At 40.1% G+C, this 126,340-nt stretch overlaps 1 protein-coding gene across 2 annotated transcripts; it reads right to left on the bottom strand.

Moving 5' to 3' along the window:
- Window positions 1-8,614: 8,614 nt before the first annotated feature.
- gpr158a (G protein-coupled receptor 158a) lies at window positions 8,615-117,686 on the bottom strand. Of its 2 annotated transcripts, XM_035415433.1 has the most exons (12): window positions 116,190-117,076; window positions 101,240-101,345; window positions 78,565-78,667; window positions 71,135-71,367; window positions 63,395-63,463; window positions 33,300-33,409; window positions 29,683-29,921; window positions 22,152-22,290; window positions 15,561-15,666; window positions 15,170-15,316; window positions 14,960-15,043; window positions 8,615-14,407 (listed from the first exon to the last, which is right to left on the bottom strand). In XM_035415433.1, exons 1-12 carry the CDS (start codon window positions 117,074-117,076, stop codon window positions 12,533-12,535), a joined length of 4,098 nt encoding a protein of 1,365 aa, XP_035271324.1. In that variant the 3' UTR covers window positions 8,615-12,532. The 2 variants fall into 2 exon arrangements, with proteins under 2 accessions (XP_035271324.1, XP_035271325.1); XM_035415434.1 differs by lacking the exon at window positions 14,960-15,043 and having other exon boundaries at window positions 116,190-117,686.
- Window positions 117,687-126,340: the final 8,654 nt, after the last annotated feature.

Below are 126,340 nucleotides of genomic sequence, written 5' to 3'. Positions count from 1 at the left end.
GTGTGTCTGTCTGTCAGGGTGTCCAGTTGTAACACATTTGCTAGGAGTCATGTGATGACCTCATTGATCGCCTACACAGTAATGAGTCAGTCTCAGGACCAGTGCTCACTACCCGCCTCCCAACCAGACCCCCATCCTACTTTCACCTTCTACAAAGGGCATGATTCACACAGGAATACTGCCGGATGAAGTCTGAAAAACAGAGAATGTGAAAGCCATGCTTTGTATTGTAGAGGCATTTGAAAGTGAAGGGATTACTTCTAGTGTGGCTATATTAGTGAACATACTGAATCTATGTCTGCAGATTTAACATCTGCAGATGGTGCATTCCTCTGAGTTAAAGATTGTGTTGCCGTGTTAAAGATTGTGTTAAAGATTGAGCTTCCTGGTGTGTCCTACACCACTGATAGAAATGTATATGTATTACCTCATAGACTGGTGTATAAAAATGTATAATCCAGAATGATATTAAACTGTTGACATTTTACAGTAGCTGATTTTAATGGTTTGAAAAGATTTCGATCAATTCCTATATCATTGATTCCAAGCTATACATTGTTTAGTATTGTTTAGTTTTTAAACCTAAGAGAGACTGAATAGAGTACAGTTATTGTGCTTCCCCTGTATGTAAAAAATAGCCCCATAACATTTAACATACATTTTCTCTGACAAGTCATTATTTTGTTATCCTTATCCTTGAAAAAGTGGTTTTGAATCCATATGATAAAGAATGGATGTTTGAATTACCCGTTATAAAAGTTTATAAGATATATAATTACGTCATCTTTTACATAGTGTTTCTCTTTCCCTAGACATCAACACCGATTAGTCATGCAATCTATCACTGAAAGGTTATGATTACAGTGCAGCGAATGTTCCTAGGAATTGTTCTCATAAAAAAGAATAAAGCTTTTTTGTTTGCTATTTTTTTAGTCTTGTAGCTCTCATAAATTCATGTGGTATGAATCCAAGATCCCTGTTTTAAGTCAGCAATATATACCTGTCATGAGCTGTTAGTAATAAAGTACTGGGTGTTTTTTTTTTTTTCAGAAGCTGGCTAGGCATGCTGGGATGTAGTGCTGAACAAGTATGTTTTCCAATAAATACAGGTAAAAATCCTAGCAGAACCAGATGTACAGTACTACTCATGTTAACCTAGAGAAAAACTAACTGGGACATGGGGCTACATTCAAGAGGTGCTCAGAATACGCTGGGTCTGGACTCAATGAACGAACATTCATCCTAAAAGGAATACTCCAACATTTGGGAAATTCATTTTTTGGCTATCTTTGCCGTAGTTAGACGGTAAGATTGATAACAGTTTTATCCCTGTGCATCCCTTACAAAAATATCTGACAATATCTACGGGCTACATGTTAACTGTGCTACCTCTATGAGTGACAGAAATATGCCTTTCAGCATTTCCAAAAGCTGAGTTGTTTACACTTACATCTTTGCATCAAGTATGCGGTCAGTGACACAATACCTGCAACCCCCCAACTCATATTTGTATTTCTGTCACTTCACTTAGCAGAGCTAATGTTGCTTCTGTCAGTAGCCCTTCATAGAGGTAGTACATTTTGCATGCAGCCCATAGATAGATTGTCAAATTATTTTGTACTGGACGCACAGGGATGAAATAGGTATCAGTCTTATCGTCTATGGGTAAGATAGCCAAAAAGAGAGTTTCCCTAAAAGCTGGACCATTCTTTTAACTTTGTCTCCCCATTAAGCACACACAGTTTGCTGATTTCAGTAATCAATAGCATTAACTTGTGTGTGTTTGTGATGCAAACATGAGCCTCGACTCTTGCATTTTACTATAAGTCAAAATGATAGTCTTCTTCCTGAAAGTCAGTTGATTTGTGAAGCCAAAACCTTATTGGATCCAGGTCATTCTGTGTTTAAATCTGGAAAAACTCAATATCTTGGGACCACAGAGCGGGCCGTAGGGGTCACCTGAAGCATGGATGCAGGATGGCATGCCTGAGAAGTCACACCACTGAAACAGCGGGGTGGGAGAGGGGGGAGGGGGCTCAGTTTGACAAAGAAAAACACCCCACAGTAACAAATCATTAAATCTGGCCTTGTGGCCTGAATCAATTCAGCAATTCTGTTTCAGTAACCTGGTTGCACAAGGCCAATGATTGCACAGATAAACCATACATGGGCTCCAACAAGCACTCAGTAAATGTGCATTAATACTAGTGATAAATAATTATATTTTTAATTGTGTATACATGCAAGAAATGGGGACAATATATATTAAGCTGTTGAAGAATAATCATGACAAATTCACATAATTTGCTAGTTCATGTAGGACATATAGGTCATGATATAGTTAGAACCCATCTTATTATGTACACTGGAGGCCTTTAGGTCTGTGGAATGGTTGTATTCTATTGGTTCTCAGTGTGTGCTCATTGAAAAATAAGAACCGAATGGATCTGGAGTCAATTTCCTATGTTTTCAGTTCTTTTCCATGGGCTCAAATATACACTATCTACACATTTATAAGATAAACAAGGGTAAAAAGGCTGTTATAAAATAGCCTGTTCAGTTATGTCAATGTTCTATACCCATAATATCATAATCTTGATTTTAGTCTTACAAACCAGGTGATACTAGCATATGGTAGTCATTTATCCACTTTCCATTGAACATGAAAATGAGGATGCAAGTGTGGGAAAGAAAGTAAACAATTTTGTAATAAATATTAACCTTTTTATTTCAGAAAATCAACTTATTATTGGATATTTGAGCATTGTAGGCTTACAGTATTCAAGGTTTTAAAGAGTAATTTATAACAACTAGTATTTGTTGCCTCCAGAAAATGTTGCCTCATACAAAAAACTACAGAACGATGTAAAAATGTTGATATAAAAACATTGCCATTGGTTTATGCCTGTGATGCCATGTTAATACTATATGCAGCTGGAAATGACCACATTTCAGTTCAAGCAGTCCACAGTGATTATTAAGATTATTAAAACTGGCCTGGTGAATGCACATCTTGGTGACTTGGAGACAATGAATGACATTTTAATTATACATGCTCTTATTAAAACATAATGGAAACCTTAGTGAGAACGTGCGCCATTTGACTCCTCTGAGTAGCTATTATTACAGTTGCTTATCATTGCATCAACTTTGCATAGACATGAGGACATAAAGAAATACCCAATAGCCAAAGCTCCTGTCATTTGAAATGACAATGCCCAATCACATCACGCAGGCTAATTTATTCACTTATCCTGATCATGTTAAATGATTATAACAAATGCCTAATAATACATCACACATACAAGGTAAAATTGTTCACAAATCTGGTCAATGTCATTACAGTTGACATGGTTGACCGTCAGCATCACTAGTCTTAAGTAATTATCTTAAAATGAAATTGAAAGCAAAATGAATTATTTAAAGATTACCAATTAATTATCCAATTAATTCATAATTTTTAAATGTTTCATCATCATCCCCATCATCATTAAAAAATAGAAATTGGCAAAATCGAAGGTGGTGATTGCATCATTAATAGTAATAACAGTGATATCATAATAGTGTAATGGTAATAATTATGACACTGGTGGAGTAATGGTGTAACCTTACTCCACTAAATTGCTGCATCAGATCTGTTCACGTGGCTACAAGGCAATGCCTGCTTTGGCTCAGTCCATGACACCACCATATCCTCATTCCTAATGGGCGCATGCCACATACAAGTACATGTGCCAGTGTCTAAGCTTGTGCTTGCCCTCTGTACCTTAAAAAACACTGGTCTGTCACAATGAACTTGGCATAGTATAACAACATTTTCAGGATCTAAAATGATATTATCAGGCCAGTATGATGCCATATTTTTATTAGATTAACTGAGCATCCTTTTTTGTGAACAACTTTTATTGAGCTTTCAAAAACAGAAAACAAAACAGAGAAGAACTCGAAAGTAACATGTTGGAGTGACTGACCTTCCTTAACCACTGGGGCTAATGATTGCCAAACTGACTGTCAATCACCGTACCCTTGGTTGGCCAAGCCTGTAGTAAAATCTGTAATGTGCTATTGATCCTTGCTCATTAGATGTACTGGCAGAGTGCTTTTAGTACAGAAATCAATGTTAAAATGCTTTGTTTACCCTTTCAAAATGCTTTTATGTTGCATTCTCTCTGTCATAATTCCTGCACATCGCTCTAATTGATTTTAATTTCTCTTGTTGTTTCCAAGAGTGATATGTAAATACCAGCTGGCAGTTGGTAGAAAACCCTTCTAGAAAGATAACTACTAGTAGTAGTAGTAGTAGCAGTTGTAGTAGTAGCCATTAACTTGAATGTAATGTGAACCTTTCTTAACTATAACTTTAAAAACGATGTATTTTTCAGATGATGTTGACATTAGGCTCCATATTGCTGACATGTCATCATGAGTGAACTGAGCAGCCAGTTGTTTCTCGGAAGACATTGTAATTTTGCATTGCCTTTCTACAAACTGATTGAAAAGCCGGTGAACTATATAGCACTGTATAAATAAAATTGAATTGAATCAATTAATTAAATTCAATTTTATTTGTACAGTGCTCTCTGCAGAAAGGCTGATACAAAGGCACTGTTACAATGAAATAGGAAAACAGAAACACCAAGCTTGAACCCCCATAAAACCAGAAGGTGAAGTAAAACAAATTTCCCTGAAGGAAGAAAAAGCACTCCAACAATAGTGAGAAAAAAATAGTGAGAAGAAATCTTGGGAGGAACTCGGATATATATATCCTTCACTGGTTGGCCTGGTGTCAGTTGTTAAATTTTGAATAAATAATAAAAGGGAGGTAATGGGGAAAGTGTTGGAACAAATAATCATCGTGGACGGACATATTGGTGCCTGAGGTACTAAACTAATTGGTAAAAGAGACTTTATTTTTTATGGTCAACAACATTGTTATTCTATTGGATTGTTGTTCTACAGTCAAGATGTGCATATAGACACAGCTATCTTTCAAAGTCATTTATATTGCAGAATGATTTCAAGGGTACTCACTGTGTGACAAAACAACTCCATAAACTGGGCTACAGAAAGAAGCGCAGACACGAATAAGCACAATGAAATGGCACCACATTCTGTATTGTGTGGTCTGTGTGCTTTTTAACTCATGCTACATGGTAAAAAGTATGGGGATACCTAACATCCAAAATGACAGGCATTAATATGGAGTTTGGCCACCTTTTGCAGCTATAACAACCGCCACTCTTCTGGGATGGCTTTATACGAGATGTTGGAGCATTGCTGCAGGTATTTGCTTCCATTCAGTCGGAAGAGCATTAGTGAGGTTGGGCACTGATTGGAAATTAGCCCTGGCTCACAGTTGACTTTCCAATTGATCCCAAAGGTGTTGGATGGGGTTGAGGTCAGGGCTTTGTTCAGACCAGGCAAGTTCTTCCACACTGTCCTTGACAAAATCACTTCTATTGCATATGGACCTCGCTGTGTGCCTGGGGACATTGTCATGCTGAAACAGGAAAAAGCCTTACCCGTACTGTAGGGGAAGCACAGAATCATCTATAATTTGATTGTATGCTGTAGCATTAAGATTTTCTTTCACTGGAACTAAGGGGCCAAGCCTAAACCATGAAAAACAGCCCCAGACCAAGGGGTGTCCAGATACTTTTGGTTATATAGTGTATTTATTTACTGTTCTTTGTCATGACATTTCAGTTACTATGGGAACTATCTGAATGCTCTTTTAGAATGCCTCACCTTTCTGCCCTAGAGAACTGCCCTAGAAAGCCCCATTAATATTTTCACCGAGCTTTCTACCATTTATGAGTGGTCTGCTTCATTGAGACCCCTCTCAATTAGTTTACTGCATAGTTGAATACATAAGTGAAAGTATTCAATTACATACGTATATGTCATGGTTCTGTCTTTTTGTTTCTCTTTTTCCTTTTTTGGGCAGCCAGATGGCGGTAGTCTTGTTCCTTTTCCCTGCTTAATTGTTTTATTGGTTCCAATTATTCTATTATTGTTTTTCAGTTGTGTCTAGTTATCCCTTCCCTCTGTGGTCTGATTGTGCATTGTGCCCTCCTGTGTCTTGTTAGGGTCTAGTCTATTTAAGTCTTCTTCTTCCCTGACTCAGGTGCTGGTTCCTTGTGTTTTCACTTGTGTTTCAAGCATATTCAAACCCTACATGCCAGCCAGAGTGGAGGTCAGAACAGCTGAGACACTGACCCATTTCAAACGACGACTGAAGACTCACCTCTTCAGGCTGCACCTCTCCCCATCCCTCCCTACCCCCCTGTAAATGACTGTAAGCTTAGGGTTGTAACTAGGCAGCTGTTTCGTAGGTGACTTAGGTGCATTAACTGTCTTAACTACTGCTTGTATTTTTTCCATAGACTGCGTTGTTACCGTTCTCGTTGTGTTAGTGTTAATCAGTTTAACCTTCAGGGTCCAAGTTGAACTATGCGGTTGTTCCCTGCACTTGGACTGGTACTTCTCTCTAGGGGTTTCGTCATACTTGTTCCTGGTTATGGTTATACACTTTGTTGTACGTCGCTCTGGATAAGAGCGTCTGCCAAATGCCTGTAATGTAATGTAATGTTTCCATGTGTCTTGCCTGAGCGTTTGCCCGTGTTTCCCCGTGCCTGTTTTTGTCCACCTGTTTCTGCCCTGCCCGTTTAGCTTCTCTTTGGATTTTCTGTTTTCTGTTTTTGAGTTTTTGTAATTAAAGTCTGTATTCCCCTTTTGGAGTTCTTGGGGGTTTTTTTGAACTCTGCATTTGGGTCCATTCCCTCGCCAATCCGTGAAAGTATATGTGTTTGAAAAATAATGTCTCAAAATTGTGTCGAAAGTGTTTGATTATTTCTGTTATTTAATGAACGAAGTTATCAAGCACCCACATCACCCATGTGAAAAAGTAATTGCCCCTTTACTCAATCAACCAATTAACTAAATATAATTGTTAATTAGATTCAGCTGATAGAACACAGCCTGCCTTGATTGCAGCGAGCCCTTTTGAATCTAAACCTCACTCATATCATCAGAATGAAGTAGTCACCACAAAGTTTCTGCAAGCACACTATGCCACAATAAAAGGAAATTGCAGAAGAAATATGAAAAAAGTTGTTGAAATATATAAGCCTGGAAAAGGTTACAAAGCCATTTCTAAGGCTCTGGGACTCTACTGAACCACTGTTATCCCCAAATGGAGTACACTTGAAACAGTGGTGCATCTTCCCAGGAGTGACCAGCTTGCCAAAATTTCTGCAAGCGTGCAGTGACAACTCATCCAGAAAGTCACAAAAGATCCCAAAAGAACCTACCAAAGAGCTGTAGGCCTCTCTAGCCTTAGCTAAGGTCAGTGTTCCTGACTCCACAATAAGCAACAGACTGATCAAAAATGGGATTCATGGGAGAGTAGCAAGGCAGAAACCACTGCTAACCAAGAGAAACATTAATGCTCATCTCACATTTGCAAAAAAAGTACCTAGGTGATCCCCAAACCTTTTGGGATAATATTCTGTGGACAGATGAGCTAAAAGTGTAAATTTATAGATGACACCAGAAAATGTCTGTTCATCTGTCCTTGAGCTGAAGCTGAAAGGTTATACTGCAAAACAATGATCCAAAACAGAAGAGCACATCCACATCTGAATGGCTAAAAAGAAACAAAATTAAAGTTTTGGAGTAGCCTAGTCAAAGTCCAGACTTGAACCCAATAGCACCTGAAATGAAAAGTCCATGCTCAAAAACCTACCAATTTGTATGAATTAAAGCAGTTCTGCAAAGAGAAAAGAACTGGAATTCCTCCACAGCAATGTTAAAGACTTAAATCAAATTATAGGTAGCATTTGGTTGCATTTATTGCTGCTAAAGGTAATGTAACCAGTTCTCAAGCTTGAGTGGGCAATTACTATTTCACATGGGTGATATGGGTGTTTGATAATGTTTTTCATTAAATAGATGAAATAATAATTATTTAAATGCATTTTATCTTTACTTGGGTTCCCTTTCTCTAATATTACATTTTGTCTGAAGAAACCATTCAATGTAACAAATATGCAACAAAAAAGAGGAAATCAGGAAGGGGGTAAATACTTTTTTACGGGACAGTATTTTTAGGCATTATTTTTATGGTCTGTTTTTCATCCAGCTCCCAATTTTTGTTTGTTTTAGAGAGTCTCTCATTTCCCCTCCTAAGACTTTCAGATTGAATTTAGATTTGAATTTATATATCATCTACAGCTGAAAAAGTACCTATTGAACAGAGGGGTTTGGGCCTCCAGAACAATGAGGAATTCAAAGAAGACTCCTGCACTCAGAGCTACCCAAATTTACATTATATTCTCATGCAGTCTTGGCATTTTACAAATAACTTGCTGAGTTCCTTGCCCATGTGTATAGGCGCAGTACCCCAAATAGGCCAGGGCTTCCTAGAAGTGGGACTTACATGGATATATAAATATATAAATAATTGAACCAGCAACCAGTAGGGTCCAAGTCCATTTGCTTAACCTCTACACAACACTGTCACTCTTCACCAGATGCAATTGACAAAATGTGTGTATTGGTGCAGACTGAGGTGCAAAAAGATGTCCATCAATTAAACAGTCCAGCCACACAGTTTGAGTTTCATAGAAATTTTTATTGCAGAGGAGGTATTTTATTTACATGCTATCACAATATAACACAATATAAATCTAACAAATATTTCCATGTGGATGCTATAAGCTTGTCATAGAGCATTTATTATAACAAGCATGTAATACAGTAGGTAAGTTACAGTTTCACTCACTATACAATTCATAACAGTCCAAAAGATCAAAGTTTTTCAAGGGCAGTGAAACGTCAGTCCTACTAATTATTGTTTTCATGCAGAAGCCACTTGAGCAACAGTTACAGTTACAGCTACAGCATTGAGTAGTATTCCCCATTAGGTGACATCATTAAGTCACAAAAGAAGCCGGTATAACAAACAAACAAACAAGTCACCATATAAAAACCCAACAGGAATCTAATTAGCATTAGGACACGCAATTATTGTTATTGGAACGGTTACTGGTAAAGACAGGGTTTTTTTTAGTCTTATGCTGAAGTGCTGTATTAACAAGAAGCAATTTAAACAAAACAAAATAAAACAAACCAAAAACAAAATGATAAATGCAATACAGTTTTATTTTCCAGGACATGGTCTAAGGTTACACACAGAAACAGCAGATCATGTGAGAGAAGTATACGCGTGTTGAACTGGAAATGGAGAACTGTGAAAAGTTAACAGAAGAAGGAAACGGTAAACCAAGGTTTAATTTAAAACCTTCATCTGGGCCAACACCACCAAAATCTACACTGTTATTTTGACCAGGCTTTCATTGGAATTAGATACAATTTTAAGGATATTCAAGTCCTCTACATGTCTGACCCAACTGGTTCTATTTGCTAATTCATGTATTTATTTTGGCAGATGATAGTGGATGGGGGAGTGGTGTAAACAATGCTAGTTTTTTTTTCCCTGTTCAAAACTCAACATGATGCACAGGCCTGCCCACTCAGGGGTGCCTTTCAACAATGGACTCTCAAAGGCATCACTGACCTGCTGGGATAGGCTTTTAGTGGATGATTTCCCATTGGCTGAGACAGCTACACACATGCTCTTGCACGACATTCAGAATTTCAAGGTGCTTTTTGGGTATGAGTGGGGGGTTAGGACAGGGGGTCTCGTACATGGATGTTGTGCATGGATGTCGTACAATTAGCTATGTTTCACAAATTCTGCACTGAAACATCAATCCATAAGAATCAATAGGGAAGATGTAGTTCATTCTAATTCACACAACTTCCTATCAGGGATAAACTAATAAACTAACAGCATAGACTAGTAATATTTTTTTAAAGCTGACATTGCGTATTTGAAATATTTCCCACTGGGATAAGAGATCAAGAGAAGCATATTTCATCACAAAGACAAAAGTAAAACACTCAATGTTTACTACCAGGTGTATTGAGCTAAAGTAGTCTCTCATGACTGTATTTACCTCCATAAGTGTGGGTAAAATAATAGCATTATAAACATATAAAAACTTTGTGGTTTAAAATGTAATTCAGAATTTTGCCAGTCATCTACACTGTAGGGAACTCATTTTGTTTACTACTACATACACTATGAGAGATTTGCCCTACTTAAATGCCTTCTGGTCCAAAACAAGAAAAATAAATACTCAACAGAAATACACAGGAACAAAAGGAGTACTATGATGTACCATAAAGATACTTACCACAAGACACCCTTATTGCATCAATCCTATTTATTTCTCCTGTGTGTATTATTATTTTTTTATATTATTGTTATTGTTTTTCTTTACAATAGCTGTATTCACCTAGTTTGAAAACACCATGATCAATGTAAGGAGAATTGGGCCAGAGGCAGCATACTAGTGTATGAGATGTGAGCATTTCTTAAGGAGAACAAAAACTGATTTGTGTTTAATATTTCTTCTCTATAAAAATAAACTCAGGAGTGAAAATCTACAAAAAAAATTCTCTCTCTGACTCAAATGACACAAATTGCAATTGGTTTATTCTAAAACAGTGACAGTAATCTCAATACTTTCTGCTTCATTATATCTATATCCTTTGGAAGCCTTCAGAAGTATGTGTTGATGTCTTTCCTAAACTTACAAAAGAAACAACCTGCATCATTACATCTAGTTTAATAATTGAACAGTTGGAAATATCCGCCTTTTAAGAGTAAAAGATCACTCCATTTACAATCTTCAAGGTACTCCATAAGAAATCTGTATTTGATGATACATTTGGCAAAAAAATAAATAAAAAATCTCAAAACACAGAATGTTCCAAAATGAATAATAAAAGATTGTTCTGCAATTATGGTGAAAAAATATATATTCAAATGTATCTGCTATAGGTACAGGGAAAAGCACTTAAAAAAAGAAATTAATAATTTAAGAAACCACTGAACTGTAAAAGAATGTTTCATAGTCCAATGCATTGAGCTTTAACTCAGGACCAAGAAAAGCAGTTTGAATAAATTAGATCTGCACAGATATGTAGATAAATAAATAATGTAAAAATAATTATCCTTTAAAATATTCTATATGTATTCATATAAGAAATATGATGTCATTTATTTGTTTTGTCTAGGTAATGACTTGCACAAATACTAAATCTAACAGGAAACGGTTGAATCTATTTTTTTACTTTTCTGTTTTTATTTACTTTTTTGCGGTTTCAATCACTGAGCCTCACTCAGAGATCCTTGCTTGCACCTGCCAAGTTGTTAACTATCATTGCCCAAAAATACCACTGAAACCTCTAGAGCCCACAGACAACTGCTGTCAATCAAATCAAAACTCTTCTCCCTACTCACAAAAAGGGATGTCTTGAACTAACAATGGTTTGAACCAGCTTTAAATATTTGCTGAAACCTGTCTGACTATGGCTTCAGTTTGTCTCCACCATGGTTTATCATGTGTTAAATAGTTAAAGAGAAATGATCTATCTGCACTTGGAGAGGCTCTACTTTCAGCCAACACATATCTAAGGCTACAACAATTAGACAGATGAGGCACATGGTTTACTTCTGAAGGCCCGGTAGCATTGCTTACCTTAAGGGCTTCAGAATACTCTCACACCAAACAGAAGAAAGAGTTAGGAAACATTAATCAAAACCAAAGGAGCCTTGCTTTGCACATTGAACACTCAATGAGGTTCTCGCGTTATGAAGCTTTATACAGCGACCTGTCAGAAACCTTTTGATTAGCCCAGCTGAATATGTTGAAAAGGAATCTTTTCTGAAAAAAGATTTCTCCAGTAATCTTGGTGAGACCACAGAGACATGTAATAAAGTGCTATAATTGGCTCCATTGCCAGTTTTGCTTTAATTTTTCAGTTTTGTTCTTCTTTGAGTCTGTGTTTTTGAGGCGTGTAGTGAAGTTTGAGAGATGTTTTGCACTACATCTTATGTCTTTGGCATCCTTATGTTTTGTGTACTGAGCCCCTTGCTTGACTCATGCTTAACCTGTGTACACATTCATCCATTAAGCCAGCATTAAAGCACATATTTACATAATATCCTGTCCAGCAAGTTCCAGCAGGGGCATTATACTCTTGTATAATCTTGTCTTGTGAAATAAACTAAAATGCACTACAAGCAATGCATTTTGAATGGAAATGAAAGAACTGATTGAAAAAATGTCTGTGTACACATGCAATGTAACAAATTCATGAAAATATTCTACACTGCAGATAAAGTGACTTAGAGTTGCATAATTGTAAGACCAACTTTAATCTTATAAGAATTCAGCAAATACTCAGTAGGAATCTGGAATGCTTCATTTTAAGACAGTTTCTCATTTTGTTCTTTGCTTTTTTTTTCCAAAATAAAAAAACACAACACAGAACTAAAACATTGGAAAAAAGGCAACTTGTGCAAAAAAAACCTCTTCATGCCTCCTAATTGAAAGGCTTACAAAAAAAATGTACTGTATAATGAGAACTAAACATTCAACATATGTCCAATCTAGTGTCATGCCTTTTTTCCTGATGTCTGATCATCGAAGTCCCATGGGCAAACATCAGCCATTCTAGCATTGCTGGCAACCCCCCCTTTGGAACTTGTGGCATTTTGTTTCACTGTGGAAGCATTTCTGTCTAGTCCTTTGCTGTCTGGCACGGCCTCGTAATCCCACGGGCAAATGTCGGCTTGCTTGCTTTTGACTGGCCCCAGTTCATTTGTCGCGCTTTTCCGTTTGTCTGTCACTGGCATTTCCTGACCGCTCGCAACATCCCAGGGACAGACCTCTGCCATTTTAGATTTGGTCATATGCTTCTCTGCAGGTTTGCTGGATATACTTCTCTCCTTGCTCTTTGACTTTATTTTCTCCTCATCCTTGTCTTTTGCCTTTTCCTTCTCTGTTTCCCTCTCTGACGTTTTTGTGGCTATGGGCAGTGCCCCTTTCTTTTTTGGGGGAGATTCCTTTTTAGAAACCTGAGTGGGACTGGGAGTCTTTTCAGGACTGGGGGTTAGTGGAGTGTCATAATCCCAAGGGCAGACGTCCGCCTTGGTGGTGGAGGGCTGCAGGAGGCTGCCAGTGGATTTAGGCTGATCTGGCTTGGGTTCCTTTACTTTAGCGTCCACTGATGAGGCACACTTATTTGCCCTGACCTTGTCTGGCAGTTGGACTGCCTCGACCACCTTAGCCAGCGGTTCTTCCCATGGGCACACCTCGGCCAACTGTATTTTGGCCTTCTCCCCAGTAGAGTTGGCTGCCTGATGGGCCACCTGAGGATTGACAGTCTCCACCAGGCCCGGTCCATCATCTCCCTTGGCTTCCCAGGGGCATATGTCCGACCTGTCCACCGGCTTCTGGTTTGAGCGCTTGTCATTTGAAGCATTCTGATCTTCTGATCTGGTCTTCTGCTTTTGCTGCAGCTTCCCCTTGGTGCCATTCCCATGGAATGTTGTGGTCTCCCTCGGGGCAATGGACACGTGTTTCTGTACCCTGTTTTCAGAAGGCATGGGGACATCCTCCATTTCCCAGGGGCACACCTCGGAGAGGTCATAGAGCTCTTTGTTTTTTGCTGCCTCGGAGCAGATGGACGGCTGGCTCCCGCTCACCTGCTGCTTCATGATCCCAGCCTTGCCGGCTGTCTGTTTGTACTCCACTGACTGGCTGGCAGGTATCAACTTTGGGTAGCAGTCTTGGTTCTCTTCTGTTTCTGGGGCAACTTTGCCCTCCTTGCCTTTGTGGTGGCTCTTTTTGCCACTATCCTCCATGCTCTGGGTTTTGCCTGTGAGTCCCAGGGTTTTCTCCTTGGCGCTGGCAATGACACTCAAGGACTTCTGCAGCATGGAAGTCCTGGGGTGGATGGGCTTCTTGTCAGCAGTCAGGTTGTGCGCGCTGGCAGACTTGCACACAAGGGGAACGGACTCAGTGGATTCAACATCCACCTTGTCCACAGACTTCTTCTTTACCAGCTTTTTGCCTATCAGGGCATCCAGTAGCGAACTCTCAGTGGTTGAGACCTCCATCTTTTCTGTGGCTGAGCTGTTGGAGTCCTCGCTCTGATCCCGCACATGGTCGTAGCTGCTGTGGGACTTCTTGAGGGAGAAGACCTTGCTTTTGGAGGAGTCGTCCTTGGACTTGGAAGCATGGGAAGGGTCGAAGGGGTTCTTCCGCAGGGCACAGATGCTGTTTCGGTTGCTCCCATGATCCCCCTGGTCCTTGTCCTCCCGGCTGCACTGCCGGCTCACTGTCTCCGGGATCTCAGTAATTCGCCGCATGAGGGAGCGACCTAAGCCCTTCTTGGAGCTCCGCTTCTTCTGCAGGTGGGGGTTGTTAGCCAGCATCTTTTTGCGCTTGTAGATCTCCAGCTGGGCATACAGCTTCTTCAGCTCTTCCTGTTGTTTTTTTTAAAAAAAATTTTAAAGCAAACAGAAGGAAAAACAAAATTCACAAAAATCATTAATGGCTTGCCAGGAGATCATTTTAGGGTGAAAATACAAGTGTGTTAGTTGAAAAACATGTTAAAAAGAAAAATAAAACTGTTCATTTGCACATGGAACATGCAATACAGGTTTTAAATACAGATTTAAAACACATACTGTACAGTAACTACAGACAGTGCTTGAAACTCTACGGCATGCTCTTTGACATAAATGACAGGACATCTTTGAACAGATTAACTACGGACATGAATTGTGTTTAATTGTTAGGACTGAAACAGCCTCTGTATATCATTTTTAATTATATTTTTCCAAATGTAAGCATAATGTAATTGCACATACCAAAATATGCACTGTGTCTGCTCCTTGAAGCAAGATTTATCTTTAGGTGATTAATATGCTTCTTCAATAAACAGGCCTTCCCAAAAATATGTATAGACTGTTATGTTTTTTATCTTTGAATAGAGACTTCTTCAGCTCTAACAAACAACAATAACCTCTGCTCACATTGGTACGTTTTTCCCAAAGGCTGTCGCAAGACCTTACGCCACAGCCATTAATAGAACTGAGCGGGCCGATTTCATCTGGGGTCTGCAATAAAAAACTGCCGCTACTCAGTATTTGACAGGTTACATACAAGTTAAGCATTGGCAGGTAATTGAATATGGCAACATGCATTTTTGGGGGCAAGGGGGAATGGAAGCGGAGTCTACAAACCCGGATGTCCTCAGGGTCGAGGCTGTGTTCACTCCAAGCTGAAGTTATGCTACTGTTCAGGTAGGATCCAGACCGGCCCATGTCCAGCTCATCCTCATAGGCCTCTGTGGCGATGTCATCCCTAGTATGAGTCCCTGTGAATAAGAACTGTGGAGGGATAGTCCAGGGTAATGTCAGGCTGTCAGGCTCAAAATGACTACTGGCATTTATTCAATTAAAGAGTGGACTTACCAGCCACCAATAAGAGCAGTTTGTGGGTTTGGGAGGTGTCTACAGATCCTACACCTGTGAGTTGTTATGCAAAGGTCAGGGTTCTGTGTACATATACTTGGGCAGGTGCTTCCTGGTGTAGGAATCGGAAAACGGTCATGGGGGATGTCACATGACATACCTTTGGGACAAGCAGCAGCCCCAGAGTCACGGTCACCGTCAGGTGAGTGTGAGAGAAGAATAACATAAGCATCCAATCAGGGTGGAGTCCAGAGGCTAAAGTGAACCTGGAAACAGAGAGACAAAAAGATTCAGGCCTAGATTTGCGAGGAGATGCCTGAACCCCCAAGCACCATCAACTGAGTTTTATAGCATGATCTAACAGAGTCTAATGTCTTTTAACCGAGAGAGCTGTAATTTTACAAACAAACCACATTAGTTTATGACACTGATTGTGTGACACATTGTAGATTCATGTTAAATTGTGTAAACACAGAACTCTAAATTTATCCACCGCCTTGATAAAGAGATTATAAAATAACACAAGGGTGGAGACTATAAAATAACACAAGTGCTGAGCAATAAGTAATCAAGCAAATGGAAATTATTATACTTTAATAATTATTTAATAGAATCAATTCAAATGACACTTTTCTGTGTTTTCTTTACATATATCTATTATTTTTATTGTCCATACAGTTATCAGGTCAATAATTGCCTGTTGCACTTCTCCATTACACAACAGACCCGTGAAGGTAGGAGGAGTAATGGGAGGAGTAAAGCGGGGTAAGGCGTTTTAAACGTGTATTAATTAACTCTTGTACGTATTTCTATACTGTGTACTCTTGTATGTTTTCTTGTATGGGGATGGGACGATATGAAAACAATTTTCACCGTTCACCACATTTTGGCAATGTTCCAACACTCTCGTCATCACTGTTGTATGCATCACAAAAAACTATTACACTACTAACTAACGCTAACATTACAGTGTGAAATATCCACATTATATAATACCACTAACCTATTTAAAGACACTCAATTTTAAAAATAACGTATATAACCTAAATAGTTGAGCAGTAATACTTACATTACGTCTTAAGTCTTTTACTGCGATCACAGAGAGAATGCGTAAGTGAATGCGATGATAAGAAAGATTTTGGTTGCGCTGACCTATAAAACACTATTCCAAAAGCAAAATTAGATATGTTATACATCGTTAGAAAGCTTATACTCTCACCTACTGAATAAATGAATTGTCAATCAAGCCAGACTGTACGAGAAAGGGTGACAACGCCGTAAACAACACGTGTGGTATTACGCACAGATATTTTGGAAGGTACCCAGGCATCATAAATGAAGCATATATTTTGCAGATTGTCCAAGACAATATATGATCACTCAGTCTCAAAAGGGACATCTCTACGCATAAAACCAATGGTAAGGTTGTATATTTATTTAGTCCCAGATATTGACTGTAGAATTCGCTAGTTAACATTACTCTCTCTTGCTGTTGTGGTATTTTAAAATGGCAGTTGCTGCCGGTGAACAAACTGAACATGGAATGATGTATTTGTGACGATTTCCATTGACCAATCAACGATCTACAGTATCAAATTGCAGCACGGATAGTACCTTTGGTACCTACCCCAGAGCAGTAGCTAAAATTGGCACGGGTACTTGCGGCCCGGCACGAGTCAGGTGGCAGTGGAGAAGGCAAAACAAAGCGGGAGCACGGATTCCGGCACAGCACGGTGGTGGAGAAGCGCCATAACTTGCTGTGCTACTTTTTATGCTACTAATGTGGTTCAACCTCCAACTAGGGTGAAAAGCCGACCCCAGGGTTGCTTTAAACAAACTGCAGCAATAGTATAAATTATTATAGCTTTGATTGATAGGCTAGGATCACTAACCTAGTAATAAAAATCAGAATAAGTGCTGTATGGTCATGCTGACATCGTAATCATCACCAGATATGTTTACAAGTGAATGCCAATGTAATTCCCTAGCCCTTCCTGACATTTATACCGATGTTAGCAAACAAACTGAGTGTGACAAACAGGCAAAGCAAAGGACCAAGAAGCCAAACAAATGCATCCCTGTATTTAAATAGGACAGCTTAATTTCACAATGTCTCTGGTTACAGTCAGGTCAAAGTTATTATTAAAATGTGATACAAAAAAGTTAGATGAAATTCAACTTCAATATAACTTGAATTGCATTGCGAACAGTACAGGCCAAAATTATTAGGCCACCTGCGGTTTTTAAAAAACATTTTAGGTAGAGAAGAATTCAGTTAATATATGCACATTTATTGAATAACAAACCAAGGAACAAACCTTTTTTTCTATTTCTACCGACAATAACACAAAAAATAAAATAAAAATGTGTCCTCAAAATAGCCCCTGTTGGCTTTAATTACAATTAAACAAATTATTGGAAGTCTATCCAATCATTTTGCAAAGTGGGAGGTTGAGGGGTAGGCAGGAGGTAGATGGGTTATTAAATTGAGCAAACTTAACTAAATTTAATCTTATGTAGTTCATTTTTTTAAACGTCAGGTAAACTACTGCCTTTAGCCTGTAGGGCAAGTGAAATAGGCACTAAAATAGCAATAAATATGGAAAGGAAGAAAGAGTTAGGCTTAGATGTGTGGGGGCAAGTAAACATATTGTGTCAAGATGGTTATTCCAAGTGAGAAATTGCAAAGAAGCATAAGATTTCCGAGTGCAGTGTCCAGTACACAATCAGAAGGGTCCACAATTATTCAGCCCCATCCTAAAGGCTTTATCAATAACATCAGACCATTGCAGTGAATGAATTTTGCTTGATTATAAGTACGAAGTTAGTTTCGATAGCGTTTGATTGGGAAACTCGTATCAAAGCACTGGTCATTCAGTTGCTGAACAGCATGCTGGAGTAGACAGCGACATGTTTGCACCTGGGAAAAAAACACCAGTTGTCTATTGTTGGGGGTTGTGAAGAAAATGGCACGAACTACCTGTATTTCTTTACTAAGTAGATTTTTTCAAATTTAAAAAACAGTTCGTTGAAGCCTAAATATTTAGGAAAGTCATTTATAATTTAAATTGGATAAATTTAAATTATAAAGTTCCCAAAGCACATTGGTGTTGCTCTAGCCTATCTAGCGTTAAAAGAAACTCACTGTCTCTCTGCAGCTGTGTGTGTGTGTGTGTGTGTCTAATCGAGAAACTTGGTGCTGACTTCTGAGCAAATCGCATCAGAGAGATAGGAAAAAAGATCCTAATCTGAATAATATTGGCCTAAATTTGGGTAGAGGAAACATTCAGGGATAATGCATTATTCGAGCGTTGTCGAATATGATATTTGTAGTCAGCACCATCCCTACTAATTACATAGAGGAGACCTACGGAATTAGGCATGCTAATAGAGAGGAACTGATTGGCCACTTGTTAAGTGGTGCAATATTGGCTGTTTGCGCTTATTATTATTATTATTATTATTATTATTATTATTATATTCAATAATGACATATAATCAAAATTTCAATCAACTGACATATACATATCAATGATGAATAGGGATGTTTGATGAAAAATCCCAGATTTGCTCTTACATTGACTTTTGACAGATTTAATTTGATAAAAATTCTTTATCTGGCTTTGTAGCCTCAAAGTGAATATATGTATCTGAATTATCTGAATGAAAATGACACAATAAAACCAGCAGAGCTCGCAAAGGCTGCAGACGGCAAGAAGAACAGTAACAGGATATATACTGTAACAGAACAAAGTTATTTTAAGCCCAAGTATAAGTCTTCTCTGGCTTGCCTGCGTAAGCATAAATCTCTCAACCTTCCCGTTTGGATTTTCAATGCTGTTGCTGGAAACATGCATCTGTTTGCTTTAAAATCCATTTACATACATATATAAATGCTCCCCTGAACCATATCTTTGATTAAATATATGTAGTCTCCTCCTGATGATAATGAAAACATCCCCATCTTCTCTAGAAACCACAAATATAAGGTTTTCTCATGGAAGTGGGGCAGGGCTCCCTAAAAAAAGAAATTTCTATCCCATTGAACACACCTGGATGAATAATAAATAAATAAATAAATATTCCAGTTTATTTCATCCCCATGTACCAAAATTTACTAATGGAGCCATGTACTGCTTTGTTGTAGGGCAGAAAACATGGATGTATGCCACTAGGCGATTCATGAAAATTAGGGATAATAAAAGTATATTATGAAAATAAAATGTATTGAGCGGGTAATTATGTGCATAAACTTATATCCACACATCCATTTTTAATCCCTATGTGTAATTACAAGTTAATAACTTTTAATGGGCTGATGTTGAACTATGCTTCATGAACATACAGAAAATAATTCCCAAAGTAAAAATGAACATGTTTACTTTCTCTCTTGAGCCCGGAGGCAAAACAAACCAGCTATAACCGGGTCACAAGTTCAACAAAATTGACCAAGTCCAGCAGAAAAACACAGTAAATAAGTGCATGAAGATACATTTGGGCCTCAGGTTAAGTATTAATGTTCATAAGTGGGAGTGTGAAATTCTGTTAAGCCTCAGCCATCATCTGTCACGAAGGCATACTTGGAAGTTTACTGAATTCAAAACTCCAGCGCTCCAGAGGCAAAGCCCAAACTAGTGGCAAGCCTTCAACTGTATAGGGGAGAGTGGGGGAAATAACGGTTTTTGTATTTGGCTCAGTTCTGAAAATATTACTAGAGATAGATTAGTCTTTTTTAATACAAACAACCTACACCCATTGGCTATGATTACACACCACAGTTAAATTTTTGGGACATACCATTCACTAGCAATCTGACCGAAAGTACAGAGAATGAAAATGATACATTTAACACCAAGGTTGGGGTAAAAACTAACGTGGCGGGGGGTACACCAGGACTGTACATTATTCTCCGGTTGCATTTCACTTTTTTGTATCATTACTGAATCTTTTTGCTGCTGATATTACAGCACTACTTTCAAGTCATTTTATAGTATATTACAAGAAAATTAAATACCATAGAATCATCTACCTAACACACATTACTGTTCTGACAATATTTTTATTATTGGTTATGGAGAGCTACCTTCTGATTGGCTCACAGAATCAGCAATTGACAGGAGATGGCAAATATACTCATCCTGGGGTTTCTGAAGCGTGTTTCCAACATTAATACGCAATTGAGCAGACAACATTCTTGCTGCTCCACAACATTGTGTGACCCTTGTCATCGGGAACTTGAGGGATTTGAATGCTGAATCAACAAGCTATTTTTGCTGTGACATGGCGGTGTAGTCCTTGAAAAAAAATCTCCCAGCTTCTCAAATATTGGACAGGACAAGAAGACATTCTGCGAGGTGTATATCCCTCTTTTAAGTTGCAGGATCAAAGCAAAAATAAAATAAAAAAATAGTCCAAATGAAAGCTCAGATAAAGGCTAGAAGACTATAGCATCTACAAAGCACTCCATTGTTTAACTTGCTGCCAAATTACTCATATTTTTTAAGTTTCAAAATCTGAACAGATCAATTCAACCTACACTCTGGATACTTTATGAACCTAGAAAAATTCACCATGAAGTAATATGCCATCCCGGTTAAGGTTTAATTAAAATGTAACCCTTCTGGCACAAGCAAATGCCCCATATTATGAAGTGACTGGACAAGCCTAATTGCCAAATAATCTGATGTTATTATGTTGTTTCCATCTGGGAATGTGGTTCTAAATGTCAGCTGAATAACACAATGTTGTCATTCATGAAAGCATGTCAATGTTCATTACAGGCAGCCACAAACTGGTATTCAGAGCACCATAAAAAAAAATTACTACTGCAAAAACATATCTGTAGAGACTCTGAGCAAGCGGGAGTTCAGGCACACTGTGCTTAAGAAGCTCGAACATATTGATAAATTTCCTGGAAAAGTAGACTAGGATTTTCACATTTTGCGATATAACTTTATTGTAACCCCTTGTTCAGGTGTTTGTCCAAAGACCAAAACATTCATAAATTGCACGATAATTGTCTTCCTTAATAATTACAAGTAAGGTTTGATATCCCTTTGAGTGTCGTTTGATTCCAAAAAGCATTTGGTTACAGTGTGATCCTGCTTTGCAGCACAAATCCAAGTTTGGTGGTAGAGTTGTGCTGCCTCAGTGGTGATGGCTTTGGAATGTGTTGAATTTTCAGCACTTTGATCCAGTTGACGCTGCATGTTTTTGTAGATGCAGTAACTTGAACTGATGGCATGGAAGGTGTTGTCCAGAAACTGGGAACTGTTAGCACTCTTAAATTACCAATAAGAGTAGCACATCTAAACTCTGAAAGCAAGTCTAAACTTACTCTGAAGTAAAGGCACAGTTTTGCGGTGCAGACTTTTATATTTGGTAAGCGGCGTCATAAGGCCCAGTTAGGGTGTAATTTGATTTTCTGTTATTATTTCAGTAAAAAATTTCAGCAATTATTAGGTTACTATGCTTTCTTACACAGGATTTTTATTTTTTTTAACATTTCAAACTAACGTTTATGAAATTAAAAAGATATTTTAAAAATATAAAACCATAAATTGGAGCAGCAGTAATTTGGATAACAGAAACAAAGAGAAAATGGTATTGCAAAGAAATTTAGCAGATGATATTAAAAAGAAGGTATGCAAAGTGATAAATCAAAATGTTATTAAAACACCTTTAAGCAATCTATTATCATGACAATATTTTCTCTCCACTCAGCTGATGAATATGTCTCCTGATTGCTTACCTTATGATATGGAATATTGCAGAGATGACAAGCTCATTGTGGATGGCAACAGCCATGTAGCGAGGCTCATGGAACGCTGAAGGCACCGTCCTCACAGCGTAGCAAAGGTACACTCCCCACAGTAGGAACAGAAACTCAGCTGAATGAAGGACACACAGAAACAGACAAGACCGTTAGCAGACAGCCAAAAACCTCTCTTTTTCTCCTAGCTATTACATTACATTACATTACATTCATTTGGCAGACGCTTTTATCCAAAGCGACGTACAAGAAGTGCATTTTCATGATCGTAGACAACTGCTGAACACGGGTTCAGTAAGGTACAATTACTTATTTTGTACAGCTATTTCTAGCTGAGAACAATGAACACTATCCTGGTCTAACATCTGCAAAGCCAAACTAGGCAGAAGATTAAGCTAGAGTATTAGGACAAATACAATTTACCAAGAAGTGCAGGGATGGGGCAACATGTAACAAGTGACAAGGAAAAAAGGGGTTTTTTTTTTTTTTTTTTTTTTTTTTTTTTTTTTTTTAATATGTATATATATACACACAGCATGGTGGTGGTTATTCTAGGTATAGTCTGAAGAGATGAGTCTTCAGGCCACGGCGGAAGATGGATAGTGAGGGGGAGGTTCGGAGAGGGACGGGGAGTTCGTTCCACCACTGGGGAGCTAGGGTGGAGAAGCTCTGTGATCCCTTTGGGCGGGTGGGAGGGGTTACAAGACGCCCTGCTGCTGCAGAGCGGAGTGGTCGAGCAGGCACATAGAATTGAGTCATGTCCTGCAAGTAGATGGGGGCTGTCCTGTTGGCGGCAGTGTAGGCAAGGGTCAGGGCTTTGAATCGGATCCTGGCAGCGACCGGTAGCCAGTGAAGTGATCGCAGCAGAGGAGTGACGTGGGAGAATTTGGGGAGGTTGTAGATGAGCCGGGCAGCGGCATTCTGAATCATCTGTAGTGGCTGTATGGCACAAGCTGGCAGGTTTGCAAGGAGAGAGTTGCAGTAATCAAGGCGAGAGGTCACCGTAGCCTGGACGAGCAGCTGGGTGGAGTGCGTCGTCAGGTATGGTCGAATCCTCCTGATGTTGTATAGGAGGAATCTGCAGGACCTTGATGTTGCCTTGATGTGCTCCTTGAAGTCCAGTTGGTCATCCAGGACCACCCCCAAGCTCTTGGCAGAGTGAGAGGCAGTCACTGTGGTGCCATCAACCGTGATTGAGAGTTCACGAAGCAAGGAGGTCTTGTGCGGGAAGAAGAGCAGCTCAGTTTTGTTGAGGTTGAGCTTCAGATGGTGGCTGGCCATCCAGGTGGAGATGTCAGCCAGGCAGGAAGAGATCTTATCATTGACCAGTGTGGCCGAGGGGGGGAAAGAAAAGAAGAGTTGTGTGTCATCTGCATAACAATGATAGGAAAAACCATGTGAATTAATGACTGAACCAAGAGATCTGGTGTATAAGGAGAACAGCAGAGGACCCAGTACAGATCCCTGCGGCACTCCCGTAACAAGTGGATGAGAAGCAGAGGCAGACCCCTTCCAGGTGACCTGGTAGGTCCTATCTGCAAGATAGGAAGCGAACCAAGACAGGGCAGTCCCGGCAATTCCCATCCCAGCCAAGGTGGAGAGGAGTATTTTATGGTTGACCGTGTCAAAAGCTGCAGACAGGTCAAGAAGGATCAGGACAGAGGAAAGGCGTGAGGCTCTTGCAGTGGCAAGTGCCTCCGTCACAGCTAGGAGTGCAGTCTCTGTTGAGTGCCCAGATCGGAAGCCAGACTGGTGAGGGTCTAGCAGGTTGTTCTGATGGAGAAAAGAGGTTAATTGTTTAAGAACTGCTCGTTCGAGGGTTTTGGACAGAAAGGGTAGAAGGGATACGGGTCGATAATTTGCTACATCGGAGGGGTCTAAGGTGGGTTTTTTGAGTAGTGGGGTAACACGAGCCGTCTTAAAAACAGAGGGAACATGACCAGAGGAGAGAGAGGAATTAATAATGGAAGACAGATAGGGAAGGAGCTCGCTGGAGATAGATTGGAGAACTTTAGATGGGATGGGGTCAAGTGGACAGGTGGTTGCGCGATGAGAGGTGATCAGTTGTAATACATCGGAGTCCTCCAGCATTTCAAAGGAGGTCAGTGTGGCTGTGGGGTTGTCCTGGGGGGTTGGGGGGCTCACTGGATGGGTGAAGGAGTTCCGGATTGTAGCCACCTTTCCTTCAAAGGCGGCCAGAAAGTCATCTGCGGAGAGGGAAGAGGGAGGTGGGGGTGGAGGAGGAATGAGGAGGGAAGAGAAGGTGGAGAATAGTTTACGTGGATTAGAGACACATGCGCTGATCTTGGATTGGAAAAAAGAGGCTTTTGCAGACGTGAGGGCAGATGTAAAAGTCGCCAGCAGGGTATGGTATGCAGTCAGGTCATCAGAGGATCGGGATTTTCTCCACTTTCTCTCTGCAGCCCGCAGTGATGTTCTGCTGGAGCGTAGTGACTCGGTCAGCCATGGGCAGGGGGGTGAGGAGCGTGCTGGTTTGGAGACAAGAGGACAAAGTGAGTCGAGGGACTGAGAGAGGCAGGAGTTGAGGGTGGAGGTGGCAAGGTCAACTGGCAGGTTAGAGAAAGACGCAGGAGGGGGAAGTGTAGACAGAGCAGTGGAGACGAGGGAGGATTGTGACAGAGTAGGGAGATTTCTCCTGAAAGTTACTGTGGGTGAGCTATTGGATGAATTGAGGGGGAGTAAATAGGAGAGGGAGAAAGAAAGAAAGAAGTGGTCTGAGACATGGAGGGGAGTCACTGCAAGTTGGGGAATGGAGCAGCCTCTGGTGAATACAAGGTCTAGTTGGTTACCAGCCTTGTGTGTGGGGGGGGAGGAGGACAGGGATAGGGCGAAAGACTGGAGGAGTGAGGCAACCCTGGACAGCTATGAAATGACTGCCTATTTGTAGGACGAACCAATCACTATATCATTCCTTGACAGTTCAGAGGAGTGCAGACATGTGCATGCCACTTCTTTTTGCTGCACTGAGTAGTGCAGTTACTGCATCGGAGGAACACCCATAACACACAACCGGGGGCAGGCAGGCTGCAGGTAACCAGGTGGCCAGAGGAGCTGGTATTCAATAAGAGAATGCCACCAACTGAAAAACTCCCACCCTGGGCAGATCTATGTCCAATTACGATGTATAGTTGCTAGGTAAGCGAAGCCACAGTCAGCAGCTATACCACCATTCTTGCCTTGGATACCAAGAAACTTCTTCAATCCTGCTGAAATATTGGGATATAAAATCAAACATGTCCTCTCTCTTCTAGACACTGAAAAATAATTCTTGTTTTGTGTTATCACTCTTGGACTATTGGAATGCTTTACTTGAGTCAAGGGGCTGTGGGTCATCTTCAACAAGTCCAAAATGCAGCAGCTCTTGTTTTTACTTGTTTTTGTTTTAAGTGTATATGCAGGGAGCACATCACTCCAGTTCTCGCCCCTCTTGACTTGCCAGTGACTTTTACAATCAATTTTTTAAATCCTCGTAATTACTCGCCAAGCATTACATGAAGCCCTTGAATAAATCTCTGAACTGCTGTCTCTCGATAACAGTGTGATGCCTTAGGTCCTCTAACCAAGGGCTGCTGTTTGTACCTAGGACAAGGTTAAAATTAAAGGGGACTGTGCATTTGTCTGTGCCCCTAACCTGACTCAATTATCATTTGAAAAAAATAAATAAACATCCCAGGAAACTGAAATCTGGTAATAATTTGCTGATGTGCTGTTTTAATACCTTTTTTTGCATTCGCAAACAGCCAAGAAATATATTTACATGATTCATGCAAAAAATAAAAAATGTATATAAGCCTGCGCCGAAACTAGGCTTAATTTCCCTTGTCTAAACACCAGATTTTCAGTGGGCGGTGTTAACTGCGTGTTACGTAACAAAAACTTACATCCAACGAAATCCTTTCAGTATGTAATATGTAAATGATGCTCTTGCCACTTCTGCGCGGGTATGGCAAGCTAAATTGAGAATGCCTAAGCCAGTGGTCTCCAACCCTGGTTCTGGAGAGCTACAGGTCTTCATCAACTTCAGTTGATTACACAGTTAACTCAACTCACCTGGTGTCTTGGGTCTCAATTGGGCGCTGATTTTAAGGTGAAAACAAAAACCAGCAGACCCTGTAGCTCTTCAGGACCAGGGTTGGAGACCACTGGCCTAAGCGTTACCTTTTCTGGATGCCGAGAAATAAATACGCATTTTTCTTTTGCCAAAATTGAAGAGACTTGCAAGATGGGGTTTTATCTCTGAAGCTCATGGGCACTGCAATATTACAATAGCCCATAACAAACTTTCGTAGTAGAACGAGGTGGATCGGTACATTACATAATATTACATTTATTTAGCAGACTCCAAAGCAACATACAAAAGTGCATAGTTGAGTAGTAAGTAATTCTTTATACAGTTTGCTATCAGTCTTTCACATCACGGTAAAATAATTTTAGCCCACTCTTCTTTGCAGAACTGCTTTAAGTCTGATAAACTGGTAGATTTTCAAGTATAAACTGCTCATTTCAGGTCCTGTCACAGCATCTCTATTGGGTTCAAGTGAGGCTTTGACTAGACCACTCCAAAACCTTAATTTAGTTTATATTCAGCCATTCAGATATGGACATGCTTTTGTGTTTAGGATCATTGGCTTGCTGCATAACCCAATTACACTTCAACTTCAGCTCACAGAACGATGACCAGACATTCTCCATTTATCTTGCTTGTATGCTTGATCATTTTGACTGCTGCGCGTAATGTTGTTGCAAACAGACTTCAATAGTACTCAGCTGCATCCCAGCAGAACAAGCCCCTGGCTGGGTGAAGCCTGCAATAGTAGTCCAATTTTTTAGGGCCTACCTTGTGGTCATGCAGCTGTCTGAGTCATGAATAGGGTTGGATACCAAAACCTGGTAGTACTATGGCATTTTATTTCTTCATTTCACTGTCATCTTCACTAACGTTACACTCGCTCTGTCGACTAAGTCAATGACAGCAGGTACTGTTAGCAAGCTAGCTAATGTTAAACTCGGTCAAAATGCCAAAAGCAAAACTGTCTGAAGTGCGGCTGTATTACATGTCCATTTTGCCTTGTTTCCGAGTATCCTGCAATTGGCTAATTTTATAAGACTACTTGGAGCAGATGTTGTGATCGGCAGAAGGTGTAGCTAAATGTCCAATGGGGAGAATTATTGATTGTGGAACTGGTGCATTTTCAATGACAAAATCAGCAGGAAAAAAAAGGATAAAAACACAAAATAAAGTTTGGGTCTTGATTATGTGGACGTGTGAAGTTGTATCTGAATTGTGTGTGTTTACATGAGGTCAGAAGGTACAAAAGTTAATATTCTTAAGGGCTGAGAGTCTGTGGTCATTGTGGTTATTTCTGTAGAAGTGCCAAACTCTTGGTGCTGTGTAGCCATAACATCGAGCCTGGCATACCTGCCATCCCAGTTTTGGTTGTCAATGTATGTAAGATGTACTATTTTGCTATCACCAACTAATCGGCATGGGCATGTTATCTAACACTTTTAAGCAAGTGTAAATTTAATTGAAGTTAACTAGGATATGGTTTCTTCCAGCAACTGGAGAGCATAACAAGGGGGCTCTGACTGGCATTGGGGGATGGTGGAGCAGGTGGCAAGACCAGCTTCTGTACTTTATAATTATACTGGCTATAATTGTAAAGCCAGACAACCAGCAATATTTGTGCTGTTATTTTTGTATGTTATTTTTGCTTGAGTATTTTTTATTTTATTTCTGGGTCTCCACTGTAAATGTCGTGCACCTTCTCTGGGAAAAAAACTGCACCCGGTAGCACCAGTCTGTGGTTGGTCACATCTTTGTCTTTTGGCCTTCTAACATCTGGCCAGTCCTGTCACAGTAGCCTAACATAGGTTCTGATTTGGGAAGAATGCGTTTTTAACATATGTCAACAGAATTCCATAAGTACTGCAATTAGTGCTGTGGAAGTGGCTGTAACAAGAAGTATTCACTTTGACTGTTGCGAATGTCCATGAAAAGCCTATTACGTAGTTATTTTAGTCATTATATCTCAAGACCCAACACAGCCCACCAGTGGGTCCTCAATAACAGTTTGTTGTCCAACCTAACCGTTTCCTACATAGTTTTAATATGTCATGCTTTAAATTATATTTCATCACCATGGCAATAGCAAATCCTGTCTTCTGTAGTGTATCTGGATGCTAAAAATGTAATAAATTATTTTTATTGACTGGGTTGGGGGTGATATGTAATAAGTGATGCATCAACTTTTCAGTTTTTTTTTCTGCTCAAAGAGTATATAAATAAGAAAAAAGTTGATGAGCTACACAACAACTTTGCAGCTCCACCACCCCCCCCCCCCCCCCCTTTTTTTTTTACATCAGACTGTGTATGTTCCATTAAATGGCCGTGTCTAGTCATACAGTAGCTAGATGAGCTGCACCATCAGTGTGAGGACAGGGATGGAAAACACAAACAACATTCTGCTTTCATCCCTTCCAGCTCCAAACCAACCCTGCAAGCTCGTTCTCAGTGCAGTTTAAGCACTATTTGTGGGGCCTACGGTTTTGCTGCTATTTTTATTTATTCACTTATTTTCCAGTAACCCAATTTCATTTTCAGAGAATGACTCATTGGTGTTGCCTGGAAGAACATGTGTTCCGCAATAATTCTAACAATTATACAAAAAATTTAAAACCCAAGAAACATGTTTGGCTCGACTTCGCTTTAAAACGGTGGTTGTTAAAAATGGTGTTAAAATTTCCGAACATTCAGCCAAGCAGAACATATCACTTTCTGGGGTTTTTTGGCATTATTTCAGTTTTAGTGAATGTTTTTTATTGGTCCAGTCAGTTTTTCTGTGTGATGCAGAATATTTTATATATTTACAGAAGTTTATGACAACCTGCGGGCTTTGGAATGACTGATATAGGAACATTCAAAGGTTTGTGGTATGAAGCAAGAAAATACACTTCAAGTAACTCCACATAACTCATACAATATTTGTAAATGACATACAGTCCCCAAAAATGTGTGAGACCATGTCATTCCTACACGGAACACAAAATTTGATGTAAATACCCTGAAATGAATGCTGACAGCCTGCACTGCAACTTCATATTCTGTGTTTCATTTCAAATCCAGTGTGCTGGAGTACAGAGCCAAAACAACACACTGTGATTTGCATCCTCTGCCCTCAAGCTGCAGAACACGGTGTGCGGAATACATGGTGTAAAATGACCAGAGAAGCAGATCGTTCAAATACTTGCATGGTGGACGCATACTGGATTACAACACAGGTTTGTACCACTCAAATATACTTTTAAATAGATCAAATACTTATAGATTTCTCAAAAATAAATCCTTGAAGGCACACAAAATGCCTGTAACTGTAAAACTTGCATCTACTGTATATTAAGGTCTTGCTGGGAGGAAAAAAAAGAAGTCTAGATTATTATTTATTTATTTATTTTTTTTAAGAAACAAATTAAGCAATGTGATACGCACCAACTGCCATCATGTAGTCCCAGCGGTCCAGCAGACACATGCTAAACTGCAGTCCATCGGGAGTGGAGCCCACATCTATGAGAGAAAGGTTTCGGTCCAGGTTCTGACAGACAGCCGATGTCCAGGCCACAAGAAACCAACAGACGATGAGGAGAATAATGCCCAACAGACGCATAACGCGCCAGCTGGTCATGTAGGGAATTCTCTGGGCTGTGCGAGACAGGAACACCTTCAGAACCCTGAAATAAAAGGAAAACATTGCCTTTAGATCTATGCAACATTTCATCAAAGAACACGGTTGTTAGAATTTCATCAAAGAACATTACTGCAAGAACTACAACATTTCAAAAGAAATCAGAGCTGTTTAGCCTTGGCAATATTTTAAAATAAAGTTAAAAAAAAAGTGATTCCAAAAGATAACCTAGCTGTCAGAACCTTGCAACATTCCAAAAATCAGATCTGTGGCTAAGAAAGCAGGTCCTATAACCTCCATTATTATAACTGCCATAATTCATAATTCATCACCCTAGGGGTCAACTATTTTCTAATTCACTTTTATTTAAACAATTTTCTTCATCATCATCATCATCATCATCATCATTATCATCATTTTCATCATCACCACATTGCACTTAGCAATGGTTTATGTGGACCTAAAAAAGGGAAAAACATGGCCAAGTGAAAACTGTTTCATGTCTAGGATAACTTCCATCAAAACAGTCACGCACTGGGACCATAGATTAATCACGTGAGGTCATTGCGTTTTTGTAATATGACCATGCAATGCGGAGTCAGTGAGCATGCGCAGCAGTGACAGCCGCGTCGTCAGGCACAGGGGAGGGGCACCTGCAGCGCTGGCTGCGGCTGGCTGTGCTCGCTCTGTTTATTTAATCGCTTCTAAATGGAGGAGCAGCTGGGCCTCCAGAGACATGAGGTCCTTTAAACAGCAATCCCACAACAGGATAATCCCCCAACCCCCCTCATTATAAAGTCACTCTGAATCTTCCTTTCATGTAAAATTACGGCTGCCACACGCAGGCGTTACGCTGATAAAGCGTCCCCTGGATTCCTTAATGAGAGCCTTATCAAAAATTGATCTTTTTTTTTTCTTTTTTTTTTTGCCAGTGTTAACTTTAACCTGGGCGGCCTCCGGCTTCAGTCCAGATTAGCCTTTTGTGAATTCATCTTCCCCTCCTTAATTAAGGATTTCATTAGCCCTCCTTGACATTTCTATGTGACATGAGCCCTCTGCTACATTTTTAGCCGGCCGTGTGCTTAAATTAAAGGGTTGCGGCCTCATTATCTCCTAGCTCATGTCTGTGCTGGTGCTGTGACCCATCTCCATCACTCTCTGACAGCCTCTCTGGACTGACGTTACTGTACCCGCCTCTTCTGTTTTCCGCCTTGGCTTGTCTTGGCCACTTCAATAAAAAGCAATTCATTATTCCTAGTTCTGCCTAAGTGACTCTAATTGTTTATTTTCCCTTTAACCGTAAGCCGCTTTGTCTGGCCTAACAAGGTTGTGAATCTTTTAAAGGATACTTTAGCATTGAGGAAAAAACAGCCACCGAACAATGTAGTTGCCACATTTATAAATGTCTTAAGTTCATGTCTTGGAGGCATAAAACTACATTTGCAATAGAGAACCAAACATGTTTCAGCAGCACAGTTAGAGGAGTCAAGAAAATCATGTTACATAACGATGTCGATATTCATATACTGTATGTACTGGCTGACTGAGAGAAATGAGTGCCACTGTTTGTAAATGGCATTGATCTTGATACTCAGTCAGGCACACTGGTTGCCCAGTTCTGTGGGTTTCATGGCAACCCTGGTTCCACTTAATATTTTACAGCCCTCCGCTTCCGGAATGCTAGCCCGTGGGAAGCCCAGGTGCCACAGGCTCATTGCTGTGTTTTCAGCTGCTGGGCACTGCTGACTCAGGCCTTCTGGCGCTGCCCACCCCATCCCGGGGCAGGCATCCCGGCGACCTGATAAAGCTGCCCATCCGGTACTGCAGCTCCTCGCTCAGCAAGGCAGACTGCCTGTCTGACCTGCATTATACATCCACCGAGAGCAATTTCGAGCTGCAAATCATTTGCATGACCCTCCCAGCACACACACACACATACACACACACTCCTCTCTTTCTCTCTTTTCTTGTTTTCAATCCCGCTGAAGCAAAGTTGATCTGTTATTACAACTTGTGCCCTGCCTCAGTTATGTACTCTGAAGTGCTTTGTAAGTCTTACTTAAGAATGCTATAGCAAGTCAAATTGGATTTATTTGAATTAATTGATTGGGTCCAATCTGTTATCAATCACTGGGCCCCCTCTTGCTTCAAATCATTTTGAAGACAAAAATGAATGCTTGGATTTCCTTTTCAAATTAAAAAATGAAAAAGTAGTGATCAATTCCAGGACAAAGTGTACAGGCAATGGAGGAAAAGGGAATAACCAATGGTTTGGACCCTGAGTACATAAACATCCATAACAAGAGAATAAAAAAAAAAAATTTCCACAGCACTTTAATTTATAGCACTTTGTAATTTCATGCTTGGAATCTTAGCTTTGAATCTTAAATCACCAAATTGTCCACAAACAAGAAAATAAATAGAAACTGGCTGATCAAAGTCATGAAACCAGGTTAAAAGATTTTTGCCCAAACAGCTAAAACCTTTTATAGCCACTGCAAACAATATTCTTTTTCATGCATTCATTATTTATGAAAAGAAATGTTAAGAGCTTTTGCCAGCCTCTATGTCCCAGGAAACGCACTCACAAATACTATTTGCATCTCTCTAGGTGAGCTTCCTTTTCCTTCAAAATACATGTTTATCTACAACTGAAAATAGGGCACATCACAAGGAGAACCTCAACCAATCGGAAGCAAGTACACATTCTCACTTCCTCATTTTCTGTCTCAATGATGGAAGGCCTGGTCATAATAAACTGGGAGTAGAGAACTAGTGGAAGCCACTTCAGCTGTAACAGAGCTTGTCCAGGGTTGCATATCAACCGGACACTCCATTGGCCCGTTACAATGATCTGAAAGCAGTGGTTATCCACATTGTCTGCTGTATTTTAAGGGATGCCGGGTTTTCCCATAAGGAGGGATTCACATCTGTGCAGTAGATTAACAGCTACAAACTCACATTCTCCACCACCCCAGGAGGATACTCAAATTCATAATCACTTTCTGTGGTCTAATGGAAGGGAGAGTGACTATGCATGAGAAATCATTACAACGCAGCTGCCGTACACAAGGTGACAGACCCATAACAATTTCCTATACCCAAAATTGCTGTCTCCAAAGTCCTATGCGTGGGTTGCGATCCATTAGCATATGATAGTATAGCAAAAACAAAACATAAAACAATATTCTTTCCGTGTTTCTCTTGTCTATTGCCTTTCAGTATGATTAAGGATGGATAGAGTGCCTGCGGTGTTGTTCACAATACAGAATTCCTTCAATAATTCAACAGGAGTAATGCTTTTGCATTGTTACCATTCCACCCTCTGTGACAACCCGATCCCCGATCTGGGACTGTGCTTTATTGACATATAGCCCATTAGCCTGCTCCCAGCAGACCTGGGAGAAGATTAAAGGAAATGTACCTGTACAGCTTGAGAGTCACGGTCCCGTAAACAGTGGCAAATCCCAGGAGTCGAACCCATCTCAGCAGGATGCAGCGGAACACACTGGGCTGAAAGTACAATATGACAACCTGAAAAAGGAAAAAAAAATATCAGAGTAAGTGAGGAACAAAGAGCCTGCTCCTCCTCCTCTTTGACAGCTGTCAGAGCCTCCTGCATTCTTCCAAAGCCAGGGAGACATTCGGGACCACGGACAGAGGCAGTCTCACCTAAAGTTATGGCACACACAGGTGAGGTTTATTTGTGTTAAAGCACAGCTCTTCCAATTTGTTTTCAGTGGGCTTTTTATTTATTTGGAAGAGACCCATTTTGACCCACCTGGATTGTGGAATCACAACCGTTGTGGTGTTTATTTGTTCAGTCTTTGTCTTTGAAATGATGGTACAAGATCAGCATATATTCTGATGTTTCTTCGTTTTTGCACCCCATAGTGATGACTACAAAGGCTATTAGACTTTTCTCCTTTGTCTTTCTTTTATCACAAGACTTTATGTCACACCTGAAACTATGACAAAACTGGCTCTCTGATTCTGTTCTTGTTACACACTGTATTACAGGAGATATTCATACTTGTGCATTCAATTCAGTTTAAAATGATTATTCTATCCTCCACCCATGACAGATGATATTTAAAAATGTAAGGCAATACCTGTGCCTTGTCTTTCAGCTTTGAAAAAAACAGAAAATGCAAATTACATTAAATTATTTGCAGAGTAGTTTTTTTTTTTTTTTTTTTCAAAAGTCATTTTCTTTTGTTTAGTTTTTTGAGGAATATTCATTTGGTTTCTTTACTGCCGTGCAAGTCATGCCCCACAGGTGAGGCTGTAAACATGACCAAATGCATTCATAGCCTACAAAAAGGTTGGCTGAAGGAAAGGTAAAAACAATAAAAATAAAAAGGCAACCGAGACAGGGACCCACTGCCGTCTCTGAAAGATTCATTAGCAGTCATTTCCAATTCACTTCAATTAACATCCATCTCCCTATCTGCATTCAGCCATTGCAGCTGCAAAATGAATCAACGCACAGAGATCACCTGCAACATCATCTCTCATACAATATGTCAGTGGCAATGGGAAGAGAGATTTGTTTGAATTGACATTGTGTGCTATCTGTTTGCACACATTACCATGCCTGCTCAAAACTCACCTGGTTTCTAATATTGTGCACGTTTTAAAAGTAAAGCCTACACTGTCTATGAAACAGCTTCCCTTTCAGTTGACCTCAAAACCACTGTGCGGTAAATTCATTTATATTGTCCTTGTCTTTCTGAATTCTGACATAGCGGTTGTAACAGCCTTCTTGTCGCAAAGCCACCTAAATAACAAGAGACTTGAGAGCCTGCTGGACATAAATTATACTACCATTTTGGTTTTGGCTATTAATACACCCTATTTGGACGGCAGGTATGCCATCCAAGTTATTCCCTGGCGAGACGACATGCCCCATACCTATACAGCACAGAGAGTTTGGATTTTTCAGGGTTGCCTACAGAAATAACCACAATGACCACAGACTCATTAATTTCTGTGCCTTCTGACCCCATTTCAACATACAGAATTCACAACAGACTTCTCTTCATGTGGATATCAGCAAATAATTAGCATAACACTCAATAAGCCCAACATACTATTTTAAATAGGAAGCACATGAATGTTTTTGCTTTATCAGCTCAAAAAACATAAAGATCCAAGAACCAACCCCTATAAAATGAACCACTCACATTTATATGCTTCCAAATTGCAACAATTACACAGAAGACAAGGTGATTCTAGTCCTGCTGGCATTTCAATAATGCTTTGATAGTGTTCCAGGACATAAAAACGTGTATAATGCAGTTGTATAATCATGTGCTTTTGATTTTGATTGTGTTACAGAAAGGGGAGTAGAGCATAGATACATATTCCAATGCCTAGTCTTGTTTCAACATCCACTCAGGGCTCTTTATGAAGGCAGCATTCATGTGGGTGGAGCCTACGTGGACCAGTGCCATGAGATCAACTGTCAAAATGCTGACACAGCAGCCCTCCTACGATGCTGGAGAGTGGTGGAAATAGACACAGCACAGCTCTCAGTCAAACCAGCCCCCTCAATCAAATAAGCCATTATGATATGTGAGCACACACACACATGCACACAAGGAAACACAAAACAGAAAACTGGCATATGTGATCACAAATTTTCTAAATAAGGTGGCCTAATTAGTCAACTTGTTAGCAGTGAAGAGACTCAAATTCCCATCAATTCGTTGGTCTAGTGAATTAATTGTGCACGAATGCACCTCTTACATTTAAAATTGGATGAGTTGAGGATCAAGAATGACAAATACAGTATAAAGAAAATCAAGTCTACACCAGAAACTTTGTTGTTTCTTACTCATATTCATTGAATAAAATAACTTGATATATTACCTTATACATTTTTAGCAAGAGGAGTGTATTCAGTAAGACAATGGGTGGGATCAAGCAGATTAATTAACAGGCCTGTTTAGGGAATCTGCAGCTCAGTCAAACCCTCCAGATTAATCTGGCATGTCATCTCAGTACAGACTACTTTACTCACACAGTATGGAAATGAGAGGTTTGTACCAATGCAAATTTGTTTTCTTGGAGCTATTGATTGATAAGCTAACTCCAAGTTTAAGCTTATAGATTTCATTTCTACAACTTGATCAGTTTTATAAACAGTATAATTTCATTACAGCAAGCTACGCTGTTGCTGACAGATTCTACATCAGCAAGCTTGTTGATTGGCATGCATGATATTATACAGGTATGAACAGACACCAAAAATGACATATATTTTTCCAGTTTCTGAGGTTTTTTTTTTTTTTTTTTTTTTTTTTTTTAATCTTTTAGTTAGATGAGTCAACAAAGTTGGATTTCTGTTTGGTTCCTAAAAGACTTGGCAGGAAAAACTGTGTCTTGGGGATGTCCTGTAATTGCCAGTCCAAGCTCACTGACTTATGGCTTTCCTTGATTTAATGCTACATAAAAATGAGGCAAGCAACTTGTATTTGGTGAAAGGTTTATTATGTGGTACCACAGGGCATAAAATAATGCTTGAGCCAGGACAAACACTTTAGCCAAAATGAAGCAACCTGCACTCCAATATAGTCAATTGTACCACCTGACTGGAGTGATCTTTAGGAAGGACAGATAATGTAATGGATAACCATTTTAACCAGAGACAGGCTACTGTACATGTACTGTACCATTTGTATGCTAAAATGTCTAATTGTTTAATAATCAGAATACTAACAAATACCTTATATTAATTAATTATATGAAATACTGTAGCCCAATAACATTTTAATGGTTAATTATGCTGTTAGCAGTTCCAAAGTTGCAAACTTTCCAGAATTTGTCTCCTTTTTCATTCATTATTACACAAAAACAATGTTATATATACCACGTGCCCAAATAATCTGAAAAAAAAACTGGGAAACGCCATTATTTAAAGGTTTCATTCATAAAATGGTGCACGGATTAAATGTGAGGATATTCCTCTATTTCCTAAATTATTTTTAAACTTCTTTTTGATCATATTTTATTGATATTAAAACAGTGAGGACTGAAGCTGGAAACAGGGAAATAGACTCTAAGGGCTCTATTTTCTGGCCGGCATGTGATGTGTTGCGAGTCATCGCACTAGCAAAGTGGTATTTACATGATGGATTTTGATGCATCTGAGCCGTTTGGTAAATCCCTGAGGCAACGTGCACTAAAATGGGAGCATTCAAGCAGTCATGCTAGGTCAGTCAAGATTGAGCAGCGTACTGAAATTCTGGTGCAGCTCATTGCAATTTTAGGGTCTGTCTGGTCTGCAAGGCTAACATGTTTTGTAGTTTTTTATTTACTAATATTTGTTCTCCCGTCTTTGTTGAAGTCCCACTTTACTTGCATGTTTGATTTGCATCGGATAAATCAAATTAAAAATCGAAAAGCTTCCCTGGGTGGAATACATCTTCAGCTATTATGCTCTTACTCAAACTTTCCCAAGCTGTATTTTGTGAAGACAAGCTCCTGCACATGATCTGGCAGTGGCGTTAGACATATCCAATATTACAGCATCAATTTCTGCACCAGTAATGACCTAATTTGATAAAGATTATGAAATCATATATTGCAAAACTATGAAATAAAGGACACAAGCCAATATTGTTTCATGTAACTTGGCGCAATTTTGATATCAATACTTTTAATGGCAGCCCTAGATATGAATTAATGACTTATAGACAGTGCTTTGTAGGCTTTGTGTGAGTAACTCTGCATTTTTGTATGTTGATAATGTGTTTTTCATCAGATTGAGCATAAATCGAAGGAAGTTATACTTATCTTATACAATACATTTCTTAGACCGCACTTGGAGTATTGTGTTCTGAGGACCATACGACAAGAAACATATAGAGCCTCTGGAAAAAGTTAAACAAAGAGCAACCAAATTGATTCCTTGTAGGAAAGATAAAAGCAATTAGGAAAGACTAAAGATGCTTAATCTGTTCAAGTTTAGTAAAAGGAGATTTAAGGGATATTTTATTGAGGCTTTTAAATTAATAACCTGATGTTTCAGAAAAGCTCCCACCTCCATTCCTGGCACCTCAAATCTAAGGTCAGACCTTTTCTTGTTTGTAGAATTTTTTTTGTTTTTTCAGTTTTAAAGAAGTTTAAGATTCATTTGATTGAATCTGAATTGGTTGGTTTGTTTAAACTGCATACACTCTTAAACAGATTATTCTAATGTGCACATGATTAAATCTAGGGGAATACCTGGGTATAATTCAGTTTAGGAACATGGGAAAATAATTTATTTATCCACCAACAATATCCCCTCCCTCACCCATTATCCGTATGATCACAAATACCTCAGTATCTCTTAAGCTGTAATGGCCAAACTAGCTTGAGTTTCAAGGTCAAAAAGATTCTCTCTTTTTGCAGTGCCCCAGAAATAACCTCTTAAAGGAAGACTTGTTTTGAATCAAACCATGCAGTCTCTACCCAAGAAAGCTGCAGCCGTTCATTCAATTCCATCATATTCCTCAATGATATAGTGTGAAAGGCTGTGAAAGGTGCCAGCAAAGCTCTATAATTGAAAAAGAGACAAGACAGCAGCCCAGCCTCCGGCAAGCTATCAAAACATCTGTCACACATTTGCCTCAAACTGGCTATGAGAAAACAGGGAAATTCTCATTTTCTTTGATCAAATAAAGCCATATGTACACTTCTTGGGATAGACAAATATTGGATTAATTATGAAACTCTGTGCAAATGAATCATTAAAATTATGAACTATAGATAGCTTCTCCGTAATTGAGTTCAAAGATACCAGTAATACCTACAGAATAAACAATTGCCCAAACCAACACTGTAATATCAGTAAAAGTAATTTGATGTCAGTGTTCCTCTGGGAAAGAAAAATACCAATAAACAAGACTTGTTTTTCAGTTTCTGAAAAGAAACGGTGAGCCTTTTCCTAGTTTAATGGTTTGCACAGTCTATTTCCTCAGCCTTTCTGAATTAATAAAGCAGCCATCGCACAGAATCAGGCACCCTGTTTGGCATTTGACAGTGGAATCATGGCCCAGGGCATGGATATATGAAGCCCTTAAGCTTATTGAGAAAAGAAGACTTGATTGGGATGAATTGACAATGAAACAAAGGTTGTGTAATGCAGACATAACTTTGGCTAGAGTTAGTGGCCCCACACTACCAGGCCTTCCACATATGTTCTATAAGGTTTAGTGCTGGACCCTCTCCTGTTCTCTCTCAGTACAAAATCACTCCAATTTCATTAGTGAAATTGGAGTGACTTTGTAGTGAGAGAGAAATGAAATAGACAGTATTTAAAAATATAAGCAACTAAATATGCCACAGCACAGACAGACCTATGGTTCCAGCATATGACGGAAGGTATCAGCCCAATTCACAGAGGGGGTTTTAAACAAAAGCAGACAATGCAAATGGTGACTAATCAAAATACAGGGATGCAAAATTCATCCAATCATAAAACAGCTGAGGCTATACAACTATCAGCATTCTGCAGATGTGCAGTTATTTCCCAAAAGGGTTTAACGTTAATCCGATTAACAACGGCGTTAATATTTCCCCACAGTAGTCTAAAAAAAAGCAAGCATCCAAATACTTCCACTCTGTGTCTCTAGTCAGAGACCACCGGGGGGGGGGGGGGCAGATTGTGTGCAAACACTGCCACAACAATGTGCCCCATGGAGTGCATGAAGGAGCAAGCATTCAATTTGCAGCAAACATTCGAGCACACTTCCCATTCCCGGGGGATCAGAAACTTGTTCGGTTTCCCAACTCTCTTTTTCAAAGAACTTAATGAGACGGCCATTCATTTGAATACGGTGATTGTGTGGCTAGCTGAGAAAGGAAAGAGGCTGCAAAAGCCTAGCCCTGCCAGAATATGAACAGCTAAGCCCTAAGTCATTTTGAGGAGCACAGATGAACTGAGCTGAAATAGAAAAAGCACAATGCCACATGCTCCAAACTCACCTTCAGGACTTATCTGGAACGTTCTGTTTGACAAGCAGTGTGTCAAAACTGCAGACAGCACACAGCAGCAGAAAAGGCAAAGATGGAATTAATATATTTCATTTTACTTCTATATGTATGCCTTTTTCCCAAATGTTATTGAAGAGCAGAAGCTCTTACTGATAAAACTTCATCCTGTAAGAAAGAGCTGCTCATGAATCTTTTACTAGTCAAAAGAAAGTGCTGTGAAGTGGCGCGTGTCCAGCTCTTGTGAGGGTCGACACTGCAAAGACACTCAGACCTCAGCTTTATATATACATTTGAACCCCTACTGAATGAAACCAAGGGGCCAGAGAGGTTGATGAACTCATCCGTGCCTTCTGAGGGATTATCTCTTTTTTGTCTCCCCTTTCTGCCTAGATCTGGAAGGTTAGGACAAGGAAGAAGAGGACGAGGCAGAGGATACAAGACAGACACTGGCTTCCATGCCATCCATGGCATCATGCTCTTCTTTTAAAAGTTACCTGGCCATGTTTGCTCACTTCAGTTCAATACAGGAATGGTGAGGTTTCTTATGCCAATTGCCAATGTGACCTGCTCTTCAAAATGACCCCACAACTTATTTTGAGCTTTATACCTGAGGAGAATGCAAATGTTCTAATGATACCAAAATGATTTAATAAAAATGATAGATGATCTAATCTAGATATTAAGCAAGTTATGTCCCATGACATTTTGAGTGCCACCAAACCACCAAAACAGCTTCAAAATTTAGTAGTGAGACTGAAATCGGTATGTGTGACTGGCGACATTGGGCTGGGTCTCGGTAACCTAATGAAACTCTGCTGCTACCATGTCCTCTAACTTAAAACTTTACTTTTAATCTGAATTTGATATTAAGACATACAGATAATGAAAGCAAAGACATGTTCTGAGTAAAATTAGATGAAACCCAATACATTAGCTTGTGGCTGCGAAAGCAGCTGATGTGGTGTGACTGGTGTCAGGTGGCGAGCTGGCTCGCCTCCAGATGATGAGAAACTCCAGGGCTACCTTGTGTTACATCCTCTGTCATAAGTTCTGTTTTTACATTTGTCACTACTGTGTGTCTGTCTCGTTTTTCTGGTATTCACCAAATTGGCCGTTTCCGTCTCTGTTATTCAGTTTGAAAACACTGCTGTTCGCCATTCACCAGTGGAGGCTAGATCTTCGAAATTCATGCTCCACACTTGTGGATTGTGATCATTCATTTGAATTTGTATGTTTGCATGTTTCTTTTGTTTAGCCCTTCTGGTTTGTTTGTTGATTACATTTAGTGTTTGTCCACTGATGTGTTCTATTTGATTCTGATTCTCATCTAGCCCTTATGGTTCATTTGTTGATTAGATTTTGTGTTTGACCACTGACACATTCTATTTGATTCCAGTTCTCATCTATCCCTTCTGGTTTGTTTGCTGACTGCTTTTTGAAGCCACCAACGGCTAAGTCAGGCAACATGGCTCAGTGGCTCACACGGAATTGGACAGACCTGCTACAACATGCCCTGGGTCTCTAGTGGCACTGAACAATACTGAACTACAAATGCAGACCTGTACAGGACATGGTGTTGACAGTGAGAGCGGTGCACAAAGTGTTAACCAGCTTAGGATTCATCACTGCATTCACCTCCCAGCTCCTTGTTCACCAGCTATGGGAAAAGAAAAGTAACTGGTATGACCCAGGCCTACCTGCAAAACTGTCTGATCGCAGGAGCACCAGGGAAAATGAGCTTCCAAACCTCAGCCATTAGCACAGCTGAAAGGAATCACCTTACGGGGGTCTCATTGCTGTGACTAAAGACCATGCGCTTCCTGATACTGCTCGATACACCTCATGGGAGGCACAGGTGGAAGCTACCCACAAGGCTGTTCCAGGACTCCAATACATACCTGTTTCATCCAGAACAAATGAGTATTTGCAGATATATGGAGGCATTATTGGATCCTGCATGGCAGGCAAGCTGTTAAACAATATTAGCACAATTGCTCCGGTTGTCAGGCAGAGGATAGCCCACAGCGCCCAATGTGGCAAACCTACAAAATGCTCAGCTATGACCATTAAGCCCTCCATTGCAGTCCATAGGTGTTGACTGCTTTAGGCATTTCACAGTTAAGATTTGACCCCATAAGAAGATTTGCTAGGGATCATCATGTGTCTCAACACTCTTGCTGTACAGCTAACGCTCCGAAATGCTATGTATTGCATCTTTGAACAATGTGGACCCTGACCCAGAAACGTTTTATGTGTCTCATGGGTTGCTTTCCAACCCAAAGCCGCCTATACGCTGAAAACATAGGCATTGCAGGCATATTCTAGCAGACCAGTTCAGGGCCCTTTTCACATTAATTCACCTTCCTGGACTGTAAGCCAGTTAAAGGTGCCAGAAATCATCAGATCACTCCACACTGTGGGGATGTTAATTGACCCTCAACTACATTGAGCTCAGTGGCTCCTTGGGAACATCAACAACTTGATCCCTCACCTGGACTGTGAAGGTGCAATTAATAGCAAAACCTACAGAGGGCTATCCCAGACAATACAGCAGAGTCAGATGACACTTGAACAACTGCGCACTAGTTAAAGTTTGCTAGTCAAATTTGAGGATGGCTGTTGTTTGAGGGTCAAACATCACAAGCAAGTCAGTTTAGAGATTACAAGAACTGTACTGTAAAAGTTGCAGCAACAACTGGGCACTGACCTGGCCACTGAAAGGCTTATGCATACTGATATTACTGCTGTTATACAACCTTTGTATACTGTTTACTGTTTTGTATTATGTAGTTATGTTATCTATCTGATACTAGTGTACTATACAATGCACTGTTACCATGTTTGGCATATTTAAATATTACCACCATTGCTTGGTGTTAATGAGGAAATCCATGTAATCCAAAACATTGTTCTGATTTAGTGCATATTAGTGTGCACACTGCATTTTAGTGTGCAGTGCCAAGATGGTGGTTACATTACATTACATTTATTTTATCCAAAGCAACATACAATAAGTGCATACCAAAGGTCTTTGGTACAACTACCCAACACAGGTCCAATAAGGTTCAATACTCATTATGTAGCAATTATTCATAGCCATGAACACAGTAACTACAGTTCACATTAAGCATAGACTAGGTCAGAAATTAATGTTAAGTCAAACTAGGAGACATGACAATGAGCTACAACATCACAATAATGATACAAGTGCAATATAAGTGCTGGATGGAGGTACATGTGTAACATTGGTCCTCCTGGAACTAATCACAGTTAACAGCTACAATAGTTTTAGTGTACGTTGCTTTCTGGTGGGCAAGTCATGACTGCTGTCCCAGTTAATTTGCTGTTTACATAGTAATACCAGATATCTGTATAATATATTGACTGATGTCAAACATTTTGTTTGTTTACATAAAACTCGAAAATTATTTTATGTAAATTTCAGAACCAGCCTTGTCCACATTCCACATTCTCTCCAATGTCATATACCCTCAATAAACAGGATGTATAATTTCAACATGGTGTTGTGCAGCTCTGTAACAAGAGCCTCATGGCAGTCAATAATAATCACGGGAGTTACAACCACACATACACTGGGAGCAGGTCAGGCCTTCCAGGGAGAACAAAGAGCAGGGTGGTACTGTTGATCTCATATGGTTTTGCCTCCTGCAACCAAGTAATCTCTACACAGTTCTGCAAGATAAATCAGAAGCTTTACTTGTAAACAAACTGCACCATTTATTCAAGTAGTGACCATGGTTATTGTGATGTTGTAGGTTGATTCAGTGGGCTTGTTTGTGGAGTATGCACCCTGACAAATAAAAGTTGAGGGTAGGGTCTCCATTCAAGTCACCTCTGACTAGTACTCACCATTAGAGATGGATAAATGAATGTACTTATATTCAGTATAATGTATTTTGGTTAATAATCTGTGGAATAGTACTGGAATTCTATCAAGGATCAGGACTTTTGAAATAACCAAATCAAGCCCTAGTATGTCCCTTAATTGGCCAAACAGTTATCACATCTTAGATCATCTTTAATTTTCATTCTTTATACTTGTCTGTACAAAATCCTAGTCCGCTATTACACTACAAACAGAGGGATGTAGTTTCTTTGCTACCTGAACCCATAGATTTTCCCTTTGGAATCTCAGATTCTCGTTCGGAAAGTAGACCTCCCTCATCTCGGGTTCCTCCAAACTCATTAGTCGGGCCCTGTTTTCTTAGACAGCACTTTGGAGCATCATTTGTGGGGGGATCAGAGCCCAGGCATGTCTAAGCATATGCCAGGTTGCATAAAACAGAAGTCCTATCTTGTCTGGGAAGCAGATTTCTACTCTTCATAAATAATCAATGCTAAGTGCTGGGAATTCAGCCTCCCTTCCCATGAGGTAGCTGGTGTTATCATATACCTCTGAGAAGACATCAATACCATCAGGGCTATTATCAACTCTCACACATCTCCCCAATGTCCACCTCAGGTTTGCGCCCGTTCCAACAGCTATAAGGGCCAGCAGAATGAGCACTTCCGGATGACACACCTCACAAGAAACTCCCTGAGGAATAAAGAAGCCGGGGGCATGAGCCAGAGGCAGGCCCATCCACTGCTCTATATTATTGCATTTCTGTGCTTATGTCTGGAAGGCTATTTCATTTATAGTAATGTCAGTCTTTGATCTTTAAGTCTTGACCTTTGACCTTTTTAAGCAGTAAGACAAAAGGCACTGAGAACAAAGGTTAATGGGTCACTTTCTTTACAAATGTTACAAATGTATGTACTGCCCATATGAAATTAAATTCACAGCAATTAAAATGAATGTATTTGTGATAAATGCACATTTTATTATAGGTACTGGTTAAGCATGCCATCCTCAATGTAAGAGAAGTAGCAGTAGAAGTTGCATGATACATCGGCCTGCTATTGAACTTTGCACCCAATCAGAAATTAGTAATCACCAGGCATGGATATAATTACCTCATTTTTTTGCAAAGCAGGCTCTCCAGTGTTGAAATATTTCTCCCTCGCACTGCCCATGACCTCTCAGACTACGTGACTGTGAACCATGCTCTCAGACACTGGAAAGCTGTGACGACAGATTGTATGCAACGCTGCCTTAACATCTAATGTATTTCATTTGCCATTTCATTGTAATAATACAGGAAATACTATACTTCTGAATCAATTAACTGTGACCCTGTAATAAATAAAACAAAAATATCAACAAAAATACTTTGTTGACATTCAAGCATTTGTAAATGACCAAACTGCTACAGTTAGTTGGTGAGCTATACTTGCCAAGACTGACTATGTTTTGACAAGCTCACTTATTAATGTTATAAGTTCTCAAATATTCAGGTTAAGGCTGTAGGCCTAATACCACCCTGTTTTAAGATATATCTGAAAACATATTTAACGCTTCATGATTTTGCATAGCTCAACTAATTGATAACTTTATAGCTTTAATTAGCTAGCTACACATTTGATTTTAGCTGGCCAGCTACTTTCCCAACATCACAACATCAGCCACCCAGGCTCCTTAATTAGATACGTTTTGTGACATTAGCTTATTTTGGTTTACTATTTGTGCAATGTTATCTGCAAAAATCATTGCTTAATTGTTTATCTTGGCTATTATTATTCTGCATCCATTGTTTAAGCATACAGCAACTAAAACAAAAATAATTGCAATTAATTAACCAGTTAGTTGATCAGGATTACATTTCATGATCTGATTAACAAGCATATTGCTACAAAATATGAAATTAAATATGGATCTGAAAAAGATGATGCTTCAAAAATGCCAGAAAAAGGACAAAGTTACAATTTTAGTGGCACTGGCTGACAGATTTATTGCATGATGAATGGGGACTAATGAAGACTATTGCTATAAAGTGTCAGACAAGCAGCACTGGGCTTACAGTCTAGTTTCCAGAGCCAATCATCATGTTTGAGTTAAGGAAAACTTTCCACTGTACCATGTTCCTTAAAAGCAATTTTGCGAATAGACTAAGCCAGTGCTTGTCATTATATGTCACAGCACTCTATTATATATGTGTCTGTGTCAAACCACTTTGTGTTCACCAAAACTTAAACACCAAAAATTAATTTCAGTGCAGCAGTTAGTTATTTGTGATGTGCTTGCATTCTGCATTGTTAGTTTGCATATAAACCTTTGTAAGCACTTTTTCATGGGCCATTAAAAATTATCTTGATATTAATTTATTTAACCTGTTCTTCACTGCCTCATTTTTCTACAATTAAGGTTCCCAAAGTAATAGACTGATTACACAAAATCTGTAATCATTATAGTCAATAGGGAAGGAAGTCATATACCATTTGTTCACGACCATTTTGTCTAATAAAAGATGTTATTTTTCAGAATTCAGAGCCTTTTAAGTGAAATGTGGTGGGAACGGTCATTTCTCACATGCATTTATGCCTGGTATTTTCAACCTTTTTCACAAGGAAAAAAAACAATTGGTATCAGTATCAGTTGTTTGACATTCCTGCTCAATAGAGCATTGACATTAGTGATCTTGGAAAATCCATAATGGCTCTAATTGGCAGTAAGATTAATTGTGTAATATTTGTTTATATCTTTATATGATGCATTACTTTCACTGTCTATTTTGGGTACAAAGCCAAAGAAAACATATTTGTACCTCTAAAAAAACCTTACAGGGTATCACCCCAGTAAAAGGCTTTATGCAATTCTGTTTCCTTTTTCAGAGTGGTCTATTTTCCGTGATGTGACGCTGCAGCACCAGCAACACTTTCTAAATTCTTCTCTTCAAACATGAGATAAATTGTGAGTATGTGGCTTTGACTTTGCAGCTGACTTTTTTCTCCTCTTCACTGTAGGTGCCTCTGACACAGTTTTGCCCCATGCTGCGATGGGGATGCAGTTCCTGTGGAGGAGAGCTGTCCTGCGGATGGTGTCATCTGCTGCCTTCCTCCTGCACTACCCCTACCCCCACCCCACCCCTTGATCTGCTAGGCTTGTCTACCCATGTGTGAATTTTACAGGAACAACACGTTCCTCTAGCACCAGTTTGGGGAGGTGGGAGGGGCTCCATCAAAGAGAAAAAGAGCTTCCACCAATGACACAAGGCAGATGTAAAAATAAGCAGAAAGAGGGAATGATTTTCATCTTGTGAGGAACTGATCTTTATTTTTTGGTCATGATTTTTTTCCATATTTGCGCTGTTTTTTTAACTGATGATGCTATTGATGTTTTTTCCATCTTCATCACAACCTAAGTAAAAGACAGCAAAGCTGACAGGAGCAAATGCATAACAAAAAGGAGCCTTTGAAGACTGCTCAAACGAGGTATAAAGCATGAACGGGGCCAGTGCACAATAACATAAGACTCGATCAATAAAACCTACTGCATTGGGAATTCGGCTCACGTGCAGGAATTTAGAGTCTTTACCATACACAATTAGCTCCACCATTTCTCTCCCAAACTGAATTAAAAGAAATTAAAACTACTGAGGGAGAAAACGAAGCAGGGGGGAGGGGAACAGGATAATACTGATAAACTGCTAGTAAATACAGACAAAAACAGGAAACAGAAATTATCAAGAGAGGTCGTAATGTCTCAGCCATACATGAATCATTCTTCCACAGCAGAACTGATACTTCATTGTACCTGAGGTTCACAAGTTGCTCATAGTCAGGAAAAAGAGAGAACAAGAAGTAAAGCAATAGAACTTCAGATGTCTGGAGAGAGACTTGTTAGATTCTCTGGTGAAAGTGCTTTCCTGCATTCTCTGCACACAAATGAATATTACCATTGACAAAGTATTACAGGAGGTTTAGCCAAACTGTAAGTGGTTCTGGAAGCACACATAACCTTCACTCCACCCCTACAAATGAAATCAATTATATGTACTTTCCACATGCTGCTGTAGCTTTGTGTAAAAAATCTAAATTCAGTCACTAAGTTTGTTTTTTGTGTTTTTTTTTTTCAAAAATAAAAATGGCAAAGTATAACTTAAGTACAATAATGGATACCAGCCATCAACGTCAAAAAAAATTGTCTGGGTTTATGAATAAAATAATTGTGTATTAGGCATTTCTGAATTACAGCTAAAAAAATAATAGCGATGTTGGCCAAGCAAAAGGACATAAGGCACTACAAGCAGACTGTACCAGTGAGGTCAATCATACTGTTTGAATCTGACAAAAATTCCTCCCACTATGTATACACAGGAAACCTCCTTTTGAAGCAAAAACAGAACAAACTTTTCTAATGAATCCAGAAGCATGGCTGCACACAATTAAGTCATTCTTGGAGGGGCTGAGAAAAAAAAACAAATTACTTGTAATGGTTCACAGAAAAAATGTTGCAATGTAAGTGCATTGTGGGAGAACACAAAATACACACAATTGAGAACAGTGGTGGGGTTCTTTGTGCACAGTGCACAGTCTGAAAGCACTTGAGATGTATGTGACATGAAAGAGGATAGACATCCTAAATTATAACCAGGGGTGCCAAAGTGTCACCATGACCTCACATTTTGTTATCCCTGTCAACCTTGCTGTTAAGGGAAGAAAAAAAAAAAACTTGAAGACACAGCATGAATCCCAATGTTGGTCCCCAGGATGTGTGTGTATCTCCCTCTAATAACAGCCTGGAGCTTCTTTTTTCTTCCTGCTTACATTAGCGAAGGCTCTTTGGTCGTTTGAGTCCGACTCGCGAGGCCATTAAGACTCTGAGAGGGTGAGCACTAAAGAGCACTTCTGACTGATTCACAACAATGCGCAGATGGTCTGAATGCAGTGTTCATGTCCACATCACATTGTACCACGGCCTACACTATACACACACACAAATAAAGCGAGGAAAGCACTGAATAGATGATGTAAAAATGTTTTTGATGAAAAACATGATGATAAAAAGGATGCAACATTGCCACTGTTGAAACTGCTAAAGCCTTTCCACTTTCTCCAAAAATGACTGAGCCTCATTGAACATTTGTGACCAAACACATACTTTGGATACAAGTTTCAAAATTTGACCTAAAAAATGTATTCACCTCATGTTAAAGGACAGAATGTGAGCTATAAAATGAGGCATCATTTGATGAGATTGAGCAAATATATTCCTGGAGATATGACTGTTTGAATATTGTAAATTTAGCAAAACACAAATTTGAGAAAACCGGCTTTAAGATTTTGTTGGGAATTTTGCCCTTTCTCATCATAAATTACCCCATCACACTAGGAACTATTGTAGGACATTGATATATTTGTGTAGTTCCTAACTCAGTGCTTGCAGTGATTTTGAATAGGATTGATTATGGTATTTTTAAAACCATAAAATCATGAAAATACAAAAAAGAACATATCTCAAGTTTAACCTCTGGTTTAGCTCAAAACCCTTATCCCTTTACATTCTTCCACGTCCTTTATTATTTTGGTATGACTCACCCAACATCACGTAACTTCAAAACTTTGACAGCAGTTGTCTCCCTATTGAAATAACAATAATACTACAAGGAGTGCCCCTAAAATTTTATAACACTCATCTACAGGGACTTACTTCACATAAATGAGTGAATGACATTAGTCAGGCACTCACTAGCATCAGCTAAGCCCCATCTCTTTTAACTATTTCAGAAAGCGGCACAAAACTGTAACAATACTGCATACCACACTGACCAAAGAATGTAGGCATCAACCTCAGAAGAAGACATCAGAAGAAAGAATAATTTCTGTTATTGAACAAGACTACTTTATAACACCATAGCACCAGTATTACTTTATACTGCAACACTGCATTACAAAGACTGATAAAGTATGATCTCCATCTGTAAGACCATGCCAATTACAAAGATGTTTGAATGTGCGAAAGTTTTGTTTGGGAATCCAATTTTACAGTAAGTCTAAGAAATGTTTTATACCTGTCAGATACTGGAGGACCAAATATTGCCAATATTCCACAAATTTACACAACAATTAGAATTTGAAATTTGGGTGAATAGTAGATTTGAAATTAAGGAATGTAATTCTGATGTTAACTCCATTTTGACTGAATAGTGATGTTGCAATGTTTCTAGCCTCTGTTGTGAAATGGTTGAGTGTGAGACATATCTCAATCATGCATTGGGTTACATTTGCATTGTAATTATAAGACCATAGCCAGCTAATCAAAGCACAAAATCCCAGTTGAAATTGGGCATGGCAGGTACACACAAGTCCTATGCAGCTCCTATGTCCAATAGAGGTACAGTGAGCTTTAAGAAAGGGTGGTAATCATAGAGGATGAGCATGAGACACCGCTCCAGATGAAGAGGCTTGTGTGTATGTTAATTTCGCACACCTTCAAAACAACCAGATCCATATGAAAATTTCGCAATTTAGCAGCATCGCTAGGAAAAAAAAAACCTTTTTCACTCAGTCACGTGCATTCTTACAAATCCTTGCCGGATTTCTCCCTCTTAACTAATGTACCATGTGACATCAGCAGTGCAGCTATGGTGTGAGATGTGGTCTTGGTGCTCATTAAGTGTGGAAATGCCGGTGGTTGCCATGACATTGACAAATCAGAATAAGGACAAATTCTCGTATTCCCTTTCAGTAAGACATGCTCATTAAATCTTAGCCCCCTCCCCCTGCAACCCTCCCCCTTTTCAAACAGTACCAAAGGTCATCACTTTTTCATATGGACCGACTTGGCGCAACCTAAACAGACCTTGCTATTCTGAACAGCGCTTCTTTTAAGACCTCAACACCACCACCCTGCCCTCCATTCCACCACACAGACACAAACACACATGGCACATATGCATACACACACACACACACACACATACACACATACAGCGCAGCATTTAGAGTTGTCAAGAGATAGGAGAGATCATGAATTGGTGATCTGGTGATTGCATCATAGAGCAGCCAGTGCTGGAGGTACCTTGACTGGTTCAATTAGAGTTTAATGATGGAAGACGTGATGTGACTGAGGAGGAAAAACGTGCACACACACACATACACAAACACACACACATATACACACAAACACACACACACACACACATACATAAACACACACACACATATACACACAAACACACACACGCAAACACACACACATACACATACAAACACACACACACACACACACATACACAAACACACACACATATACACACAAACACACACACATACACATGTGCAAACACACACACACATTTACACACAAACACACACACACACACACAGGCATACATGCAAACACACACACACACACAGATACACGCAAACACACACACACACACACACACATACGCACACAAACGCACACCGACACACACACACACACTTTCTGCGACTCATGGAGACCTAGCACAGACCCTTACTTCATTACAGCCCCTAACACACCCGGCAGCCATCCCTGACAAGCGTCCCAACTGCTCGTACTCTGCAGACAATAAACATGTAAATGAGAAGATAATAATCGATGCAATAAACAGTTACAGAGAAAACTGTGCAAACTGATTAAAGAGGTGCAGCATCCAGTCAAGGTCAGAACTCAAACCCCCCACTTCATTGATTGAGCATCAACCGCTTGATTTCATGCTACTCCTCGGACCCTGTATAATTCCACCAGATTGTTTTACCTTGCAGGCCATCAAATAATACAGAGTGAGTGGTTTCAGGTCAAATTAGGTTAAGGTGCCACTTGTGAGATTATATCAACTGGATATTTACAATGCCAAAGGACCACACATGCAACACTGTGAGCCAAAATGAATCATCTGAAGCTATGCTTGTTGACTTGAACTGCACAATATTGATTGGAAGCCCTCTTCTAGCATTACACAGGCAGAAAAAAGGCAAAGGCTTGTGTTAATGGTTTACGCAATGCTCGCTGCAGTGAAAGAGTCGTGGCTTGAGGAGGTGAGCATTGAGAATGTAGCCTGACAATTACAACCACATGAGCTAAAACCTAATAGCCCACTGGAACTCAAACTGGTCAGTTCAGGAAAATGACCACATACCTTTGTTCACAGGCTTTCAAAGTAAGAACTCTTGGCATTAAGCCTTGGGAGTGACTCCTATCCCAGAGCCAAAATGAGTCTGAGGGGCACTGCCATCATAGTTGCACCGACTGCTCTGTAATGAAATCGCCAGACCCCTGAAGTATAATATGATGGTAGAATAGCTATATAATATTTAAGGCACTGGGCTTGTAAAAAAAACAAATTAACAAAAAAAATGTTAGCATAATATTAAGGTCTTGGGAAGTTAACAGATAAATAAGATATAATAAAGCTGCTGTAACAAATATGCAGCTATAGGCTGATTCACTTCAAAAATACAATAGACTTATTTTCTGGCAAACTAGCTAGCTTCAAAAACTGCTGTTATGATGACACGTTTGCATAATATACACGTGGCTCTAGAGTATAAATAAAATTTTATAAATGTTTTCGAGAGAGTAACGTAACAGGAGATTGTGTGTTCACCTGCTTTCTTACTGTTTAGCACCCAGCTTTAAGGACAGCTGTTTGCTTGTCAATAATATCAATTGTTTGAACACATTTTGACTTTATGGTGAAATACTTCAGTCTCTGCTCTTCAGCTCTAGATTATGTATTCATATGTTTAATAGGAATCATTTCCAGCACGAACATATCATCTAATTTCAGCAACCTTGATTATTCTTGTGTGTGATTTTATCATCAGAGGCAAGACTTCTTGGAAAGCCAATGCAAAAAATTAAGCATTCAAATTCTTGGCTATAGTTCTTGAACTCTTAATTCCGTTTAGTTACTCGGCCTTTAACACCAAGTGAACTACTGAGACCATTTGTGGCCTAAACTGCGACCAACACAGCAGAATACTTGAGCCTTGCTGGTAGCTGCCGCTAACTGTTGCAAACCCCAAAAGCTATGACTGGAGTGACAAAGCTTTTACTCTAATGGGATTACGGCAAAGCCTTTACCTTCTGTCACTGGGGTGTGTTGTGCTAAGTGTGTTAGCAGCCATACCACCATGCACCTTGCTCCTGCCCAATGGCTGAAGCTAAGCAAGTGTGGGCTCGGCTAGTAGTTGGATGAGAGACCACCTGGGAAAAATAAGTTGCTACTGGAAGTGGTGTTGGTGGGCCAGCAGGGGGCAATCTTCCCTCTGCTCGAATAAACCCCAATGCAGTGATGGAGACACTGTGCTGTTGGAGATCCTGCCTTTTGAATGTGACATTAAACCAAGGTCCTGATTCAATGTGGTCATTAAACAACCTGTGATACTTGCTGTAAAAGAGTAGGAGGTTCCCCAGTGTTCTGGCTGAATTCCCAATCTGGCACTCAAACTTGCCACCCAATCATCCCCTGATTTAAGTGGCTAAAAATGTTCTCCCCCTCTCCACCTTAGCTAATGGTTGCAGTGCATCACCCAGGTGGGTGCTACACATTGGTGGTGAGTGAGGTAAGTTCCCACTCATCACTGTAAAGCACTTTGAGTGTTTGGAAAAGTGCTATATAAATGCAATGATTCATTCATTCATAAAGTACTTGGGTGCCTGTTCTGAAAGACTGCAGTGTAACAGAGTCCTTCTAGTCAAGAGAACTAGGTATACAGGTTTTGTAGCAAACAGGTCTACAAAAGTTAATAGGGAAATCTATTCCACCTTACAAACACAGTTGTATTCAAGCCACCCCACTGTGGAACCTCTCTTCCCAAAGGTAAAACTGATAATGACTTAAGCCTGTAGCCTGTAAGCTATAAAACTAGCCCCTTTCATGGGTCTCTAAGTAAGCAGCAGCTTGAGCTGCTGGGGGGGGGGGGGGGTTCTGTGATGCTGGCCCCTCCAGCAGTGAGCCTTTATAATTATGAATGAGGTCCCCTCAGCCTGTGCCAGCTGGATTTGCGCAATGGCACATTGCCAGACTGTCACCGGAGCCTCCTGGAGTTAAGGCTCTCATTTACTGGTGTTACTTCCGCCGTCATAGTCCCTGGATCAAGATGACTCCATGAAGGTCATCTGGTTGGCTGCTCCATGCACACCGCCTTAGCCTGTGGAGGTATGGCGCATCTGCTCTTTTGTGTCATCCCATCACACAAAACCCCTCAGCAGTTCAGGTTGGAAATATGCATACAGCCATCTGCATGTCTGGATTGCACAAATTCGCTCTCTATGAGGCATTGCTATCGATAGTGATAGCAAAAAATGGTTGCACTCACCCTGCCTGTGACATACTCTTCCGGTCAAATTCTGAAATCATATCACCCAAAGCCCCTGCCTTGAGTTATAGCTAAATTTGCCCGTTCTGTTCTTGTGGCATTGAATTGAAGTCCACACGTCCTGTGATGTGACTGTGATGTGTCTCACTCTAACATATATCAAATCTTTCTCTCTCTCTCTCTCTCTCTCTCTCTCTCTCTCTCTCTTTCTCTCTCACTCACGCTGTCCTCAGTCTCAAATCCCCACCCAAACTTGCAATAACCAATCATCTGCAACCACAACTACATTCATGCAGCAAACCCCACTGCCAAATCAGGTGAGTGCAGACATCCAACACACCTTCTCCAAACACATGGTATCCCCAGTTGCTTGTTTTCACATCTTTGACAACAGCTACGCTCGTACAGTTGGAGGAAGACCTTCATATGCATCTTTCGCATGCAGTCTATGGGTGCCTGATCGACCAGTGAAGGTTGCTAGCCGTGAACACAGATCCCTAACCGGCCAGATTTTGGAGGAAGGAATTCATGCCAACATAATCGCCAATTGGGCATTGTCCTATTTACCTAGGGGATGGGCATGGTCCAGATTCAATTCAAGGCTGTGAGGCTCATCCAAATGCATGAACCATCCAGCAAACCAGACACTATGTTGTTCTACTATATTTGTTCTCCAATCTCCATTATTTCCACCTTCCCATAATGTAAAATCCCAAAATCTGTACAATTACCTTCAGAATAACTGAGTTTCAGTATTACCATTTAAAACCCTGTTGTTTATTTCAGGTAAGTAACGCACTGATTTAAAAAATCCTGACTTCTCACAAACAGAATGGCAAATAAATTTTGCCCATTGCAGTACTTGCCAAATTGTGTTCAGGAGAAAACAAGCCAACACAAATTTCATTGTGAGTCAAGGTTGAGGCCAGTCGCTAATTTGGCATTCTGACTTCCTCAACAATAGAAAAGCCGAACCACAAACAGCAGTACAGTATATCTGATTTATCATTTTTGAGCAATTAAGATTAGGTATAAAACAATTGCTTTGAATATAGATATATAAGCTACAGGTTGTGAACAAATATTGGAAATACAAGTGTGTTGAGGAAAACTGATGTTTTTTCATGGTAGAGTGTGAATTAGTGATACAGAATATTCTCAAACAATGTATAAAGTAACATTTTCAACTTTCTGTATATGACAGCATACTAGTGATAGCACACAAATCCACGGTGCATACAGCACAAGCCAATATGGCAGCATGTGGTAGCTCAACACCCTGTCAAGCATCTTTATTGGTATCTCCATGTTTTCAGTGTCCACTGCCTAAATGTTCTTTAGTCAACACTCACAAAACTGGACAATTATTTCACTCAGTTTTTAGATGAAATGTATGCATACATTGGATGAAAGTGCACTTCTTCATTGGGTCTGTATCTAAAGTGGTGTTTATCAAACCTTCGGTTTACACTATTTAGCAAAGTAATTATATTTTGCTACATGTGCTTTGGCATTGGTGGTGCTCTTCTGCTTTGCAATTGTATCTCAACTGGTGTGCACCTAGCCATTGGCTAGGAGATCTATGTGGTAAGGCACTCTGGATATGAGCATCTGCTAAGCAAATAGATATAAATGGGAATGGATGGAATTGTTTTCCAAAGCCTGCAACCCGATACAATATTTAACGATTGCAACTGGAGGTATCCCAGGATAAGAGACAAGCTCCCATTTTGGATTCTGTCGGCCAGACCTGTTGTTGAGAGACAAGTGCACAGGATTATTATGGCTGGCTCTCTTTGGGGAAAAGAAATGATGTCACAACAACATCTTGAACCGCGACGGCATTTCTCCATTTGACACAATAAGCAGTGTTGCATTCCTCCTGCTTCACCTTCTCTTTTTTATTTCCATCTCATCACATCCCTCCATCCATTCTTCCAGTCTGGCCCATCAGACGCCTTAATATGAAGGCAGCATGGTGAGCAGAGCACAAATTAAACTATTTTTTCGCAGGGAGTGTCGACACCACCACCCCCTCCTTTCCCCCCCGGGAGGGGCTTGCAGCTAGGGTAATGGGTTTTGCTGCTCTCCAGGAGGAGAGAGTGTAAATTACTTTGTGCCCAGCCCCTCCCTCCTCGGGGCCAGGGTCCCTTAGCCAGGATAGCAACTCTGCCATTTTCCTACGATTTCCAAACCTCCCACCACTCATCATTAATCCCAAGATATTTTCCCCCATACTGGGATGACAGCTATGTTAATGACATCAGAGGCCCCCTGCCACTATACACAAACTCTTTTGAGTGTACGTGTGTGTATGTGTATGTGTGTGCATGTGTTCTTGTGTATATCTGTGTGTATGTGAGTGTGCTAATAACTGTTTTTCCTATTCAGTTTATGCACTAATGTTTGTTATGTTTACTCAAAGACATATTTTTTCTTGATTTGGCTCTGTACGCAAGAATTTTAGATTTGCAATCAAACAATTCACATGTGGTTAATGACAAGAACAGGCCATTCAGCCCAACAATGCTCACCATTTTCCTGACTAAATTAGTGCTCTCATCACCTACAGACTAGACTGTATCTAACACTGCATCTTGAAAAATCCCCTAGTCTTGAAAATCCCCAGAGTTTCTGCCTCTACTATGTGATCTGGCAGGCTATTCCACACATTGACCTCTCTCTGTGTGAAAAAAACTCTTCCTAATGTCTGTATGGAATTTACCTTTCACTAATTTCCATTTATGGCCCCTCGTTCTACTAAAAGAACTTAACCTGAAGAATCTCTTGTAGTTGATTTTGTTGATCCCCTTCATTAATTTAAAAGCCTCAATCAAATCACCCCTGAGACTCCTTTTGCTATGCTTGAAGAGGTTAAGCTTCTTAAGTCTTCCCTCATAGCTTTTATCTTTCATACCAGGAATCAGTTTGGTTGCTCTTCTTTGAACATTTTCCAGAGCCTCTATATCTTTCTTGTAGTATGGTCCCTAGAACTGCACACAATACTCTAAAGCCACGTTTCCACCCAAAGTACCCGGAACTTTTAGTCGCAGGAACTACTTTTCATGGAACTAAAAGGTTCCTTCAGCCCGTTGTTGTCTGCGTTTCCACCGCGGTCTAAAGTCCCGCGAAAATTAGGCAAATTAGTCCACTGACGTATGAAAAAGCAACGTCGTCATCGGTCCATCTGTCGTATGATTTCTTCTGTAACCCCATACTACCACCGAAGTAGCCTACATTATTTTCTAATAACCGGGACAGCCCGGAGGGGTTTATTCCACTTATACAACGGGTTACCAACAATGACTATATATGGTTACTTCAGTATTTATTGATTTTTATCGACTTAATAACCTGAAATTGAAATATTCTTCCGCGGCCGTTTAGGCATATTTCACCGTTGTCAAGCAAAACTCTCGTTGGTAGTTCGACTTGGACCGTTGTTATGCAACAAATAGGATATAACAGGCCAATAGTCAGATTGTAACTGTTTTATATATCCTCTCAAACACATTTATTATGTTTTTATGCAAACATTCACTTTCATGCCTTGACATCCGAGGCGATAGAATGCATTCACATTCCACAAATAACTGGCAACAACAGCAGAAAACATGCACAAGTCATAAACAATTTGCTGTTGAATTGATTACTTTGACTCTCATCGTCAATTCCTTATAGGCTAATCGCAAAATGACAAGAATAAATAGAATGAAAACTCGGACTTGCGTGAAAATTTTAATTAGCAGTGGTACAGCCACCGTTTTCTTTCCTTCAAAGTTACTGCTAGCGGAGCAGCAAAGGGTGCCCTCCAGATGCGAACCATGCACCATAAATTAGTCAATAGTCTTCCTGGTCTTTTTGTGGAATTGAAGAATCGCAGAGTAAAATTTTGGCAGTTTGAAAAAGCAAAAGGGACGATTACTAGAATTAACCTGTTATTTTACCCTGACAAAAAGTGCGGAAGGTGATTTCCAGTTTGCTTTTACTGTATCACCAATGTAAATTACGCAGAACTACCGCATACCTCACATAACTGTATGAAATGTTTTGAGTCAATTATAACGGGCTAACAAAGAAAATCCGGAAGAAAATATTAAACCCTTTGAATGTTTTGGTACAAAATATGCTGTCCCAGCAGGAATGCTTAACATTTTATAAAATGAATACTAAAGCAAGAAAAGAACAGAAGAGCACACATGTTTGCAGGCTATAACCAAAAGTAGGCTACTGCGCCGCATAACATACAAGTTTGAATTCAAGTTATTATGAAAATAAATCGGTTTGCGGCTGCAGATTTTTAAAAATGGCGGTTGAAATAAAAATACTGCGAGCAGTCGACCAATCAGAAATATTCAGCACTTGCGCCCCACCCCAAAAGTTCCGGTACTTTTGGAAAGTACTACCCCCCGAGCAGGGACTTTTTTTGGGGTAAATAAAGTCCCCGGAACTTAGACCCTGGTCCCTGCAGTGGAAACGCACTGAGTTCCTCAAAAGGTTCCTAGTTCCTGGGGAAATTTCCTGCGGTGGAAACACGGCTTAAGTGAGGTCTAACAAATGTATTGTATAAGATAACTTCCTTGGATTTATACTCAATACTTTTGGCTATATATCCCAGCGTCCTGTTGGCCTTTTTTACTGCTACAGCACAGCGCCTAGAACCTGAAAGGCTTTGATCAACCATTACTCCCAAGTCTTTTTCAAACTGAGCACATTCCAATTTTGTTCCTCCCATAAAGTAATCCTACCTAATTTATGTCTTTCCCACATGCTCTTTGTTCCAAAGAGTTGACTTTGGTTAGCCTAAGGTTTGTCCTATGTCTCTGACTGTTTTCCTCTTATTTCTCAGCCTCATAATGGCTTCCTTGACTTTCATTTGTACAACTGGTCCACATGTTGACAAATGCCAATAATAGACTCCAAAAGCAATCAAAAGGCTAAAATCAAAACTAGATACCGAAAGCTCTCTTATACCTGTTCTAAGGAGGCAATTGAATACACCTGACTAATCTTAAATGCCTGTGATGTCATTTGTCCCAAACATTGATGTTCTGAAATGGGGGTACTATTTATAAAAAGTGTTGTTTAACATGACGAATGATGTATAACAATATCCTTAAATAAAAGCAAGAATTTGCACTTTAACCACATACAAATAGTTTGATGACAAATCTGAAATTGTTGAGTACAGCAAAATCAAAAATATGTCTTTGACCCAAACATCATGGAGCTTACTGTACACACACACACACACACACACACAAACATAGCCGTGCCATATTGTGAATATAGTCACAGCTAAAGGGGGTTGCAACAATGCCCTTCAGCCATGACTATATTCACAATGTAGCATGGCCTCTCGTGCTTTATCGCTTAATTATTGCATGGTTGAAGTAAGCATTAGTTTTCACTGGACTGTAGATAGTCTCAGTCAATCTTCAATGATGCTAAAATATATTCCTGTTCACTGAGAAAATGTTAAGTAGGGGAGAGGAGCTGCTGAGATGTAGAAAAGATCAGCTGATTGCATGTTAAAACCAAGGCCAAGGTCAATAATTTCCACGTAAAGGGATCTGCAATTCTGCAGTTCTACAAATGAGATGAAGTGACTTTTTCATCTTGCCTGCTAATTAACCCATGGGTATGGTTTTAAAAAGATGAGGGGTTTCTTTAAATAAACACCCTACATGACACAGTGCTAACACTGCATGCAAAAAAGAGCCAATCAGCAAAAAAAAAAAAAAAAATTAAGTACTGGGAGAGTGACACAATATATTAGGTTTCGCCTCTGTACTCTTGCACATTGGATTGGAAATAGAACAGTGATTATAAGGTTAAAGTGCAGACTGTCAACTTAAAGTTTTAGGGTATTTGCATCCATATCAGGTGATCTGTGTAGGAACTGCAGCCCTTTCCACACATGCCCATTTTAAGAGCCCAAAAGCAATTGGAGAAATAATAATAACATAATTTGAAATCAAATTGTCGTATTTAGTACTTGGTAGCAAATCCTTTGCGTTCGATGACTGCTTGAAGTCTGCAACCCATAGACATCACAAGGTATTTTCCCTGGTCATGCTCTGCTAGGCTTGTACTGCAGCCATTTTCAGTTGTTTTTTTTCTTCATTTTCTGGCACTGAAAAGCTCCTTGGTACTTGACATGATGTGTGTTTTGTAACATGGCACATTATCCTGTAGGTAGTATCCATTTGAAAAACGGTAAACTGTAGCCTTAAAGGGATGTGCGGGTCAGCAATAATGCTTAGGTATGCTTTGACATTCAAATGATGCTGAGTTGGTATTAAGGGGTCTAATGTGTGCCATGAAAACATTCCCTACAGCACTGAACCACCACCACCAGCCTGCATCGCTGACACAAGGCAGTATGGATCCATGGATTCATACTGTTAATGGCAAATTCTTTCTTTTTTCTTTGCTGTTTTAGTTTGTTGTATTAGTTAATTGTTTTCGCCCAGAACCCATGAGGGGGAAGGATGAAGACGTTTGTTTATTCTCTCTCTCTCCATGCGGCAACCGACGGTCCGCTCCTGGAACTTCCACGTCTCCCTCCCAGGGGTGTCATACAGCTTTATAAATGAAATACCTGGTTACAGAAGCTTTTTTGATATCTTTTGTCATTTTCATTTTTTATGTGATTATATCTATAAAACTGGCAAAAAATGCTTTTTGACAAAAACAATATATTGACAAATATGCTCTGCAGATCTCTGCAGATTACTAACCTTTGAGTTATTGATCGAATTACAATACAACTTCATTCACAGGGTTCACCAAAATTCATAGTAAATAAATAATTCATTTTTCAAATTGCTGTTACAGCACTTCTAATATTTTGCTGTTAATTTAAAGAAATTTTATAGCCAGTGTTATTTTTTAAAAGAATGTTTCCAAGAAAGAAAAAAAAACTATGGAATAGGATTTTTGCTACTCCACAACAAGTTACATAGAGGAAAGGAATAATCTTGTGAATGACAAATTAGCTTTAGTGCAGGCAAACCATTATACTTTTTGCTAGTTCAATAAACCTCACTACTTGCAAAAGGGAACAAGTTGGAATCATGGCACATAAAGTATATATCTAAGAAATAAACAAGAATGTTGTTAGGATTCTAAATCAAACTAAATTAAAATTGGCAACAAAAGAGTCAAACAATGGGAAGAGTTTACAATATCCAGTGTTCAAGCAGGGTTGACAAGCCACAGCCTGAAGCTGAAAAAAAATCATTGTGTTTTACAGTACAGACAAATCTAGATTGGGTCAAACAAGTCAATTATTGGGAACTCACTGAATCTACACACATTATGAGGTTCATGATGAGGTTCTGCTATTTCCTCAGAGAAACTGACCAATTTATCATCAGGCATGTTGGGAAGCACTGGCCTATATTTACTCTTTGTGCACCATAGTTCAAAGACTTTTAGCGACATGCCTTTCACATTTCTAATTGAATCTGAAATGTAGCAGCAATGATTTCCCACGTGATAAAGTAGGAATTGGCTTCATATGAAAAAATGAATAGCACTTAATATATATGTCCAAAAGATTTTCTGCAACAGTTTCCATATATAGTAATTGTCTTTCTGTCACCTGTTTTTTCCTTTTCCAAAAAAGAAAGTATTTTAAGCCAAAAGCTGGGGGTGGAGACAAATATGATGCGGCAAAGGAGTCTATGGGCCAAACAAAAGCTGTGAAACTGTCCCAGATCCAGTCTTATTTCTGGATAAGAATAAAGCATGTGAGAGACATACTTGAAGAAAAAAAAAAATTTAACTCAGAAAGCAGAAACATAGGAGCAAATCTAGTTGTATAGCTTAAATATGCATAACAGAAAAAAACAGTTTTAATTGCGATCCAAAGATATCAGATCACATATTGGTCATAACACTTTAAAACAGTAATGAGCACCAAAATAAAATATAAAAGTAAAGCAATGATTATGCTTGTGTATTTTTTTGGGGGGAAATGGTATGGCCATCATTATTTGTTTTGTTGAAAATTTGGTGAGGGATTTTAAGCTTGGTAAAGTTAAAGCTGTGAAATAAATACAAATGTATAGATAAAATAGCAACACAATATTATATTGCACATGCTAAGAATAATGACAAATTGGGCCACTTGCTTTGAGCAAGCAACATGCTGAGTATAAGCTTGTTTATTGCCCAGTAAAACCTCTTTGGTGAGTGGATTAATATGTTTCATTGCTTCAACATGGATTTTCTCTGGTGGTTCCAACAGGTTTTAAAGTAGAACAGCAATTTAAAGGTTATTACTTTCCAAGACCTTGTCTCTGCTAATTGCATTGATTATAGGCTCTAAATCAGTTCATTTTAATTACGTTTACCCTTCATGGTCAGGCAGGCCTATAGTTCTCAATAATTTCCACTAAACAGCAATTACTGTGAGCCAGAGGTCCTGTCAAGCAAGGAACAACCAGATAGTATAACATACAATATGTTAATAACATGACAATAATATGATAATAAAACATACGCCTTAATTTCTGTATTACACCGGTACCTGGCACAATTAAGAGCATACAGCCATCTATGAAGAACATGACAGTTTCTTTCCTCAAAATTTTGAATGTCCAATTATTTCAACATATATGTGTAGGCTTGTCTCATTTCTGCAGTGAGATATGTGGAAATCAGGAAACTAAAAGGGTTATATCAAAATTACATTTGTGGGCTTTTAACGACAAGCATGTGCAAAGACTGCTTTTGATATCAAGGACTACCGCCAGTAAGCACAACGCAACAAAACAGATCCACCAACATGGACTGCATGCAGTGATGACTTTGTAAGCAGTAATGCAGGCAAATGAGGTTGTAAGGGGAGACATGCAAATTGATTGGCTCCTTTTTGGCTAACTTCAAAGACACTTCAAAAGGTCTATCCTTATTTGCATGGTTCAACCTGCATACATAATTGCATACCACCTCATTTGCACAAATCACATTATCACAATTTATTATCATAAATTATTTGCATATTTGAAGTATGCTCCATCTTCAAAATAAAACTATTTTGCAAACAATGCAAGAAACATCTGTTAGGGCAAAAGGATGGAATCGGTCAAACTGCCTGTTTGTGTATATTATTGAGGGCAAAAGTTGCTATAAAGAGGATATGCACTGTGAAGAGGAAGTGTTGTAAAGCAATGCTGACAACATGGTGATAAGTCAACCTGCAATGTCATGCAAACAGCTGGTAATATGATGTGACAAAAAGGTAGTGTTTTACATTCATGTTGACATCCAGTAAATAATACAACAGCTTGCCTTAGATGATGGCAAGCTGGTGAGCAAGTAAAGACTTACAGGGAAGTAGAGGAGCAGGCCTCCAAACAGAATAGCCTCCAGAAGGACAAGTCCAGATGCTCTGATACTCTGCAAACAGAAGAAAAAATTAAAATATTGCTGAAAGCAGCTATTACGGGGTCCAAACAGGAGGCCGCACCAAGAAAAACAAGGTTCAGCTGTCATTTCACAAATCATTGTTGTTACTGTAATTGCATGAAAATTAAGTGTGAGCTGTCGCTGGGTCTGAAACCTGAATCTCAGCATTTGCAGGTCCACATCTTGCATATACGAGTAGCTGTACATATGTGTGTATGTAGAATTCAATGCATTTTAAAATTATAATTACAAAGTTTGGCATAAGAGCTATAGGTTGTCAGTCAACTGTTTACCAACTTCCAAGCTGAAAGGAGATAGTTTAATAGATACAATGTTTAAAGTACAATCAATGTTGGTCTTCAAAAATTAAACATTTTGAAATTTTGACCTCTGAATATAACAAATCTAGGTTAGACAGCTACATATATTGGACATCATATATTGTATCATGCAAATTGGCTAATTTGTTCATGAGATCATTTTCATGTGCTTTTGTATTTTTGGAAAAAGTTGCAGTGGTCTCAAGTTTTGCATATCTCAAGGAACATGCCCTGATTATCGGATACCTCTATGATGTATGTACAGTTAACTCTATGAACATTTTCATTTCCATTTTGTGCATGTTTTGTTTTTTTAGTTTGTTAGTTAGCTGCCAACTAGATAGAAAATAATTGGAAATGCATATGCTATTCATAAAAGTATCTTAATTCATATTATAATATTATCGGTATTGTTGCCTTCTGCTTCCAGTACTGGTGTCTTTTGTATGTATCAACCCCTTATTGGAAACAATGCTAACTATGTGTAATTATGTGGTTATTCACTTAGGATCTGCGCTGGACCATCGTACATTATTAGCCTGCTGGCTAAAGCACGGTAAGCTAAGTAGTTAGCTAAAGCAAGTGAGCTATAGAAAGGCCTGTATGGAAGGCCTAGCAGTTAGCTAAAGCAAGTGAACTGTAGAAAGGCTAGAAAGGCCGATATGATATGAATTGAATGGCTTTATAACTCACACGTTAGCAGTATGTGTGCGTGTGTTTTTTGGTGAGGCGGTTAGTTGACTTTTGGATTGGAAGGAACAAGCTTTATTTTCAGCACAATTGGACCTTTTCCCTATACAAATACCCCTCAAGGTCAACAGTGCATTATTTTCCCCAGATCCACTTCAGACCCCAGGGTAGCTTCAACATTCCTACTCCCCGCTACCCCCCCACCCCCACCCCCACCCCCCGCCCATCCTCGCCTCCCCCCCTTCAGCCCACATGAACTGGCATTAAGGCCTCGGAAGGTAATTCCTGCACAGAGATAATCTGCAGCCAGAGTGACTCTCATGCCCATTCCCCGGGAAATACCTGGCAATAATAACCATGGGAACAAGGACTCCGCGAGGCAGGAGGAAGAGTGGCTGCAGATGGACCGTGCACTGCTGCACCAGCACCGTCCGGTTCAGTGACAAAACCGACATCGGAAGCAGTGAATCGCAGACATCACCCAAGGCCCACATCTGAAAGCCTAGATAGATTCTTACTTTAATGCATTTTCTGAGCAGCAACGATTCTGGCTGCTCCAAGGCATTTGTGCTGTGCCTTTTTACCCCCTCACCACTACAAATAAAGAATGCATTAGACTGCAATCAGAACTAGCGAAGGCTGTACCTTGTGGCACAGATCTGTTACTTAGAAGCATGTGTTTTGCATTAAGTAGAAGGTAGGGAATGTCAAGAAAGATCCAAACACTTTTCCCACTGATGGCCTTTCTGTATTGTAATATCTCGGTACATGATTTCTTAAAACATACTTTTGTCTCCTCGTCTGTCCACTGAGGAGTGTGCATGTACATGTCAGTGGAAGTAAAAAGCACATTTACAATATTGCATTATAATGCTGAGTTCCACCCAACCAAAGGAGCTTATGGGATTGTATTTCTTTTTAAATTAAATTAATTCATCACAATTATCATTAATTGGTGTAGATTAACTAAGAGGATACTGCAAATTAATAGTATTATTCACTTTATTGTGTGATGAAAGAGTCTTGTTTTCATTTTTGCATGCGTGTGTGTCTGAGTCCATGCGTGTCTGATGTGTGTTACAACCTCTGTCGTACGTTTTGTTTCTGCTGTGTACGTGTCTCATGTTCTCCAAATTGCCCGTTTCCATCTTCGGTTACTTGGTTTGAAAAAGCCGTCATTTGTCATTCACTAATGAAGGCTAGTGCTTCAAAATTTGTGCTTGGTATTTGTGGATAGTGATTACTTTGTTTGACTTTTCACATTTGACCTTATTTTGACACATTTGACCTTCAGCTCAATGCTCATTGCAAGTGACACAGACAAAGGTATACACGGATTTTAAAAAACAAAAATAAATAAAAAACATAACAAACGTTGGACAACCATAAGGTCACTCTAAAGTCCTTCAAGTAACAACACCGTAAGTCCTTCAAATAACATCTTCTGGTCACTGTTAGCTACATATAGTAACTCCAGGGCGTGTTCCCAACTGGATTGCAAATCCTTCCCTCGGGACACAATTTTGTTATTTTGCTTTGTTATTTTTCCTTTATTATTTTGAAGGTAACTCTGAAATTTGAAATCTCTGTTGATGGTACACTTTGCAGATAGTGACCAAAGTTACTCGTCTACTCACTTCCCTTCTCCTTTTTTCCTATTACGATCTGACCAGGATCGGGTCGTAATAGCGTGATTGTGTGTGTGTGTATTGTTACATATGTGTAATATATGCTGTATCCAAACAGATGTGAGCATAGTGACAGACGATGAGAGGTATTCATTCAATCTTGTGGCATCAGCCAAACAAAGCCTGTATTTTTTTCTGTTGATTGCATTTTTCCTGTTATGGTCATAACTCCTCTTACAGAATGCATGATTGAAAATTATGTTACTGCAGCATTACATGCATGATAATCAACATGCCCATTTGCCATCCATATATTCACTACCATGACAGGACTTTCAGTGAATTACATCACAGACACATGGATAATGGAAATGTTGATTTGTGCTACTCCAGGGCTCTCATACAGTGGAAGTGCTCCTCCCTCTCTCAAGCAGAAAGGTCAATGGCCATGCAATCTGTTATGCTTGACCTATTATTATTTGTATTAATATGTATTTATTTCTTAACTGGTATTGTTATCAACCCCAGTATTTTTCTATTTTATTTTTTTTCTGATGCAAGGAAGGGTAGCTAATAGGAGTGATCTAGAAAAACAAAATAAATGATCTGTACCATACTGCAGAATTCCTACTGCAGATTCCATTAATTGGACAGATGGGTAACGAGGATTTCATCACTGAGCCCCCATTACATCGTGAAGCAACATCGTACAAGGGAAAACTCCAATTCCATCTCTAACCTATAACTGGCTCAGGTTTGTGCGCTTAGTGGCCACCATCCAACTATGAACCTACTCCTTAATCCCAAAATCATTGGAAGAATGGAAAAAGGTTTAGAATGATGAGCCAGTGAATCTGACATGGGACTTAGGCATACAGACAGCCCAAGCACAAGCAGGCCCATGGTACCTTCACTCTCCGAGAAACTGTCTGCCCTTCAGTATGCACTGGAATCTCACATTAGGAATATAGTGCAGCGTGCAACGGTGTCTGCCTAGTTGTGCAGTGCAGACACCCTATTAGGAACATTTAGAAGCATATAATGTTTTTCTGGTGTGCATCATAGCATATGTGATATATCCTACTGGAATCACACATTTTGGTAGAATCCAAATAAATTAACAGTCCAGCTGTTTTTCTTTGCATTGTACCATATACAGTATGTGTCATTTTACTGGAACTGCACTGTTTAGTAGTTTAGTACCATATTACTCAACTGGACTGTCTATCCGTTTCACTGTGGCCATATAACAAAGCTGTACTGTTCAACTGTTTCACTGTGACCATATAACTGAACCGGACTGTCTACCTATTTAACTGTGCACTACGGTGTACTAGTGTCATTTTACCGGACTCGCCTGCTAACTACAAACCCCACAACCATCCATCTGCACTGTTGTGCATCATGCTGGAAATGTGTTATTTCCGTTTGGTCTGATCTTATTTGCATAATTATTAGTTGTAGGATCACATGATTCGAAATCTAGAGCTATCAAGTTCTCGGACATTTTCATTATAGCATGCATCACACCCTCAATACGGATCCACATTATTCCACCATCCAATTATTATTTTTCAGTTATGCAATTAATAGGCATTCAGGTCTGTCCAGCAAGTCAGAATTAGAGCTCCCATCAATAGCATGGCTTTGAGGAAAACAATGTTCATTGTTATTTAGATGGGAGGAAGGATCTAACAGTAAGAGCGCAGAAGTTGCATGCCTTCAGTACTCAGATATGTGTGGCAAAGTGCCATGAAAGCTATTGCAGCAAATCAACTTCATGATAGGAAGGACTGAACTGAACCCTGATTTTTGCCTCACCACTCAAAGCAGTTGGCCACTGGAAGATTCAGACAATAGTTTATAAAGCACAAACTGTATATTAGTGACTGTAGCTCTTCCCGTTGTCCCTTTTCCACTCTTTCTCTCTCTCTCCCTCTCTCTCTCCCACTCTCTCCACATTTTTCTAAAGCTGTAAAACAGTAGCTATATTTATAATGACGATTTATAATGTGTTTCTCTCACACAAACACCCAAACTGGTGCACAAAAATACAGTATGTTCTCTTGTAATTTCCAAGATTCAGCTTTTTTAAGATCCTTCTTTGTTTATTATTTATTTATTTATTTATTTTTTATGGATTCACTTTTTAGCCCATTTTTCCTCACATTCTTTATTGTCTCACAGTTTGGAATGCCCAGTCCATCACTGCAGCTTCCTCCAACAGTTGAGAAAAGCACAGACAAGCAAACATTCTACCAGCATTCTGAAGCACTGTCTGTCAGCTGCCTTTCATTTTGCACTCTGCAGTGCAATAGCTGACATTGGGTATCACCAGAATTTTTTATCGCTACAGTGCATCTCTGGCAGTAGCACGAGGGAAGACTCCATTTCTAACTGTGGTGTGTGATGTTTTTGGAGATGTACCAAAGAAGAGCTATCCTTTCCAGAACTGAATGTTCTAAATCTGTGGCTTTCATACTTGGTCATGGCGACTCACTGTATATGTTGTGTTTTTTGTCACAGTCAGTGACTGTTGATCAATTGAGGTTACTGAAAACATGTGCATAAGTTCAATTTTGTACAATTTTGTACTTCCACTTATTCCAGCATGATCAATTTGCACTGCCATTGAACACATTCATTTTCCCATGACCAGTTGACCGTGCTTTCAACAATTAAGGCTCCAGTGATTTTACCTGTGACCCCATAACTTCAAATCAATTCAAAAAATCTAAACTCTTTAAAAAGGATCTGTCAAATAACCAAAAATTAAAGTATTAGTTGATTGGACAGATTTAAAGTCTTGGACTGCATTTGCCAGTTTCGATGTACCTTAACGTTCTATGAAGGTTTCTAAGGTATACCTTTCAAAGGGAGCTTGCTATTTTGCGAGTGTTTCCCAGACTGTACCTTCGCAGTTGCCTTAAGGGACAGTCTCAAAGGTACGTCGTAAGTTGGTGCTGAAAAGTGTATCAATCGATGCCACGCGAATCGATTGTCTCTCTTGTAAAGGCTTATGAATGACGTTTTAATATAACAAGTGTTGTCATAATCATTTTACATCAATCTAATATTGCAGAAGAGGAAGCTATGCCTACTAAAGATTATCTGCTAATCTCTTTAAGTCAAGACGAGACCTTGTGATAGTTTCAATAAATACATATACAGTGGGCTACAAAATATAATATAAAAGAGCATCAATCGGGACATATAAACCATAGTCTGGGACTTCTTGGAAGCCCAGGAAAAAGGATATAGGCTACATATGGGTGAATTATTTTGTTCTTATTGAAACAAAGGTCTAATGTTAATTTGTTTTTGTCACACAATATATAGGCAACTGTAGCAGCATATCCACTGATTCCTGCTGACTTTTCTCTGCAGTGCAAAAATGACCGTAGATGAAAGGCAAAAGCGCGTCTGTGGAAATTGATCATGATTAATTTTAAACCGGGTATGCCTTATGAATAGGCCTACCTATTAAAGTGATATGTTCATCCACCTTGATTTGCTGTTGGATAGTCTTAAGTTTAACCAAGAATATCATTATTGGGTTGTTTACTGAAAATCGTAAAAATAACATGGTAAGAAAGAAATGTTCTGCAATGTTGATATTTACCCAGTGCTATTTTGTTTTATATAGGAGGTGTGAGCTAAAGGAAAGGCATGTAGATCATTTGTCCTGTTTGTTCATTATGAGCCACCGTACTTGTACGTGTGTTTATGGCTAGGCCAATCAACATGCTTTAGTTCCGTCTAGTTCGGTCATGCAAGTATACTCACTCAATGGCAGCTTTGCTCACACGGCTTTTATATTCTTGATAAACCGGCGGTTTGTTCCAAGTCAGTGTGATCATTGACTCACACACAAATGAACTAATTTCTTCAGGGTATGCAGTCAGAAAAGCCATATCCTCAGTAAGCTCCACTATGTAAAAATAATATCAGCTTATTTTTTTCACAAATTGGATTAGTATTATGGATAGGCCCTATACTTTATTACCATCATGATGAGAATAGGCAGGTTAAACAACAACATTCTCATGATGTGCTATGCACAGAAACGTTGTTTGTATAATTAATTTTCATAACGTTAATATTAAACTATCTATGTCATTTGTGCATTGTTATGTCCCCAGCCTCTGCTTGCCTGGGTAGTGCAGGTGGAGGTAATACCTAATTGCTTAATTGCTTGATTGCCTCCACCTGCCTGTGGCCCAATATAAGCCCTGCGGTATGAGGCTTGGGGCTTCTTTTGTGTGGTTTGTAGATAGTTTGTGGTTTTTGTGAAGAGAGATCTTCTTTGGGGCTTCTTGTGTGTGGTTTGTGCTTTGTGGTGTTTGTGTGGAGATCTTTTGTTTTGTGAACTTTGGGTTTTCGTTTGTTGTAGTTTGCGTGTTAGTTTGTGATTTTATACTAATAAATGTCTGGGTTTTTGTTTTAAAATCACTTTCTGGATTGTTTTTGGTGCATTTGGACTTTGTTTGTTGCAGCCCTTCGAGCTGGCCGTGAGAGCATGCAGATGTAAGCTACTAGATGCTCACTGTAGTACAACTGTCGATTTGAAAAGCAAAATGGTGGCCTAATAAGGCTAAAACTGTGACAGGATGAGCGGAGCGCATCGCTAAGGGACAGCTACGAGTGCCTCAGACCACCCTTCTAAAGGTATACTTTTCAGAAGGCATACCTTAGCTAAGGAGGCGCTGGGAAACAGCTCGACAACTAAAGGAAGACCTTAAGGTATACCTTAAGACGCATGTAGCGCTAAGGAGGCTCTGGGAAACGCAGCCTTGGTCTGTGAACATGAACTATTTCATCCTCATGGCATATATATATATAGCTATTTCTGACATAATTAGATTTTAAGATGGTAAATCATCTACACATAAAGTGTCTAATGCAGCAGAATTAACAGCTCATTATTATTATTACGGTTGGAACAAAATCCAGCATATGCAGTCGGTACTCGGGAATCAAATTTGAAAGCCCTTGCTCTGAATAAAAAGGGGAGCTACACATACCTTATTCCTGCGAAAGTGGTAGGCCAGCACCATGCCGATGAAATCTCCCAGCATGCACAGTCCCTGGAAGGAGATGATGGCCACACGCAGGATGCCATCCTCCTGAGTGTGGCAGGGCGTGTCATCCCTGCAGTAGGCGCACCCCTCCATGCAGGGCAGGCAATTGTTGGAGCCCTCTTCTGTTGCCCCCTCTCCTTGGGGACTCCCCGAAACTGCCCTCTCCTTCTCCTTTCCTGAGGGAAGCCAGACCAAACCGGGCCCCATATTAATGATAGTTTTCATTACAGAAGAAATTACTTCAGCCAGATTTCAGCCAGCAAGCATACCAGGACTTGTAACAGAAATTGTAACTCAGAGGTTACAGATTCGATTCCTAAGTGGGGAATGGTCGTTTGAACCCTTGAGCAAGATACTTAGCCTAAATTGCTTCAGTAAATATCCAGCTGTATAAATTGAGTGTATGTAAAATGTAAATTGTCTTGTCTAAATGTAATGTTACTGAAAGAGTAGGGTTGTTTACCAGTGTCCTGTTCAACTTTTCACGAAACTAGCTTTCAATATCAAAATAAATAAAACCAGCCACCAGTTAATTGTTTTTTACTTATCTGGTGTTGGCCAGAAGTTATATAAAATAAATAAAAAGACCTATGAGATACATGGCTAGTGTTAGGAAAAGATTGTGTACGGGAAAATGGTGGTGTAGAAAACCCAGATGGTGGGAGATTTGTATTTAATTTGCTACTCTAACCATTGAGGTTAATCCTGATACCAAACCTATTTCGAGAAGCCATTGCAAGGTCCTGTTCTTTTTTTGTACATGTATGTGCTCACATTATTGCTGGATTAGCAGTTGTGATGCATAGTTTTTGTATTTTGAATGTTTTTCAGATGCCTACAGCAGTGCAAAGTTATAGCACCAGCCTCGCTCCTGGGCCTAAAGACCGTATCTGCCATGGGAAACTACCAGAGGAAGGAAACCACAGACCCCTCCTGCAGGTGGGTTAGTGACTGCCTTACTGCAAGTGCCTGTGAGTATTTTTTTTCTTTGGGTTTCCAGAGGTTTCTAGCACTCGGCAGTACATAATATCAGGTTAGGCTCACCTATACGATGTAAAGCTAGTCATTGGAACGTTGGAGTCATAGCACTAGTTTTAGGCATGGTCAATCTAGACTTTACAGTTTCCATGATACTCTGTGGTTGCCATTTTAAGTACCACACTGAAAAGTATGGGGGGTGATTAAGGGGCTCGTTCGGAATGCAGACCAAATTGAGTAAAGTGATCATTCGGAATGAGTGTTTGCTAGCAAAACATGCACACGCAGAAAGAGGACGCATTCGCATGAAGACTTGCACACATGCTTCTACATAAAGGAGACGGTGATAGTGTAATTACTCCCAAGGGTAGGACATCATCGACATACAGTACAGTTCTATCACAGAACAGTTATGTGAGAGCAGTCGATCAGCTGAACTGGTCATGGTTGGCTATAAATGGAATGAAATATCTGCCTTTGCACTGCATCCCACTGCATTCCAGCTAGCTGTGTGACAGAGGAGGGAGAGAGAGCTAACCAGCTAATAGAAATGCCTTTGTGTACTGTACACAACTGCTCAATTTGATCTAGCTCAGGGATGGAACACCTGACTTAGCATAAGAAGGGTCTGTAAGGAAATTAGCAGGAAATGCTTATGAAAACATTATTTCAAACTGGCAGGCTATCTAGCTTATCTTTCTGCTGTTTCAGCTAACAAGCTAAATAAAATGTGCAATTATGTAGTTAATTTGCTAAGCCAGCTATGTATTTAAGCGGACATCTAGTACTGTTAATTATCTTCTTAACTAGCTTGCAAGCTTCAACGTGTTTAATTCTACATTTTAATTAAACAGTCTCGAGCAGGCTAAAAGGACAACAAGTTGTCTATAAAGGACAGCAGGTACATGATTTCAGAAATTAAATTTCCATTCGTACTACCCCATTTGTATACAAATGGAGACACAGTAAACGTTGGCCTGTAGGCTTTTTGTGAATGCTGCTCAAGCATCAGAACGATGCATTTCAAAAAGAACAACACAGAGACAAACAAATTTACTGCAAACAATTAAGTTCATGCTAGCAGTGGAATAAGAGTGTGAACTGATGGAATGAATTCTGTATTTTTCATATGTACTGCACAATTTCATTACGCATGAGCATTTAATGTGTGCAAGTCTTCATACCGAATGAGCACGTCTGTGAGCAAACCCTCATTCCACAAGCATACCTTCAATCCAGATAATCACCTTCCACAAGCAGGTCGTCATTCCGAATGAGCACCTTAATAAAGGCATTAATCACCCCCAATAAAAAGCATAAGGGGTTGAGACTCTTCCCAGACAAGCCATCTTATAAGTCTGCCCCCCCATTGGCCAGGGTTGAGTTCTGGTCCCCGATGCACGTCACTGCATCATGGAGAGTTGTTACTTGATAATCAGGTTTTGCTTGACAACTAATAAATTACTAAAAAAAACAAATATCAATCTCCACTCATTTACCTAGGCAGCTGAGAGTTATTTGAAGAGTTGTAGCTGTGTCTGAAGATACTGTGAACACCACTCAAGTTCATGTTCATGAGGGGAATGCGTCAAAGAGGAAAATCAGAGTATCTATTGGCATTTCACATTGACACGTTTATCAAACATGCTTTCCCCCAAACACAGGATTATGTAGGCAATAAGAACTGCATGCTTTGATCACAGCATGCATACCATATGGCTGAAAGCTGGGGTTGTGATGTTTTCTTATCAGGGGTTTGCTCATCCAACTATATGATAAGAAACATATGCAAAGCAAGTGCCAGTGGGTAATGATGTAGTAGCTCTATATTGTCTCTGACATGACGTTATTACGGTTGCATGTTTTCATTTTCACAGAATATATAATGGGCCATGAAAAAGGAAGTATGGTTATTTATTCCTGTATGAAAAAATGTATTCCTTTTTTTGAAAATATAGCATGCACATAGAATTCAGGAATGACAAATTTTATTCAGTGAAAGAATGATGCACATGCATGCTATTAGCTACTGCATGTGCAGAGGAACAATATGCATATTTCTATCTGAAATCATAATAATCAGTTCTGTGCACGGTGTGCTTTCCCCTGACGCCGGCATTGCTTCATTAAGCTGTTGCATTCAAGACGTTGAAGGGACCGAGTGGTGATTCACAGTCTATTTTTAGCACACTCTGCCATCTATTGTGAGCCCAATGCAGAAAGACAGGACAAGATAGGAACTCCAGACATCAGCTTCTTCACCACAGCAACACAAGGAGAGCGTCAATAAATGACATTTAAGCCAGACTATGCTAAATATAAATTATACTTTACTACAGCAATGCTGACACTTCTACATAGGTTTTCTGACTGATTGTCCATGACTGCCTATGACTACATTTCATATGGCTCTCAAGATCATAAGAATCTGAGCCAAGGGTAAACCATATTGGTATTCATGAGAGCAACATTGACCACAATCACAGCCTCCACTTTTCAATCTGATAAAATGAACATGAAAAGTAAACTTGAATTTTGATGGAGCATGGGCCGACATTAAATACAGGGATCAACTAGCCCAACAGGGAGATAAAACATTGAAATAATGTGTATGATATATATTTATACACACACACACACACACACACTATATATATGTCAAGGTCATTTTACTGAGGACCTACAGTAGCTGGAGAGGCAGAGGAGGAAGGAGGAAGAAGAGCAGAAGAAGGAGTGTGGTGGCCACAGGAGCACTCATTGGAGCTTCCCTGGGCAGCAGTCAATGTTTCTCACAGGATTCTGGCTTGCTGATGCCAGATCTCATTTGTCATGACAGTACGCCACAGACATCCCCCACACCTACTCAAACTGGAGGTTCACGCACAGCTGGAGGGACAGGACAGTACTGGGGGCATACACGCACGTGTGTGTGTGTGTGTGTGTGTGTGTGGGGGGGGGGGGGGTGTTGGGGGGGGTGCCATTTATTCCAATATTTCCATGAGATAACGTAAAAGAAAAACAGACTCATCTAACATGATTTTATGAAAATCAATGTCATTTTGGCGACTGGGTACTCCACTGTGTTAACTGCGCATGAGCTCACACATCATGTGGCCTGCGAAAATCTGGGGCCATCGCTTGTACCAATGGAGCGCCAACAAAGACGGCATCAGTGTAGAATCTCATTCACTTGACCAGAAAAGAGTGACATCCTATCTCATGTTACAAATTTCATAACCATAGAGCAGGACAGGCAGAGCGATTTAAAATGAATAAAAAACTGCAAAATATGTTCACCTTCACACTTTGACCTCTCCTGTACCTGAGGACAAGAATCAGATCACTGAAACCCTGAAATCTGATAGGGTATAATGTTTCTCTTACAGATCACTGGGCACCACAAGCACTTTAGAATAATGCAAGGTAATGCTTCTTTTAGGAATAATTGTTTGGCACCACTTCAACATTGTGACATAATGTAATCCTGAACTTATAAGTTATTGTCAAGCTTTATGTGCATGTTAAGTGTGATGTTCTAAAGGACAATTCTTACAGTAACTGTACAGTAATTTTGTGTGTGCAAAAATGATTACTGCTACTATGCTATTACTGAGTGTGTAAGCACTGCTGTTTTAGCCTGATGCTAAATCATAGCAACTGTCCATTGTGCATCTGTGTCCTTTGATGGATGGATACATAGTTCTTGTCAGTCTTGCTCAGAAATGTACTGTGCATGCCAGCATGCATTGCTAGAGTAGTCCAAATTAAAATACAAACACTAATTAAAAAAATTATTGTTGTTCTTGCACTCCTGTGACATGTATTAAAATGTATTCTGTCATGGTGGCTTTGCAAATGATTCTGGGTAAGTCTCAACAAACAAATGATTCTGGGTAAGTCCCAACAAACAAATGAATACAGTTTCTTCATGTAATTCCTCACAAGAATGACTAGCCTCTGTGTGATGAGACTGAGTGTGACATTACATTATATTTCTTGTGACCTAGTTGGTCACTGCAGAACCTGGGAGATGCTGTACTGCGAGTACACTGTATATGCATGCTCTGCAATATTAATGATCTGATTAATTACATGTGACTGCTCCGCTTTCTTGATCACCAGAGGTTTTTCTTTGTTTGAGCTTCCTTTCAACTCTGCACATTACCTTAATGGGTAATACTTAACTTGAACTGTAGGCCATGAAGCCTACATAATGCTGTGATAAGCATGACATAAGTCCTGTGATAACCAGCCATAAAAGAATATTGCACAGGCAAATCTGTCCAGAGTGACTTAAAGAAGTGGAGAACATCAGTGTCTCTGTGAATACAAAATGAGATATCACCAAGGAGGCACAGAAAGTACCAGACCTGGGTCAAATACATATTTGTTTTGGATTCAAATGCTTTTCTACGCTTTACTGATCTTGTCTGGTGTATTGGAACCAATGAAATACTCTCAAAAAGTGCAAACCCCACCATCTGGTCATATTGGCAGGTTCAATTACACCAGGCAAGATCAATAGAGCACAGAGAAGTATTTGAATCCAAAACAAATATGTAGTTGACCCAGGTCTGGAAATTACATTTATAATCAATAAGTATAAAGTTAGTGGAACAATCAGTTTTGCAGACAAAGTAAATACCATTTAAATGCCATGTATAACATTATTTGAAAAGGAAATCCAAAAAGAAGGAAAGAGAAAAGCTAATAAGGGCCTGGGGAATGACAGTGCAGTCTGAAGAGGCAGGTCTTCAGTCTGTTGGAAGTTGGCAGGGTCTCCGCTGTCCTGATCACGATGGGAAGCTTATTCCATCACCAAGGGGCCAGAACAGACTGGAGATGTGACCAGGAAGTACAAGCATGCAGGTGGGGGAGAGGTCAAGTGCCCAGAGGTAGCAGACCAGAGAGGTCTAACTGGCTTGTAGTGTATCATGATTTTCTGAAGCTAGAACCTAGTAGTTTCTTCAGCTGCCTGATAGGCCAGCACCAAGCTTTTAAACTGACATACACTATGTAGCAAGTGGAGGGAGACGAGAAATGTTATGCCACGCTGTCGTCAGTGTAATATTGCCTTCATTGAATATAGTTGAAGCAAATGGGTTACCAATTAATGCAATAATGCAAGCGTACTTCTGTTACAGTCCTAACTAGTGCAAATACTGCTACTACAACTACTAACTGCTTAAACAAGCACTAATAACACTAAATAAATAAATGTATGTATAAAGTATATATACAGTATAATCATCACCATCATCGTGATCAAAGCCATCCAAATTCTAATCATTGTTATCAACATCACAATGAAAATACTGATAAATGTGATTATCATAATCATAATAATCTTAAGAACAATTTCAGTTCATGAATGTTCCAGACGCATGGCACAGCTAATTAAAGAATGGACACTAATGAGATTTACAATCCAGCTGGAGAGTGTTTCAGAGCACAGCAGTCAGAGGAGAAACCAAGCAGTTAATTCAGTAAACATGCACCTCAGGAAATCCCACCAGTGGCAAATTCCACAGCAAGCAAATATTACTGAACTGCTGGGTCCTCGGTCAGTGTTTCCACCAGAGGAGAGGGATCCTGGCAGAAATCTGAGCGTAGGAAGGGGAGGCCATTATGCAATGATGCGGAATTGAGAAATAGGGGCAAGAATTCAGAGCTATACATCTGTGTATATATAACTTTCACTCACAAGGCATTAGCGTTCTTTTTTCTTCGCAATCATAGTTTGGCAAGTTGAACTCAATAAACTGTCATTGGGAAGGACGTGAAGAATGCTTGCATTTATTTGCACGTCAAAATCAATGACAAATGATGAATGGGTCTTAGTCTTATATCACAAAAACGTCAAGCTCTTTCATTGTTATTATTGTTATATACTTGATTGGCAGGAGACACTCATCCAGAGAGACTTAAACACTATATTATTCATCGCAAAGCAAGAATAAGACAGCAGTGCCCCACCTTGGAATCACACCAGCAATTGGTATAAGGCATTCATTACAATTACTTACCAAAAGCTCTCGTCTGCAACGACTGACAGAAACAGCCACTTTCTAGGGCTACTTGCTAAGCCATACGCTAGACTTCTGCCTCTATACATACAACAAACTTGGGAATTTCTTGCCATTTTTGAACACACTTGACTGAAAGCTATCTTCAATCTACCTTTACTCTCAGCGCCATCCCTATGGTCCCTGCAATAGTAGCTTTGTCAGGGTATAAGATTTCTGTGTTGCACCAGCGGAAGCCATCCAATAAAGAACTTACTTGCCTTTGTCCATAAAAAGTACATGGTTTGGATACTTTTAAAGAAAGAAGGAAAAAAGGAGAGCATTTATTTACAATGATACATGTATGTACTGAAATGAACTGAAACTTACTTTTGAAGCCATTGACAGCCACTCTCCTGGGATGGTAGAAGCCTTTCTTGCACTGGCACTTGTATCTGTCCAGCACAAATCCATAGCCCCGTATTGGTATGCACTGGAGATGAAACAGAGAAAAAGGTTTGAAAACTGGTATGCGCACGTTCGCAATAAGAGTGCTAGTGACCCAGCTAATGACCTATTACTACTGCGAACACTGATTCATATTATCAACAATTTAGGCTTGCAGGAATATAGATATATTATGAGAACATTTTAAACGCACTATAAATTTTCTGTCATAATATTTGTATTAATAGGATCCGAATTTCACGGGAAATTTCAGTGGGGCCCCTATGAACATGTGTGTGGGTATGTATATGTACTGTGTGTGTGTGTGTGTGTGGGCGTGTGTGTGGGTGTTTTATATTTTAAGTACTAGAAATGGGTGTATGCACAGAATTTCCATTGCACTTAAATGATAATATTATAATGTAACATAACTCTCTAAAGCATATTTCAATCAATGAGTAGGCCTAATATTGTCAAATAATCCATATTTTATGTTACGCAAGGAATACATGAGCCATGAGTGTTTATGTTCTGAGATTTTTCTTCCCTTAAATGTGCCTTTGATATCCTTAGCAAATTATTTGCAGCCTCCACTTGGTGAGCTAACACTGCTCCAGCAGACTCAATGGTAATAAATCCAATCAAAGTGTCGAGGGGCAACTTTGGCAGCTTTCATTCTGTCTCAGCCAAGTTACAAGATCTAATTAATATCTAAATTTAGAACAGGCTTATTTTGCGGAAATAAAAAGTAAGGGCTTAATTCTAATTCTAATGATTGTGATTTCATTTTCTTAAACGCCTAGGTCATAAATTCCATACACCAGGATACATTTTGGCAAGGGAGGAATGTCCGTTCACATTTCTTGCAGGCCTCTATGGAATAGGGTCAGACTTGGAATCTTCAGAATTTTGCTATCCTGTGTAACCTCAAGCTGAAAAATCCTACTTAAATCCATTTGTTGGAAAAGCAGTGCCCTCATAATTTCTAATGACAATAGGCACATATGCCCTGCCAAATCCATGCCACAGTATTTGAAGTGTCCACAGAATTTATAATACATCCAATACATCCATGGGACTTTACATATCCTGATGTTGAGATTGTACTCTTAATAGACACACATCACCTTCATTCATGTTTCAAGGTCCTTGATTTGAAAATTTGTATTTCCTTTCCCAGTTTGAACTGCCATTCTGTGGACATGCCAGTTAGAAAGCTCCAGAGAGCATCAGGGAATAACAGCCAGGCTGCAGTTCCTACTTGTACCTTTCACCCAGGTGACTGTTCTAGCACACACCTCCAAATCGAGCATCCTAGTGCCTAACATGGCTAACCCAGACTCCTAACGAGTCCATGGGTTTTATTTTACATGGCAACAACTACTATGGGAAGTAAAAGCAATAAATAAAGAATGTCATTCTCATAAAAAAATGGATGTCACTTCTCATACAGTAACAAATGTGTACACAAGTGCACACACATGCATGGACAGAAACAGTCACTCACAGACGCAGATACACATATGTGAATTGTCCATTTCTGTGAAGGGTTGTTTTTTTACTATGTTCTAAACATCAACCAATCCATTCCTCATATGTTTGCTGCTTATTCCTGGCTGTCCACCAGGTTAAAGTGCACTAAAGACGGTGACTGTGCGGTCTTAAAGGATTCATGGTCTGAATTATTTTTTGGCACGTTGTGTTTGACTTGCTGGAGATTACTCCATTAAGAGCACACAGTGCACACAATGAATCACAATGAGGCCCAGATGAGGGCCCAAAGTTGGGGGTACACATCTCTGCTACCAAAGCACAGCCAATATTTACCATTAAATATTCAAGCTAGGGCCAACTTGTAAGTGTAACCTACTCTAACTATCTCTCACCATCAAAATTATTACAGAGGATACTTATTCTGATGCTACACAAATAGAGAACAGGTATATGTGCACAGGTTACCTGTTCTCATACTGCGCAGATTCAGCAGCAAAGCTTGTGCACAGGTTACCCACACACTGGTACAACACAGACGTGTGTACCTCTGCCTCATTTCTATTCAGACCGACTCCGAGCTCCCTGGAACAGATGGGAATCTGAGGGATGCCTTCTGCCACGTGCGATTCCAGTCAGCCAGCATCAACGCAACACTCCAAAAATAGGCACAGATGAAGGTGCCGTCAACGCTCTGATTGATGTGCTGAGGCAGGGTGCTCACTGAAGGGAAGCGCCAGACAGCACCTGCATCCAGGAGCAGGCCCATCAGTCAGGCACCCACACGTGCAACACATTCCAATAGACTGTAAAATTGACGCCCTACATAAAAATCAGCAAAGGTTCACATACGGCACACGTTATTCACAATTTGCACTGTTGCATTGTTGAGATTTAGATGTAGGTCAGATTGCATTCTTGAGTGACTTTTGTGATCAATAAATCATTACCCACCCCCCAAAGAAACTATTTCTCTACACACACACACACACATGCACACACACACACATTTCTACATTTCCACTTCACTCTCTGTCAGTCATTTTTATAATTTATAATACTATGCATACACACATGTAGAATGACTAACAATTCTTGATTTCACCCAAAAAATATGATTTCATACTGTAAATAACCAAAGTAAAAAACATAAACGGGTGGGCCAATTTATGATTATAACTTGGATGTCTTTCAATGGTGTCTCGCAATATGGCTTTACTGCCTTATTGTCTTTCAACTTAGCAGAGCAATTGACCCTGTAGTAATTAAATATTGGCATTTTGGCTGCTCATGTGGTCATTCCCCTTGAGAAAATAAGAACCAATCATAAATTCAGTGAGCCGCACTGTCGACCACTGCCAATATTTGAAAGGTTTTATTTTTTAAAAAGTAACATTAAAGAGGCCAACAAATGAACAAGGACAGTGTAACCATGTTTACAGAGAACAGTATTTCTCTCAGGGTTTTAACTCTCATGAGTCACCAGGAAGGCAGAGCAGACAGATATTCAATGAGTTTGATCAAGATGATGGATGACCTATTCTCAGGCTCCAAACAGGAGTCCCAGGGCCTGTGCTTTCCGCGTGCCACGGACCGAGCCTGACGTTTCGCATAAAACACCCCATTATTTGTCTGGACAGGAACTCCGAGCGGCGACTTCACGTGATGTGACGTTAGTTTGCATGATGTCATTTTGAGATGACATGACATAGCACCGGTTTCCTCCCGTTTCCCTGGATACTGTGGGACCCAGACGGTTGGCAGGGAAACAAGGTAGAGAAAGTGTCTCTGGTACAGTGCTTAGTCTGAATGGAGAAATTTGCTCAATTTCCCAAGCAGCAGAATCCACCTTTGCTGTGACCTAATTTCCTTAGTTTAGAGTTGCTTCAATCCATAATATTTTTTTTTCTTTTTAGTTCCAAAATATGCAGGTATATTTGGAGTGGTACCATCAACACTAGTGTAGCTAGCGATGTGTAACCAAAATGTGAAGGAACAATATATGACAGATCAACAATATTCTAGCAATTATTTGCACAAACTCAACTGACTGAATTAGGCTTAGCGCATCACAAACCTCACCAGTCTCCATGCAAGCAGCTGAGCTGAGTATAGTTTCCTTCATCTGAAAGGCTGCCTGTCACTGTTTGCTACTATCCGGTTCATACAGCAATGAAGGCCGGTTTTATATTCATACCCACCTACTATATGTCAAAACACAAACCCCATAATTAATAATTCTATTAAGCAAGAACCCCTAAAGCACTGGCACTGAACACATTTAGTGAAATGACTTAAGGTGTCGAACCCTGACTTTGCCAGTGATAACGTGTAATTGGTCATAGCCTTGTTCTGGCGGGGTTTCATCTGGCAGGCTTGCCCCAGTCCCACTGCACAGAAAGCAACTCCTCCAGTCAATCAGTACCAGACACCTGCAGCCTGCCTGCGTCGACTGCGCATGAAGTGCGCTCCTCAGGGGTAATTACTGTGCAGCTGAGCTTGAAAGAAGAGCGCATGCTCGTCCGTGCGGTAACCAAGGACGCTAGTGATGACTGGGCCTACAAACATGTTTAACCTCTCTTGAGAGAAAAGAAAAAAGGCATAAAAATCATTTAAAAATCCATTCAATCCATCTTTACAGATGTGGACTTTACAGATGCGGACTCTCTGCTGCAGCATGTTGAAATATGCACATGCCTCTCCCCCCATTTACCTATTGGGTTGCCAACTCTTTAGACTACTCCCCACTCTTTTTACACACGCCACTTGACCCATTATCACACAAAAGCTGAAGCATGTGGGCTTACTTGTGTATGAAACTATAGGCCTGTCTGACAAAATCCCACCAGAGACTGGGAAGGAAGCATTTCATGGAATGACAGGGCCCTGTGAAAACTCCCCCCCCCCCACCCCCCACCCCTTTTCTTCCTCCCCCTCCAGGGCACGAATAGCCTCGTTTAAAAAGGGGGGGAAAATGTAGAAAAAACTTTGATATTGATGAGGAGACCTGGGCTCATCTGTGACCTACCAGAGAACTGGACCGGCTAATTACAAGCTAACAGAACACCGCTCTTCACTTTCAAATGGCCCCTGTGATTCCAGTCCCGGCTCGCCACTGATGACGCTTTTTAACTGGCTCCAGAGCAGAGCACAAGGAGCTGCTTCAGTCAGTAGATTTACAGAAGTGCAGCCTAATTCCAATCTGCTTCGCTGTGTAACACTGTCTTTCAGCGCAAGGCTTTGTAACAGCTTCGATTTGCAGAACACCCAGATCACAGTTCCCAGGCAGGATCACTGTACTCAGATGAAATTCAATACCAAAATAATTGTGAACATTTTTTGTTTGTTTTATTTTATACTGTAGAGCAATGGAACACATACACCCTTGTTAAGGCTGTTGTGTGTTCACTCAAGCCTTACAAACAATCTCCTTTTCTTTTCTGCAGCCTCGAACAGGAGAACGACACGTTAGTTTGGCTATTCTGTACTTCAATATGTGTGTGGGGGCTGCTGGGTAGCTCAGTTAGCTAAGGTGCCATGCTGTCGTGCATAGATAAGTCCCACGGTCTTGGACTGAATCCAAGTCATGCCAGCTCCAACTGTGGCTGGTAGCTCCATAGGTAGATGTGGAATTGGCAATATTGCCCAGGCTACGGGGGTTCAGTCAGTCAGGGGTCAGTGTTTCTTCACAATCTAACAATCCCTGCTGGTTGATCAGGTGCTCATGGATTGCATGTCAGAGCAGCATACTGAAGGTCTTCCTCCGACTCCACTGTATGCCAGCTTAGATGCGGGCATTGGTATGAAAAGAAGCAGGCTGGTGACACCACTTGATTCGGAGGAGAACTGCGGACGTCTACTCTCTCATGCAGTAAACTGGCTGTAGAGTTTGCAAAGGAATGTGGACATGATCAGCCCCACATTGGGTACCACAATTATTAAAAAATTGTATATGCATATGCATGTACAATGTGGTATACATATACGCTTGAACTGTCCAATATAAAATGAAGGGCAATGCAAACTCCATGCCAGCATTGCTGCAGAGCCAGAAGACCGACTATGTAAACATACAAAGAGCAGATTCTCCAAAAAGCAAAGAGGGTGAGTCACCAACCTCCTGCTTTAGGCTGTAGGACTGTCTCCCTGCAAGGACCTGCTGACTTTTTGGTTTTAGTTGCAGATGTACACTTCACCCATTAGTTTCCACCTAGCTATAGGGGTTGAGTCATAACATTATATGTCTGTGTAAATGCATGCGTGTGTGTGTTTGTGCTTGTGTGTATGTGTGTATGTGCATGTGCGTGCATATGTGTGCATGTGAGCATTTCTCTATGTATAAATGCAGGTTTTTACCATTATTTATAACCATTATTTAACCAGGAAAAGCCCAGGTGAAAGAAGTGTGGTTTATACAAATAGCTCATTCTCTGGATTTTAATAAGCACTAGCATATTCTCCACACACATCCCAGGAGGAAAAACAGAGCCGGGTTCTGGAGTTCATGCCCGTAACAGACTATGGGAGTTTGGCTATGGGCAGATAAACCATTAACTATGGTGAAACAAAAGCAGATTCTCCTGGGTCACCACCAGGGCAGCAGAGAGAGGGCAAAAACAAAGACCACAAGCAGGCATCTTACTGACAAGACCTTAGGAGGGAAGGCTAAAAAACACTCCTGATGTAATGTGGCTAAGCTCTGGCTGGGGGGGGGGGGGGGTCAGGGGTTTCGAACAGGCCTCTTCTGGCCCTACATCTCTTCTCAGTTCAGACACCATTAACAGCTTTTTTTTGTCTGGAGGTAGGGGGTGTCTACATGAGGCAAAGTGAATACAGAGTAATCACAGTATGAACCCCCTACACAACGGTGTTTTGGACATTCTTTAAAGAATAGCCAGGCTTACCAACACGGCTTAACCAGTAAACCCAATCTGAACACTTCTCAGTTATGAACAATGGGATATTCTGGAATGACACCTCAGACAGTTTTCCACTTTGCTGAAGTAACCACAAATTAATTGAGTTTCTTATGGGAGAATGAATCTGTATTCACCCTGCAGAATTCAGTACTCCACTTGACTCTACATCCAAGAGCACATACAGGCAATACTAACCACATATTTTGGTCCAAAGCCCTGCTAAGTGACTTCACACATTTTCTGTTCATGGCTTCATTATCTGCATGCACAGAATATGTCATACAGTGCAGGATCTACACATGGTGTCAGGCTGCTAATTGGCCGTATATGCTCATTGAAGGTGTGTAAAACAGTTACGGTTTCATGTGTCATACATGAACATGAGATGGAATTTCAAAGTTTGCCTCCAAGCACACATAGTACACTGTCCTAAACGTAAAATATAAAATGTATATATATTTGTGTGTGCGTGTGTGTGTGCGCACGCAAGCAGGAGCAGGTGTGTGTGCATTTGTGCGTGCGTGTCTGCATGCATTTACAAAGTCATATATTAGTCCCTCCAGGATTTTGCAGAGTTTTTTGTGATTGTTGCGATCAAAAATTCTTTGTTCGAGAAGTTTTATGTGATTTTTTTTGCGATAAAATTGCGGGAATTGGCAAAAATTGCAAGTTGAGGGGGAAAATTGTGATTTTTTTAAACTACTACCTAATAAAGAAAGAGTCATATGTCATCACTTCCTGTGATAATAAGCATACTGCACATCACAGAAATAGCTGGAAATATTTTAGTTCTCACCTTTTTTATTTTCTGAACATAAAGAACCATGGGCTCAAAGTTACAAAAAAGATTCCTGAGTCATAAAAGTGACGAAGCTTTACAAAACAGTCTGAGACTGCAATATAGAATACATACTGTAGGCTACATCTTCTGTAAAAATAATTGCTTTAAATGCTTTTTAAATAGTATTAATTCAACACATACTGTATGCACAAAAACGAAGTGCAATCTCTTACAACTGTAAGGGTGTATAAAACTCATGTAATTCAACACATACCGTTTGTTTTTGATGATGAGAGGAGAGGTTGAAGAGCCTTGCTAACTGTAAATGAGGAGTTATTTTAATACAAATACGGTCTTTCCCAGCGGAGCAACAAGTAACGTTACACAGGTCGAGCTAGGCTGTGCTTGCTAATTATGCTAGATAGCAGTGTTGATAACAGAGATTGTCCGAAGGAGCCGTCTGCCAACAAAAATATTTTTTCATCAGAGAACAAATTTATTCACAAAATGGATCACCAGTCAACGTTATTGAAGACTCTGGTGATAGATAAGTACCTATGATTACTTTCCCTAACTATTTTGTCATGCATTTCTTTATGACCGCAGCCCCTACAGACGCATTTTGCTACATATTTTTTTAATATGCATTAACGCATATATACGGCTCTTTATACAGCTCTGGATTTGGACATTTAATGTGGAAAAAAATGCAGGAATTTTGCAAAATTGCAAGCCCACACAAATATTGCGGAGTTTGGTTGAATTTGCATTAATTATTGCGATCGCAAGATTTCCTGGAGGGGCTAATATATTACAGACACAAATAATAAAGCTCTAAACCGAAGAAATAAAGCCATACGCCGATTAAAAGACATATCAGCAGTTTGTGTATGTATAAATCTGACTTAATTATGCAATAGAAATACTCAAACCACTTTACCCCATCCTTCTATGATATAAGTCTTGCATAGGTCACTCTCCCAAGATCCCCAGGGTTTAACATGGAATGGACATGAATCTATCTGGAAATCTGAGCATCTACTGAATATTTCAATGACAACTCAAATCACAAAGCAGTGGTTCTGAAAAAAAATGAAAGGCCATGTGACCCAGCCATTGAAATCAGCCAATAGCCAACGAATTACTGGGTGGAACTATGTAGTAGGCAGGAGGGTATTGACTGTTTTTATATTTTCAATTGGTTAGCCAGAATTGTAAAGCAATGGTCTCAAACTACCAGAATTACAAATGCACTGAAAATGTAAGCTCTAAGTGAACCTAGCTGTAGGCATTTTCTCATGAGAAAACAGATCTAGTGCAAGTAGTCAGACAAATCAGTGAAATCAATTATTTATGGGTCTTTGTGAAGGCTTCTTCCTAGATCTTTGGACTGGTTTCCCACACATGGATTAAACCCTGTCCTAGACTAAAAAAAATTTCAATGAAGATCTTCATTGACTTGTTTCTTTTAATCTAGGACTAGGAAACCAGCCCCTAGTTTCCGCCCAGTACTATACTGTAAACACTTTCGCTCGGTTTAATTTTATTTTTAAACATGTTCCACTTTAAGGTTAATTGTTAAGTGGCACCATCACTAATCTTTAAGCAACATACATGCTTGCAGATTCATTGAGAAATATTATTTGAGACACATACACAGAAAAAAGACATTTTTAAGCCAGAGTCTTAGAAAACAAGAATTGATTGATTTGAACCTTTGTCTTAATGATACAGCAAATGAACGGCCTATTCCCTTTTGATACCAATCTCCAGAGTACATTGTGGTCACAACGTAGCCAGGGACAATTACACTTGACGAGCAATGTCTGAAGGTCATAAAGGTGCAAAACCTTGCCCCTAGTTCTCTGTACTTTTTCTTGTATATTTCAAGGGGGAAAAACTACATGTGATTTGTTGTAAGTGCCTAACCAAATGCTTGGCTTTTGCCTTTGTGCCCTTGGGTTATTAAGCTGTAATCAGCTGTGAAGAGGAAACGAAAAACAGAATGGAAAGATGCACTCTGCTGATGTCAAGCCCTCGGTGATGTAATACCACATGGGAGTCCAACCAAGGATGATGTGATGTTTGTAACACTGGGTAACTCCTCTGGGCATCAAGAAACCTGCCTACATTTACAGCTTGGCCTGGAATATCGCTGGGACATTGCCACGATTAATGAGGTTCTGGCTGAAAACCAGAGATAATGAAATGCCCACGGTTCTAGATTTAGGAGGTGGGTCTGGTGGGGAGTATTTGCCTTTAGCAAAATAATAGGAAAAGAATGATCAAATGTTACTACTTCCTCTCACATTGTTAATATAAAAAATAGCAAAAACCTACATTTCTTTTTTAAGTGATCTACAGAAAACATCTCAATGTGCCAAAGAAAAAAATAGATCAGCACCAAAAAATGATAGAAAAGCTTTGCGGTTCTATTGAGTTATCAATAGGAAACATCATATAATGACAGCCCCAACTCACTATGTGAAAATATGACTTCACCATTGGAGATACTTAGAAAGTTCAGCTGTAACAGACACATGCTGTTGAACAGAAGACCAAACGGTTAATAAAAATGGACAAATAAACTGTCTGAAAAGCCTTTAAAAATAATGCTGGTTTCTAACCAATGGTCTCCTGCCTCATATTAGAATAATCCAAGCAGGCACCTTGTTTCTTTGGTGGCTGGCGCCAATGGCATTTCATTTGCTCTCCATCTGTTTTCTGTTAAATCTAACTGATATTTCCAGTTTTCCCATTTTCTGTGGCTGCATAACTTTAGGCAGCAAAGCAGAGTAGTGGCCTGAAAGCAGGATCTGTAAAGCAGAGGTTGCAGCTTTAAATCCTCTGCTATTCAGCTGAGCTACTGTTGTACCTACCCACCTGCATTAGTGCACATTACACTAGCTGTGGCATTACCTTCACCCCCTTAACACCATAAGTGATGAAGGTGAAATATGTCAGACCCTAAACTCATTGCCATTAGGAATATAGGAATGTTATAGGATAGCTCCAAGGAGCGCTGGAGTGGGGCATAGTGAATGTGGAAAATGTATTCCAGAAAAACCTATCAAGTCAGCCTACAAAATTTTTCACAGGCCTGCCCAAAAAAAATTTTCTGCCTACACCATTTATAGTACTGATTGGGCAGATAATAACCTGAGGTATTAAACTAGCTGGCAAAATAGACAAAAAAAGAAATGTGTATTAATATGGAATTCAGTAGTAATGCTTCACATTTATAAGTACAACAGAGAGCCTCTCACTGCCTCGCCATTTTAAAAGAAAAATTCCTTTCAGTGTCCAGGATAAACATGCCCTGCTCTGGGGTTTAACATCCTACTTTGCCTCTTCTTCTGACTTGTTAATTAAAATGACAGAGCTGTAGGAAAAGGAGAGGAGTTACACGTGTTTAGTCAGGGCTGGGTTGCTTCATACAGATTTCTTGTTTGCCAGAGGCAGGATGGAGTACAGGGGGGGTTAGCATGTCTTATGCTGACAGCTACATCCTCTTCAGTTCCTAGCTTCAAAGCTTCTTCTAGGGTGGCCACTCAAAGGGATGAAATCACATTTAACTGGCATTAGCCAATTAGATTGTGTTATGTTGACACCCTTTTTAATATCATTGGCGCCAGCTGCTGCACAGAAACACTAAATTAACTGGCTTGGATTTCCATGAAGATGAATGATCCCTTTGGCCATGACGATGGTAATGCAGAGCACCACGTGTATCAATGATTACTGTACTCTGAAATAGCAGAGGGAGAGGTACCCACCCCCATTCCCATATCCCGTCCCCCACCCGCCCTAAAGGAGATGACTGGAATCTGCCACAAATCGCTAGCCTGGGGGTGCCTGGGCATCTGTCAGTGGCCTGCTGCGCAAGGCATTACACCACTTCAAGCAAATATCCACACCAAGCAAGCTATTTTTATCAGCCCACAGAAGAATGAGCATGGAGAGGCCAGCTCTTTCAGAACTCTAATTACCTCAATAATTTAGCATCACGAGGAGGACATGAACACCAGGGAGGCCAGCACAGTGTGATACTGGATGTGCTGCTGGGATCCCATATCCACGTGAAATTACCCTGGTCTTTACCTCAGGCTCCTCATTTTATAATTCCAAACAACGGCAGCAACAACAATAGCAAAAGGGGCCCTTTGGTAAATGGAAGAGACTGCTGGTGGTTGGCTAATACTTTGACAAGCCTTGCTGTTAAATAGTTGTTTTTACCCACTTAAGGCACAAAGGTCCCTGCTGAATTCTGTTCGCCAGTGAAGCTGACCAGCAAGGTATCTCAAAGCTGATTGCATCCCACAGTATAAGGAAGGCTAGTCTTTTGTCAAGCCTGTGAGAGACAGAGGGGTATACTATGAAGGAAGCTGAATATACCCAGAGTTTCTTTGCCTTGACAAAACATAAAAATCGCAATTGGGCTAAACCGGAATCACAACGTTGGTTATCAACTTGCTAAGTGAACGCAGGCTTTGTTAAACAAGCTCTGTGTATGTTCCCAAAAAAAGCTATGTACACATTCCCAAAAAAGCTCCCAGTACATGTAAGTGTTCCCAGTGTCTGCAACAATAAGCCTATAGTGGTACAATGTAAAGCAGTAGAGCGACCACAATGAGAGAGGAAGCAGATAGTTTCAAAAAAATTAAATAGGCCTATACCTAAGACTTTCATTCACTTACTTTCTCATAATTTCTCCACACTGAAAAATTATGAAAATATATTGCGGCCGTCTGGGTAGTGTAGAGGTATAAGCACTCGCCTACCACCGCAGGGACCTGGGTCCCGGGCAGCGGTACTTCTGGCTTGGTCAGACATTCCTACAAACACAATTGGCAGTGTTTGCGGGTGGGAAGCATTAGCGACTGGTTGGCCTGTCCAGCGGGGTGGGGATCCGGGGGAGATAGCGTGAACGCTCTCCCGGTGAAACTCCTCGTAGTCAGGTGAAAAGAAGCGGCTGGCGACTCCACATGTATCGGAGGAGGCATGTGGCAGTCCACACCTCCCCAGACTGACAGAGGATAGCGCATCGACCAGGACAGTGGCTAGTCCACACAGGGAATTGGTATAATGCAGGACGGAGTGTGGCACAGTGGGTTAGGAACTGGGCTTGTAACCGAAAGGTCGCAGGTTCGATTCCCGGGTAAGGACACTGCCGTTGTACCCTTGAGCAAGGTACTTAACCTGCATTGCTTCAGTATATATCCAGCTGTATAAATGGATACAATGTAAAGTGCTATGTAAAAAGTTGTGTAAGTCGCTCTGGATAAGAGCGTCTGCTAAATGCCTGTAATGTAATGTAATGTAATAAAAATGACTAAATTGGGGAGAAAATGGGAAAAAATGGCAATATATATATATATATATTGCAAACATAGCCTCTTGACTAAAATTCTACATTTCAAAGGTAATTTTAGGTAATGTACAGGTGAGTAGCTAACCTCACAGGACATTTTGAATCGCTATGAAAACATTTACTTAATAGGGATTATGTATGCATTATCATTGTGAAACCCTCAAGCAAATGATATTACCTGCATAGAAACCTTCCTTAATAGTGTTCACCCTTGCATGGCCAGGAAATTAATACACTGATATGCCTTTTGAATGTTAGATACACTTTTCTGATTGCTCGGTACCCTATACTGTGGCTTTTCTAACATTTTGATTTCTCTGACTTTGATTTTTTTTTGCCTTGTTTTAATTTACTAATTTTACTACTGTATATTTATTGTGTAGGTAATCTTGTATCCTGTTTGTTTGCATTGCATTTTGTTTGTTTGTGTTGCATTTTATTTATGAAACTAATGAATAAATATATTTTATTATTATATCTTTAGCTTCACCAACAGCATATAAAATGTACCGTTGCGAGGAAGTGGAGCTCAATACAGTGTCTTGCTTCTCTCCGAGTTGGCAATGTGCACCACTATTAATTGCTGGAGGTAAATAATTCCCTCACTAGTCACTAACGCTCATAAAGATAATCGTGCAAGGGCCTAAAAGGATCTGGTCTTTAAAAACACGTTCCCTTCAAAATGCTCTTCTTACAGTATTCTTGATGGCTCGTTCATCAACAAGAAGCTTGCATACATTTCTGCTGTTGGCATGTGTGTGATTTCACCATGTGGCTTATAGACTGTGTTATCCACCTAACTTAAGCATAGACCTACGGTTTCACAGGTCTGGGCTTAAGACTCTGTTGCCCCAGTAACAAGTCTGGCTAAAATGCGAGCTTGCTTTGTGAAACCGAAAATCCTGAGTTTACCACAAAAGGGCAACAGACTAATTGAATTGAATTAGCCACACACATGAAGCAAGGCCCAGGTTTGATGTGCAGCATAAGTTACCATAGCAATATACCCTGATTAAAAGTGAGTTAATCCTTAAATTAGCATGCACACAAGCATGACATAGACATGTCACAGGTCTGACTGCAATTGAAAGCCCTGTCTTCGGGCTGCTTCCAGTGGATTTTTCCATGATGCACCGCGTGCCTTCCAGTGGACTAAATCCAGTCAGATGATTTATGACTCATGTTTTTATCTGGAGACTGCCTTCATGATTCTGCCCGACATCACTGTGATTATGAAAGAAGGATGCCCCCAGCCTTCAAGGTCTGAATGAAATAACATTTCATCAATGTTTGCACCAGTGAACAGTGGAAAATTCGAAAGGTGTGGGTCACCGTCCCTCCTCATCAATATGCAAGATCGATCTGTCTTTACATTGCAGAGGGCCTGCACAACCTTACAAATGTGACTTGAACACTCAAAATTGAACCCAATGGCAATAGAAAACAGATGCCAAAACACATTTACAGCTCAGATGCAGAACCTCAAGCTGACAGTAGTAATGATGATAAGAGGGGGCACATGACGCCATGAAGAAAAAACCTTAAGACTAATAAATCACCAATGGGGACCCCTTATCTTTAACCTAAACAAGACCAGGTTAAAACCTAGTATATGGCTGGACCTAACACACGTGATCCAGCCGACCAATGGTGTAACTTCATAACTTGGTTGACCAATGGTGTAACTTCATCACTCAGTCAGTCAGTCATTCACAGACTTTTGCGTTTGTAGGACTGGCCCTGCTGTTGCGGTCCAGGCAAAAAAAACATTCCAGCCAGTGTAACAAGTCCGGGCAAGCACAAGGATCATTCCTAAAATAATATCCCAAAACTACAGGAACCTGCTCAAAGAGACAACAGAAGGTCCTCAGTTCAGTTTATGAGGGTAATGCAACGCGACATACAGTGTGTTTGCGTTCTCAAGGAAGAATCATAATTTTTATCACAGGATAATTGCAGCACTATCAGTAGGTGATAAAGAGTTCCAGCAATGATGGATTTGGTTGTATAGTTTCATCAGGTGCACTGGTGATTAAATAAGCTTTCCTGAGTCTACGCAGCTATACTTTTTTTTTTTTAATTCTGATTCAAATTGAGAAATGCTAAAAATAATTGATCATACTTGCATCTGACACACACATGTTGTTGTGTAAAATTTCTTAAGAGTTTATCACATTGGGATACTATTTCCATATACATTGTTTTTCTTAAAATAAAGAGCAGTCAGGTCTACTGTGCGCATGATCATTTTAAATGACATCCTATTTAAATACTTGCACTGGTTCAAGTTAACCTGTTCTCTATTGATTTAATATGAAATATTCCTTTGAAAGGAAATGACTCTTTTTGTACAATAAACAGCAAATGTTTAGGGGATTTGAAAATACTTAAAATACTTCTCCTTTACATGAACCCAATGACTGGCAAACATATATAGGAAAATATGAGTCACACTTCTTAAAGTGCAGTTCCCCAAAAATGTATGTGGCATTAGCGGTGGTTATATATGACAGCAATTTCCCAAGTAGCCTCCATTAAAAAGAAAAACAACGCTTCAGTTATGAAAAGGGCTTTGTTGGCAGGTGTCCAAAAAGCTGCAATGGAATTTTGTCCTATTTTGTGCTTGACTGCAAACCATTAGCATAAAAGAATCTGGTGCCTGGACTATTGCTTCAACCTCATGGACTATCAAACTATTGCTTCAACCTCATGAACTTTTAGCAACCTGGCTAATGTGTTGGGACTGTAAACTCTGCTTTTTCCTTTCCTTTTCTGCTCCACTTGTCGTGCAAAACTGTCACCAGACCACAACATTAGCTAGATAGCTAGCTGACTGCATACAGTGACTGTAACCATAGGCGATTTTAGACAAATCAGTCAGGGGTGGCCAAGTCTGAAGTCAGATCACCACGACAAAAATATCAGCATAACAGCGCAGTAAGGGGTCGGAGGCTGTACTGTAGGAGCCTCCATACAACATTGTAAATCACATCTTGACAGCCCCATGTCAGCCAAACAGTATAGTATGACAATATGAAAACGGCATAGTTAAGAATGTACTTTAATAATCAGGATGAACACACTGGCATAGCGTCGAGTCGTCACCCATGACAATGCACCCACAACGTCACTGTAGACCGCACAATAACAGGATTATCACAGGCACCAGTGCATGTCACTGTCAGCGTAGCTACTATGTCAACCATGTACAATATTATCGCAGGTCTAAAATATGACTAAATAGAAACAACTCAAAGCCAAGGAATAACAAAACATCCAAGCAAGCAAAATAATAAATCAACCTTAGCCCTACCTTTAGATGGTAAACTGGAGCACCCTTCTTGGTTGCTGCATACTTTTGAATTACTTTTGATGTTGATCGTATATGGGCCTTCAATCTGAAGGATTGCCAGGTTTGAGACGCGTGTCTGTCATTGTAGTCTGCAAAATCATTGCAGCTAACATTGGCTGTGCTGCTATCCTCTGTGCTTGAATTAGCATCGATGATGGCGTTGTATTGTTGCTAATTCTTAGGACCAAAGTAGATGTAATGTTACTCATAACAGCTGCTACTGCATCACCGGCAGGAGTTCCCGGTTTCACCTTTTTGTTTTGTTTTTTATAAATAAATGTTCAGTGGATTTTGTGCATTTTGCCATCATGTATAAGAGTAACTAACATTAGCTAAACTGCATGCGTAGCACCCATGGATGTATTATTGAAGGTAATTAATTCATGGATGAATTACAGAAGCTTAGCACAGGTCCACTGTAACAGCAGCAAGCTTGCGCAAGTTTTTTGCAAGAGTTCCTTCACCGTGATGCTAGCCATAGCCAATGACCGGAAACAGTCACACTCGTCGCTCGCGATAATAATAATTTTTTTTAAAAAGATTTGTCAGTTGTACAGTTTAAAATAAATATATTTATTTCTCTTAAATATGCAATGTGTTTTTTTACTCCCACAGCCCACCCTTGGCCGGGGGGTGGGGGGGGGATGCTGAACCTGGGGGCGGGGGTGCTGGAGCGCCCTCAGCACTCCTACTTCCCGCGACTATGTTTGCCATACTCATCAGTTCACACCTGTACATTATGTCATGGGCACACTGATCAGGCCAGCTATGTCCGGTACATTATATGAAAATGATGACAATGATCGTATACGTAGAAATCTGAAGGTTTTAGAGAATCTAATACATAGCAGCTAGTCTGTCTGAAGACTGGGTTGGTGTTACAATCTCCTTTGTGAAGTTTGTTCTTAACCTTCCTCCTTGTGCTTCTACTGATTTTGCAAAATGCTGTTTATATTGAGGTTGTGTTCTTTCATAGCTTTCCTATCTGGATATGTTTCCAATTCAGCAGCCCAGTGACTGAGACCATTCCTATGAATCCATAAAAGAAGCTAATTAGAAGCACACTCCTGGGACTATCCTTGGAAGGAGAACTGTGATTGACACTTGAACTGGCAGGGCACATTGCAAGATGACTGAATTTATTTGGGCAACTACACAGAAATTAAACAAAGACTCAATTCAAGTATGTGCGTTTTAACAGTCTTCACTGTCATGTCCCCTGCCTTGTCTCCAGTGCTTGCCCTTGTGTTTCTAGTGTTTTCCTGTTTGCCTTCTGTTTCTTGTTTTTGCATACGATCTTTGTTCCCCTGCAGTGTAGGCGTGGTCTCCTCGGAGCTGATTCTCTCCACCTGTTTTCCTCACATTCTCATGCTTTCCTGATTACTAGTCATAGTATAAATTCCTGGTTCACCAGTTACTCGCTGCCAGTTCGTTGCCCAGTCTGCCAGTTTGTTGACCAGTCTGTCAGTTCGTTACCAGTCTGTTAGATGCGTAATCTCGGCTCTGTTTGCTATCGCTGCCAAGTTGCTAGCTTGCCTTTGTCTGTCCGTCCCGTAACCACAGTTCGGTTACGTGCTATCCTAACTTGCTAACTAACCTGCCTACCTGTGCCCCGATCCTTCCTGTTCGTCCAGTCTGGGTTTGTGTTCCCTAGTCTTGTCTATTGTCTGTCTGTCTGCCTGTCGTGCCCCTGTCTCGCTCTTCCCCGTTCAGCCTGCCAGCTTCCCAGCTCTTCCAACCTGCCCAGTCTGCCTGCGACTGTTCTGCCTGCCCAAAGTTCAGTAACCTGTCCAGTCTGTTGAAACCTGTTCCTGTCTGTCTGAAGTTATATGACCTGTCCAGTCTGTCTGAGCCTGTTCCTGTTTGCCTGAAGTTCACTAACCTGTCCAGTCTGTCTGAAGCCTGTCCAGTCTATCTGAGCCCAGCTCCGTCCAGCCTGTCCCTGTTCCGTCCAGTCTGCCTGAATCCAGTCCTGTCCTGCCTGAGTCCTCTCCACTCCTGTCTGCCTGAATCCAGTTCTGTCCTGTCAGAGTCCTCTCCACTCCTGTCTGCCTGAATCCAGTTCTGTCATGTTTGCCTCATTTTTGTAACAAATAACTCTCCTTGAGTTGAACCGTACCTGTCTGTCTGAGTCTGCCTTTGAGTCCTACCAACCCACCACGTCACATTCACAATACAGCACTTCATCACTTATACCAACACTCCACTCTCTGGGAAGCCATCTTGAAGAAGTTACAAGGAGATCTTCACCATCTCGCAATCTCATGAAAAAGGATGTGAGGTAATCAGGGGCAGTGCTGTCACTGGGCCAGAAAGCACCAGAAGTGAATTTGATGAGGGAACGCAGGAAGTTGGATAATGATTATAGACAGACCAAAGCAACTATGCTGTTCAAGCGGCTCATCTGTCTTTACAGATGGATGTCTGTGATGGATCACTGATAAACACATGGGTTGCTCAAGTAAAAGATCAGTGTGCCTGAAAGTCTAGTCTTCTGAGTCCAAATATGACGCTTGTTTGTGTGCAACCATTATTTTCACTGAGAAATAGCTATGGTATGCATAAACATTTGGAAATCTAAATGTGAACATACCTACATTTTCAGTATAAAAATTAAACATAAACTGACCTTGCATTTTTTAATTCTTAAAATCAAGATACATTATCAGTATAGCCTGGACCACCCTTGATAAATGGATTGCCCCAGTGAATTCTGCCCACTAACACCACTGACCATTGGTTACACTTTCAACAATGTCAAACCCAGATACTTATAAATATGCCGAACATCAACTTTGGGTGGTAACACAGAACTTTTGTCACGGCAGGTCCACAAGTTGCAAAAAAAAACTTACTACACGCAGCATTTACATTTGAAGGGTGGCTGAGCGATAACATTAGTCGAAGATTTGGTGAGTCAATGAGCGCCGTGTTGCTAATGTAGATAAGTGTGGGGCTGATGAGAGAGGTGTATGAATATATACACTCGATCTCTCCACACAGCTGTGTAGGCAGAGAGCTTCTAATTTTTCAGGGGTGTGTGATGTGTTTTTAAAATCTCATGCAGAGGATTTTCTCCCCAGCTGACTCTTACTGCTATAAAAGCCCTTTGAAGAAATGTATCTCCATGATGACACTTCTAAAGACCAAAAAAAAGGTTCTAAAAATATGTAGCCCACCCCAAACTTTGTTCACACAACACACTTCTCAAATCCTGAAATTACATAAACTGCAAGAAAAGTCTCTGGCACTTCTATAGCATTCTTCCTTCCTGGCGGAACGCTCAGGAATATACAGCTGCAGTGGAGTGGCAACATCCAATTGCTGTTAGTGCTGATGACTGCCTGTCAATTAAGCTGCAAACACTGCAAGGGCAAAAGGGAAAAAATAGCGGCAGAAATAGAGTGAAAATAGCAAAAGTTATAAATGAAGCCAGGAAGCGCAGCAGATGAGTCGACAGGAAAGAATCAATTCAGACACGGTTTGGATGGAGGGTTTGAAAATAACACACATTAGGGGGAAATAAATGCACTTTTTGTGGCAGACTGGGCTTCCCTTCATGATGTTTATATTTGGTTTTGGTGCAGTGAGCAGGGACCTCCTTTGGGCCGACAATTCTTCATTTTGAGGTTCTCAGAATGACTGGCTCTGCTGGTGGAGGTGGTGTGTGGGGGTAGTCACATTTCAGCTGCACACACTATAAGCTATGAACCAAAAGCTTCTCTTAATTGTACACCTACACACGAGGTGTTGTTTTCCAGTTGTACAAGTTTGCATTTATCTCCAGAAGATTATCCCAGCACACAGCTTGTCTGAGCACTCAACATCTTCAAGTGGGAGTGAGTTAACAGTTCTCATTTCCACATTTCAATCACCCTACAGTCACTTTTTATTTCAAGTTTTTCAAATGATCACTGAATAACATTCACCCACTGTAGCACACAGTAAAGAATAACAGAGGGCCTTTGAAGTGATTTGAACTCTTCCAGAGGTCTGCAATTTGACCAAAGGCAAAACAGCATCCCCCAATTCTTCCCTTCATTTTAAAGGACATGGTCTTAAGCGCGGCAGCATCGTGCTTCACAAGGTACATGGAAACATGCAGGGAGGCCTGACACCAGTGGTATTTAGCAAGCACTGTAAAGAACAAGAACGAAGAAAGCTTCAGGAATGCTGAAACGCAGTTGTGCTTGGCCTGGTTCAACCCTACAAGATTATCTGCCATTTCATGCCACTTTCTCTCTCTTTTGTCTTCATGCAAGGGGTCAGTCTTTCTCAAGCCCAAGGAGTCCATTATTCAGGGGAGGGGTATGTTAGCTTCTTATATGCAGATGGGGGAATAATAATGGCTCTAGTGTGTTTACCTTGTTTGCATCCTTCTCTCGGGTGGAGATTATTTTCTTTTGTTTTATTGCTGAAAACCCCACAGCAGAATATTTTGGTTTATGTTGAGCACTCTTCCATATAAAAAGAGGGATCAATTCTATGAACAGGATAGGAAGAATTGCCCATAGACCGCATCGAAGGGCCTTAATCCCCCCCATAGTTTGTCTGACTAATGAAACAAAAATGTACCCCTGTTTGCACTGAAAGGGTACTAGACACAACAATGTTTCTAGATGTAACAAAGCCACGATACAACCCGGTTATCGTGCATTGTTCTAAACTCTCACCCACCAAATGCCAAGCCCTCACAATAGGCAACATCAAAAAATCACAAACAGAAAGTATTATCACAGTGATACTGCGTCACTGACTGTATTTCAACCATAATGTTCCTCCAGAAACAGGCCAACCGCTGTCAGATTTCTGCCCTGCCACAAGATCATCTTTTGCCCTAATTGCACGTGTCTTCTTATGCAACATATCCCATTTCTTGACAAAATCTAAACGCAAGAAATCTGGTCAGATGAAACAGTGAGCACAACTGCCAAAAACATGCAAACTAGTTAGGCAACATATTAAAAATCAAGTGTAAACAGACAACCACACAGAGAAGTCCAATTTGTCAACAGCATCAGACATGAGGGTAAACAATATCTTACATGGTAAAGAAGATCTAATGATCCACAACCAGGCAGGCCCATGTGCCCACGCACTATAACAATTCCTAATGAAGAATGATTGACTAATAACACATGGTTATGAGGAGCAGGCTGTCCTCGCTCCCGCAGTCGTCTGGGGTGAAGGAATCACACAAAGAGTCCAGTTAATTATTCAGTGTGGCTGCTGCAATCCATTACACAGCATGTATAATAGAGGAGCCAGTTCCACATTAGTTTTAAAATCTATCGCTCTTAATAATCCAAAGAGATTACATTAAGATCATTGAAATGCATGGTAAAGTGACTGATCGGCAATGCTGAAGGTACAGTGTGCATGTGGCAAAACAACATCTCCTTTTTTGTCTTCACAACAGTTCCCACCTAGCACATAGCATAACGCCACTTCACTTGCATGTCTGTGCTTCAGACAAACAGCATTTCATTAATTGATTAAATTAACAGAAACACACCTGAACCACTTCACACAGTGGAAATTCGAACCACACTGACCACACTGACTCCACGGCATTATGATTATTGACTTGGTTTTTTTTTTTTTTTTTGCACCGACAAGGATGTGGATGAGCTTAATACACCAGTGCAATTAATGAAACCCAGGCCCAAGAGGATGCAATTAAGATCCTGTTGAGTTGTTGTTTGCTCATGGCTAAGTTGCGCAACCTGTGGTCTGTAACTGCCCCTGTTGTGTTACCAGCTGAGGGAGGGGTTTTGCAATATGACCAGTTTCACATAAATATCTCTATCTCTATGTGTGTATGCTTGTCCCTGCACGTGCATAGTCCTCCGTATTTTAATGCTACTGATGAGAGTTAACTGCACCAGTAACAGAACAAAATATATATTAGCAAAATGTTGCTTTGTTTTTTTTTTATTCTTGTTCATTTAGCCCTTTTTCTCTCTGGTACTATCCATTTTTTGCTTCATGAACCACAAGACAGGTGGAGTTACCAAGTACAATCTATGTACTGTTGTATGCTGCACTGCATTCACCGTATAAATGAATGACTGTCCATGGTCAATCTAATAATTATGGTAAACTTCTTTAAATGGAAAAAAATGTCATTTCAATTAACAAAACATTAAGCAGTGACTTTCCAAATCAAAGTTTGCCCCAAATAAAGGTATTAATGTAAATCACCGTGTCAAGAGAAATACAGAACTCAACAAAAGGAAGTGCATTAGAGAACACAGGTGAATATAACAAACTGCAATTGTATTATTTTTAGAAGGCTTAAACCACCAGCAAAATGTATTCAAAGGCATGCAGAAAGATGGGGACAACGGCTCACAGTTGTCGTCACAGATTGTATATGCCCATGAAATGCACAGCTCCATATTCTTGACACTTCCCTAATATTGAAGCCAAAACCAACTTTATGGATCATATCAATGTTCATGAATAAGCATGCGTAAAGACAATACTGTGACAAGAAATGTTCTGGCATATCTTTTCCTGAATAGCCATAAACTGTAAGGAAACATCAGAAACCTCACCAAGCGCATCCTCCCAGGTATGCAACACTGAAAGTGGAAGGAACCCATGAACTGGCCAGCTGACCATCTGGTCAGTATAAAGAATCTGTGGCATCATGACATCTATTACAATAAACAGCTATTTTTGACGGAGGGCAGGCTAACCTCCATACTGGTTAAGTTGCATCTGTGGGTCCCAGCAAACCATCCATCATTGGAGCACTGGTCAATGTCCACATCCTGCAGACTGACGTCCACCCGGACCACACCTCTGAAAAGAAAAGAAAGAGCAATACTTTTCACCTGCTGTACAATAGGAAATATAAATACAGAGAACTCTTAATTATAATATACTGACAGTAATATCAGTGAACCAAAACACAATAGTCAGTGTATTCAGAGGTAAATAATCTAAATCATACATTTCTTCATACATACATTCATAACTACAGGCTAAGGGAAGAATTAAATTACATCTGCAATGAGGAAGAAATGTAGCATCATTTCATGTACTATTACACATAAAATGTCTGGTGTATGTGTTGCGCTACAATACACAAAATGCCTCTCAGACACGCAATGTATCTTACCACAACCTTTTTATTAAGATGTGAAAATATGACAAACAATGGTCCTGTGGTTAATGGAAACAGCGAAAGTAAAAAACGGTTAAGGGATTTGGGGGTCTTACTTCAAGCAACTGTAATTTCACCCAGAATCGGGACACTTGGCCACAGAGCTTTGATTCACAATGTTAATTTGGTATACCGTGGGAGCAAGCTCAATTATTAATCCCAACACGAGGCTGTTGTGGAACACTTTAAGAACATTTATGAAAGCTTGTATTGCAGATTCTTGAATTGTGTTGTATTTTTATTATTTGTAAGAGGGAGAGAAAAAGATAATGCAAACTCAAGCTGCAAATAGTGTAATAGAGCGTTACTGTAGGTGCTTATAATTTCAGCTTGTCTTTCAATTATTAATGGTTTCGCCCCTAGTGCTACTGATCGTTAAGGAGCCATTAGTGCTCTGTTAGATGCCTGAAGTCTTTCGGATCAGCATTTGCTCATAATGAAAATCCCCTTCACACATTCCAACAACAGGGCCCACAGAAAAAAGTGCCCATCTTTCTAATTAGTGGCAATAAAGGATGGGGTTGTGGTAGTCTCCTAACAACCCTGCCAGCAGCCTGGCTGTTGGAGAGGTCTTCCTGCCATTAACACAAAGCTCTTTATTGTCACATTCACATTAGGATGAAGCGACTAACATTTACAGTACATTAACAATGAAATAGCTTATTAAGTCTCTCAGTAATAGTTGTGATAAGGATAAAGCAGATGACTGACATAAGGGCTCTGATGTGATTTGCTGAGCAGTGAGTTGAGGGTACAGATTCTCACCAGGGTTACTAGACTATTACAAGTCTACTCTGGTATTATTTTGGGCCAGACATAATCCAGTACCCAGGGTTTGGCCACCAGTTCCCCAAAAACTCCCGATATTAAACTTGCAGAAAAGTATGAAATAAGCGATCATCAACAGAAAAGAAAAAAATATTCCTTTTTGAACTTCAGTGGTTCTTGTTAGTAGGCTATATTACAAAATATTTCAAAATTGTGGCATTCATCAAAACATGAAATGTTTCAGCAGTAAACAGAGAATTGTCATTGATAATTGAGCATGCTATAATGCTGCCAAACATGCAACCAGCATCCTTGAAAAGATGATCATTAAAAAAACACATGATTTGTATAGCTTTCATTGTTTGTAAAAATGTCTTATGAACAAAGTCACCAGCAGTATTTATGCATATTTGCATACAATTGGCCAGGTGTATACAACTATAGGAGCTATGTACATGTCCAAACCTGCATACATGCTGGAAGTTTTTTTGTATATGTACATGCTTGTATGCACATGTAAATGTGTGTGAGTTGGGGGGAATTTTAAAGTGAATCAGTAAAATGAAGTACCTAAAAGTTCAGCAGTCTTTATCATATTAAAAAAGAACCCAAGTACAGACTGGTGTAGATTGAGGCTCTATGCCACACACACACACACACGCACACACAGACAGACACACACACACACGCACACACAGACAGACACACACACACACACACACACACAGACAGACACACACACGCACACGCACATGCACACACTAGGGAGCTGCAATAGGAAACAACTTCTACAGTGAGAATGATGTGGGTCCACAGTTGAGTGAGGAGGTGCAACAGCAGAAAGAGCTCAGCCTCTTTTTCTGTGCTATTATTAATAACTCTGAGAGAGACCAGTCTGCAGGCAAAGTTATCACACTTATCTGTTTGCTTACTTTATTACTACCCCCCCTCACCCCCTCACACACACCCACACACACATGCACACACACACACACACACACACACACACGCACAAACACACACACACATACACAATGGTTCAGGTCTCTTTAATGTATGTATTAAAAACAAGTAAATAATCCCAAGAAGAAAAATATTGCATTTCCAGTGAATTATTGCTTCTGCTAAATATTCATCTACTTGACTACATGTTCCTGTTCCTTTTCCATAATTTATTTATCTTAGATGAAGCATTAAATAAACCACCAAACCTGTATGTATCTCTGGATGTTTTACCCATCTTTCAAATATCAAGTCCTAATTTGTACACAAAGATAATCACAAGGTTTTCTGCAAGGAAAGAACGAAGGAGTCTCATTGTTCTGGATTGTGGTAGAAGAATATCCTCTGGGATTTTTCATTTCTGATTTTAAACAATTTCAAGAGGGGAAAAAAACATTTTATTAAAAGAGATGCAAAAGTCTTGAAAGAATGGCACTCACAATAGAATGCAATCTACAGTTGTCCACAAAATGTTACTGTATTTGCTCATTACATTCATTTGGCAGACGCTTTTATCCAAAGCGACGTACAAGAAGTGCATTTTCATGATCGTAGACAACTGCTGAACACGGGTTCAGTAAGGTACAATTACTTATTTTGTACAGCTATTTCTAGCTGAGAACAATGAACACTATCCTGGTCTAACATCTGCAAAGCCAAACTAGGCAGAAGATTAAGCTAGAGTATTAGGACAAATACAATTTACCAAGAAGTGCAGGGATGGGGCAACATGTAACAAGTGACAAGGAAAAAAGGGTATTTTTTTTTTTTTTTTTTTTTTTTTTTTTTTTTTAAATATATATACACAGCATGGTGGTGGTTATTCTAGGTATAGTCTGAAGAGATGAGTCTTCAGGCCACGGCGGAAGATGGATAGTGAGGGGGAGGTTCGGAGAGGGACGGGGAGTTCGTTCCACCACTGGGGAGCTAGGGTGGAGAAGCTCTGTGATCCCTTTGGGCGGGTGGGAGGGGTTACAAGACGCCCTGCTGCTGCAGAGCGGAGTGGTCGAGCAGGCACATAGAATTGAGTCATGTCCTGCAAGTAGATGGGGGCTGTCCTGTTGGCGGCAGTGTAGGCAAGGGTCAGGGCTTTTGAATCGGGCTTTGCTCCTACGGTATTAATATTAGGCGAAGGAGGTGGCCACCACTCTGAGACTGCCAAGTAGGTTCACTCTGCCAGGGAAGGCAGCCTCGCAAATAAACTACCAATATGTGCCTCCATAACAAGACATCTGCTTGGATACCAAACCCTGAACCCGGGAACATTGGTTTGCTCACTGGCGCATTTCCTTCTGTTATTGCTATCAAGACCCAAAACAGTAAATATGCTAATTCCACTTGTTTTCTCCCTCAAAAGTTAAAATCACTGTCCTCCCTACTCCCCTCTCCTGGCAATGTTTTCCAAATCAAAACCAGAACTGACATATGTTCCAGAAACATCAAGATGCGACATGTCCTTCTGGTGGTCGGTCTCCACTCTGCAGGTTTTTGTTGTTGCCCAGCACTAAGTCAACTCATTCTACTCATCAAGGTCTTGACTGAAGACCATGATTAGCTGATTTTTGAATTAGGTGTTGTAATGCTGGGCTAAAACAAAAACCTCCACCCATATCAGTCACACATCTCAACACATTTCAATTTAACATGCTTTAGATAACAATAAAGAACACACTGCAAAAACCAAAAAATAACTCAATTAGGTACTTTAGTCTTATATTTAAACTTAAAATCTTATTTCTATTAGTTTTTTTGTTAAATAATACAAAAAGATTGGCAATGTTTTACTCAAAGTTTTACTTTCAAGATTTGCCAATGGGGTATTAGAATTTCACGTGTTAAGCAAAAAGTAACACAGATGTTCTATTTGAGTGAAAAAATAAGATTTTAATACTCAGTACAAGACAAAAATGCTTCAGAATGAGACATTTTTGCCGTGCACCCAGGAAGAGGGCAGGCCTGTCACTGGCTATCACATAACAGGAGCAGCTTCAGATCTGAGTAAGGTAAGGCAGCTTGTCGAGTACAGAGCAAATCACAGGCCATCCATTTCCATCCATTATTATTCATTAAGGTATACAAAGCCCGGTGATGCAGGGCATGCATCCGGCCAAACTTAAAGTCCTCTCCCATTAACATACAGTTCACGGTTCAGCCGGGGAAGGCTAGGCGCCTGGGTTAAGCTGGACAGACTCCATGGCTGTGCTCGTCTTTGATGCTGGACAGACTTCATGGCTGCGCTCGTCTTTGATGCAATATGCACAGTCCCAGACAATGCGATGCACTCCCCGCACAAATTAAATCCTGTAATTGCTATTGCTGTATCAGACGTAATGGTGATCAGGGAAGCAGGAGTCCACTAGGTATAGCACAGTCCTGACCAAACAGAATGCACTGCGCTTGCAAACACATGACTCTGTTTCAGCTGGTGTCCCGTATCTCATGTGATAAAGCTTTTTGTAAACTGGGACAACCTGCAAGCCACCTGAATAATGAAGCAAGTTGTTCACCATTACTTAATACAGCTACGGTTTGCAAGGCCTTGTAGCGATGGTTGCCTTGGCATCCGTCAGGAGCAATGTTTTCAGTAACATGTCAACGCGATGAAATCGTCCGGCATCAACAAGTCAACGAGCCGGGCTGATCTGATCCTGTCAGACACGTTGGCAAACAAAGAGATTTAATGATAACAATAAGAATATTAATGTTAATCACAGGCCATCTGTTCTAGAAACACGCTGCGCCTACTGTGGTATTATCTGTCGATATCCCTATATCAATCACCACGTAATCTTATTTGGAGAACTAGGGCAAAATATCATGCGGACGTCCCAATTTATTTGGAGATATTTATTATTCTGGGGGTTGATTAAAAGAATCAGTGCGTGATTACACATAAGCACGCCCGCGCCTGTTTGTAGAGCTGATCCTGTGAAGCGCAGGGCTAAGCGGCTCACATTTACATAAATGCTCCAAAAGTGTTCAATGTTCCGAGAAGAAACATGCATTATGCCGGCCTTAATGACGGGGACTGTTAACATAAATGGTTAAAATAAACAAGTCGAACTCAAAGGGCTGTGGTGCTGTTCTGTGCACAGCATGCTTCTGAAATGAAATCCTCAGCTAAAATAGAAATCTCTGAGCTCTCTACAGAATCGGCTCTTTTAGGATCTGCTCTCACACCTAACTGCTAGTGTTATCCATTTGATCTCTGTACTAAAGCCAAGCATAGAATCAGTCAGTTGTTGCAATGTAGCCCAGAGACAGCATTAGTTCTACTTTATTCAATGGACCGTTCGTTCCAGGTTAAGCTTAAGTTTTTTTATGATTCCTAGGCCAATGATGTGCTGTATTTCTCCTTGGGGTTAAGAGGTTAACCAAACAGCATCTTGATTATTATAAGGTAAATGAGGAAAGAAAAGTGTAGCTGGGGGGTGGGGGGTGGTGGTCTATTGTGCTCCAAATGCTATAAAAGGCAGGGTGTATATATGCGCAGTGATTCGGAACAGTAAATTTGCCATTGGCCAGCTGTCCGCTTCAGTGATCTGAGACGGAACTTCAAATGACCTCGATCACATATAGGAAGCACCATCTCGCCAGAGAGTTCGGCTGAATTAGATCTTACTTGTCCAGTTGAGATAATGCATTTCCACTGTGTTCCATGCATTTTCTGAAATGATCAGGGAAGCTCCAAGATTATACTGCAGTGCACTGCATTATCCGCATTTTTATCCACCGGAAGAATGTTTTCTCATGCATCCGTGTTGAGGACAGACAAATTCCACAGAAGGTCTTGTGCTAGAGGTATTATTCTCAAATCCTAAAATTTTACTTATTCCTCTAAGGTTTCCTAATCCTACTGCAGGAACTTGTCTGCTGGTTACTAGAACCATAAAAATATCAAAATAACACTATTGCACAGTTTCATTGTTGCCTTGCCACATAAAAACATTCAAATATGCAAAAATATTCCAGGAAAATGAACAGACCCAGGGCCTTTCATGTCTATGCTCAGGCTGTGACTTAGCTGGCCTGCCATTCTTAGCAGGCTAATGACTCTACAGAAACCTAAAAATACAACCATCAGTCAGACAGGGACAGATTTTAAAAAGGATTTGAGAATAGAATATCTTGGCAGTTTTTGCATTAAATTTAGCAGACACACTTATCCAGATTGTCGCACAGTATAGGAGAGACGTAAGTGCCTTCATTTTATTAATATGCAGATGCAGCATCACTAAAGCACCAATGCAGGTTAACCATGCTACCTAAGAACCAAAGTACAAATATAAATACATTCAAACTACATCCATAACAAGCCACAAGTAAGGAAACATATAGGCATAAAAATATAACCTAAAAATACCATAACCTGGATTATTACAAAAGGTATGTTATGAAGTGCTATGGTGTGAGGATAGAAGGGGAACCACTCTGATGAGGTGGGTCTTCAGTCTGCGTCAGAAGATGATTCTACTGTCCTGACCACTTTGGGACCACCACTATGGGGCCACCACTATGGGGCCAGTACAACAAGCATAGTGAAGGAAGAAGGGACCATGTAGGTGTCTGGTTGGGGTGTAAGCTTTTAAGATTGATTGGAGGTATGGTGGAGCTGTTCCATTCACTGCCCTGTATATGAGTACCAAAATTTGGTGCAAACTGTAACAGGTATCCAGTGAAATTAAATGCCATTAGCACGCTTGGGAAGATTGCAAGCAAGTTGTAGCGGTTTAGGGGTTTAGTATTGACTCTAAGACATTCCTCCTCTCACCAAATCACTCCAAGCTAAGACTGGGACTACAGCACAAGTGAGTTTCTATGTGTATAGTAAAATGCAATGGTTATGGAACTGGACTTGTAACCCAGCAGTTGTTTGATTCCCAAGTAGAGTATTGCAGTTGTACAATTGATTGAAGCACTGAAGTGGAATTGCTCGGGTATATATCCAACTGTACATGAACGCTAGGAAAAAAATATAGACAAATAAAAGAGTGTTTCAGTGGCTCAAAGAATTATGGGAAGTTCCCTTGACTAAAGTGTGTGGAGATGTAGACTTCAGAGAAGAGCCCATTAAAGGTGATGTCAAGCCATCTGACACTTGCTAACTTAGGTCTGAAAGAGATGTTATGATTATGATGATGTACCTCTTTTTTAATATTGGTTGTCGTCAAATATGTCTGCCAGTATTTTATTGTAACTACTATGAAGATACAAACTATAAAGTCCAGAAAAATTCTGTGTACAGCAGACAATAAAGATTCTTTAGATTTATTCAATTCAATTTTCAATTCAATTTTATTTGTATAGCGCTTTTAACAAAGGAGCTTTGTCACAAAGCAGCTTTACAGAGAACCGCCCCCCAAAGAGTAAGCCTAGGGAAACATTGGCAAGGAAAAACTCCCTGACTTATCAATTTTTCTCACACACATACAAATATGCATGCATGCGCATAGACACAGGAATACAAAGATGCAACACACACACACACACACATTTACCTCATGTCTTGGTGTTGAAGCCACTCTCCAAAATTACAGTTGGGGGTGGAGGTGTTCAATCTCCATACAAGCTCCATATTCCCCATAGCCAATATACTGTACTGTACACCAAACAAATATGGACCCCTGCCCTTTCTGGGCTTTGTTCCAATCAATTCCATAATTAAAATAGTTGAAAGCTTGCATTTATGTGCGTCCATCTCTTTTTTGATTCATGAAGAATGCAGGCCTGGTTTGTTGCCATTGCCTTTTCCCTTGTTTCTCAGTGACAGATATTACATCAATCAGATGTTCATACTTTCAGCATTCGGACCTCCAGCATGATTTTGAATGTCAGTCAATCGATCAATAAAACCATAAGTCAACTATAGAGGTTTTTGTAATATAACCTCATCTACAGCTCCCCTAAAGCTCAATTAAACAGTTCTTTAGAAACTGGAAATAATAATTTGAGTGAGAACAAAAAGCAAGCGTAGCATGGTGATATAGCAAGTAGTGCCATTGCCTCACAGCAATAAGGTTTGAATCCCAGTCAAATGCCTTTCTGTGTAGGACATGCATGTTGTCCCCATGTCTGAGTGGGCTTTGTTTCGTTACCCCAGTTTACCAAAGTCCAAAGACCAGTAGGTTGGGCTATCTGGGGGGTCTAAATTGTCCTTATATATGACTGAGTAAATGAGTAAATGTTGTGTGGGCCCTGTGATGGATTGGGGACCTGACCAGGGTATATTCCAGCCTATCACCCTATGTCTGTTGGGACAGGCTCCAGCACCCCCGTGACCCTGACCTCAAGAGTAAGTGGTTTAGAGAATGGATGGATGGATGGATGGATGGATGGAACAAAAATACGTATTCCTGGGTTTCACATGATAGCACTTCCCATCTTTGACACCATGGTAGGTCTGAAAGGGGAGACTTGGATATGAGAACTCTCAACTAAGAGACAAGAACTTGTTTGAGGTGTGAATTAACTATGCTAAGCATTGCAGTGCTGGATGTAGAGGGGTGTGCTTCAAAGGTCACATGGGCAAATGAATACACAGGGGTTCCCAAGTCTATGATTGGGCAGCTCTGCTTTAATAACTACAAGATCAAAAACATAATCGATATCATGGGGCAACTGATGTACTGCTCTTATCACTTATGCATGAAGTTGCAGTTTCTCTGGGACTGCTGATGCACTCTATAAACGCTGCAATTTTCCTTTAAATTCAACTCATAGCAATGCTCACATTATGCCTTGCTTGCAACCACTGGACCAAACCTGACAACCTGTAAATGTATATATATATATAATGTTTGGGAGAAAGACATTTTTGTTTACTTGGCTCTGTACTCCACAATTTTAGATTTGTAATCAAACAATTCATGTTCAATCTGGTTAAAGTGCACATTTTCAGCTTTTAGTAAAGGGTATTACAGTTTGATTTCACCTTGTAGAAATGACAGCATTTTTTTATGCATAGCCCCACTCCCCCATTTCAGGGCACCATAATGTTTGGGACACACTCATTTTGTTTAAATTAAAGTAGTGTCGCATATCCATTGCATGCAATGACTGTCTGAAGTCTGTGACCCTTTAACATCACCAGATTCTGACTATCTTCTCTGGTGATGCTCTTCCAGGCTTGTACTGCATCCATCTTCAGATCCTGCTTATTTTGGGGGCTAGGCACCTTAAGTTTTCTCTTCAGCATATGCAACGTGTATTCAATTGGATTCAGATCAGGTGAATGACTTGGTCAATCACAGATTTTCTAGTGTCTGGCTATGAAAATCTTTGTTGCTTTAGCAGAATTTTTGGGATCATTGTCTTGCTGTAGGATGAAGCTCCATCCAATGAGTTTGGAGGCATTTGTTTTAACTTGAGCAGATAACATGCTTCCGGATATTTCAGAATTCATTCTGCTGCAGCAGTTACATCATCAGTGAAGGCAAGTAAGCCAGTAACACCCCCACCACCGCGTTTCATAGATAAGGGGGGTGCTTTGGATCTTGAGCCGTGTCATTTGGTCTCCACACTTTGCTTTGGTCATCACTCTGAAACAAGTCATTCTTGATCATATCTGTCCAGTCGACCTTTATACAGAACTCTGCAGGTTCTTTTAGGTACTGCTCACCAAACCGTAACCTGGCCATTCTGTTTGGGGGCTAGCTAGTGGTTTGCATCTTGCAGTGTAGCCTTTGTACTTTTGTTCCTGAAGTTCTCCGTGGAGAGTAGTTACTGACACATCCATGCCTGCCTCCTGAAGTATGTGAGAATTCTTTCGTCATCAACTGTTGAGGTCTTCCTTGGCCGACCAGGCCCTTTGCGATTACTAGTGCCCTCTTTCTTTTTAATGATATCTCAAACAGTTCATTTTGGTAAGCTTGAGGTTTGGCCTATGTCTCTGACTGTTTGTTTCTCATTTCTCAGCCTTATAATGGCTTCCTTGACTTTAATTGGCACAGCTCTGTTTGGTCATCATGTTCACAAATGCCAATAACAGACTGCAAAGGCAATCAAAAGCCTAGAATCAAGCCTAAATACAAAAATCTCTCTTATACCTCCATTAACACATGTGAAACCATTTGTCCAAAACATTATGGTGTCCTGAAATGGGGAGAGGGGTTATGTATAAAACGTACTGTAATTTCTAAATGGTAAAACCAAAGTTTATAAAAATATCCTTCAATAAAAGCTGAAAAGCTGGGAATCTGCACTTTAACCAGTTTGAATTGTTTGATTACAAATCTAAAATTGCAGAGCAGAGAGCCAAATCAAGAAAAAAAATATGTCTTTGTCCCAAATATAATGGAGCGGTAATATACTACAGGCTGAGAGTGAGAGCGAGAGGGAGAGATTGTTTTTCTTAAACTGTAGTGATGATTATTTCATCACAAACATTTCTGACCATGAGCTTAAATACATTTTTCCTCAACAACTGAACATTATTTTTGGTCAGACTGCCCTGTACTAAAATAAATACAATAATGAATTCCCAATGTTATAAAATGACATAAAGATCACCATCAGAATCCCATTTTATGTAGGAGAGAAGTTCTTTTTTAATATATTTAGGGGGAGTTAAACACGCTAGGAATACTTTATGGATTAATAATCAACACTATGAAGAAAGTTAATAGGCGTTAAAATGGAAATCAGCCCCATAACAGAAGAATGTCAAGCACAGTAAATGGCTATAGCATTGCATAGTGCACAAAAGCCACAGTATATTTTGGAGGTGAATAAATGGCATGTGTTTCCTTAGGGACATGGCTCCATAATAAATACATGATAAAAAAGGAACTCTTCCAGCATAGCACAACTGCTTATACAAATATTATTTAAAAGACGCATAGATCTGAATAAAATCATGGATTTGGTTTGACGAACCAGGTGCTCATATGCCTGAAAATATGAAAATATTTGTCCTGCCTTCCATTTTATGACCCAGACACTGTTAACCAACCGCCATACATAGGAAAGTCAAAGTGTTAAAGTTAAAGAATTCAAAGCATGAAGTATGAGTCCTCACTTGCTTCTTTTGGTAAAGGATGCACATATGTCTTCGTAAGAGGAAGACTTTTTGTTATTCAACTTCAATCAAGACCAGAACAACTTGTGACACAGTAGCAGACAAATCAGATACTTGGTTGAAATGCAGACGTGTTTAAAAAGTGGCACATCTTGTGACGCACCTGGTTTGGGTGGCCGTGTAGTATGATGGGTAGGGAACGTGGCTTGGAACCTAGAGATTGCAGGTTTGAATCCTAGTTAGGATACTGCTGTTGTGTCCTAAGGGACCTGAATTGCTTTAGTATATATTCACCTGTATAAATGGATACTGCATAAAATGCAAATGTTGGCTAAGTCACTATGGATAAGAGCACTTGAATGCTAGTAATATATACATATGGTAATAATAATAATAATATATAAAACAGGTTCATCCCCTGCCCAGTCCAGCCCTGCTTGGCTCGCATTTTCTGAACTTGGTGTGGCCTACTAGGGTTCATTTTAGATACGTGTTACATTTCTGTTGTTGCTTACATTTTTTTTATCAACACCACTTTGCGTGGCATTGCACTGGCAGTTTAAACTAAGCTGAGAAGTGCAGCACAGGAGGGAGTGGTCTCCACTGGTGCCAAAAAACACAAGCAGTGTGTGGATTGCATATTGTTCCTCACTGGGCTTTGCAGCTGGCTCTAACCAATGGATGGGAAGGCCTGTAACATTCTTAATACTTTCCCGGGGAGAAGACAACATTACATCCAATTCTCCTGCGCAGAGAGTTTGTACCTGGAGGAATCTTGGCAGCAGGCAGGTTAGCATGGGAACATTTTCAAACGTGAAGTCTATTTTATTCTCAATGCATGTGACTTTTTAACAACTTTTTGCCTTCATTTATCTTCACTACCCAGTCATAATAGCAGGACTGTCCTATTTTTGCAATGGCCTCCATCAGTTTGATAGAGTTGCCACTCACCTGTCATTACAGGCATTTAGCAGACGCTCTTATCCAGAGCGACTTACACTCATTTACATTGCATCCATTTATTCAGCTGGATATATACTGAAGCAATGCAGGTTAAGTACCTTGCTCAAGGGTACAACAGTAGTGTTTTAGCGGGGACTCGAACCTGCAACCTTTAGGTTACAAGACCAACTCCTTACCCATTATACTACACTGTCCATCATCTGACAAGTGTGCAAGCCAGCTGCCGCTGCTTTCACTTCATGGCCCACAACCTGAGCTCCTTTGCAGTGGCTTGTGCAGAAGAACTGCACAACTTAAGCAACTGGTGCAAATATACACGCAGGTGTAGGCCCTACCACTTGGGGCATTGCTGAATAAAGGAATGCCCTGTTGCCATCATGGCCAAATACTTGATGTGTCACTCCAAGAGGCTTCAAGCCACAGTCACCACTACTGCATTTGGGATTCAATCTGCCCTGTGGGGCACATCACTGCACTTGGTGCTAGAGCTGAATGCCCCACCAGGGACCATAGGAACTTACTGTGCATTGAACAAGCAAGTGAACTCATTAAATGTCTAAAACGAAAACAGAATCATCTAAGTATAAAAGGCTGTGCTAAATATTGTTTTGTGTTCCAGTTGTACATCATTCATTATTTATTCATCATGATATTGATTGTGGATTCATCTGGAGAGCTGCCTGAACTGTGATGCTCCTAACATTTAGCATTTTGCTTTTACCCTCTTTTCATTTACCAGGGGTGTGCAGGGTTGGTTAAAGGAGTGGCTAACAGTCTGATGAAAGAATCCAGAAGCAGGTCTAACTAGCGCCTCAGAGTAAAACCATATAAGCAGGAGTATGCCACATCCAAAGGACTGGGAGTAAGATCATTAAAGACAAGGGCAGTCGTCCAAAATCTGTTGCACCAAAAAACTAGCAAGACAGTTTAGACCAGGGTGTCCAATCTTATCCAAAAAGGGCTAACTGATTTAAGTCCAACACTATTCAACTAATTAACGAATCATGGTCTTCAATCAAGTTCTTGATAAGTAGAATCAAGTGGAATATAGTGCTGGGCTAAAATAAAAATCTGCACCCACATCAGCCATTTTGGATAAGATTGGACACTCCTATTGTTTTAACAGGCACAAAACAGATAAACTGAAAGATGCTTCTTCATATTAATGCTAATGCATGTTCAGTCATGGAAAAAAGAGAATCTCTGTGAATTATCCACTCAAAAATAAAATGTATCACAATGGGGAAGATATCACATTTTAACATATAAGGAGTATTATTTTCCATCATATATCCAAATCTTGCCCATTCTATACAGGACAAAAATGAAATGTACTACCTAACATAGTCATCCTCAACATATTTTGCTATTGATATAAAATTCCCAAGTATTGCATGTAACAAGTGATGTTTAAAATGTTTGCAATTGAATATTGTTGCCTTCAAAAATATATTGCTTAATTTTTGTAGTTGAGGCCAGACCTCCAGTACTTCAGAGAATAAATTGAGTTAATCCAGTCTATTGTAATTTAGTATAAATTATGTAGGCTACTTCCCATTCCTGGTCTGGGTTTTACTTCACTCTTTAATAATGCAAAATATGCTATCTCCCTATGTTTAATGTAGCCTAACATATAACTGTTCTTGTCCTCTAACTGAATGTTCCAGAAATTACGCAAACAAACAATACTGTTTGAACTTGTATCACATTAGCAGAGCAGACTATTATGTTTATGTTTTTGTCAGTACCCTTTGACGTGAGTTTCTATGGTATACCAACTAAACACTACCATAAATTAATCTGCAAAGTAGCTGTTTTGTACAGTCGAGTCGAAAAGAGGGACTGAACACAAATGGCACATCATCTTTCAATAACAGATACAAAACACCCAGCAAAAACAGCTATTTCAACGGAAAACTAAAACATAATGAAGACACAGATTTTGTGCAATGGAAAAAAAACTAGTGACATCTCTGGGGTGGTTACCACATTAAATGCAGGGGAAACGCGTGTTCACTAAGCACCAACCACGACACCTCATGCACATAGTGATCAGTAGGTTCAAAACACTGATATTCAATATACCGCTGACTTTATCGCGTACATGTTGCATTGTACTTGCTATGCCATTTTATTTTCGACTGGAAGACGGCGGTCATGGTACATTTAGATACGGGCGAGATTGAACAAAAATAATAATTGATTATCAGGAGGGATAACAAAACCGTTATTTTAGCGATATTCTCAGCTTTTAGCGTGATGCTTGTGTTGTCAGTGCAGTGACATCCTTGGAAATAACGTCTGCTGCGTCTGGGGGTGTTTGTGGGAAGTATAGCGCTTCCTTTCACAGGAATAGACAAGACTTAGGCTACGTCTCAATGGCATCGCCTATTTTCTTTTTTCTTTTTTTCATTGAGCGATACGTGGTGACTATCCCATTATTCAAGCTCATAGGCAACTCTGTTTTTCCCACTGCGTTGTTATGGTCTCCAGAAGGAGAGCAGAACGCGGTATAATACACTTCACATTAAGTGATATCAATCCATTTGTAGGCTAGTTATGGAACACACGATTGCGGACGGTACTGTTATGAATACTGGGGGGGGGGGTCTGCAACGTGTTAGGAACACCAATAAAAATCACTATCCATCAATTATTAAAGTGTGGAGTATTTACTCTCTTATTCCTGTGCCACAGACACTTCCGTGACATGAGAGGTATTCATGCCTACCTGAACTCAGGGGCCATGTTTGGCCTTAGGCCGTAGAACGCAGCAGATAACGTGAGGAGCCACATAGGAATGAAGTTCCCATTTTCGCACTCGAGGTAAGGCGCCGACCACTTAATCTGAGTTTTATCAATAACATAGCTATCTCCTCTCCTGAGGGAGGCATCCAGAGATTTGATGTCGTGGCTCAGCACTCTTCTATGCAGGTGGGGGTTTTTCCGGTCCCGGAACTCATGGAACCATTCTGTCTCCGGCGTCTTGTTCTTCAGGTGATGGTGGGCCGCGAACGATAGATCTTGAAGAACGATCTCGCTTCCCGCTCTCGTGGCTTGCAGGAAGACGTGGGGACCCGGTGAGAACGAGTCACTGTTGAATGTGAGCACAGCCCGGTGAATTTTTGGATCTCCTTCCAGTATACTGCTCACTAACCCGTGGTACCACTCTATGTCTTGTTGGAGATCGTGCCCCCTGGACCTGTTGGCTTGCAAGATCAAATTGAGGAAGTTGGCGGCTTGAACCACAGTATCCATCACACTGTATAGGGAATAATGGGAAGTCATGTATGATCTGTCAAGCAGTCTGCTCAGCTCGTATCTCCGTGAACAGTTCGCATGCTTTAACGTTGACGAATCTCCTGTATGAAGAAAAGCCGTAACCACTCTGGGTAGATCCTCCTCAATTTTCTGTGCTAAGACCGAGCGCTCGGTCGCGGGTTTCTGCAAATAAGGCGCATGATGCTGTGGTTCTTGACTGTTAATATGAGTGCTGTAGATGGGTTGCTTTGCTCCGATTTCAGCGTCTCTCTGGTGCTCTGACCACTCCATATATCCATAATTTGATCCAACAACAAATCCCACATGGACGAGTAAGGAAAACATCAAAACAGCCATATCGTTTAGCCTTTAATATTGAAGCCCCGGTTAACCTTCTGCCGTTAGGTGCGAACATGCACAAAGCCAGCCAAATAATTTTCAGTAATCACATCAAAATGTGTTCACCTGTAGGCAAGTGAATCCACCCTTGTTTCCAGCCTGTATCGTCAATATAATCTAAAGAAAGGCGGTTTCCAGCAGATCAATTCATATTTTCCTTAGAAAGCGACTGTAGTTGGCTTGTTTTCGTTTGTATCCGCTTGACAGTGGTGATTTTATTATTGAAATGTTGCACAGCCCCTCTTGCACTGCGATGCTCGAATGTGAGCGAGTCGGTTGAAAAAAAAGGGAAAATCCGGTTACTTTGATGCTCGGAGTCGTACCTCACACTTTGGTGGCAAACACACTCCGCCCTCCTCTGTCCATAACAAGCAGTAACTAAACCATAGGGACAGAAAGAATCGTGTGCTCCTAAATCCCGTCTCCTTCATTATCTTATAGGTTTCCTAAAGTGCCCTTGATTCGTGTATGGCTATTTCTTGTGTCAATCATTTAACCGGGGTAAGTTAGGTAGAGCGACGAAGGAGCTGTCCAGTTCTGAAATCAGCGCTTGAGAAAAACATAAAAATCTTACCAACTGGTAGTCGAATAAGGAAACGCTTATGTGGAAGGGAGTATGCGAAATATTTATTGGCGATACAACATATCAGTAATTCTTTAAAAATGTCAATAGTGTTTTTTAGGTGTAATAAATAAGTCAACAAAATATCGTCTGTCAACACGAACAGATGATGTAGGCTAGAAGCGGGTTTGATGAATAATGTCAACAAGGCACTGACGACTAGTTCTCCTGAAAAACAAGCATACTAGCTTTGTTAGGTAAAGGAAACTGAAAAGGGGTGGTCTGCCGTAATCTGAAAACTGAGACCATGTCGTGCATGTCGAAAATGGTTCAGCCGAAATATAGCTAGGCACTCCTTGTTCTGGTCTACTCATTCGATATTTCTTCGTTTTTGTGGATTAATCGTTTATTACTGCAAGATAAGAATTCTGGATTAGGTTACTGCTACGACGCTAGTACGAACACTGCGTTTTTCTGTCTTAACTTGTGTGAATGCACCGATCTTCAAACGATTGAAAATGTGTAAACGACAAGAAAATTCTACAATTAGCCCGGGACACACATCTTCGCCTTGATAACGCGGTAATAAAAAGATTAACGCTTAACGTTTAACGGAACGTATGCTACATTTAAATCATAGAATTGGTTTTAATAAATGCAGTGCTCTACTTGCCCATTGCAATCCACGCTTAAAGTTGTGAATCATGAGATAACGAGTCGTTGTTTCATAAGGGAATATTGTATTGGTTCCGTTCTATACGTAAAGTTTCATACATTCATAGCATTTAGCTTTATTTTGGATAGGCCACTTGGACTGACAAGCTGGAGAAATATCGGCTTTTTGGAAATTCATAAATATCCTCAAAGGACTGTGGCTATTTCGGGGGCTTTACAGCTTGTGCAGACACGCTATGGAGTTTAGATGAGGAACAATACCTTAGGATTTATTTGAAGGAAAAATAGATACTCTTATGAAAGAGTGGTTGAAATAACAATCCTACTAATTTGATATTTTGTTTAAAAATCTTTTTTTGCCCCCAGAACAATTTTATGAAATCTTCTGGAGGTGATTTTAAAATGTGTGTTGCCAGAAGAAAAGAACGTAAGCATATGTAAAGACACGAAAAGGCCAATCAGCACATATAATCATGTCATTGTACCTACTCTCTTTGGCACCCTGGACAGCTTAGACCCATGGGTCTCTGCTTCTGTTGCACGCCTCGACACGCTATTCTGGACATTAATACCTCTGTGTGGAAAAATGTCCTTGCTGATATCAGTGAAAAAAGAACCTTTAATATCACCCATGCCCCCTTGTTAAAATATATATTGTAGCCCACTATTATTAGTATTATTATTATTATCATTATTATTAGTATCATTATTATAGTTATCCATCCATCCATCTATCCATCCATCCATCCATTATCTATACCCAATTATCCTGGTCAGGGTCACAGGGGGAGGGGGGAGGGGTGCTGGAGCCTATTCCAGTGTGCATTGGGCGAGAGGCGGGAATACACCATGGACAGGCCATCAATCTATTGCAGGGCAATTAATTATTATTATTATTATTATTATTATTATTATTATTATTATTATTATTATCAATAATAGTAATAATCTCTCCTTTGTATCCTCTTGCTAATCCTGAAGAGATAACAGAAATAAGTCTTTCCACATCATTCTTACATTTTATACCTAGAACCAATTTAGTTTCCCTTCTTTGCACTTTTTAACATCCATATCTATTGTACTGCCATAATAAATTAATACAATGCTGTAAATGTGGCCCGACAAATGCATTGTGCAACGTTACTATAACCTCTTATATATATGATATAAATTTAGTACTTTCTTGCTATTTCATCCCGAAAAGTTTGTGTTATGCAAAGAAGTCATGAAGCATGAGGTGTCTGCACACCTACTGTGCTCCTTACATACAATCCTGTTCTTGCAGGTATATGTTTGCCTTCTTCACTGTGCCTGATGAAGGTTTACTACCGATACACATTGGGTCTGTTAGATTTTTTTTTAAATACGATGACATTTTTGCTTCCAATTTTTTCCAAGAGAGGCTTATATCCTTGAACATTTTCTCCCACGGCTTTGCGTGAACATAAACCTTTCCAGAGAGGTTCCTCATCCCTAAACAGGAAACCCATGAGGAATGAGAGAAGGATGTGGTTATTTTCACAAATATCACACATTCAGTGCAAGGACTCAGCATGCTGCAATCATTTTCACAGTGAATTTGTACAAAGAGGAATGAAAATACAGAAATAAGTTGACAAATGTTTGAATTGAAAAATGGGACATGGGAGGAAGAAAAACGATCAAAAGAAGAGAGAGAATTAAAGAAAACGCAGACCCATTCAACAAAAATGGGGAGACATTTAATTAGTCAGCTGTTGGGTTGGGTTAGGTTTTGGTTTGTACTTGGATGGGAGAAAAACTGAGCTGCTGCTGGAAGAGGAGTTGGTACAAGATATAATCCTAGTGCTGCACCACATAGATGGGATACTGTGTGATAAAGAATGTGTCGTCCTACAGACAAAATGGTAAAAACAATGGTGACTCACAGAGCCAATTTTATGAAGAGCAGGGGTGTCCTGGTCAAACGCCCAGGTAATTGCCTGTATGCCTGGCCACCTTATCACTCTGACATCAGCCAACTCTGAATCCCCTTCCCAGGTTGTAACTGCGTAAGAGAACCCAGTTCCCAGGTGATCTATCTGGTTACATAAAGATCAAATAAAAACTATCATACATTTGTTTTGAAGATCCCCTATCCTTAGGCTGTATTTATGTTCACCTTCCCCATTGTAGATATTCACCAACAAAGCAATGGGGCTGAACCCCCCCACTAAGGGTGCATGCAGTTGAAGAGCCCTCCCCTTGTGAAGAACAAGTAGTATTTTGGAGCTACCGCTCACCTCTGATGAGATGCATGAAACATGCAATGACTGGATTTAAGAATTTGAACAACAATAGAAAAAAAATGAAATACAAAACCAACTCACCCAGAAGCCTACTCATTTTGGCTGCAAGCCTTGGCCAGGGTAACATTAAGAATGACAGGGACAATAATTGTTTACATACATGTTCACAACTGCAAGACCACAAGCACTTGAAACCCTAAGACCCTGCTGAAGTAGACGATTACTTGGTGGCAGAATCCCTCAATCTGCCTAGCATCACGTTCAGGACGGAATCAGGAACTGTTTGCAGAGCGTGTCTCCTGATAGTGCAATTGGGCCTGCTGCGCCTTCTAGACGACACTCTCAGAAAAAAGGGACAAAAAAGTGCATAAAAAGTTACAACACTTGCCACTGGGGTGGTGCCTTATAGGTTCATAAAATTGTACCCCTAGCCATGGGTTTAATAATTAATTTTGACTGTTTTTTCTTGTAAAAGGTTCATATTATTACACAAAGAACATTATTGTACCTTTCAATGCACATTTTGGAAATTTGTGCCTTAAAGAACAAAATTGTACCTTCACTGTACCTTTATTTCAAAAAGTACAGGCAGCTGCTGATCGTTCCAAACAGCATGCCAAAAGTTATGATCAGTACACCAAGCCAAAGCCCCAGGTGTTCCCCCAAAGGAACTGACCATGCTCATCCTCTATGGCCCTACAGGGGGTGCTGTACGTTTATTTTCCAGACGTTCTCATTATTCGACCTGGGCACCAATAAGTGTGCAATGGCGTGATGAGCAGCAGCATTGCATCTCTCTCTCCCACAAAGCAGTGATTTCCTGTTTCGTCTGGTGCATGGGATATACAGTAAAGGACAGATGAGTCAGTCAGGGGGTGCCAGGGGAATGTATTAGGGAGGCCTCACTGCATATTGCAGTATGAATTAATCAATGAATAAAATGCAGAAACACTTTTACATGACATTCCTCACTTACACGCGTGCTCGTGTAATCATAATTTTCACTTTTGCACACTGCAGTTCTGTTCCCCTGACACATGCATTGTTAAGTGTGTCGTGACAAACTATACTGGAACTAGATTATCTTAGCCTTAAAAGGAGCAATGTTGCTCACCTCATTTACTCATTAGTCCATGATAATTGTTGCATTGGTGGACATGGCTAATATTTTTTGCTTTAGCAAATGCCCATATCCATGACTAGGAGTTGGCATCCTCTGGAGAAAAAGTGTCAAGGACAAATGTTGAGTGAATACAGGTCAATGTATATTTTTGTTTTTCTTCTTTCCATCCCCTCTCCCCCCTGCCCACACCCCTGTTGGTTTAGGAAATCAAGAGCAAGAATTTCCTCAATGCTCTTTCTTTGAGGGGACAAGACAAGTAATTTGACATTGGTAAATATTTCTGTTGCCTTAGTTTTAAATAGCCCCTGCTACTCAATCTGGATTCCAAAAAGGAAGAGGTGAATCTGAGCATGGGTGAGATTCTTTTTAATTAGCTTCTGTCTCATTAAGTCAGTTTCCTCATTAGCTCCTGACTTCTCAGTCTGAACACGCCATCGTCACATTGTTGACGTCGCATTGTATTTGCAGTTCATTTGTTGCCATGGAACAAAAAGGGAGACAAGGACAAATGACCACCATTAAAATAATTTGCATGATAATAATAGCTTAGTGAAACTCTCAGTCCTGCCAGTCTTTTCAATCTATGTCAATAGATCTTTTGTTAGGGTTACGGTTCTGCAGTGTTGTTTTGAGTGAGGCAACAAACAATTTTAAGAAACTATCACAATTTTTGTTATTCTTAGAGAAACGGGGGCAGGACAAGAGGAAAATATCAGGTGAGGCAAACTGAGGCCTTTACCAACTCCAAGATCATCATCTCTATTCTGCTGCTATTCAAGGACTTACACCCTCTCACTTCAGAAGATTAACGCTGACATTGCCCAAGGCTGTACTGCCCAACATGTACCTGGCACACCACCTGACACACCACCCAGTAAGTGAGCCAGAACACCTTTCCCACCACATACACAGTGTGTTTGCCAAGAAACTAGAGGATGTCGCACTCAACAGACAACACCTTACTGCTCCACTGAAGAACAGGGGCTCCAGCATTGTCTGTCAGACCCACTACATCATGTTTTCAGCCCAGGCCCCACATAGCTGCCAACAGCACAACAGACCCATTGCGTCCAGTGGACCCCACACACAATACCTTCATCACCTTAACCAGGCAGGAACATGTCTCTCTCACGCAAGTATATGAAATCTTTTTCAGTTAATAGATTGAACATCCAAGGCTAAGCTCTAAGTTTTCAGATCAAAGAGCTTAGCACCTGAGTTCAAAGCAAATATTAACTGTATCGATTTAATTAAACTGCAAGACAAGGTACATGGTCACTCACTGTCCCACAGACAACAGAGAGGATATCGGAGATTATTGTGCCCTCTCAAAAACTCAGCTGTATCACAGAAGGTAAATGGTAAATGGACTGCATTTATATAGCGCTTTTATCCAAAGCGCTTTACAATTGATGCCTCTCATTCGCCAGAGCAGTTAGGGGTTAGGTGTCTTGCTCAAGGACACTTCGACACGCCCAGGGTGGAGTTTGAAATGCCACATATGGATAAAGAAATATTTTCAACTCAAGGCGATATTTTTGTACCTGCTGTTTATATCCCTCTATCAGAATACCCTTATGTTGCAGAGGAAAATGTTCCAACCCTTAAGAAGCAGAAGTGTCATTTCCCAGGTAAATGTACTCATCTCTGCGGATCCAAATGCCAGAACTGCTATCTTTCCATATTTTGCTTTCATGATAGAACTACCTAACTACCTAACTAGCCAAACCAAATGTGATCATTTTAACATTTCCCATTGGAACAACTACAATATAAAGATAAATACAAATGGAAAGAACCTCCCACAGCTCTGTCGAAGCCAGGATCTGTCTGGAACTTTAGGTGACTCTATAAGAACATATAATTTCTGTTTCTCAAAAGAAACTCCATACTCACCCAGTCCAGTAAGGTGTACAATATACCAAAATCTTAGATATGGACTCAAAATAGTACAGAAGAATACCAGAAAGCATTCAACTGCCAAAATTATCCAATGGCTTTCTGGGGACCACACACAATCACAGTAAAGACATCTGGCAGTGAGAAACATGAAAAATATATTTGGTGCAAAAACAAAAATATCTCATCTGAAATTGGCAAATAATTACTGTCAAACCTTTAAACTCAGTAAACATTTACTTATATTCAAACAAGTACAATATTCATAGAAGCGTAGCATTGATAAGTCCATCCGAACAGTTTCTGGAAACCTCTGAAAAACCTTAGTAAATAAAAAACATTAGCCATTGTCGCGGAAGTGAGGATACAGTAAAAATGTTTCTTTTTTAATCCAGCAGTTCCACAGTCAATGTCCTTGTTAAAATGTTCAGCACTGTGAATATTGGACACAAGCAATATTTTGTGCAAGAATCCCTCATTCAACGTACTTTTAAAATATATTTTAAGCGATCTAATTTATTAATTATTATTAGAATTGACAATCATCAATTAAATCACCAAATTCATTGATAGGTCAGTCAAACAGTAACTTGGTGGAATCAGCCAACAAGTCAGAACAAACACTATATCAAGTGTTAAGTGTCCAGTGTTAAGTAATTAAGAAAAAAACATCAATTAGATTAATGAATTGAAACAGTGCATTCATTGTTGAATGTAGCTCACTACTTCCATCCATCCATCCATTGTCTATGCCCACTTATTCCTGGTCAGGGACACGGGAGATGCTGGAGCCTATCCCAGCTTGCATTGGGCAAGAGGCAGGAATACATCCTTCAGGAGTCTCCTAGCTCCTTGCTCCTAGCTCCTAGGACCATTTACCCAGTTGGAATGTTCCACAAGATTGCAAACCTCGATCTTTTTCCAGGTCAGGCAAGGACCGGCTGTGTAGCACAGTGGGTAAGGTACTGGGTTTGTAACCGAAAGGTCATAGGTTTGATTCCTGGGTAGGACACTGCCGTTGTACCCTTGAGCAAGGTACTTTACCTGAATTGCTTCAGTAAATTCAGCTATATAAATGTAAAATGCAAGTCACTCTGCATAAGAGTGTCTGCTAAATGCCTGTAATGTGTGAGGACAGATAAAATAAGCGATTGGCATGAGTTTACTTCTCGAAAGATTTTAATTGTACTCTCGCATTTTTTTGGTAAAAAAAACAACTTATAATCAAGCAAGGATTAATTAAAAATATGTTTATTTTCTGAATCCAGCGGATCCAACAGTCAATTCCCTTGTTAAAATGTTCAGCACTCTGAATAATTAACACAAGTAATATTGCATGCTAGAACTCCTCACTTAGCCTACATGTAAAATATATTTTGTGTGATTTAATTTAATAATTATTATTGAAAATGAGAATTATCGATTAAATAGCCAAATTCATTGATAGATCAGTCTACAGTGGACTGGTGGAATCAACCAACAAATCAAAACAAGCTCTATATCAGGTTTTAAGATAATTGAATTTAGATTTAGATTCAGATTATTGTATTGAAATTATGCATTCTTTATTGAATGCAGGCTCACTACTTCTAAATTATAAAACAGAAGACATAATACGAAACATTAAACAATTGATCATGAAATACCAGAAAACAGAGAGAGAGACGGATAAGCCAGACCTTGCCAAAGTATCACCCATCCAGTTTAAGTGCCATGGGATGAAAGTAAACCAGCTAAAAACACATAACCAAGGAACCATCACCAAAATGAAAATGAAAAGAGAAAAACTTTTCTTCTTCAAGGCTCCGAAACCAACAGCAACACACACAACCTTTTCCTGTGCCCATCTTAACTACCTTACCCAGCATGGCTTGAGGATGTTTGCCCTGATTGGGTGATGCCGAGTTAAGGTGTAGAAGAGGAAGGAAGGGGGGTCAGACTCATTTATGACAAGGACTAGCCTACCTAAAGATTGCGTTCAAACTTAAAGAGGAAATGGGAAAGGGAAATGTTAGGCCCCCGATATGGTGTCCTGTATCTTCTGAGACAAACCAGAGGTGAGACCCACAGATTGCCTGCCTAGATTTGTCATGAGTTTGGGTGCAGTTCCGTTTTTGGCCTCTTGGCCTGATTATTACCTCATTGGATGCACCTGTTTACAATTATTCCTCCCTATGCCGTGATTTCGGCCACCTGCATCAGGCAAGGCTATTTAAGACACTGTCTGACTTTCAGTCCTTGCTTCAGTGTCAACTTACGTTCTCATTGAGCCGGTAAGGTATTTCAGAGCCTGTTCAATAAACCTCCTGTTCTCTCGCTTCTCTAGAAGCGTTTCCCCCTTAGAAGGTTTGTATTTCGGTCTGTGTTTCTGAGCTTCGTGCCGGCAGATCGTTAGGGCTTTACCTTTTCGTTTTTCTTAAGCTGCGTCTTAGGTTCTTGGGTATCTCGGTGTTCGACCCCAAGTTTTCCTTTTTGTTTTGGGTCTGAGCTGTGACTCAGTTACGTTGGGGTTCCCTGGTTTCTATCCCAACTATTTTTTGTTCCTGAGCGGTGCTCAGTGTTTTTGTTTCTGTTTCTCGCCCTTGTTTTTAGGGGGTTGTTTTCTGTTTGGCTGTTTTTTAAGGCTTGACAGGGAGTTTGAGTTTTCACTCCTGTCAGTCTGTTTTATTTTTTCCCTTCCTCGTTCCCTCTAGCCT

The sequence above is a fragment of the Anguilla anguilla genome, chromosome 4 (genome assembly GCF_013347855.1).
Source record: "Anguilla anguilla isolate fAngAng1 chromosome 4, fAngAng1.pri, whole genome shotgun sequence".
In the NCBI taxonomy this organism is placed as follows: Eukaryota; Metazoa; Chordata; class Actinopteri; order Anguilliformes; family Anguillidae; genus Anguilla; species Anguilla anguilla.
Note: the sequence above shows the minus strand (reverse complement) of the source record. Positions and strands in the feature narration are given on the sequence as shown.

What these genes read in the sequence shown, in the direction of transcription:
- gpr158a (XM_035415433.1), bottom strand. Translation starts at nt 117,076, where the DNA reads ATGGCTGTTTTGATGTTTTCCTTACTCGTCCATGTGGGATTTGTTGTT. An exon ending in GCAACTTAACCAGTATGGAG is followed by an intron (nt 78,668 to 101,239) that starts GTTAGCCTGCCC and finishes TTTCATCTCCAG; the next exon opens with TGCATACCAATACGGGGCTA. An exon ending in ACCACTTTCGCAGGAATAAG is followed by an intron (nt 63,464 to 71,134) that starts GTATGTGTAGCT and finishes TTCTGTTTGCAG; the next exon opens with AGTATCAGAGCATCTGGACT.